Raw genomic sequence first — 103,968 nt, 5'->3', positions numbered from 1 at the left:
TAGACATGGTTAGTACGTTTTAAAAGAAAAATGCATAATCATTGTTTATTTAATATTTGTGTTTTTACCAGCCTTTAAAGTTGCACTTATCAATATTTTTATTTTGACAATGGATCAAAAGACAAAGTGTAGATAAAGGTGTCGATCATATTGACCAGGTCACAGAGAATTATCACCCAACTGCAGAGCATTTTAGCATCTTTTAGCTCATTATTTTGTGGCCAGCAACCTAACTGTATGTTTCAGTCTCCCTACTCTCATCAACCGTGTTTCCAGCAGCAGGCAGCTTTTTCCTGGGAAAAAGCTTTGATATGCCATCTCTTCGCTATCTTCCCAGCAACAAACAGCAGACAGACAAAGTTGGTGGACACAGTGGAGCATTTAGAGGCTAAATAGCCACATCCCTCAGGAGTCGGTGGAGACCAAAACAGAGCTTCAAGAAGTGTATATTGGACTTACATTGGTCAGGCTTTCAGAAACACAATGCCAAGTGATTGCTAATGTTGCTCTGTATCTGCTGGATGTGTAAATAAGCAATTGCTTGCTAATACATGCCAACTTTTTGAGGTGATCATTTGTCAAGATGTGTTTTTCAGCATGTTCCAAGGCCCCCACTTAACCAAAAAAAATGCTGCTTTATTGAACACCATTACCCCAAGCCTATGAACATCCAGGGTTAAATTCAACAGCTTGATAGACTAGATATGACAAATACTAGATAAGGAAGAAACAGTTATGATTATGTATAATGAGTGCAAGGCCATGATAGAAAAATGTCAAAGTTTTGAAAGTTTTTTAAAGATTATGTTTTTGCGCATTTTCGCCTTTAATGGATAGGACAGCTATGAAAGGGGGGAGAGATAGGGGGAAGACCAACTGAGCTATCCTGGCCATTTAAATGTTAACAAATCAAATATTTTACTTTTTGGACAGTTAACCCAATGAAGCAAATTTGAATTTCCTAAGATGTCGAAGGCATGGCCTGTCCTACTCTGCCTCTGATTGGCTAGTACTCATTGCCTTCGTTGGTTAGATTGGTTAGGTTTAGGCATGAGGAGTGAGAATGGTTAGGGTAAGAATACCAGGGTAAGGCCAATTAAAGACACCCTAAATGAGAGATTCTATTGAGTTATGAATGTGAGTGCCTAGTCTAGCCTGGAAGTGGCTCTCTATTGGGAAGATTGCAAAAGTGAAGGTGCTGACCACTACTGCCACCTATAGGCCTGAAGCTGGTTTTGTCCATGTAGTAAAATAGTCTATTTTTGCCCTAATACTTCAAATAACATCCCATCAAAAAATACTCCACATACCACAATACCCTTCTTCAAAATTCAGTCTTAGAAGTCTAAAATGACTGCTGTCTCCCCAGAGAGTAAACAGTATTATCTATTTGTGCCAAGACCTGATAAAAATCTCTGTTGCAGTCCCAAAACAAACACGGTCAAGGTCAGCAGCTCTGACAGATACCAATCTCACGCTGACCTCTTGCAGGCAGATCTTAGCTGGTTGCATGTGATAGAGAGGCCCCATATGAGAGAGCAGATGTGGCTGATTGCAGACCAGTCAATACCTTGTTATGGGATTGTCATTGAGGGGACACTGCTGTCTTGCTTCTTTGTGGTGCCACTGAGAAAGTGAATGGCTCTCACAGAGGACAGCTAAACAGGCAGCTTGCGGTAGATTAGAATGTTCATATTGGACCAAATGTCAGTTAGAAATATGTGTTTGACAAAGACGTGCGTGAGGGAAGAAGATTGTCATTCAGTATCCAGTGGCAAATCACTAATTATCAAAAAGGCTAATAAACCCACTTCATTTCAAAACTCATATCAGTAAACAAATAAGATGCAAATGTGTAAAAGACTCATTGTTTACCTGTCATACACATATGATAAGAACCTTATAGATTTCATCAACCAAACATTGCCCTACTTAGAAGGGAGTTTTTGGCTACTTTCCTGCAGCAGCTGCAGTGAATGTCACATTATGTATAAGCCATGTCATGTATGTATAGCAGGAAGGCATGAAATGTTTGAAACACGGGAAAGAAATCTTAAATAATTTACTTCCCAAAATGAACTGTGTTTGCATGGCACTGTACTGTATGTATGCATGTTTTTAATTTTTCTGTATGAAGTCTACGTATTTTTTTTATTTTTGCTATGTTGTAGTGACCTATGTTTGTTGTTTCGATGCATATTCTGTAACACCATGCTGCAAAAGAACAAATTTAGTCACATCTGTTCCAAAACAAAAGCCAGAGGATATTTCATGTGTAAAATAACTGTAAATTACTTTTTATATATTTTCTAAGAAAAAATATACTATAGAAAGATTTTTAATGACAGAATTTTCTTAAAAAAAGAATAAAAAGGGAAAAAAGTTAAACACAGTAGGCCAGTAATAAACAGTGGAATGTTACCAGTATACTAGATCTTATTCCTTGCACACTGCAGTGTCATTGTTTGTTGATGATTCACGTTTTTATATGGGAAACTGTGGCCACCATTTTATTGTTTGTTCATGTGTTTTGACTCCTTTTATATTCTCTACTTGGCCCTCACATAAGAAAAACATTCATTAATTTCATCATTCCTAAATATACTGTCATTGCTGCCTAGCAAGCTATTGCTGTTACCTAGCTACACCACTTTTCAGTTTTCTTATTATTAGCATCATTCCCAATGCTGAATGCCGTCTAATTAGGCTCCTGTGTATTGAAATAGCACAAATAGATATTATTAGAACATATTCTTCTAAGGCAACACACTGAATCTTACCAATGGGTTACTGAAACAGCATGAGATATTGATATTTATAACACTTTATAGTGTCTTCGGTCATCTTTCGAGAAAAGCTCAGCTTAAAGTATGAGCTTGGCATTATTCAAATTGTTTTCCTTTTACCAACAAATCTCCTGAAAAGACCAAAACCAACAATGTGTTAGTCCGTCTCCCAATACTTTCCAACTTACCTATCATATTACCTACTCGATCTGTAGAATCCCAAGCCCACTAAAGCTTGGTTACCATTGGTTACACAGTAGTAGTTAACACATGCTACTCAAATAGGACTAGGACATGTAGGACTATTTTCAGCTTCATATTAATATGCATTTGGTTTGCTACTTGGCAATGGAGCTCTATGGCACATTGGTGGTTTTGGTCTTTTCATTGGATTTGTTGACAGATAGATACAAAACATTGCCAGCCTTATTCTTTAAAAGGTAAACTGGCCTGGTATGCTTTAAAACTAAATTTGATGAAGGTACTAGATGCTCTTGAAATTGACATGCTTTCTGCTCTAAAAAGCTAAGCTTTTATGTTTTTTTGATGTTGCATATTTTCATCTGAGTACATCACTGTATACAAATATAGTTTGACGCCTATACATTTGTAGTACAATTTGGTTGTTTGAGTCACATTTATTCACTTGCTTTATAATCATGTAAAAACTAACCATCCATAAATGCAGCATTTATTTTCAAAAAACATAACCATACCTCTTCAGTTTCATTGGATCCATTCTGTAAGCTTCTGCTATATGGTGTGTTTGTGTGTAGCCCCTCTTTATCTTCTATGGCGATACCATAACTAAATTGTACTGTATGTGATACATTACAGCTAAATATCCATATGACAAATGGGCATCAATTGGGATGTTAGGTGAAGGTGCCTCCTAATAAGTACAATGCATGATCATCAAAAAGCAAAAACCGAATTCAAATAGAAGAAAGTCTGCCAAAATCTTTGGTGGTTTTCTAAAAGTCAATGTTTGGGCAGGTAGATGGGTGTACTATCCTTTGTCCATGCACCAGCACATTTTCAGTTTGTAGAACCAGGAACAGCACAATATTTCCACAATACCGGGCAATAAAATTATGCAATCACTACTTCGCTTGTTGAATAATCTACACTGCATCTTCAGCCTCAGAGGACAAATTACTTTTTTATTGCAACTCATCTAACTTGTATGTCAACAAACTAAGCCAAACAAATAGGCTCATATTGCCCCCATTTATCAAACCTGTTATGAATGGTTTCTACTTCAACATTTTTCATAAAGTTTCAAAATTGTGTAGAAGGTAACAAGCTCAAAACGAAGTAAGGTTATTTTAGTAACCTCAGTCCCATTTGAGTTCAAATCCATCCATCTATCCATCCATCCATCCAAATAAAATCCATATAATTATTTGTTGAAATAAGGAAAAAATACACAAGTATAATGTGTCCATGTAACTCTGGGAAGAGAATGCATGGTGGTTTGCCATTTATTTTGAGTAATCTGGTCTATTTGACTTTGCAAAGTCTCCAGGATTTAGCTAAAAAATGTGAACATCAGCAACTCCTAAGCCCCTCCCCCCACAAGGGAGAATGAATGTGTGTACGTGAGCAGTGATTGACACGCAGTTAGACCCCCCCCCCCCTTGGCCCTGATTGGTGCATCTGAACAGGGAGCTGTGGATTTTTGCAAATCGCACTACGTAGGTGGTGCCAGACGGGCCAGATTTTTTTTTAAATTACCTGCTTCATATAGTTCTACTGGAACATAAGGTCAGTTTCAGCAAATATGACAGAAAGTTTGTTTTATAAGTCTTACCTACTGCACCTTTTAAAAGGGTATACTGTACCACTCAGTTTAAAAAGGTACATACGCTATGTGGGCCGATGGAAAATTCAATCCAGCATGGTCAGCTTATCCTCAAAACACAAAATACCCATAAATAACAGTTGCTTATGGAAATGTTCTTGGAACGCATTTTGAGGTAAGAAGACTGCTCACATATGGTTACAAAATAATGACTGTCAGTTATTAACAGGTGTAACTTTTAGAGTCCTAGCCTAACTTTTTAAGTTAACTTTGTAGGCTTACAATTGGTAACGTAGTACAACTACATCACATTACACCAATCTAAGGGCAAATTTAGGACTGGTTTAACCTTACAGACTATTCTTAAACCAGCTACTGAATGTGATAATAGATGTAGTTCCTAGAACATTCTTTAAAGCGAGACTATGTGACTTGGAATAAAGGTAAATGTTAAAAGCAGCAAACGTATTAAAGAGTGATCAAGTCAGTGAACTGACTTAGTAATGCCAGTTATACAGCAAGAAACCTTTGAAGCTACTATATAAGAAGTTAAAGGCAGGGTTGGTAACTATTTACAATTTAGACTTTTTTATACATTGTTTAAAATGTTACTTACACCCCGACAGCAATAAATAACTTATGGGCTCTGAAAAAGGAGAGAAAAAGATCTGTCTTCTGTAGCTAAGTAATCCTGTAAAAACTCCCACCAATCCATGCCTCGTGGTCTGCTTGGGATGAACCAATAAAATGCTTCCTTGCCCCGCTGCACATACTCTACCCCTCCCCTGTACATTGGGCTGGGTACCATTACATTACATTCATTCATTTAGCTGATGCTTTTATCCAAAACGACATACAATTGCTATATATGTCAGAGTACGCCTCTGGAGCAACTAGGGGTTAAGTGTCTTGCTCAGGGACACATTGGCTGATGTATTGCAGTGGGAATTGAACCCAGGTCTCCCATACCATAGGCATGTGTCATCTCCACTGCGCCACCCCCATACACAAATTTGATACTTTTTAGGCACCGACCGAATTGCCTCTAAAGTATTGAGTATCGAAAAATGCCTCGTCATTCAATACCCAATTTCGATACCTTAGGAGTAAATCTCATCAGCGTCAGTGAGCCAATAAGCATGCAGCATGCTTCTACCAAGATCTAATAATGCTAGTGATTTGCTGTCTAATGTTACACATCGTAGAGACACTATGAAAAACTCTATATTATGCACAGACATAATATAGAGACAGGGCTCATGTAGTAGGAGCTGAAAAAATAAAAATAAAGTTGTGCCATAATGTGTAATGATGTAATTTCTTTTTTTTTTATAAATTGGTATCGAAAAAAAGTATCGTTTAGGAACCGGTATCGACACCAGTATAGAATATTTTTGAACGATACCCAGCCCTACCTGTACAAGCCTGAACTCAATGTGCGTCGTGGCCGCATTGCTAACAGTAGTTATGTTTGTTTTCAACATTCGGTATGATATTAGGTGTTTGCTTACCGGTGAATGAGACATGGAGTAAAATTACGTTCTTTCTCTGCTCTGCTTTGAAACAGCGGTTCTCATGCACGTCTGTGTATGGGGAGGGGCCCAGAGAGCAGGGGGAGGGGTTAGACGGAGCCCCGAGGAGATGCTACTTTAAAATCTTGCTAGCTTTTAAACCTTACCAACCCTGCCTTTAATACAAGGGGGAATTTTGTGCAGTATTAACCTCAGTGTAGAGAAATCAGATAAAACTACAATTTTATTCTACAGTTCATCTTAAAATGTAGTTCAGATTGGGCAACTCAGAGTCACGTTCTGGTTCTACTTAACATTTGCGTCACTGCTGTTTTTTTGGTAGTCATATCTGGTTCTCTGTAGCCTACCTGACTTGAATGGTCTCTCAAAGTGAATGGTAATTCTCTTGTAAGGGTTGTAACCGCCTGGTAGCTTCATAAATCTGTGCTCTTTATATTACCGGTGGCATTACCTTACATATGTTTTCCAATATTTAAATACAGATATCGATATATTTAAGGTGGAGTATTGTTCTTACATTGTGACTGAGAACCAGGTGCAGTAAAAATACACTGTGATGAGATGACAATTGTTCCACATGTTGGTTGGTGTTGTGTTTTATTTCAATAGGTGAGTGGAAGTGTATTAAAGGTCCACTATGAGTTCCTGCATGGCCACTTCTGTTGACGTTCCAAGTAAATTCCAAACAAAACAGAGCAAGCTCGCCCCTCCCCCCATGTTTCCGTAACTGTCATGACTAACTGTCACTAATCCCCACCCCCTCCCCCAACCATCTTGTCAGTGATTGGCCGGAGTGGTTTGTTGTATTTTGGTGCACAGCCTGTGCCCCTAGTGTTTGTTTGACGTTTACAACCCCTGTGTTGTCTCCCGAGACCGGGCGTTTTCACAGTGTATTCAGGGGGCAGGCAGCTAGCGGATCAAGGAGAGATGCCTACGATTTGAGACAAAAATGAAATCGTGCTGAAACCATGCAGGAACTCATAGTGCACCTTTAAATTGGAGGGTAACTTGATATTTGATATTGTTACAATACTGTGAAATGTAGGTTACTAAATGCTGTTAAGTATTAATGCCTTTCTCATAATTGTACATCTTACAACAATCACTCACAATCATATGAATGTGTACATTGCTATGTTATTGCTATGAAACAGAGAAGAGCATGCATGTTTGTGCCCAGAAATGATGGTTCACATGTCGGGATTTTCCTAAAGAATACATTTTAATCCTCTTTTCACCACCTTGAGTCACTGTTAAAATTCCCTATGCTGTGTAAATGCCATTGTCGATCAGCTGTTAGACCAGTGTGCCAACAAGTTCTCCAAACCATACAATAGTTTGTTTATTCCTACCCTCTAATACAACCACAATATAATTAGCATCGCTAGCGGTGGCAGGAAATGTAGTCTAAATCCAAAGTAAAGTAAAAAACCTAGCAGTTTACGTTTATTTTCAAACGGGACACAAACCCTGTTCTCCTGGGTGAAAGTCCTGTTTGTTTGACCGATCCACCACCCCAACTTGCGTCCTTATGCGGAATTTGGCGCTGTTAAACCTTACTTCCTTCTTTGCTCGCGTAAAAATTACAGGAGGCCACTAGAGGGCGCCACCTCTATAAACGCAAATATGAGTCATAATTGCTGCTTGAACAAAGGACTTGTGGGAGCGTTTTTCTGGAGGAGGACAGTAGCCTCCGGGGTACAGCTCTGCATGGCTTTGTATCGTACCCAAACAAACCCATGTGCACACATTTTGCCGAGGTATACTCTTCAAAAAAGAACGGTTAATTACCAATTTCGGTCTCTGGGTTGCTTGTTTCTCTGGTCGCCTTCCTAGGTGTTGGCAGAGCTTGAACTCTGTTTTGCTAATCTACGCCTCTTACCAAGCAGCAGGAAGATTTAACCTCATTCGACTGAAGTGACACAGGGAGAAATACAGAGGGAGAAAAGAATGACAGGAAATGTAGGCAAGGACGAGCGAAGTGTTAGAGGGAGGAAGAGATAAAGATGAAAGCATGCCAGAAAAACAGCAGGTAAGCCCTTATTTGAATTTGAGAAGATTCCAGCAGTTGGGATGATTGGAAGTTTTCTTGTGACGGGAGGATGGTGTATGCATGAAGGGTGAGAAATGCACATGTGGAGTCCTTTGCTGATGTACAGTAATGGGTCTAAGAGGCTTATATTATTTAAAGCACGAAAGTTGTCTGTTGTCACAGATGCATTTTTGCTCGTTTCAGAGGAAAGTAGTGTATATCCACGACCTTCCACTTCCGGGAATGCTCGGATGTCCATTACCTTCCGCTTTCTTTGTGTTGGCATTTTTTTTAACTCTGTCGGATTTCTGAGGACTATGGTTAACTGCTCCTCAGATCTCTGCAGGGTAAATCCAGACATCTAGCTAGACTATCTGTCCAATCTGAGTTTTCTGTTGTACGACTAAAACAACTTTTGAACGTACACACGTTCCACCAAAACAAATTCCTTCCCGAGGCTATTTTGCAGAGGCACCGGGGTTCTGTGACGATTGTGATTGGTTTAAAGAAATGCCAGTAAACCAGGGCACGTTTAGCACCCTGCTGTGTGGGCTAGCCAGACCCTCGTCCGTGGCGCTGTGGAGGAAGGTCTGGCAGTGTGAGACTAGAGGAAAGTGACTCTATCTTAAAAAGAGCTGATTTCTTTTTAAGATCGGTTTTTTAATAGTTCTAAAATCAAGTTCAGTTGAAGAAAATGGAATTACCTCAGAATTATCAGATTTTATAGTATGTTTAAAGTATGGGATATCCAGCATGTTAGTATTGCACTTACAATAAGGTGGAGGACTTGTGAGAGACAGATTTAAAAAACAAAAAAGAATATAGCCAAGGACAAGATAGCCTGACTTCACGTCCCTACTATGCAGAACAAATAATCCACTATTTTTACTATTACCCTGCCCAAGTTTTGCTGTATGTCACTTAGGTTGACATAATATGATTTCAGTTGTGGGGATGTTTTTTTGATGTTGCCAGACCAGCAAGTCACAAAGTAACTGCCACACAGACAACCTAGTACTTTTAGGGGCCCGGTGGCAGTGGCTGGCTTTCCACAGTTGGTAAACCAGCCTCGCCAGTATGGGTCAAGCACTGAAAACACTGGATACAAACACCGCTACACTTCCCGTAATGCAACTTTGCATCATTCATTCAACCCTCAATGTGTAAATGGCCACATCTTTCACACTCTACTGGCTGTTTTCACATAGTGAGTAGTACTCCCCATGACAAGTAAACTGAACATAAACTGAATGTGTAAAATTGCCGGAGTGCCCCTGCCCCTTTAATGATCAGTTTTTTTTAAATGGATTTTTCTTTGTGCTATAGGGTGTCAGAGTTCAGCAGGAAAGAACGAGCATTCATTTCAAAGTTTGGATTAATCTGTATAATGGAGGGAAGTGCTAGTCTAGTTTTTGTCCTATTTGATGTTTTATTAACCAAAAATTCTATGTTTTACAGGCAGTAGAGGAAGCAAATAGTGTAGTGTGAGTCTAGGCTTCATACTGGAAGTTTCTACTGTACACAGCAACATCAGAGTGGCTTTTTATAATGCCCCTAACGTTTTACTTCCTGAGCCGATGGAGTCTGGCAGCAGGAGTGGCTGCTGTCGTGTTGTGCTCCGTTGCAGCGTTATTGCGCCAAGCTGCCTTGGCCGCGTTTATTTTTGGCTTCCAGCGTCTTAATCCTGTCGTGATTCCCTGATGGATTATTCATGCTTCCTCCTGCCTCTCTTTCCATCCTGCTTATCCCACCTTCTTCCCCTCTCACCCCACCTCCTCCTCTTTGTCACCTTCTCTCTCCTTTCCAATCATCTTCTCCTGAGCGCCTTCCTTTAACACCACCACCAGTCTTCCCCTTTATATATTTGTGTCATCATTATTGTGCATGCATGGGTGTCAGCTCCCATGCTATGCAACAATTGGTTGTGTATAATTTGTCAGGTTACATAATATATCTGCAGTTCTCTCCCTCCAAATACATAAATAAATATGTCAATAAATGAATGATCTTGTTAGCACCACTCACTACCTTACCTTAATCCCTCCACTCTATCCCCTTCATTTAGATCACTTTTATTCTCAACCTATTAAAGAAGTCTGAATTCCCTGCCGAGGACTGCTGTGATAATTACTTCCATAGAATTCTGTCTTTTGCTCCTTTTCTCTCCACCTTTAAAGAAATCCTAAAGACATTTTGCGAGGAATAGAGATGAAGACTATAAGAATATATATTTCACTAGAGACTGAACGACCATCAGGCTTTGCTGAATGTGTGAGAACAATGAGTGAGCGTGCTCTGTGAAATCTGTTATTTGATTTACAGTTTGTGACTGTCACTGTGCAATGTTGCTAACATGTGTTGGATTGATGACAGGAAGTTTTTTGTATACTGTGTTGAGAAAATGGAAATGTATCATTTATATAATGTGTATAATAGTGTTCAGGCTCAGTCGGTTATTATAGGCAACTCTAATTCTAATTCTATATCTAGTAAATGAGTATGGACAAGTATTGCAGCTTCATGACCACAGCATGCATCCAATCCACTTATTTCAGACAATGTCCACACTGAGCCAGCTAAATTTGAGGTTGCGCTCTCCATTTTGGCCTTCCGATGGTACGTGTCCACAGTCGTGCACCTGATTGGACGAACACTTTGCTTGTGTGCGGTCTGCTTCCGAATTATGAAAAAATAGTTCACCTAAATGTTTTATCTGAAAACATTTTAAGTGATAAGCTATGCTGTTGCTGAATCTGTCTTCATTTTAGATCGACAACGGTCAGTTTAAAAGATTTTCGTGAGTTTTTGTGAGTTTTCGATTGGCGGCCAGTCAAGCTGGACACACCTGATTTGCATGATGCAGCCTCAATTGTACATGTACAATGAATGGGATGCGTGGAAAAGACGCTCCCAGTGGACATGTACGTTAACGGTGTAGCTACACAGCTGGGGAAGGGGCATTCCAGTCATCCAGCTTTTTTTAGTCGTCGCAGGCGTCTGATGGAACAGACTGCGTACCGACTTGTGTTTTAATTGTACCTTCCATTTCCTTCTGTTGTACGTGTGTAGCTACAGGGATTGTGTGTTGGGCTCTAAGCGCTGCCAAACCCACACTCGTATTACCGTATTTTCAGGACTATAACCCCCAATTTCCAACGGTTGCGGAACGTCTGTGGATCCGCTCCGGAACGGCGGTGGAGTCATTAGGTTTCCATTAAAGTCAATGTGTGTATTTCCACTGACTGCGGAACGGCTGCGTTCCAACTACGGCACAGCTCCGGCGATCCGCAGCCCTCCGGAGCAGATACGCAGAGCTTCTATTTTTGCCGGACGCTGGAGAGCTCCGCAGCAATTCAACACAGCGGCAGATAGTGCGGGCCAGGAAGTAGAGCACAGAAACAAAATAAAACATCCAGTTAATTTTCAAAATAAAATACACCGTGCTCACGGCGGATCATATTTCCCTGCACTACACCTTGAAAACACAGCACAGAGTTGTTTTCCCCTCTACTCCTCTGGATGGAAACAAACTGTTGTTGGTTTTGTGGTTCTATTCTACCTGAATTCACGAGATCTCGTGGGTCCTCGTGACTTCAGCTGTCAGTCACGGCCGCAGCCGTACCGCAACAAATCCGGACCTGGTGGGTATTGACGGACGGCGGAGCATGGAGCCGACACGCGTTCCGCATTCGGTGGAAATCCGGGGTAAGTCGCTCCGGAGTATTAGTCGCATCAGTCAAAAAATGCATCATGAAGAGGAAAAAAACATATATAAGTCGCACTGGACTATAAGTCACATTTATTTAGAAATTTATTTCACAAAATCCAAGACCAAGAACAGACATTTAATCTGGAAAGGCAAGTTATTCAACTACACAATAGCACACAGAACATACCTGGGAGGCTGAGTAGGTGTCCGGTATGTTACCATAACACATTGACAGTTATTCAGTTACACAATAGCATAAAGAACATACCTGGGAGGCTGAATAGGCTAGCGAGTCCAACAAGCAAGTTACCAGTAAGCAAGTTCACCAAGCTCCCGATCTCATTCCACATCACTGAATCCATTGAATTCTTCATCCTCGGTGTCGCTTCTGAACAACTCCACCAACTCCGGAGGAAGATGAAGCGTCGTCTCCTCTTCTGCGGGGCTGTCATCAGACTTATCCGGGTGTGGAGACGTAACTGCACCGTTGACGAGCCTCTCCCGGCAGCACGTTGTTCAAGCACCCATCTTGTGGACTCGTTCCTCCAGCTCTGGCCATCTTGCTTTCAGCCCGCGATTAGCTTTCTTTGTTTTCTTCATTGCAGTAAGAGTAACCTCTGCTTTTCACCAGTCCCTAACAAGTTTCTCACTCACTCCAAACTTTCTTTCTGCTGCCTGATTACCGTTTTCGGCTGCATATTTTACTACCTGCAGTTTGTAATCTGCAGAGTAGGATTTTCTTTTTAGGGGCATTTTGTTTGTGTTCAGTCTCTCTCAGTTGTCTTTAAGTTAATGTTTCAGTTAATTATGAATCAGTCAGTATGAATTAACATTTAAAAACATGTGAAATTATATATATTTTGATATATAAGTCGCACCTGACTATAAGTCGCAGGACTAGCCACACTGTGAAAAAAAGTGTGATTTATAATCCGGAAAATCGTATCCTGTGTAGACACAGACGACGCACGGATGCTGCAGCTCTGCTAATGTGCTGCTTTCGCTATGCAGTCTGTAGAGACACTGTGTAGGCCAGTATTTTCCCCTCATCCAAAAAACTGAGTTTTAAAAAAAATTGTCTCCTGATTGGGCACACCTGACACCGGAAGTGTGTTTTGCTGTGGATGGGGTAAGCAGAGCTTTCGCACCAAAATCATGTTCAAACGGTTGGCAGGTGCGTGGCGGTAAAGTCAAGGCTTTGCGTTGCCTCTAACCCTCTTTGTGATCACACATGTATTTTATGTAAGCATAGCCTTTCATCTACAGAATAATGTAGAGAGATTAGATTACACTGTGCAGATCCTATTGAAGCATACATTCAGTGCATGCCAGGGGGTGTGTTTTGAGATATACACTGCCATCCAGAAGTTTGGAATCGAGAATTGAGGTTTTTCTTCTTTCCTTCAATTATGGCTTTTTTAACATTGATAAAAACCGTATAATTCAGGCATCAAACATATTATTCACCTTTGAAATAGTTTGGGCCCCAAAAGAGGAAGAATGAAATGACTAAAACTTCAAACTTAGTCAATGTCCCCATAGTGTTACACGATAGGGCAAAATACTGTCAGAACCATTTTTTCTCCAAATGACCCTTCGATTTTGAAGTTGTTTTCCAGACCCTAGATCATTATTAAACCACCACTGTGCAATTGGGCTCTAAATATTTTTGGAAATGTTTTTTTCTTTGGGTCCTCTGCAGTCAGGGGCTAGATTGAAATGGTTTAAACTGTGATTTGTCAGTCCATAGTAACAGTTCAGCTGATATTCCCTGATCCAGATCCAATAGTGCTAACCCTAGACTAGACTAACCTTCTAAATATAGCTGCGCAAAAGCATTACGTCTTTTAATTCCGGCTTGGTTTAGGCTGCGTTATTGTTCACTTGACACTAAAACAGGAACCTGTTTCTATTTAAATCTACACATGTTTTGATGCTAACTTTCCAGTTCCTTTTACCAATGACTGCTGATTTCTTTATTCCTTATTCATACTGTCGCTCAGAGGGCTCTTTGTCTCGTTCTGCCCTTTCAGTTGTCACTCTGGTTGAACCCATTGTGTAGCGTTTTTGTACTCCATGTACAAAACATGACTTTTTTTCAAACACTTCATACAAAATATCCTAAAAGCATAAAAGACCATTCTAAAAAGATCAGTAGTCCTCTCAGCCATCTGACTGTGGCCAGTCAAGCTTTTGTGGCAGGTGCTGTCCATCACAGAGGAATTGTACAATGGTGACGTGATTGTTTTCAGTCTATTAAGTACAGCATATGGGACATTGTAGTACTTTCAGTATTAGTGCAATCCCTACAGATGTCAAGCAAATGTTCTTTTTCTACCATGTGAACCTGAAGTGGCTCCATTCTTCTATAACCAGATTTAGTTTAGCCTACTGTTCAGGCTTTTTTTACATTTGACGGAAAACGCTACTGCGAACACCTGTTGTGCGAAACAGCATTTTAAGAATTAGCCAGCCTAGTATGGACGTAGCGTCTAATGGCTCAGCCTGGTCTCACAGAATTCTGTGAAATGATCACAAACTGTTAACAGCGCATTACGTGGTGGTAGGACGGAATTTGTGAAAATTCCGTGTGGCCACCATGAAAAACAACGCCAAAGTAAAGTCATTGAGAAGATGACGTAGCATTAAGAGCGACAACAGTAGCGAGTAGTATGAAAGCCTGAAAATCCGCGTAAGGAGGTTGGTTGGGGTGGTGGATGGGTCAAACAACACAGGACTTTCACCCAGGAGACCGGCGATCGTGTCCCTCGTGTCAGGATTCCTAAACTCAACCGTCCCGTTGTTCTTTTCCTAAACTCAATCTGTCCGCTGTATACGGCCGTCCCGTTATTCTTTTCCTAAACGCAAATCGTTGTTGTCCCGCCAACCCACGGCCTTTTCTTTAACTTAAGGGGCCGTGTTCATTTCAGGGAATTATTCTGTGGGCCCATCACAGACTTTTAAGGGGCCGTGTTAATTTCACAGAATTCTTCCGAGGGCCCATCACGGAATTTTCAGCGATTCCGTGACACTGCCACAGATTTTGAGTTAAGGAGCCGTGTTCATTTCACGGAATTCTGTGAGATCAGGTTGAATGGCTACAAAACTGGTATAGCTGCAAGGTTGCTGGTCTGTAGTCTGGAAAGATTACTTTCTAATCTCTAAAACAGGGGTCTTCAATGTTTTTCAGGCCAAGGAGCCCTAACCTGAGAGAGAGAGACAAGCAGGAACCCCCTACTACATACATTGTATAAAATTGAGCTAAGTTGAATACTTAGCTATAATTACTATTATTATTTACATATTCAAATATCATCATGTTTTACTGTCAAACATACATGTGGAAGGCACAGTGAATCCATAAGCTTACCTGTATATGTGGATGGCTACCATAGTGGCTCCCTTCCCTATAGGCCAGTAAGCCTATCATCAATGTCGTTGGAGGTCGTTGTTTTCTACGAATAGGCCGATTTATCTTTGCGAATAATATGTTGGGTTCATGTATATTTTCCTACATATTTAAATTTTTGGGGGGGGAAATAATTTGTTGGCCCCTCTGCAGTGACTCTGAGGACCCCCTAGGGGTCGAGGACCCCCTGTTGAAGATCTCTGCTCAAAAATAAAGAAATAGCACAACAGAGTCTGTCAAAAAATGTAAATAAAAAAGAGAACTAACTGCGCCCACCTTATTTAAATTCACCCAAATCTTGCAGTTAAGAAATTACAGTTCTGATTAAACTGTGAGCCAGCATTATCCCACTGCAACTGCTCATATAATACAAGCATTAGCAACATACTGTATGCTGTGATATAGCTGCAACACCAACAGTATGTCAATACGCTGCCCTGGCCCTGGAATAGAAGCTCTGGAATAGAAGTTGAACAAAGTAGAACACACATGATATCCAGTGAGGATTAGATGAATTGATGTAAGCTTGTGTATATTTTTGTGATGTGTGTGTCTTGTTCTGTCTCAGATGTCTCATCAGCGAAAATGCGAAGAAATACAAATGGCAAATCAGCAGCAAATGAACAAGCAGTCTTCCATAAAATGCACACATCTAGGTGATTAATTACCAGCAGAAAAGACATCCTAGCTTAGACATCTCAGCTGACAAAAAGAAGAAGAAAAGAAACTAAAATATATCAGACGTGTGAATCTGAAATCACATTGTGTCAAAATATTATCCCGCATCCTTTTTCTACAGCTTTTCACAGTAATTGATTGAGCTCACCCAGAACATTACTTCATCTTCCTAACAGCCCAGCTCTGGCACTGCTCTGGACCAATTTGAGCCCAGGCTTGCACACTGTATACATTTCTCTTGTAGCGAGGAGCTAACCAACCACCGATCAGACCAGCCAAAAGTAGAACCATAGTGAGTCGATGATGTACGGGAATGTCTCAGTGTCAAGTTATTAGAAGACGTATGCCTTTGAATGCTCTGGATATTTTAAATGTAAACTCTTTTTCTACTGCCTGCTATGTCAAAGCTATAAATAGTATGCATATGATCAATCTTTTTTACTTGACAGAAAAGTACATGATTTTCATTAAAAGAGCTTTTGTCTATGAAACGTGAGTGACTTTTTTCGTTCGATTTCATTGTAATTGCACGTGTACATTTCCATCAGCAATCTAAAAAGTACAAGGTCTTCTTCAAAAGCTAAAAGCCCGTCGTTATCTTGAGATCACAACTTCATTTTATCATTATCTTGAGATGTCAATGTAATTATGCAATTGTAACCCGTGTCGTCTTTACGTCGACCATGCAACTTTTAGTTTTTTTTGTTGATCTTTTTTTCAAGAGTTTGTTGTTCTTTTTCGACACTTGTCACTTTTCCCGACATTTTTGTCGATATTTTTCCACATTTTTTTTTCACTTTTTCTGAAATTTTTCACCCACATTCAATGAAAGTAGTGAACTGATCATTTGTGGCATGCAACCAAAGTCTGGATCTACATCCAAGATGGCGCCGCACTATGGCGACTCGCACGATCTGATATCACCAAGTAATTAACAGGCCAGGATCAATGACGAAGTTGTTTGCCCTGGATTAACACACTGGTCTGCGATGGCTTGGCAGCCGTTTTTTAAATTTATTTTTTAATTTACCTTCACGTCGCACTATTAATTACATCACAATCAAAGCGTGCTACTGATTGGTTGGTTGTAATGTTAATCCAGGGCAAACAACTTCGTCATTGATCCTGGCCTGTTAATTACTTTGTGATATCAGAGCGTGCTAGCGCGGACCGCTGATTAGCTTACAACACTAGTATTCGGGGCACAGGGAACGTAAAAACAAATTGCTATTTATACCACTAAAAAGGCTCAAAATATCACCACACTTCAACAGTAGCATAATGAGGGTCCCTAAATGTTAACCGAAGCATTGAGAACTTTGTAAGTGTACAGACAGTTTAGACAAAGATAGATTATAAAGACACTCACGTTCATGTTTACATGCCACCGCCGTCTTGGAAACCAGTCGTGACGTACAGTTGGCGATGCAAACTAAAATCAAAAGCAATTTATAATATATCTGTATATCAATACATCTGCAATATATCTGAAATAATCACACTCATACTAGACTGCATAACTTGTCTAGTGTACTTACTCAGTGGATAACTGTCCATCTGGTCCCTCCGGTCTGGGTCACCGAAAAAGTTTCAAGTACAGCCCTGTTTATCAGAGAGGGGAAATCTTCAGACTGTACAAAAAACTCTTGGGCATCGCGACGCAACAGGTCCCACTCCTTGCAACACAGACACTCCTGTTTCGGTGGCCATAGCTTCACAATGTCCGCAGGTACACCACCAGTTTCCCGAAGTACGAGGCTGTGTTGCAGCATTGACTACCGGTAGCTCTCTCTCGTAGCCCTTTCATGGAGCTCCCGCAATAAACTGTCCGTACACTTACAAAGTTCTCAATGCTTCGGTTAACATTTAGGGACCCTCATTATGCTACCGTTGAAGTTCGGTGATATTTTGAGCCTTTTTAGTGGTATAAATAGCAATTTGTTTTTACGTTCCCTGTGCCCCGAATACTAGCGTTGTAAGTTAATCAGCGGTCCGCGCTAGCGTCTTTCAAGCTCCAAACTCATTCGATTAGCATGAAAACATGTCCCAGAGAGCGACAGAGTGGGTACACATCTGTTAATAACCCCTAGGTTCGTTTTGCGCCGAAATTGTCCTTTAAGCAGTGCGGCGGCAGTGTCTGCGTCTACACCAAGCAGAACTGGTTTACGGACACCAAAATTCTGTCGCACAACTGCTCGCCGGACCTGGAGTATCTCACAGTTTTACCTACCAAGAGAAATCTCCTCTGTTATCATGTGTAGTCTACATTCCACCGAGCGCTGCGACTGCGACAGCGACACACCAGCTGGCTGACCACATTTCCGCCGTAGAAAACTCCAACCTTGAATCTGCAATCCTGGTGCTGGGAGACTTCAACCACGTCTCCATGAAGAAAGCTCTTCCCAGATACAAGCCTCAGATTCATATTCCCACCAGGCTGGATAAAACACTGGACCAGTGTTACTCCTCCATCCCGGAGGCGTATCAAGCTCTAAACAGAGCCTCGAACGGTGAGTCTGATCACAACCCCATATTCCTCGTTCCTAAATACCGTCAGAAACTCAAAACATCTAAACCAACGATAAAGAGGGTCAAGAGGAGCTCTCCCCCGGCCATAGACATGCTACAAGACTACAAGCTACAAGTTTCGATATTACTGACTGGAGTGTTTTTGAACATGATGATATCGACATTTTCACTGACACATGTCCTACATACATTTCTGTGAGTCTGTGTGTATCCCCACCAAAACTGTCACCAGCTACAGTAACAACAAGCCTTGGTTCAACAAGGAAGTAAGGCACCTATGCAGGGAGAAAAATGCTGCATTTAAATGTGGTGACAAAGTACAATACGGACTCCTTAAGGACCAACTTCAAACGGCAGTTAAAACAGCTAAAGCCACTTATAGAGTAAAACTTGAAAACAAGCTCCAAGTCCATGACATTAAGGGTGTTTGGCAGGGCCTGCAGATAATCACTAGCTACAAGACCAAGCATCATGTTCTAGACTGTGACCCCTCCCTTCCTGAGTTGCTTAATGATTTTTTACTGTAGATTTGAGTCCAGTGAAGCTCAGACAAGCTCTCTCAGTCTCTCCCACACGGGGGGAATATATGCTTGTTTGGTCACCCCCCTTTTTCAATCTCAGTGCATGATGTCAGAAGGCTGCTCTACCGCCAAAACATCAGCAAAGCGGCAGGGCATGACGGCGTAATGCCAGCCACACTGAGGAGCTGTGCAGACCAGTTTACTCCCATACTCACTTACATGTTCAATGGGTCTCTCACCACATCAGTAGTACCTGCTTGTTTTAAATCAGCCATGATCATCCCAGTGCCTAAGAAAAATAACATCACCTGCCTCAAGGCCTGTTGCACTCACGTCTGTTGTCATGAAGGTGCTCGAACGCCTAGATTGTAGGAACTTAAAGCATATTACACTAGACCCTCATCAGTTTGCCTACAGGGCAAATAGGGGAGTGGATGATGCAGTGTCACTATGCACACATTTCATTCTTCAACACCTTGAGGTACATATGTGTTCTGTTCCTTGATTTTAGCTCAGCTTTTAACACCATTATCCCTGTCAGGCTGTACAACTCTCTCATAGCCATACGTGTTAATGCTGTACTGTGTCAATGGATCTTCAAGTCTTGTCCTGTAGGAAACAATATGTCAAAATTCATAATCATGTGTCATCAACCAAGGTTCTTGGCACCGGCGCCCCAAAAGGGTGTGTCCTATCTCCTCTTTTATATTCTCTTTATACCAACAACTGTATCCCACTCAACATCAACTGTTAAAATTTGCAGATGATACCACTGTAGTAGGTCTTATGTCTGATGGTGATGAATCTGTTTACCGGGGTGAAGTAGTACAGCTGGTGAGGTGGTGTGAGGACAATAACCTAATCCTCAATACATCTAAAACCAAAGAGCTGATAGTTGACTTTAGAAAGAAGGCAGCCCAGCACCTTCCCCTCTCCATCAATGGCCAGGTTGTTGAGAGGGTCCCCTCCTCCGCTTCTTAGCCACCACCATACACCGGTCTCTCTCATGGGACCTGAACGTCTCATTGTAAGCAAAGCCCATCATAGGCTCTACTTCCTCCGTCAGCTGAGGACATTTGGGGTTAGCCAGAAAGGCATGACTCATTTCTACCGAGCTGTCTTGGAAAGCACGCTGACCTTCTCTATTCTGTCGTGGTACGGTAACACGACCAGCCAGGATAAGCAACCCCCCCCCCCCCCCCCCCGCTCCGCACTATGATATGCCCCACTGCACTAGGGACATTCCCATTCTCCATTGCACTATGAGCTCTGGCTTGTGCCTCATGCACCAAGCACTTTATTGACTGGTCCACAACCCATTTACACACTTTAAAGTGCAATGTGTGTTGTTTATGTTTATGTCTGAGCATTTGATGTCAATATATGAGGTATATGTGTGCAATGTGTTATGTCGGTGATATTGTCAATTAGGTGGTATATGTGGGCAGACCAAGACAAATTCCTATCAACTGCACTGTTGAAACGTCTAATAAACTTAAATTTGAAACTTGATTCATTTTACTTGTGAAGAGCGTTGAATGGAACCATCCACTTTATTTTCTTTGACAGTTTAGTTGAAAGAAACCCAAATTTCTGATATCGATTTTTATATTTTTTTTTTAAATGGGTCAAATTTGACAGGAGGGTTCACATTGTACTTAAAGCTGCAATGGGCAATATGTTGTGGCTTACCCTATACAAGTAATAGAAAGGAATCCCATGTCTTTAGATCTGAATACAGTATGAGCCGCAAAGTAGGCAGTGAAATGCTATTACTCAGCTACTCTTATTTTGAGATGTATGGAAATGAATCCGAGCAATAAGGAGATGTCTAAGCCAGAGGACATTGCTCTGTTGTGTGTGTCAATCAATCCTAGCCAACTAAAGCTAGAGCAAGGCATGCCATTTTTACAGGGTGATCAAACCAAAAACAGCACTCAGTTTAGGAACCAGCGAGAAACCTTGATAGATGACACGGTCCCTGTTCCCTTACTGCAGTAAAAAGTGAAATGACATCATTTATTGGACGTTACAAAGTAATCTACCAGGAAGGTGTGCGCTTTTGCATATTTGATTGGCCAATAAATTATATTGCCGGGTTACGTCACATTGCGTTACGTCACACTGCGTTACGTCACACTGCGTTACGGCAAGCGTTCAGCCCGGTTTCGACATGTGTGTCATTACAGGCACTGTTTATTTACATGTGTGTTTTGACATTTTTGACCTGTAACGAGTCCGAAAAAAGGAATGACGTTCCCACATCTGCTTCTTAACTTATTACATTACAGGGAAGCTCATCAGTACTAATTACAAAAGCCAATCACATGATGAAAACAGACGAGTGGAGTGAGAAAGAGAGGAGACAGAGATAGCAGCGGAATTCTTTTCCTCAATCTGCCACTTTCTATAACTCCTTCTCCTCCTCTCCTGCCTGCTTGCATCTTTCCAGAAATGAAATATTCATGTAAGCTGAGGCCTGGGATTTTATCTGCTGCTTATCTTGCTGCTGGCCTCCTGCTTTGCTACGACTGCTGTGATCGCTACTACGGCAGCAGCGAGGCCACCCACCGCTGCCTGCATCCCCAACCGTCGCCTACTGCGAGTAGTACACCGCTTCTTTGGAAAGATCCTGCATATGTGCTAAGGCCATCTCCAGTTGCAGTTAACCCTCCTTTTCTTCTTCCCACTCACACAGGGAGAGAAAGAAGAAGAGCAAAATGGTGAAATCTAAAATGCGGGAGAGAGGGTGGTTTTTGGGTGCAGATATCACAGAACAGGCTGTTCTCATGAACCATTCCTACGTATGGCGATGAGTAATGCACTGTAATTTGTATGTATTCTACGCATTCATTGCTGTATGCAGCACAGTAATTGCTGCTGTATAAGAGCGCTCTGGTCCACATAGGGAGGAGGTTATGGTGGATGGGTGGGGCATAAAACACAACGCTTTCAAGAGAGTTTGTGATCTGGAGAAAACAAGGAAACGTGTATAGTGTTCCAAGAGTATTTAAAAGGACCGTTGTTTTAATTCAAACCACAATCTTTTTTCTAATCTTAACTAGTCGTATTGGTGCCTAAACTAAAATGTCTTCGCCCCATGACGGTCACCTTTTGTCGTTTTTCAACTGCAACGGCCCCTGAAAGGACCAAAACCTCATGGTGAACGGCACCTGCGCCTTTTTTCTTGGCTAAATTTAACTGTAAAGAGCGCAAAACTTAACCGGCCGTCACGTGACACACAGTCTGGCATTGCCAGACCTTCCTCCACAGCGCTGCAGAGGAGGGTCTGGCTAGTCCACACAGCATTTCGGGATGGGAGAAAAACATGCTCTGGTTTATTGGCATTTCTTTAAACCACTCACAATTGTATTGGGCGATGCTAAGCACCGGACGGAGCAACGGAGCTGCTGCAAAATAGCCTCGGGAAGGAACATGTTTTGGTGTGTAACGTGCACGTTCAAAAATTCATGCATTGCAAAAAAATTGAATGGAGGGAGGAGATAAGTAAGAAATAAGTGTGAAAAGGAAGGAATAAATGAATTAAGATGGGAAGATACAGTGCAGCTTGGTGCACGCGGAAGAGCACTATGCCTGGGATATTTCCTAATGGCCCAAAATCTCCTGAAATCCCAGTAGCTCGTGACTTTTTCCCCTAGAGAGTAAAATATGGAAAAATATTCTATGTCAGTGGAAGGGAATAAACAAGAACTGACTCCATTTTCAGAGCGAAGAAAATAAATTTAGAGATTTACTATCCATCATCATGCTTGTGGCGCTGAAGCTGCAGCCTGTGAGCCTCAGATTTGGAACTTCACAGAAAGAGCAATTGCTCCCCCTAGAGGCTGTTTGATTGTTCTTTTTTTGTTTAGTACTCAAACTGTACACTTCATTTGGCTTGTTGTGGTGAGGAAAGAAAGAAAGAAAGAAAGAAAGCAAAAGAAAGAAAGAAAGAAATTAAGGTGTTTACAGTTTAGGATGACACAGTTTGGAGTATGATTAATCTGTTAATGATATAAATGTTTTATTTTCAATATTTTATATGTTTATATTAATTTATATTTTGTATTTTAAGTTTTAGTTTTCATTTCTTATACGTTTATTTTTGTATTTTACATTTCTGATATTTTGCAGTTCATAGTTTATATATGTAGTTCATAGCTTTGGCAGACGGTCTGGCAGTGCTGCCCAGATGCAAACAAATGCAGGGGAGGGGGGGGGTTAAAGGTCAGGATTACTAAAGAGCAGCGGCCAGTACCACGAAGCGAGTTGAACACATACTGGATATCTTTTGGTCATCTGGCTTCACTAACCCTAACATCCTGCAGTCACGCTAAGTAGTCACATGACGTCGGTCATCAACTCTATAAGTCAAATCAGGGTTTCCCCATGACTCATCGGCAAGATGAGTTACTACTTTGTAGTACAGGCCCCAGGGCTGCTGCATGCCACTGCCTCTGCATTTATGAAAACTGGTTTGTTATTCATATAATTGGCCACTAGAGGGTAATGTACATTGTTGTTCATTGGAGTCTCAGTCAACAAAGACCGTGCATGATTACGTCACCCAGTGATGTGAGGTCTAGTTGCCTTCCAACCTTGTCTATATTGTTTTGAGTCCCTGAAGGTTCCAGATCTAATTGATGTCTTGTCTATCATTTTCTATGTAGCCTCAGTTTGTGTACTAACGCAGAGAACAGTAGCAACAAATGTTGGAGCCATAATAAGTCTATTGGTATTTCTTCATTTCATTGTAAAAACAAACAAGATGATTTGTATTTACTTTATTTTTCTATTTCATCTCTAAATTGTTAATACAATTTTGGACTCTGCATCTGGAGAAATAACTTAAAATAATTACTAGAATACGGCAACCTCCGCTCCTCCTCCTAATTAGGTCACCTTCGCAGGTATAAGGTGCTGGGTGACAGCTTGAGGAGTTCTTTTGTTTGAGTAAGAGAGGTGGACAGAAAACTGTTTAGTGACCGTAGCGTACACAGTGTGATCATTTATTAGTAAAAGTTAAAGTTTCTGTTGAAAGTCAATCATGGAGAATTTATTTTTTTGACGTAATAAATCTTTCATTATTTGAACGAAAAGTAAGGATCTCCGCGAGTGCTTATTAACCATACGAGTCACAATCCTCCTCAAAAAGGCGACTGAGGAAAATGAGATGAGTGAGAGTCGCCACAACAACGAGCATTCCATTCTTTTTGATTGTTACTGTATTTTTGATGGATTTTTTTTCATATGAGACTTGTGTATCTGATATTGACTGGGATTGTATTTTTTGTTGACCTTTGCTTATTTTCTATTCATATACTGTACATGTACCAAAATTGATTTTTTTTTTATTGTTGTTTTTGCTCTTTCTAAAGCTGACCTTGACATGTTGAATCTAATTAGTATATGTGTAGCTCAGATGTAGATTGGTATTTTGTTGATTCCTTCCCTAATTGGTATGTAGTTTGTTGCTGCTACTTTTAAAAAAAAATAAAAATATGTGGACACATTTTCGTTGCAGGCTTTTCTTGGTTATGAATGGCCTTTGTTGAGACTCCTTTAAGTTGACGAGCGCAGACTTTCTGAACACCAGCTATAGATGTCAGACAGGTGACTGCTGGATTTGATCCTAAGGAAGGCAGTGTGCTGGAACATTGATCTAGAGAATGTGTAATATAAGATTGATTTGGAGTTATGAGTGCAAGATGCAATTTTCACCTTCTTTCCTTGATAGTTGCATTTCATTACCTGACGCTGATCATTTTTGTAGACAAAACTAAAGCAATGCTTATCTCAGAAGCTACTGTATGGTATGGAAACAACAGACGGTTTTGAAAATGAGTCATCCTCAACATTTGTTTCACTGTATGTCAGGAATGACTTGGACCCAAATGCAGTTTAGATGATTTATTAAACAAAAATGAAGTACATACCAAAAGTGTCCAGAAAGCAACAGGCAAAAACTAATTCCGGAGAGAGAGACACTGACGGAACGACAGAGTGAGTGACACACACACACACACACACACACACACACACACACACACACACACACACACACACACACACTCAAACAGTAGCAACATGCTAGTTCACTGACATAAGCTTTGCAAATAAACACAGACATATTTTGGTTACAATGACGGGGTTATCCGTTTGTAAAGTGTCTATATTGTTAGTAACGTTTTGAAATTAGCACTTCGCCAGCAAGCAGTACTTTGTGAGCAGTTGTGCTAAAGTTTGCTTGCTAAAGGTCTGCGTCGCCTCGACGCGAAGTTACACATTTTTGGAGGTGCAAGTCGAGTTAGGGCGGAAGGCTCAGAGAGGGTTTCGCGGCGACGCAGAGGGGTCTGCGGGGGTACGCCGTCGATTTGACGCAGAAGCATAAAATCAGCCTTTACGTGCCCGGTGTGTTTTCGCTGTTAGTCTGGATCAACGAAATTACATTGCCAGGCGTGCACGAGCCATAAAATGATGTCACAACAGTGTGGACATGCACCTCTAAATTTTTGTAACTCAGCGCTAGCTGTGCTTTCAGTTCAACATGGTCGGCTGGGCGGCTTCTTCTCTACAAACATCTGTTTAATTCTTCATGTACAGACTACAGAGAGTAAACAACCTTAAATGGGTGGTCAAAGAGGTATCCCACACTGGGAAAAGAAAAAACATTTTGCTGGAAAGCGTGAAAAAAACATGAGATTGTTTTATCAAATAAAAAAATAAAAAAAAACGGCTTCATGGAAAGAGTGTATGTTAAGAGTGTTACAGCCAGACAGTAGTTTTAATTTGGAGACAAATGACAGTCACGTTAATAATAAGAGTAGATAAATGTCATGTTTTGCGGTACATGGGTGTTTACTATTGGTGCCAGGCTTTCCTTTACTTCCGCTCTCTTCTTCTTTTCAACTACTTCTTGCTTATTTGCTTTGCCCCTTCACAACAAGAACATACGAGCTAACAAGCTAACGTTACATGCTGAAAATGGCAACTTTTGACTAAATTTGAATTGTGCAACAATGCAGGCCTGCTTGGTTCTTAATGTGAATGATTCTAAAAATGTACAAAGAATATGTTACAGCATTTAGGCCTACCATCTAACTAGGACATTTGGGGACCGATTGGTGGGGATTGCTATGGAAGAAGTACACACGGCGACACGGAATGTTTAAATTACGTTTAACCACGTATCCAGCTAATGTAAATAGCTGTATTGGGTGAACAGTTAACTTTAAATGTAATATGTTATATGGGGGTTTCTTCTGCGGGGTGCAAATGTTCCACCAAAGACGACTGTGATTGGTTTAAAGAAATGAATGAACAGCCCAGAGTGTTTTTTCCTCCTTTCCCAGAATATGTCTGTGGCGTAGCCAAACGTTACGCCACAGCGCTGTGGAGATACAGCAGGTCTGGTAATGCAAACTCATGGGCGTCAGAACCATTGTATGGGAGAGGACCCACCCACTTTTTCCAAGACCAATGATGTCAGACCTGCTCACTTTTACCAAATCTAATTCAGCGCATCCGTCTTTAAACTGTTGAATTTTCAAAGCCCTGTCTGATAAATCCATTCCCCTCGAGGAATGCCCTAATAAAAATAAAAAAAAATAAACTCCATTCTGCGTTTTAGCTACAGTCTTGACCTCCTCAGTTGCTGCTTCCTCAAATCCATTCCACTTTTAAATTAAACTCCATTCCATGTTTTCACTACTTGTGCCTACTGTATTCCCGCGACCATAGACTCTACATACAGTCTTTGCCCACAACACAGCAAGGTGAACAAAGCAACTTAGCATCTCTGCTGCTCAGGTGGGCCTGGCCAGAGACAGTTTCTTTGGTCTGGCTGTGTGCTCACATTCTGTCACTAAACAAGCTGGTATTCAAGAGAATGCTCATCATTTGTTCGCTTGTTGCTTTTAAGGCATTATGTAGTCTTTGTTGCAGCAACGAATTACAGTTACACTAACACTATGTGGTTATAATGCTAACAGTTATCTGATGTTTTTGCTAGGCTAGCTAGCTACAGCAATGTTAACATCAATCAACCAATGATAGAAGCTAGTTGTTCTACCAGTGCTATGTGTTGATTATAAAGCCAAGGTGCTACTGTATGGTTGACTAGCATGGGAGGACTTACTCACATTTGTTTTGCTTCCGCAGCCATGGCGAGACTACGCGCGCCTTAACTCTAACCACATCTTAATATAATTTATTTGCTATAAACATACGGCAGTTGCCAGTGGCGCCGGCAGGATTCTATTTTATAGTACGCACAAGAACCGTCTGCTCGCCCGCTGAAGCGGTTTACCGTGCCAGAAATCAGCTGTTCTCATATTTATTTGTTTATGAGAGTGTGCTCATACGTACTTTTATCATATCATCATGACCAGACCTTGAAAGATATTTTACTGAAGCGTCTTGTAAAAGAGAGAGTGAGAGAGGTGGATGCGCTCAGAGCAGACAGCTGTCGGCGAGCCTGTATGGAGATATGAATAACATGATTTCTCTACGTTGGAGTTTAACCCGGTGCACGAGAGGGTCGCCTCCCTACGCCTGCGGGTTGTGGGGGGGGGAAACTCTGACTGTTGTTTGTGCATATGCACCGAACAAGAGTTCGGAGTATTCGGCCTTCTTGGAGACCTTGAGTGGAGTCCTGCATGGGGCTCCAGTCGGGGACTCCATAGTTCTGCTGGGGGACTTCAACGCGCACGTGGGTAATGATGGAGACACATGGAGAGGCGTGATTGGGAGGAACGGCCTCCCTGATCTAAACCAGAGTGGTTGTTTGTTGTTGGACTTCTGTGCTAGTCATGGATTGTCTATAACGAACACCATGTTCGAACATAGGGATGCTCATAAGTGTACTTGGTACCAGAGCACCCTAGGCCAAAGGTCAATGATCGATTTTATAATCGTTTCATCTGATCTGAGGCCGTATGTTTTGGACACTCGGGTGAAGAGAGGGGCGGAGCTGTCAACCGATCACCATCTGGTGGTGAGTTGGGTCAGGGGGTGGGGGAAGACTCTGGACAGACCTGGTAAGCCCAAACGGGTAGTGCGGGTAAATTGGGAACGTCTGGAGGAGGCCCCTGTCCGACAGACTTTCAACTCACACCTCCGGGCGGAGCTTTTCGTGCATCCCTGTGGAGGCTGGGGGGCATTGAACCCGAGTGGACAATGTTCAAAGTTTCCATTGCTGAAGCTGCGGTGAGGAGCTGTGGTCTTAGGGTCTTAGGGTGCCTCAAGGGGCGGTAACCCACGAACACCGTGGTGGACACCGGTGGTCAGGGAAGCCGTCCGACTGAAGAAGGAGTCTTTCCGGGATATGTTATCCCAGACGACTCCGGAGGCAGTTGCAAGGTACCGAATGGGCCCGAAGGGGCTGCAGCCTCTGCCATGAAAGAAGTTTGGAGAAGACATGGAGAAAGACTTTAGGTCGGCACCAAGGTACTTCTGGAAAACCGTTCGCCACCTCAGGAGGGGGAAGCGGGGAACCATCCAAGCTGTGTACAGTAAGGATGGGACGCTGTTGACCTCAACTGAGGAGGTAATAGGGCGGTGGAAGGAGCACTTTGAGGAACTCCTAAATCCGACTAATACGCCCTCTATGGTAGAGGCAGAGCTGGAGGATGAGGGGGATTGGCATCAATTTCCCTGGTGGAGGTTGCTGAGGTAGTTAAACAACTCCACAGTGGCAAAGCCCCAGGAATTGATGAGATCCGTCCAGAAATGCTTAAAGCTCTGGGTGTGGAGGGGTTGTCTTGGTTGACACGCCTCTTCAACATTGCGTGGAAGTCTGGGACGGTGCCTAAGGAGTGGCAGACCAGGGTGGTGGTTCCCCTTTTTTAAAAAGGGGGGACCAGAGGGTGTGTGCCAATTACAGGGGTATCACACTTCTCAGCCTCCCGGTAAAGTCTACTCCAAGGTGCTGGAAAGGAGGGTTCGGTCGATAGTCGAATCTCAGGTTGAAGAGGAACAATGCGGATTCTGTCCTGGTCGTGGAACAACGGACCAGATCTATACTCGCAAGGATCCTGAGGGAGCCTGGGAGTATGCCCAACCAGTCTACATGTGTTTTGTGGATCTGGAGAAGGGCGTATGACCGGGTGCCCCGGGAGATACTGTGGGAGGTGCTGCAGGAGTATGGGGTGAGGGGGTCCCTTCTCAGGGCCATCCAATCTCTGTACGACCAAAGCGAGAGCTGTGTCCGGGTTCTCGGCAGTAAGTCGGACTCGCTTTCAGGTGAGAGTTGGCCTCCGCCAGGGCTGCGCTTTGTCACCAATCCTGTTTGTAGTATTTATGGACAGGATATCGAGGCGTAGTCGGGGTGGAGAGGGGTTGCAGTTCGGTGGGCTGGGGATCTCATCGCTGCTTTTTTGCAGATGATGTGGTCCTGATGGCATCATCGGCCTGTGACCTTCAGCACTCACTGGATCGGTTCGCAGCCGAGTGTGAAGCGGCTGGGATGAGGATCAGCACCTCTAAATCGGAGGCCATGGTTCTCAGCAGGAAACCGATGGAGTGCCTTCTCCAGGTAGGGAATGAGTCCTTACCCCAAGTGAAGGAGTTCAAGTACCTTGGGGGTCTTGTTCACGAGTGAGGGGACAATGGAGCGGGAGATTGGTCGGAGAATCGGCACAGCAGGTGCGGTATTACATTCAATTTATCGCACCGTTAGACGAAAAAGAGAGCTGAGCCAGAAGGCAAAGCTCTCAATCTACCGGTCAGTTTTTTGTTCCTACCCTCACCTATGGTCATGAAGGCTGGGTCATGACCGAAAGAACAAGATCCAGGGTACAAGCGGCCGAAATGGGTTTCCTCAGGAGGGTAGCTGGCGTCTCCCTTAGAGATAGGGTGAGAAGCTCAGTTATCCGTGAGGAGCTCGGAGTAGAGCCGCTGCTCCTTTGCGTCGAAAGGAGCCAGTTGAGGTGGTTCGGGCATCTGGTAAGGATGCCCCCTGGGCGCCTCCCTAGGGAGGTGTTCCAGGCACGTCCAGCTGGGAGGAGGCCTCGGGGGAGACCCAGGACTAGGTGGAGGGATTATATCTCTAACCTGGCCTGGGAACGCCTCGGGATCCCCCAGTCGGAGCTGGTTTTTGTGGCCCGGGAAAGGGAAGTTTGGGGTCCCCTGCTGGAGCTGCTACCCCCGCGACCCGACCCCGGATAAGCGGATGAAGATGGATGGATGGATGGATGATTTCTCTGTGTACCATGTGAACATCATATCCCGAATATGATCAAAAACAGGATAAGCCTGATAACCGCAATATTCTTGTCCAGGTTAACACACATGATTCAAACAACATGCTAGCTCCGTCCGTGCCCAAGCAGGAAAGAAAAATACTTTATTGTATTTCAAGTATATTTATATTTCCGATAGTATGTTGAAAATGTACTTACACAAATTGTACTTTTTGTAAATATATAAAAAGTATACTAGCATCACACTTTCACGCTTTAACACACTTTAAAACAATTATACTATATTACACTTTATAGAAATATATTATACTAAAATATAGTTTAAGTGAAAGTTATGTGTACTTTCTAAAGTGTACTTATTTGAAATTGGTTTTTACACATATTTTAAATTGTATGCTCAAAATTGTCATTGTAACATACACTGAAAGCATATTTTAAAAGTACACATTTTAATATCAACACTGTAATATTAAGTTTGAGTGTATTTTAAGTTACATTTGAGTCTAATTATGAAGTGAAGTTATTCACGCTAGTACTTCAGGACATTCTTTTAGAACGTGTTCAATAGTATTACTATTGCTACTGCAAACAAGACCAATTGGAGAGTGTACAGATCAAAAAGTCGCTGACAGTATTCATGCGTATAGGACTGATATGTAGAGGTCGGTTTGGCGTTGATGTCTGTAAAGTAGTAGCTCCCCAAGAATTTTAGTCTCTTTCAACATTGTTGGGAAGTGGAATGACATACATTTTGTCCTTGGACTTAACCATTACACATTTACGCTCAAGTGATTGGGGATGAACGGCAAATACATTAAGGGTGTGAGACACCTCATTTATAAATGTGGAAGATATATTTAACTGAGCATCTCTACACACCTTTCCTCCACTCTTGGCAAGCTCTTTTACTAAAATACAGAAGTTGGTGGATGTGGATGAGGTCCCATCATCAGATGTAAAAGCCACCAGGGTCATAACTTTGCAGAATGTTCCATCATTTAACTGTACAACTGAATTATTTCTCTTTTTAAGAGTTGTGTTATTATATGAATGATAAACCACACTGCTACAAATGAAACGGTCATAAAATAAACCTGAATGAACTGTCACTCCTATTAAACTTTCAATAGCCATCCTCTGCAACACAGATGTGCTAACTTACTTTGGGCAGCCAAAACCTCTCACATTATGTTGAAACTCCTTTGATTTCTTTCTTAAGCTAGAGGTACTTTAAGTTTGTCAAATAATGTCTTTATGCTGTCATTAGCATTTGCCATTGTAGTCCCTGCTTTTTTTGAGAGACCCCTCCACCGAAGGAATCTATTCACTATTTGTGTTGGCACATTTTCATTTGCATTTGCATTGTTCCACTGAAAAACCTAAGCAAAGCTTTGATGGCATCCTGAAGAAGAGTGTGTATCGCAAAAACTAATAAAAAAGATGATTCCAATACTTCTTTTTCAGAATGCCATTCATAACAGGCAATGCATAAAACAACAAAAATTGACCTCCGCTCAGATGCTTTCCAGAATTTTCTGTCCTTCACTGATCTTGGTGCCCTTGTGACCTCCACAGGTGGGTTAATGGCCAGCAATTCCTGGTCTATATCACTGACCTTGCCGCCCAAGTACCAGTCTTCATTATGGTGCTTACTGTCTAGCCACAGAGATGTAATCTGTTTAGTGACACCCAGGCAGACACTGTGTTGGTACTCAGGAATTAATCCAGTGATCATCTTGAAGCTCCCAAATTCCATCAAAGGGGATGGGCCTTTCACACCCATTACTGGATTAGCAGGTGTTGCCAGCATAGCATGCCGAAAATGATCCATCTCTGTCCGTAAAGGTGGTTCTGGGGTTTCCCAGACATATGGACCACCACCAGTGTGAAGGCAGAAGTCACACCCATATTTGCCATTGAACTGTTTTGTGTTTCTCAGGAGGGGGCGGGCAACTGAATCTGAGGAGCACAGAAGTAAATTAACTTTGCTTGTATGCTCTACATTTTCAGAGTCCATCCATTTAATTCCAGTCTGTTCCAGTTCCTTGAGCTCTGCCACAAAAGCAGTTTAAAATGTTATCATATTTGGCTTGCTTTTACCAAACCATAAGGATGGTATACAGATGTTGGCTTGGCGATCTTTTGGTGACAGCTCTATGATTTGACACTGAATTGGCCATATCTGAAAATTATTGCTGTTGAAAACTTGAATTCCATCACAATTCCACATAACTGATATGTCATCAGCCCCTATTTGTCCACTCTGCTTGAGTTTTTCATATTCAGCCCAGTCTTTCATTTAAATGCATCCCAGATTTTTTCCACAGTGTCCACTATTTGGCTTGATAGACTAAGTACAAGAAAGTAAGACCCAAACCTTAAGTTTCTCTCAATGTCAAATTCAGCATTACAAGAAGAACAATCTTTTGGAGTTGTCTCACTGGGTCCCATATAGCTTTCACAGTTGATACAATAAAAATGGGGCACATAGTGGCCAAACTGTCCATACGCTTTATGAAAAAGATATGAGGTTGCTGGCACCAAGCCAGGGAAATGTTCATTAAACATTGTAAGAAGATCCTGAAGAGCTACTCCTGTCAAATTATGCCTCAGTACATATGACATGTGAGGGGAGCACCTGGGTATACAGGATCGTCATCATGGTGTTTCTGTAATACAAGATTGCTCACATTCATACTTAAAACACAATAGGAAACACTCCTGTCCTCCTGTCTCTCTCTATCCACTTCTTGGTAAGTATCTGCATTACTATGATCTGTAAGACAAATCTGAAACAAATATAGAGGAATTAAGTGCAGCTTCAGTGTGGTTGAACATTGGAATATAAAAATACATTTCCTACTGTAGCATTTATTTCCTTACCTTTTCAGTAACTTTTCTTCTGTAAAGGGATGTTCTTGGAACTGAAGATGTACCGAGAAATCTCTTGTAGAATAATTGTCTCTTTTTCTGTGGATACAGTAAAAACAAAGATAATAGGAAACCTGAACACGGCTAGTGCTTTATCCACTAGCTAGCAGTAGTGTTGATGCGGTTACCCTTGATGACTTACAGTGGATTTGGGCAAACATTTTAGGATGAAGATACTGGAAAGAATATTGTCTTTTAGAACTATGTTAACCATCAGATAGGCTGATCTTATAGCTAGGATATTATAATATAGGCTACCAAAGATAAATAGTGGTTTTTTGAAAAGATAAGTTTACATCCTATTTTTCCTGCAGATGTCACAGTAAAAGTCATAAGATATATATATTTTTTAAAGTGTATGTGGTCTGCATTGCGGAAGTCTTTGACGTGAAGTCAATAACAAGATGATTTTGACGTGTTTTTTACCTCATAGCTAATAACACTTTAACAACAATGTTTTGATAGGGTACTATTTATCTTGAAACGTTTCACTTCATAATGTTATACAGAATACAGAATTAGTCAGGCGGGAGAGTAACATTTAAATTTTTGTTGTAGCCCACAGCATTTCTGTCATGCTTCACTAAGACAGGAACCCAAAAGCAGACAAGGACAAGGTAAGTAGAGTGGAAAAAAAGGTAAGTATTTATTTGGTTTTGGTACGTGGAAGCAGGGGAATCCAGCTGGCAAGGCAGTGGGTGGAATTGAGTCGGCTGACGGATTAGTGCAGACTCAGTAATAAAGGTGATGCAGACGACCAGACGGTGATGGAGAGAATCTTCCAGGTCACAAAACTGAAGACAGAGGAATAGGGAGATTAGCAACGGTAAAACGTCACAAAAGAGCAGAACAAACTTCTCAAACTTACTAACTGACACTCTAGCAAACATACTGGTGAGGATAACGTTCCGGCAGGGAATGGATGTCAGTTCACGGCTTAAATGGTGGAGAAGTGATGATCAGGACCAGGTGTGCAGATTGCAGATGAGATACAGGTGAGTGTGATTGCAGATTCTCCCGCCTTGCTTCGTCGCTAGGCAACTAGACAGGATGCGTTCAGGAACTCAGAAAAACACAGACTCACAGGTGAAAACAGAAACTGAGGCAGAAAGTGAACTTAGGAAGCAGGATTCCTGACAATTTCACCAATTGTTTTTTTTCTTTACCTGGTTCGGTTGAAGTCTTCTGTATTTTGTTGTTCTTGGCGTCTCTGGTTGAGTCTCGTCAGAATTCAAATGTCTCTTCAAGTTTCGTTTTGCTGGCATGATGATTTTAACTGTATTATGACAGTGTCTGACCAATCAAGTGCATCAGTTTCGTTTTTCACTTTCAGCCAATCAGAGCTGCGGACGTTCTCATCCGACAACCGTTGCATCTGAGCGAGGTCAGGTCAGTCGCGTGAAAGCAGGTTGGCAGGTTAGGAGGATACAATGTTCACATTCGCCGTCTACTACTTATTTGATTAAACACTTAAAGTGGAAAGTACGTCGCTCATTCTTGGTAGCGACCAGTTCACCCAAGTGGCATCCCAGCCGGACCTTGATGACGACGCGAACTGGATTGAAGTAAAATGGCCCACGAGAATTCTTTTATTTTTTATTTGGAGGCAAGTATGGAGAATACGGTAATGGGTAATAGGTATTCTGAATACCTATTATTTTTCCAACTCGGTCAGCTAGCTAGCAGCTAACTGTTTAATTTGGTCGTTGTTAGGAAAAATGTCTAGGCTAAACTTTTTTTTTTTTTTTACTCTTCTCGTTATATCAGATTCCTACAAAGAACTTGTGTCGAAGAAGAATTTCTTCCTTCTCGGTAAGGATAGCTGGGCCGAGGAGGAAAGCAGGGGTGTGCGCATGAAAAAGCAAATGTGTGAGACCGACGTAGTGGAGCCTAAAACGGCCATCGTGAGTGCACGCAACACTCCTTAATGCTGCAGTAGCTGACATGCTGTCTCCAATACTTTGGCTAGCTACACATCCAGGTGCTTTCTGGTAGAGGTCTTGACAAAATTCAAATCATTTAAAATAAAAAACAGTTAAGCAATGCTAAAATTCTCCATTACAAATCATGTATGAAAAATCCCACTCATGTTAACGTGCATACTTATGTGCAGTAAAATGTAGCTAAACTATCAAAGTAAATGTACTGATTTGCTCCCTCTGACTGATTTATTGTTATATATGACAACATTAGATGAATAATACTGAAACATCTTGATGTAGCAGTATTTTATTGTTGTTGTAGCTGCCAGAGGTAGGTTTACAGATAGATTCAACTACTACATGCATTTTTATGTACAGAGACACCAAATATGCTATATCTGAGGGGTGGTGAGATAATTAAGGGAACTTTTAACTAAGAAGACATCTAAAATGTGAACTTGATTACACAAAGCTTACTGTAGGATGCCAACATTTTTACGTCATAAACAGTTTTGACAGGCAAAGCAAACCAGGATTAAAGAGGCAGCCTGGGACCAGGTGTTACAAAACCTGAAGACTTCCCTGTCTCAGAAGAGGGCCCTGGACACACAAGATCACCTCTACAGTTCTGAGAAATAATCTCCACAACGTGTTCATGGGGTAAGGCATACTTCTTTCTTGAGCAGGCGGCTACAAAGTTTACAACTGCAAAAAACTGTGGTGTCCCTCAGACACTTTACTAAAAGTTCTTGATTACAGGAATGTTGGACAGAATCTTTTAGTCCTGTGAATCACCTATTTTGCATGTTTCTTTGTGTTAATTATTAAGGTAGTTTGTCCATTTTAGTTTTTAAAAACTCGACTACAATTTTAGTTAATGCCAACATCAACTGCTGTGTTATATCTTTTTTCTAATTAAATATTGTAGTTTCTAGTACAACTCAAATTTCAGGATATAACTAATCATTTTCCTACTTTTACCATATAAATGTTTTTCTTCAGGGAAAGCGAGCAAAGATTAACAAGGCAGCAAGACGTGTGCTTTTACCCCTGGCATCCAGTCCCAGTTCTGATGATGCCACATACATAGGAAGTCCACAACGGCATGACATTGTAAGTCATACTTCTTTCCCAGCTTTTGTGTACTCTCAGACAAAAAATATTTCTCTGTTGTATTGCTTTTCACAGCTATTTTCTCTTTTCCCTTTTGAAAGTTTCAAGACCATGCCTCAGATGAAGAGTTGGGCTTCTCCTCAGCCCAGAGAATGGCAAGTACATGTATACTGAATATTATATTATGGTAAAATTATATTATATTGAATGAATAGGTCAGGCAAAGGTCAGAGATCTTGCACCCAACTGCATGGAAAACGTAATCTCACAATTGTTACATATCTTATTTTCACATATAAACTCCTTTTTGGCTGTCATGTGCATGCCAACTAAGCATAATGTAGTTCATTTACTTTTATTTAATATATTCAACAATATAATCATTTTCAAACACCTTTCATTAATGTTTTGTCCCACATGGTAGTGTGGATTAGACGAGTGTCCTTTTAAACATACTGTATTTCCTTTGAGAAATAAAGTATAGAAGTCAAAAGCATGTGCATGCACACGCGTGTCTAAAATTATTGTCACTAATAACAAATAAGGGCTGATAATAATAAAAAACTTTATTTATATAGTACCTTTTTAGAACAGCATTTATTATAATTACAATCAAATCTTAATTGACCTAAGTGTGCACAGGATTGGATCACAGCTGTCAGATCGTCAGTCACAGATCAGTCAGTCAGCATGACAGCTGGACAAACTGTAATGTTTGTCTGTTGTTTTTATTGGGATCCAGAAAAACAAGCATAAAATAATCACAATCTCTAACATACAAAATGAACACATTATATCTGCCGCTATTTCCTCCCACGATTCCTCACGTCAGGTTCTGTAAATGTCTATTGTACCTTAATGAAGTCTAATGTTATTCTGATCTCTCATCTGACATGTCAGAACACGGTATGTTTATTAAACAATGATTCAGGGTGTTTCCACATTATTTATTGTCCTGTAGTGAGCTTAAGTACCATTACTTTTACTAACTAACAAACCAAATGTTTTCCCACTTATTATTACATTCATCTAGACCTGCCAGAAATGATTAAATGAATGAGGGAGTGTGTCCGGGCATTGATGTCCTCATTTAGGGGGACCCCTTCATCTGCAGCGTCATCGTCTTCTGTGGACAGTGAAATTGAAATGGTGTGTTATAATTGAGGGATGAACGTATGTATTCATTGCTTGACAGTTCATTCATAAAAAAACGCCAAAAACACAGCTTGATGTTGACAAAGTGCAGGCTATTACAGGTATGTCATTGTTTTGAGTCACATGTAGTCTATTTAAAAGCTTCTGTGATTTCTATAGCAGCTAGATCACACGGAAACTGACCACCAGTAATTACTAAATACATGTTGGACTATTTACTGGTAGCAGTATTGGTATACCATACTGATAGAATTTCTCAGTTTCCAGAGGGGTATTCCAGAAAGCAGGTTATGTGAAAACGTAAGTGAACCCTGAGATGAGGGGAAACTGTTTTTTTTTTTCTTCCCTGAATGAGATGTATCTTAAACTCTGTGTCAGTCACCATGGTAACTGACTCTGGGAACCTAACCTGCTCGCTGGCAGGTTTACTTGAAGAAACCCTGAGTCTGACGGAGCTGTCTGATAGGGCCTGTCCTTTCCTTCTCAACAGCATCATGTTGAAACAGAAATAATTCAGTTTTACAACAGGGGGATTATTTAGATGAGTTCTCATTCCCTGAGCCGAACGGTACCACTTCTCATCAGTTCAGGCATTTATCTGAACAATATTATCAGTCCGGCTACATCGAATATCTGGCTACACGTCACCGCTGACGCGCTCTCAGACCTCTTCATTTTTTTATCACTTTGCAGGTTAATCAATCACCTTCCAGCAGTCAGAAAAAGAGGAATCATTCACATTTCATTTGGCTTTCTTTATTTCCCACAGATAGCTACAAAAGTAGGCTAACCATCAGCCTGCATTGCCTCCAACAACTCAATTTCAAAGCACATGTTTCTAATTTGCTGCCGCATTTAGGATAATATTAAATAACTTCTAGTACTATCTGTAGATAAAGTGTGTGTCTTGGGGGTGAGTGACGCCCTCAGCCTCTGGTCACCCAGCGACCTGACTCCGGACCAGCTCCTCTGCCTCTGTCAGACGTGGTGGAGGTGGAGGTGACCACGACCTCTGCCTTCTTCCACATGTTCATTTACTCAGCAGGATGTTAGGAGACAGGATGTGTGTTAATCAGTTGGTCCGTTGGTGGTAAAAGCTGCTACAAGCTGAAATATCCACTGAATAAACCTTTACCTTGTTTAATATGCAGAATATGAATAAAACCAGAGTGGGAGCAATCTCGAGACTGGTTTTTTATAGCCAATATTCAGAGTTTCACTTCACAGATTAAGTTAACTCAGTTGAACCTCCTTTCTGGAATACCCCTTTGATGTACTGTTCAAAATACTATGAATATGCTGCGTGACGTACATTATCTCTTGTCTATTCGATCAACAGACGCTGTTCTTCTAGAGTTTCCACAGACAAGTGTCTCTGATGTGCGCGTGGCCATCAGACGAAAGTGTAACAATGAGCAGTTCAGCCAAAAAAAAGGAACATAATGTGTGGTGTGTGTTTCTGTATGGTGGGAGGGGTTAGGCGTGCAATAATAAGGAATGTTGTTTTTCATTGTTCACTATTTCTCAGTGTTCTGTAAAGTTTATGTGTAATGTTTAAGTCTGCTACCTGAAATGAACCTATTTCTACAAGGTGTACTAAAGCACCAATATTTGAAAATATTTAAAAGCCATAATGTAAATGTTCATACATTTGTTGTATAAATGTTAAGAGATTTTTTATTTACAATGTACTATTCTAATTAGGTGTATATATGGTACAAAAACATTAAAGTATATTTTTTCACCTGGAAGTAGTCCCACAAGTCTTTCAGCCTTTAGTATACTGGTAATACATTCGCAAGTATGTACAAGGTAGAAAGTAATATAGCAAAGTAATGATAAAGTATATTGACTATTAACTGCAAAGTATGCTTTTTTAGTAATTGGAATAAGCCAAAAGTATAATTAAGCATATTATTAGCACAGTAAGAAGCTATTAAAAGTATAAAACATATATTTATAAGACACAAATAATTTGTAATGTACTTATAACACAAAATACACTTTAATTTAACTAATTAAGCATATATTAGTACATATAAAGCCATATGCTTAAAGTATACAAGATATACTTTAAGTTGTTCCACTTTAGCACATAAAAGTACACTAAATACACTTCAAGTTGAGCTTTTCTACAATTTAATTACAATTAAAATACATTTAGTACAAAATTAGTTGTTCCAAAATAGCATGCTTCAAGTTAACTAATCATGAACACACTTGAAGTATAATGATGATTAGTGTGGCTTCAAGTACACAAAAGTATGCTAAATTTTAGTACACTTAGCACATTTATTTTTCAGTTGGGTGGGTTTAGCGATACTCAGCATTCATAGCAACCAGTTTATCTACGGATCAGGTTAAATAATATTAAAAATTAAAATTCTGATTAATGGTGGATGGGTTGTTGGTGAAATAACGTATAATTAATGTGAAAAGTATTACTGTTAACAGAGCAGAGAGCAGAACAGAGCTTCTGTCGGCTGCTGCTCCTGTGCGCATTTACACATTGTTATGATTAGATGCACAGAATAAATCTCACAGAAAGAAATGTACGAACCATACGTACAGGATTACGGCCGCCGGCGCCACTGGTAGTCGCTATATGCAGATATAGTAGAAAGCAAGAATGAAAAAAAAAAAATGCAGAACCGTCCAATATCGACGTTTTGAGTGTTGAGCAGCAGATTTGAGTGTCTGACTCTTGATAAACTTGCAGAGTTCAGAGGCTCTACAGTGTTTGAACGACCAAATCTGATATTGTCTGAAGAAACTTGAATCATAAAACTTGATGAGGAAATGTTCATGGCCCTTAGGTCTCCACTTTAGAGGCTAAAGTATCTCAAGCATGATTATCACACCCCAACATTTCTGTTTTCATTTTCTGATTGTAATTCGGATTCTCTAGCTTCATACATAACACACAGACCATAACACATGGTATCAATCTTCTCATCTAACTCTAGGCAAGAAACCCAATAGCATTATTTACCAAAATGTCAAACTATTGAAAATATGCAGTTCTTTCTGGCAATGGCCAAAAAACAAACAACAAACCAACAATAAATATATATTTAAAAATGGTCCCTGAATCAACCATAAGTGTAACCATGGCCACAACTATAGGTTTGGTATAGTTAAAGAATGACATTTCAATCATTCAAAGAAACAACTTCTGGAGTTGTTTCATTGGATGAATATTGTGTGTCTATCCACTTCTCTTCAGCAATTCAATATATATATGTATGTGCATATGTGTGTGTGTGTGTGTGTGTGTGTGTGTGTGTGTGTGTGTGTGTGTGTGTGTGTGTGTGTATAACACTAAACTGTTATCAATGCTGAATGGCTTTGTAAGTAAAGTGCACAATTTCACTGAATACAGCCACATAACCTCTCTTCATGTGCACTTTTACAGCTGATGAAATCACAGCTGGTGTGATTTAGTGCTTTTTGAGCTATTTCAACTGTATACAAGCCACAGCTGTATACAAGTCACAGGTGTAGGGGGTACAGAATACAACAGCCTGTACAAACAGTAACAATACAACTTTGAGCTTGACAGTTACACCTCAATCTGTTTTTGACATGGCTCAAGTCAGGTAGATTTTTTTTGCTTAAATTTGCAGTTCAGTTTTAGAAACTTTTGAAAATATATTTACATTTTTATAACATTTTTTACGCTTCTGTAAGATTTGGATTCACAAAAAGTTATGGCTTCAGATTTGACTTGAATTTGCTTGCAAAACGTGTCAAGTTTTCAAACCTCAGTCGAGCCGTAGTATGAGAACAACACAGTGGTGAGTCAATCAGTAACATAGCATTGAAAGACAGTGTGTCTGTAACACTTAAAAACTAAGTCAAGAAGGTCAAACAACAAGTCACTTGTATGCTGTATCCACTGTTAAGACAACGCAACTCCACAGAATAAGTAAAACCTTGTGGGAAAGACGTGTTTCAGAGAAAGGGGAGGCGTGGGTGGAAAAACAAGCCGGAACTCAGGAGCCATCGGCGACAAAGGTGAGCAGTAGATAATATCATAACAGGTGATAGGCAGCACGCGATTGGGTAAGTGTAGGGCACAGAGAACAGGAAACAAGGCATACTGTCCAAAGTAGAAGAAGTAGTCACATCTCGATTTCAGCTTCATTAGCTGATGGATTGTCCTTTAACGAGCCAGTGATGGTGTAGAACCTGCACCGACATCAAAAGAGGAGAAAACAAGAACATCAGTAAGAAACCTTTTGAACACTAAAAGCCATGCAAATGTACTTTTACTTTCTACATTTTATTTTATTATAACAGTATTCTTTGATTTAAATTAATCTTTCTAATCTTCTTTTCTTATATTCTAACCACATTTGAATTCTAAACTAAGAAGATCTGTTCTTTAAGTCAGTCAGACAAAAAGTGGTCCCGTTTTCCGGGAAAAACGCCTGCAGGATCCTGAGATTGTGTGAGGACTATCTTATGCACTGACCTTAATTTGCCGATATTACAGCAATATATTGTGATCAAGCTTTCAATTACAGTAGTTTACCAATTAGTTTATACAATTCTAAAATGGCAGTATATAGTCCAGTAGTGGTGCAAAAAGTAGTCAGATCCTCTACTTAAGTAAAAGCACAAATACATTAATGTAAGAACACTCTTAAAAAGAAAACATTCTAAACATTCAAAACCAGCAGACAGTATTTCTGTCATAAATGCCTCAGAAATCTGAAGTTTGATTTTGACAGAGCTCTAAAAGAATCCAACAGCAGTCTGCCTGTCTGTGTTGGTTTTACGGTTGGTTTTTATGTATTTATGTGATGGTTTGCTTTAATTGTCAGTTTTTAACCATCTAGGTTGCTGCCTCAGTCTGCTCTATCGTTTGTCTTTAGGGATTGTTCATTTTTTACTAAAGGGGCTACCGGAGGAGTTTTGGGATCTTTAGTCAAAATAGACTTGAACCTCCCTCGCCAGCAATACATTTTTCTATGACCCTCCAAAATGATTGGGAAAAAAGGCATTCACCTTCTGTCCTGGTTTGCGCTTGGCAAAGATGTACAGATAACCACTGTTTTTTTACAACCATGACATACATGACTTAACCTCTGCTTTCTTATCTCATCACACTCCTCTGTTATGGTGTGGTGGCCATTTCAGTAGATTTACTCTCTAACGTTGTGGAAACACAATAAGAATGGAAACTAAAATGCACACTTCCTGCATTACTGCATTACTTCAAATACTAAGTTACTCCTCTAGTAACTAGTATTCACGTGAAATAAAACAATGAAACATTGAGACCATTCAACAAAGCACACTGGGTAATAACAAATGAACTGGTTGCTATGGACTCGTCACTAGGCTTCCTCAGTCATTGTATATTTTAGCATAGGTAAAGCTGCCGAAGCTGAACATTATCCAAAACTCCATTTCTCAGACGAGCGTCAATTTGGGAGCTTGCGTGCTACCACTCCTTCCTTCTCAAATGCCTTGAAAAGGCTGTCGTTTGCACAATTTCAAATCATTGGGACCCAGGCGCGGAGCTGTGGGTGGGCCTCACCCGTGCAGGCATTGACATCTGGCCCGCCCAATCAGAAATTCAAAGTGTGTTGGTATGCAAAGCGCTGCAACAATCACAACAATGGATTGCTGTGTGGCCAACAATTGGAAACTTTATACATAGTTTGTCTGCTATTTCATTACTAAATTCACTTCTGATACTTTTTTATAGTACTTTTTTACTACGTAGAGCTCAAATTTGGGCCGTTTTATGAAAATTGATGGGTAATTGCAAATTTGGTCCGAGTTCAGAAGCTCCACAGTCTGACGTGTCAGCCGGCGGGTGCCTGCCGGACCCCTGTCCATCTTCATAGACCCGCTGTGAGCTGGCTGGAGCTCTCTCAGGAGACTCGCAGACAAGAGGCGTTTATTTCCCCGATCGTTTGTTTAAATAACTCAACACACATATCCATTATAAGATTAACTGGAACCTGTGGTTTTTCGGAGTTATAATGCTCCACAAGAGATTGCGGGCGTAACAAGCTCGCTGACCGGCCATGGAGCAGGCAGAGGGAGAGGGAGAGCGTCTGACAGGTCAGAAAGATATCCGTCTCCCTTTGACAGTCTTGTAAATAAATTATAACATGTAGATCTGTCAGTCTTTCCCTATCATAGGCGGCAATTTATGTTTTCCTCTGTAGGTGATCACGGGCGCACGCCCTTTAAAAAAAAAAAGTAGTCAAAAATGTTTTGCATTTCAGAACCTTAGGAAATGGACAGGGGCCGACACGAACACACACGCCTGTTAACTCAATAATAAAGCTGTAAACAGTGATGGGGAGTAACGGAATACATGTACCGGCGTTACGTATTCAGAATACAAATTATGAGTAACTGTATTCCGTTAGTTACAATTTAAATAGTTGGTATTTAGAATACAGTTACATTGTTGAAATCAATGAATTACATGATGATACTTCTCTGTTTCACGGGTTTATTCACTCTCGCAACTCCATGTATTTCCCAGAAGCCCCAATATGAAAACAAAAAAATTAGCTATTTGCGTGATCACTGATAGAGGTAAAGATGGAGCCGGAACCGGCACAACAGAGCCAGGGCAGGAATGCGTTTCTATCTTGGAAATTCAAACAACATTTCACATTAAAGAAAGAGAAGGGAGAACGAAATATAACTGTACACTGCAGTGCAACTTCTGCTTGCCAGCAACCAACTTCCTTTCAGCGTCCAAATTACTCCACCTCCAACCAAGAAGCATCTTAAAGTAAGTTATTTTTAGCCAAGGGTAGTCGTCTGCTGTAGTTTTACTGGTCACCTTGCTATTTTATAGTTGACGTGCGACTTTACATTCTCCTACATGCTGATTTACTAGCCCCAGAGCCGTTGAAAGACTAGCCCCGATTGACATGTTAGCTAACGTTAGCTAAAATTAGCTCATGGTAGCTTAGACTGCGGTTAGATTTTTGTAGTATGCAGTTCGGGACTACAAATCCAAAAATCTATCTGCTTGTTTAGGTACACATTCAGCCAGTTGGACTAGAAGAACACACCAGAATAGGCCTGTTTAGTAAGATGTATGTGATGGCCGCATTCCTACTTATAAAATGCAATTCAATGTGGAAGTAATCCAAGTATTCAGAATACGTTACTCAGATTGAGTAACGTAATGGAATACGTTACAAATTACATTTTTGGGCATGTATTCTGTACTCTGTAACGGAATACGTTTTGAAAGTATCCTTCCCAACACTGGCCATAAAGTAGGCTATCTTTCAACTCAGGACAGCGCCACTTCTCACAAATACAGATAGGATTGGAGATGACACGTAACCACGATCAGCGCTCACACGCTCCACTTAGCAACAACTGCAATGTTTAATTTTAAATGAATGTAGCCTACTGACAGTCTGGCACATGTGGATGCTCAGTATTTTCCGTGGGTGCTCGAGCTCGAGGCAACGTGAAACCTTTCAGCTAGTCAGCTTCATTATATTCCATCTTCATGTCAGTGACGATACTGGCAACAGGTGGCACAGTTATATAGGGTTTCATTCTCAAAGAAAACAACTCCAAACTGGTGTTGCTGTCATGTTGCGATTTTTGTTGGGTCAGACCCATCTGCTAGCAATGGGGGGCCGAGACTGAGATCTACATGGAAAAGTATGCACCAAACAAGCTACTTTGAAATGTAGCTGTTTTCATGAATACAAAAATTGGGTGACCCTCCCCCCTAGACTAAAAACTTTGGATGACCCTCCCCTCAACAAAGAATAAAAAGACATGACCCTCCCCTATTTTCCTCCGGTGGTCCATTCCATAAATACCGAATGGTCCCTTATGCATGTACTGTATGTGGCTGCTGGTCCATGTTTGCTTTACTGTTTTTATGCATCTGTGACTGCCCGTTTGTCTGCTTTAAATATTTAGTATGTATGCCTATTTTATAGTTTTTTACCATGTGTGTCATTTCCTAAAGCCTAAGCAGGGACAAGGACCGCACATTAGCGTATGGCTAGAAGTCCCATATACATTGCATCGGTTGCACTTTAGATGACTATATGTATTGTTCCTGACAAATAAACTGATAAAATAAAATAAAAAACAAGGATATTTACATTCTTACACATTAGATCTTAGTTAAAAGAATACCAACCGTGCTGTGGCAGCAAGCACAATGAGCATATTACTAGAGAAACAAAGAGAAGTTTAAGATGCACACCTGAATTAAGTAAGGGTTAATGCCTGACGAGATGTCCATTATCAGGAAAGCCAGAACTGGTTGCCTCCGCCGAAGTCCATTAATTACCTGACAAGGGACCTTAGATGCGACTTGCCACCATTGGCAACGGGAAATATTTCTAGTCCACTCAGCTCATAGAACCCTTCAGCTGAGACAGCTACGAGCCAGAAAGCTAACGTTATGCTAGCAAGCTTCAAAGTCAATACCATTGTGTATGGCTGACAATCAGTAAATATAATGTGTTCAACAACAAGACAAGCTAGCTATCCAGCCGTATCATTGTACCCAAATCAAAAACGACTTTCAAGAACAAATGATACGCCATGTGTAATGTTGGCCGCAGCCTGAAGTAGCAGGCTGAACAGCAACAATCGCGATGAAACAAAGTCAGTTCAGAAGGGCAGAGTGACTTGTGGTGTTCAGAGGACGAGGCACTGAAGGACTACAGTCAGTGTTGTAAATTACATTTACAAATTTAGATTTTCTTTTTCATGTAATGTAGCACATTGATTTAGAACGGTAAACAACCAGTTTCACCAGAACTTGTTAGGAGGTGTCCTGTATCCCTTTTTAATGGACAACCTTGCAACCAATCAGAATTAAGTATTCACCAGAGACCACAATATGTGGTATCTAGTAAGATGGTAGTCACACAACTGGTGAATGAGCTAGTGACCATGAAGCATAAATGAAATAACTAATTCCTATGCTATGCTTCATCAACAGTTTCACTGGAATAAATACCAGACATATAACACACTCTGTTTTACCTTGGCTTTCTAAAATTCCTGCGTTTCTTCAGGACCTTGAAACAGGAAGATATCCTGAAGTAACGTCTCAGGTTCACCACCTGGTAGATGATGGGGTTGTACATGGCTGAAGACTTGGCCAGCAGCGTGGGAATGACAGACACAGGGATGGGCACCGAGTCCGGCTCACCAAACGCTGACACCACTGACACCACTGCATAAGGGATCCAGGCTATCAAGAAGCCTGCACAGATCAGCATTGCCACCTGGGAGAGGATACAAAGCAATATTCGGATATTTAACAAAATGTCTCTATGAGTATACCGAAATGTCTTCTTTTCTCTACTTAGAAGCCTTTCCTCTAACCTTTCACCCACCTTTGTGAGTTTTATCTCAAGGCTGTGGCTGTTTCTGATGCGGGCGTCAAAGTTTGAAATCTCCTTTGCAGAGGACTTGACTTTGAAGATAATCATGACATAAGAGAAGACGATGATGCCTGTGGGAAGGATGAGACAGAAGAACAGGATGGCCATGACGAAGCTTTGGCCGGACACAGAGGCCTGTGCCAGCCACCAGTCCAATGTGCAGGAGGTCCCGAAGGGCTCCGGGGCGTAGTTTCCCCAACCAATCAGAGGCATAGTGGCCCAGAAAGCTGCATACACCCACACAAAGACCAGGCCCAGGAAGACATGGTGGCGTTGAAGCCATGTGCCTAAGAGTGAAAAAAAGACAAGAAGAATGATGGACTAGTGGTGAGAGACAATAGAAACCTAATTTAACTTAAATTGCATCTGTTGAATGCAACGCTTCAATTAGGCTGGTTGATAATGTACAACATTTTCTATGTTTTTGAAAGATAATTTAAAGAAGCAGATGGTTTGAAGGAAATTAACCCGGGAGGGGTTTCAGTTTTGTGTGCCTGTTTCTGCTGCTTTTGTTGAGTGCAGTTGCATGAGAATGGTGTGTCTCTGAACTATAAACAGTTTCAGTAAACTTGTTAGTGGTTGGGATTACTCACTCTCGTGTAAGAGATCATTTCTGTTGAACAGGAGTCAAACTGAAATTAAAATGTATTTTGTGTAATTTGGTCAAAATTGTAATTAGCAAAACTAATGTGTCTTTTGACAGCCCTACAATAATGTTGTTATTTTGATTGGTGCAATATCTGGGCAAAAGCACTATATAATATCACTTTAATGCCAACCGCTGCTTGGCTTAATGCCACTGGTAGTTAACCAGCTAGAGGAGTGAAGTCATTAGCTGTTGCTAAGTCCCATCTGGGATTTGAGTACTTCTCTTACTCTGTGTTGTGATCTGAATCATACAGTAATTTAAGAAGTGCTGTGGTTACAGAACTACTTGTTGGTGTGAGTTTTAAAAGTCTGGTCATTTGCAGTCAACACAATTGGACCCATAAAAGTGGGAAAGCTAACGCTAGCTAGACCCTCCTTTTTATAATGTGGAACACAAAACAATGTGCAGGAGCTTGATAATAGCACTCAGCAGGTGTTTAAATGCAATAAAACGCATAAGGTGTAATAGTAATCAAAGTTAAAGTTAGCATGCTAAACTAACAAGTTGCCACTGTCCAAGTGGAAGCTTGTTAGCCTAGCTTGCTAGATTACAATTGTTTGGATCACCCCAAATGTTGAATGTAAGGGAACACACCTAACACAACACACACATAGTGGCCCGCATACCATACAAGTAAACCCGGAAGCTTAGAAACGTTTTGGCATACATGCTCCTGTTGAGCAATTCTATTGAACTGAATAGGCGCCATTTTTTCTGATCCAGTATCTAGTTATTATACATCCATGTCACATCCATGTAGCATCTCCTAGCATTCATACCACTCAGATGTCAGTCAACCACTGCCATGGAAGCTCCCACCCAGAGGATTGAGGCTTAAGAAAATCATTTGTTTTGTCATTTTGACTTTAAATTAACAGCTGTTGGTTTTAATGTGATATACAGTATGAACAGACACTTAAAAGAAGATGTAATGTCTGTGAGTATCTGCAATTGACAATGCCCAAGACAGGCCAAAACATGTACTGCACATAAGCATAACACTTACAACCCTTAATTGATGATCATGGCCACTCATATAGGAATCGGAAGACCCCCGAAGGTCCTTGAGGAAGTTCTAGGATTCATTTTATTCTATCTGGTAGTCAATTATATAAATATCTAAGAATAAATATTCCAGTCATGGGTTTGGGTCTGCATTGACAGTTGCTAATTTTTTATTTTTATTTATTTTTTATTTTGCAGAAACATACTGTACTGATACTGTATTACATACGTACATCTTGTTATTCATATTTCTTCACACTAGCACAAAAGACAAGACATGCAAAAAATTTAAATTAAAATCAAAATAAATAAATAGACACAAAACAACAAAACAAACAGATCAAACAACAAATAAATGCACTCAGATAACACTTTTGTCGTAGTCCCTAACATTAATGTAAAAATGTATAAAATCAAATTCTCCATGAGATTGCCACATCTTCAAAAAGTCAGAGGTTCTGTCTTTACTCTTATAATAAATGCTGTCCATAACAAAGTAGCTTGAGAGTTCATTCCACCAGTGGACTATTGCTGGGGGTTTTGAAGCCTTCCATTTTAAAGCTATGCATTTCCTAGCCGCCATCAAAGCAAGATCTATGTACATACTTTCATATTTATTCCACTTGTCAGACATATTAATTCCCAAAAGACGTAAATGAGATGAAAGGGGAACAGATACATTTAAACACAAATATCAACTTGGTAACAAATTTCCAAAATAACGAAAGTTGTTAACATTACCAAAGTATATGAAAAAAAGTACCTTTATATTTCTTACAACACCAGCAGAGGAATGATTGCCATCATGCCTTATTTGAAAATATCTAAACAAATGGGAAGAAGGAACTCCATATTTCTGCTGAAGCTCAATGAATGAAAGAAAAATCCCATTTTCAAACAAATATGAAATTTCCATTTATACTTTTTTTTACTAGTTATCTCAAGACACTTTACAGATAGAGTAGGTCTAGACCACACTCTATAATTTACAAAGACCCAACAACAATTCTTCAGGCCACCAGAGTCATATGGTAAATACAAAACACACACCCAGACACGTGCGGATTTGTTATTCCAAATAAAGGAAGAGATAAGACTTTGTATCCTTTTAAAAAAGATTTTGAAATATGTATAAAAATTTTGGCAAAATAGACATTTTAACTATGTTTACTTTCCCCATAAGTGAAATGGGTAGTTGGCCAATTCTTTTGAATTCCTCTCATACTTTATTAATTACTGGAAGCTAATTTTTACACCAATTCCAATTGAATTGATTCTTGAGTAGAGTACACTCAAAATTGGAAATTGGCATTATCTCAGTTTTCTCCAATTTAACTTTGTAACCTGATAACTTCCCAACATTTTCAAACAAAGATAACAAAAATGGAATTGATTTCACTGGGTCATGAAGGTACAACAAAATATCGTCTGCATACAAAGATATGAGGTGCTCCTCCATCCCAATTTCAACACCATGATATGATCATGAGCTCTAATTGATGCAGCTTAAGACTCGATAACAATAGCAAACAATGCAGGTGACAGTGGGCAACTTGAAAGTACAAAGGGTTTAGAGTAGTTGGAATTAGTTTTAACAACCGCCACAGGGCACTGTAAAGAATGTGTATCCAATGACAGAACTTAAAACCAAAATTAAATCTTCTGAGAACAAACTTAAAGGAGAACTCCAGGCAATTTTTACATTAATCGTGATCGCTATACGTATGTGAGTACTGTCGATAGCAAAAAAAACGAGCCGAATCGGTGGTAGCCACTCGGAGCTGCTGCAGCTAATGCTGAGAGCTCCCAGTTAGCTAAAACAGCTGTTTTGGGGGCATAACATAAAGAGTGCCTTTGTGCCTCTTAACAGAAACAAAATGCAATTAAAATGTCTGTGCAACATGAACAGGGCCCTTACATAACAACAAGATGCGTTTTCAACTCAGACATTGTTTAAATTCACCTACCCTGTTAGCTGATCGCTGCCGTCTGGGATGAGTGAGTGTGTTCAGCCAGGCTTCGGTAATAATCATCAAGCAGCAGTTCGCTGTGTATTTGTAGCATATATATCCATTTTGTGTGCGATCCATCTGGCGTTGGTGAATATAGGAGTCTCTGCGGTGGTGAACTGTGTATTAGTTGCGTTAGCCGGGCTAGCAGGCCCGACCGGCATCCTTCTACTTCCTCCCTGCCTTCCTCGCCTGCCGCAGCTGACAACAATCCACAGGCGCCCGCTGGTCTGGTGGATGTCCTCCAGAGGACAGTTCATGCTTTCGCGGCAACATTTTGAAGTTTAGTCCCCCCTCAAAAATAGGTAATTGAGCACTGTAGTGGTTATGATCATATCAGTGACAATAAGGGCTTTCCGACCGGAGGGATTTTTGCAGTTTTTAGAACTAAACGTTCCTAGAACACTTTTTTTGTCGTGTTCCGACAGGAAAAATTTAGGGATTTTTAAGTTCCTCTGGCCGCAGTAGCGTACTTTTTTAGCTCCTACTTCAGAGCAGAGTCTTTTCCCTTTTCCTAGGTGTACTTGATTGGTCGAACTTATAAGTCACGCCCACTGCCAACTCGGAACTTGCAGACAGAGCAACAACCAACAACGAGACATTTTTTACAATTTTCACCATCTTATTCATCATTAAATTCACTTCTGACAACGTTTTAGGCGAGAAATTAACTGTTTAGATTTCGAATGTAGGCAGTCTTGCGCAAATTGATGCCGAATTGAGAATTTGCTTCAAAGTTTTCAGAGTTGAGAAGCTCCATGAAGTGAGGCGACAGCCAGCAAGTGCCTGCCCCGGCCTCTAGCTCGTCGCTCGGCCAGTCTTGCTCAGAGACCTCGCTGTAAGCTGGAGGTCTCTCAGACCGCTCTCGTAAATAAGAGGCTTTTATTTCGCCGTTGACGGTTCGTTTGTTTAAATATCACAACACATGTCCATCATAAGATTAACGGGAACCTGTGGTTAACTGTCTTTTCGGAGTTAAACTCCACAAGCGTGTCCTGCGGCTCGCCGGCCGTCACACACACACACACAGACACACACATCCACAGCGCAGCAGGCAGAGGCGGGGTCTGTTATAATAAAGCCCCGTCTGTGTTGAGCAAAACATTACGTGAATTACTACGAGAATGGACTGCGGAACTCAGAAAAGTGGACTGATGCGGAGGTGCAGGCACTGCTGGCCATTTACGGCCTCCTCCATGCTGCTTTGTTGTTGTTGTTGTATGTGGCGCTAAGGTCTAGTGACGATGCTATAAAGACCGTTGCCATGCTTGCGTCACTCCCTTACCCCTCCTACAGTGGGGCAAAAAAGTATTTAGTCAGCCACCAATTGTGCAAGTTCTCCCACTTAAAAAGATGAGAGAGTCCTGTAATTTCCATCATAGGTACACTTCAACTATGAGAGACAAAATGAGAAAAAGAAATCCAGAAAATCACATTGTAGGATTTTTAATGAATTTATTTGCAAATTCCTTGGGAAAATAAGTATTTGGTCACCTACAAACAAGCAAGATTTCTGACTCTCACAGACCTGTAACTTCTTTAAGAGGCTCCTCTGTCCTCCACTCATTACCTGTATTAATGACACCTGTTTGAACTTGTTATCAGTATAAAAGACACCTGTTCACAACCTCAAACAGTCACACTCAAAACTCCACTATGGCCAAGACCAATGAGCTGTCAAAGGACACCAGAAACAAAATTGTAGACCTGCAACAGGCTGGGAAGACTGAATCTGCTATAGGTAAGCAGCTTGGTGTGAAGAAATCAACTATGGGAAAAATTATAAGAAAATGGAATAGACATACAAGACCACTAATAATGTCCCTCGATCTGGGGCTCCACGCAAGATCTCACCTCGTGGGGTCAAAATGATCACAAGAACGGTGAGCAAAAATCCCAGAACCACACGGGGGGACCTAGTGAATGACCTGCAGAGAGCTGGGACCAAAGTAACAAAGGCTACCATCAGTAACACACTACGCTGCCAGGGACTCAAATCCTGCAGTGCCAGACGTGTCCCCCTGCTTAAGCCAGTACATGTCCAGGCCCGTCTGGAGTTTGCTAGGGAGCATTTGGATGATCCAGAAGAGGATTGGGAGAATGTCATATGGTCAGATGAAACCAAAATAGAACTTTTTGGTAAAAACTCAACTCGTCGTGTTTGGAGGGGAAAGAATGCTGAGTTGCATCCAAAGAACACCATACCTACTGTGAAGCATGGGGGTGGAAACATCATGCTTTGGGGCTGTTTTTCTGCAAAGGGACCAGGACGACTGACCCGTGTAAAGGAAAGAATGAATGGGGCCATGTATCGTGAGATTTAGAGTGAAAACCTCCTTCCATCAGCAAGGGCATTGAAGACGAAACGTGGCTGGGTCTTTCAGCATGACAATGATCCCAAACACACCGCCCGGGCAACGAAGGAGTGGCTTCGTAAGAAGCATTTCAAGGTCCTGGAGTGGCCTAGCCAGTCTCCAGATCTCAACCCCATAGAATATGGGTTGAAAGTTGAAAGTCCGTGTTGCCCAGCGACAAAACATCACTGCTCTAGAGGAGATCTGCATGGAGGAATGGGCCAAAATACCAGCAACAGTGTGTGAAAACCTTGTGAAAACTTACAGAAAACGTTTGACCTCTGTCATTGCCAAAAAGGGTATATAACAAAGTATTGAGATGAACTTTTGTTATTGACCAAATACTTATTTTCCACCATAATTTGCAAATAAATTCAATAAAAATCCTACAATGTGATTTTCTGGATTTTTTTTCTCATTTTGTCTCTCATAGTTGAAGTGTACCTATGATGAAAATTACAGGCCTCTCTCATCTTTTTAAGTGGGAGAACTTGCACAATCGGTGGCTGACTAAATACTTGTTTTGCCCCACTGTACCAGACCCTATGGCCACTTGGCCAGTGGGAATGCAAACGGAAAAAAAGATTTTTGGGGAGAGTAGTTCTTAACACTGCTTAGAAGTGTACTTTTCCTCTAAAAAGTACAAGTACTATCCGGTCGGAAAGCACCTTATGTAACTACATGGAAACGGGCCAAATTATGTCTGTTCCTTGTAAAGCAACAGCGTTACAGAAGGCTAGCTGTAGTCTTGCACTGAAGTCCCTTGGGAATTCAGTTGTAGCAGGAAAAGGTAAACAGCAGTGTGCAGATCGGAGCATAGTGTGTGAAGAGTGAAGAGCGGAGGTGTTCACAAGGGAAGCAGCTTGGAGTAATGTAGTTAACTATGGAGCTAGAGCTAGCATTCTGTAACGCTGTTACTTTACAAGGAACAGACATAATTTTGCCCGTTTCCATGTAGTTACATAGTCACTGATATGATCATAACCACTACAGTGCTCAATTACCTATTTTTGAGGGGGGAATAAACTTCCACCAGACCAGAGGGCGCCTGTGGATTGTTGTCGGCCGCGGCAGGCGGGGAAGGCGGGGAGGAAGTAGAAGGATGCCGGTCAGGCCTGCTAGCCCGGCTAATGCAACTCAATGAACATTTCTAAATACGCTTTCATGTAAGATGTAAATTCCTCTTTTGAGAGTAACATAATATTAAATCTCCATGGCTTGGAATTTGGTGCTAGCTTTTCAAATTCTATTTCACAAATCAGAGCAGAGTGGTCTGAAAGAATCCTAGCGTAGTAAGAGCAGTTTATAATTTTTGAAAGATAATTAACTGGGATAAATAAAAAATCTATTCTTGAATAAGAATCATGCTCATGAGAGTAGAAGGAGAACGCTTTCTCCTCTGGGTGAAGCGTTCTCCATACTTCATAGAGTCCTACATTTTGTGTATTGTTTACCAAAAATCTTGACATATTAGATAATGCATATTTATTTTGAGATGATCTATCCAATTTTGCGTCCAGTACACGAAATATTGGAATTTCATAGTGGATAATATATAGATCATTAATGAATTTGGGTAAAAATATTAATGATAATAGAGAATCAAACCACCATATAGACTACCTGGCCAGCTTATCTAACATAACATAAGTATACTCAATATTAGAATGTTAGCCCAAGAAACAAACAGCAACAATTTTAATAAAAACTAAAACAAAAAAGAAGAAAGAAAGCTGGCAGTGCTTACATTAGTCTGAACACGAGAAAGAGATCCATATATGGACATTTCACACTTTTAGATCCCGGAGGGATGGTTTGATTACCTGCTCTTAATAGGACATTGCCTCTTTAGCGTTAGTGAATGTCATCGTAGTCTCTTGATGAGTAACTATCAGCTTGCATGGCTGCAGGAGGCCGCATTTCACTCTCATCTCTATTGAGGACCGGTGCGGTGCGCGATATTCACACATTGCTGCGGCCCGAGTTTGTCCGCACCAAACATTTCCCTCAGAAAGTTGTGCATGAAGGCAGTCAGTTGTCCTCCTTTGGTGCCGCTAGGGATCCCGATGATGCGAACATTAAATTTACGGCTGTGGTCTTCGATTTGTTGGATCTTTTCTCTCAATGAGATGTTTCCTAATTGTAGATTGGCATATTTCTTCTCCATTTCAGTCAGCCGATGGTTATCTGTAACTGCTTCCTCTACCACCCGCAGTTTGGAAGATGTGTCCTTTATAACTTCTTGTAAAGAGTCTAGCGATTGCTTTTAGTTTTAAATCAAATGCCATACCAATCTCCTCTCGAATAACATCTCTTATAATCACGGTGGGCTCTGTGCGATCCGTAACTAGTGAGTACATGGCAGAATTGCTCCGCAAATTGTGATCTGTCCCCGACATTAAGTGTTTAAATTGCAATATGCAATATGCAATTCAGGACATTGTGTAGTCTTGATTAAAGGGACGGTCAAAAGTACAAACTTTTATCAGAGGATGGAGCGACTGAGACGTGTTCACTTCATGCCGCCGGAACAGGAAGTCTTTTTTGTTGCTAATTTTTATTAAAAATTGAAAAAATACATTGTCACGTGGTGGTACATGGAATTCAAATGTTTAGGGGGAAATAAAGGAATAATCTTGAAACCCTGACGTACCGTATCTGAGATGGCAGATCTTGAGGTACCGGTCCAGACTGACCACGGTCATCGTGATGAGGCTCCCACAACCAAAGAAGAAGCCTGCCCAGCCATAGAAGCGACAACCTTCCCAGCCGAATAACCAGCGGTGGGATAAACTAGACACAACGAAAAAGGGTTTTCCTGCCACTGCAGGGAGAGAGAAGGGGAAGCATACAAGGAGATGAAGAAGGAAGAAGATAAAAGAACAAGAAGCATGAAACAGGAATGAGAAAGAAAGGAATGGGAGTTGGTGGAAGTAGGGTTGAAATAAGAGAAAGGGGTAGACAGAGAAAAGAGAGTAAACAGAAAATGATTAGATTATGTCAGGGTGAGCAGTGTGCCCTTTTAGTAGTCTACTTGTTAGCCTACACATCTTAAGAGCCGTTTTGAGTCGTTCACATAATCATAAAATGAAATGCTTATTCTTTAACTTTTACCATGTCCATTTCTCTACCACAGAACCATACAGGACCCGGATTTACTCTGTTATGCGTAGTTTTTTTGCAGCTAGTAAAACTGAAGTAAGAATTAATGGAGTTTTGATTATCGATAGCTCAAATCGATATCGATAGCTGTTGAGCGATCGCAACCTCCTCCTCCTGTCATTCTATTTCCAAAGCACGCAGCTCCTCTTCTGAAAACTCTGGTTCGTAGAGGTATGGTTCTGGATCTTGACTGTCTGAGAAGTCATCCTCTTCGTCTCTCACAAAATGTTCATCGTCATTCACTGTCTACTGTAGGAAAAATAGCCAGTTAATATTCATGTCGGTATGTTGACGGAAGTTGGGGGTTTTCAGGTGCTGCATAATATCTCTGCGCCCAAGTAGCAGTGCTTTGCCTGTGCTTCCACCCAATATAGTCCCAAATCAATGTCTGCCTAGGAAATCGTCTTGTCTTAATCTGCATTGCTATTTGTACTCGTTGTGAATACGCAGGCCACAAGAAGTAGTTATAGGTTGTTGTTTTGTTTTGTTTTGTTTTGTTGGCTCACTTTTAATCACAACATGCTAACCGGCAACAAAGGATTGCATTCACTATGCTAAGCTAAGCTAGCGGCGGCGCTGCCGGACTAAGACAATGCATGCACTGAGACAAAAATGCATTTGCCCACCTATATATATATAGAGGAGACGGTAAATAACCCTATTTCAACAAACATATACTGTATATATATATATATACATATATATATATATATATATATATATATATATATACTACTACTACTACTACTACTACTACTGTGTAGTGGTGTAGACAACAAAAGCCCCTTTCTCTTATCCCAGTATATTCAAAGGATAAAAATCAAGAATACATGTGACAGCTGCTGTGGCATCTTGTGACTCATTACCGGACATCATAAAAGGGAAGTGACAAATGAAAGGAAAATGTTTGGACTGCTGATTGTTGACATAAACACAACGCATTACAAATATTTTTTTGTACTAAAGCTTCCTTGGTATGGAGTTTTATTCCTATCTTTATTCAAGAGCGCATTCTTTCAATTCTCATTGATTTTACGTTCAGATTTTGTAATAATTTTCCTCAAAACCTTGCTTTCACACCACTGCTTGCGCTTAGATTTGCTCTGCTTGTGCTCAAACTTTCTGCTTGGACTCAGCTACGTTGTTGCTAGGACAGATTTCCTGCTCTCATCTTTGGCCCTTTTCCTCGCACTCAGGCTGCTTCTGAGTTTGCAAGCGCGCTTGCAAATCTTCTCGTCTCGGATTTCTCCTGCGGTCTCGGATTTTTTGTGTTACCTTGTCAAAATTCCCCAACCAATAGAATGCCAGTTGTAGTGCTGACCAATGAAATGATCCCTGCCCCATTGAGGATGTGTTCGCTTTACGTTAGAACGTCCGTTGCAAACAGCTGCTCTGTAACCGAGTTTATTTACCATCACCGTCCATTGCTTTATTATTAGTATATGTCAACAATGTGCACAGAATGGTCAACGCTCTTTCACCTGCACCCATCAAGAAATGGGAGAAAGATTTGAAGTGGGGTTACGTCCACAACTCTGAGGGTGAGTAACATAAATTAAGCACATAGCATATGGCGCTAGCATATAGCCTAGCTTGATGTCCGTAAACAAATAGATTTTCTTTATTGTTTAGCTAGATTGAACGACATGACGGACAGTATGTGTATATGTGATGACCCCACTTTGTATTTTTTCCTCGTTTGGTTAACCATGTTTCTGGGGATTTGGCTAATTTCAGACATGTTAGAGCCAATAGTAAAACCTAAACTGTAATATAACTGAAACACAAAAGAAACTGGATTGTTTGTGTCAGTTTTTGCATCACTGTTGTGTGTTTTTCAGGTATTGTTCTAAATTCTTATAACATTAGTATAAAAATAATACAATTCATATCAGTCTGTATAGAAAGTTTTAAGTACAATTTCACTACTGTAATAAAACACTATTTAAAATAGAAGTTATTTATTTTTACCCTAACGAAATCAATACAAAGTATTTTGTTTCAGTTTCTCTTCTTCCATGTGTGACTGAAGTACCCCTGTTGAGCTGCATCACAGCTGCACCGTGTGCATGGACCAGTGTTGTACAACCACACTACTGTGTTGTTCCAGTCAGTACATTACTCCCAACTCAAAATCCTATTGGTTCCCCCTGTACTCACCTGTGTGCAGAGGGCAGGCATCAGTGGCACAAACAAAGAACATTGGCAAGTCTGATAATAATGTAATTGTAAAAAATAGGGTTAGGAACTAACCAACGCCTGCATAGTCTATATCGACAACGTTCCACTTCCGGGATTGTTCAAGTGCCACTGGAAATTCCGCCGGAAATTCCGCCGGATGTCCCTAACCTTCCACTTTCTTTGTATTGGCATTCTGATATCCGGTCGATTTATGCGGACTATGGTTAACTGCTTCTCAGATCTCTGCAGGGTAAATCCAGACAGCTAGATCTGTCCAATCTGAGTTTTCTGTTGCATGACTAAAACAACTTTTGAACCTACAAATGTTCCACCAAAACAAGTTCTTTCCCGAGGCTATTTTGCAGAGGCATCGTCATTGTGTCCGGGGCTAAGCGCTTCCCAAGACTATTGTGAATGGTTTAAAGAAATGCCAATAAACCAGAGCATGTTTTTCCTGTCCTGAAAATGCCGGCTCTATATTTACAAAGGCGTCGTTTTGGCTCTGGTAATTACCTCTGCTGCAGGCTTAACGGAAGAGCAAATGAGTCCCCCCATTCTGTGTTCATACTTTTTAGGTAGAATATCAGTGCAACATTCCTGAACAGGCTTTGTTAAAGGGGCTTCTGGTTGTTGTAGTGTGCGTCAGATGATGGCCTTCTACCTAGAGAGCTGGATAAGCCATGATCCATGTGGCATGGCATGGCCAAGACACACAAAAGAGATAAACATCAAAACCTCTCGAGGCAAGATGACAGCATGAGACATTAGAACTTCTTGGAATCACTGAAAACCCAGCGGGGCAAGCACACACGGTTGCTCACATGTTTGGAGGCTTGATCAGTCATTGTAATAACAGAAAAGAAACTTTCAGCTCTACAAATCAGGCAGTTATTTAGTTTGCCCTGTGGCCAGCCGCCTGGTTTGGCAACCATGGCTGTTTTTGGTCTTCCAACTCATGTGGAAAGGATTATTGCGTAAATGGAAAATATGTACAGAGATGAAATTTGGCATCTATTTTAGGCTCTGAACCTATCACTCCCAGCAAACATGAACAGTTTGTTTGGGGAGTTTGGTGTATTCTACCTCCTCACATTACTTAGGGGTTGCTCCATTTTTTGGAGTCCTTTTATTTTCAAGATTTACTCCAGGGTTTCTTTTACATTTTCATTCAATTGGGGAAGATTTTCCACCAATGTATGCAATATTATGGAAAAAAAAACAAAAAAACATCCACACCAATATACATTTAACAGTGTAATTAGATTTAATTGAGGGGCAAAAACTGTACAGTAACTTCATTCCAAGATGCTATACAATACACTTCCACCAAAGATTGTAAAAGGAATACAGCAGTTAAGTTTTTCATCAGGTCATGTGCATGCAGGTCACAAATTGATACTGTTTCAAACAGCTAAAGCTAACCTGGACTTGTATAATAAAGACACGTAGCTGCTAAAGGTTAACCTAGCCGGTAACATTATTCCCCCTGTCTTGTTCTCCCTATGTATTGCGTTCCACGTGAGAATGAGACTAGCTTGCACAGATGAGTGCATGTCTTTCGTACTTCTAGATGGGTTTGTGCTGTGTTAAACTGACTCACCCAGAATCTGCATGGTTTCGCGTCTGAAGATGGCTGCTGTCAATCAGCTAACAACGGCCACTTCTCTAAAGACACTGAAGTGATATCATAACAATACTCATTTTTAAAAGCAAAAGGCTACATCATTTCCTAGCCACAGCTTTTTTATTGTTGAAAATATTACTCAAACAGGGATATATTGTGCAGTTGTTCTGTGGGGTCTATGATATCTGCTTGTGACACAAGGGGAAATGTCAACAAATGTGCTCTAGGGGGCAAATACACCGCAAATTCTATTGAAAGATCACAATACATCAGAATCAGCTGTGAACACAGTTGACTCTGTCTTTGTGTTGGTTTTATTTGTGTTACAGGGTTAGTACAAATCCTCTGGTTCCTATTAATATGCATACTAAATTCTAATGGTAATCTACCCAGTAGATGTCAAGATGACTTGCTCCGGACCAAAGTGTTATGTGGACACAGGCCAACCGAAGCAATCAGCTTAGTGACCTTATCATCTTTAGGTCCCATGGGGCAAAAACTAATTTCAATAATGGGAACTATTCATAATCTTAATGTATTCAGCTGCTCTTGTTCCGCATTGTTCTGTGCACTTCATCAAGGTTATTGTCAGCTACAACTATCACTATTACTTTAATTTATCCTTATCAGTGTTTTGGTCTTGAAAAGGCTGCAACATGATTGGAGATATAATTGTCAGTTTTCAACGCTTTAAGAGACTAGACTTTCGTTTGGTATATCATCATTTCATGATAATAAGAGCCCCATGTCGTTGTAAGCATGCAAGGTGAAAAACATGTAATTACATAATTTCAGTTACATAAAGTCTGAAAATACCTATTGATACTCATTTAATAAAAAAATAAATAACTTTCCAATTGGACATATGTTAATATATGTGTAAGGTATTATATGCATTTATGGTATGTCACATACATATTTTTAATATGTATGTATATTGCATTACATCTATTGCCGGAAGAGGCTACTGGTAAAGAAGAATCAAGAAGCGAGTGAACAGCAGAAGCAGCTACTGCAGTGTGAGGCGATAGGACAAGATGCCACACAGTTGTATATATCCTGGCTGCGGTTTAAAAGCAATAGATGTTGTGCTCTGTGCGTGATGTTGCGGGATCTCGCGCGGTAGCAGCTGAGAGGAGTTTCCATCAGGCAAGTGTTATTTAAATATACTTCTGGTGTAGTTACAAACTTTCTAATGCCTCATTTTATAAGTACAGAAACTATTTGTACTACTGTAGAAGTTTGGTATCATTCTTAGTGGGATAATTTACGAGATACAAACGTGGATCCATTAGCGCCTGCACTAAGCTAACGCTAACTCGACCAACGTTATAACAAGGGAAAAAAGCTTATGGCGGGTTGTTTGGCTCGAGGTCAAGGTGCAAAGCAGCCTAGGGTGAAATTACTCTGAACCATCACTTAAAGAGCGTGCGCCTAGCAAATCCGCCATTATAATAGCAATCCGCCATAGAACAAGCGCGCCTGCTTTTAAAGGGAATGTGAGATAACGCTCTGATTGGTTTATTGCACGTTACGCCCAAACCACACCTATGAGTAATGTAGCTACTTCAGACCAACCCATTTTTAGATTTGCGTCGTGGACAAGTCATTTATCCGGTATAATAGCAACAGCGCCCGAGATCCGCCCACAAAGCTACTTGCCTTTGGCGTTTGATACTTAAAATAGGGCCCTTCATCTCTAATCACCTCATCACAAAGATCTGTCTTTAGAATAACAAGCAGGAAAAGCACTCGTTAGAAGCATGATTCTGGAAGATTATACAATGCTGTTTATTTACTCTTTTCCATTGTTGTTACAGCATGAATACACTACAAGGATGAACTATGCCAAGAATATTGTGTGTGCCAAGTGCTGAACAAGAAGAAAAGAAAAGACAAGAGAGTAGACATGAAAGCAGTTAGAGAGGGCATTAAAGACGATCATCATTATGATTTTAACCATTTAGGAGCCACTTGCAATCACAGCATGCAAAAGCCAAGAGTCAGAAAATGACTGGGTAGTGGGAAAAGGTGGATGCAATCAACAGAGGAACATTTAAAGGAGAATTCCGGTCTATTTCAACCCGTAGCTCTGTTGTTTGTAAATTAGGAGTACTGTCAGTAGCGAGAAAAATGAAAACAATCGTTGCTGCCTACACCGAGTTATCCTCCTGCTAGATTTTGCACCCAACAGGCTTAAACAGGGCTTAAACATGGCAAGTTTTAAACGTGTTTTTAGCCTCTAAACATGTTCGAAATGCCATTACAAGTGCTTAACCATGTGCAGTTATTCCTTCCAAGGGAACACAGCGAATATGAATGCAGTAGATGTGACAGAAAGGCATAAAAGTTGTGTTAATCCATACCTCTGTTGATTTCCTGTTGTCCGGTGAAGTCCACACTAGTCAATTGCCGATCTCAAACAATCCAATATTCCAAAAAGCATTTTTTTCCACACAAAAAACGATTTGCCGAGGTTCTCTCCATAGCAGTGACTATGTATCAACAGGCTGTAACCTGACACCACAGTGGAGCGAGCAGCAAATTGCGGCAACCAAATGAAGGGATATGAGCTTGAGCTTTCACCGTCTACCCCTCCGCAACCGGGAGATTTTACAGTTGTGGCTGGTTGCATGTGATGCGGGTACATGATGCTCGTGTGGATACTGTATCGCAATGACCACTGAGGAAGAAAGCCTGTGCTGTAAGGAATGGTATCTCATACAGCCTGGTCTGGATGGGTCCCCAGATAACGGACATTGTTTCGCCCACACAGAGAGGTTTCCCCATCTGATCTATAAGGATGTTCTGGAAGCGTTTTTTTTTTTGTCCCGAAAGTAAATTGGAAGAAGCGGCCTAAACCGGACGGACCTGATCACCAGCTGTCTAATGAGTGAGTACAACAGGCTTTCGTGACTCTGTCCTAGCTCAGGTATTTGCTTTTTGTTGTAAATACACATTCAAAACACACCCCTTCAGATTAGCTTTCCACATACAATAATCTTACATTTCTCACCTGTTTTTAATTGCTTCTAAATATGCTTGTTGTATGTGTTGGTTTTATTGCTTATCTGTTTTTAATGTGCTATATGTGCTGGTTTTTACTGTAAAGTGTCTTTGACTACGATGAAAAGCTCTCTATAAATGAAATGTATTATTATTTATTATGAATAAATGCGTCACTTGTTTAGTGAAATAACCAAAGCTCGCCCTTCCTCCCCCCCAGCCAATGCAGACTCGTGGCCTACCGGGTGATTCTGGAGTGGGTTCTGAGAGGAGAGCACCTTGGCGTGGCACCAGAAGAAGCCTAGCTGTGTTATAGCAGTGATCAGACAACAGTACCCCTCCCCCACTGGAAGTTACACGGGATTCAAAGAGGCAGAGGACATATTCTGAGTCTAATAATATGATTTCTAGTAATACTTGGTATTGCCATTACTAGGAATAAACAAAGCAATTGCACAGTTATATTAGGAAAAAGTAAGAATAAATAAATTGTAAGAATAAGTACATTGTATAATATATTGCTGCACCTGTCTGTTATCAGTGGTTTTATAATATAACAGTACACATTACATTTGTGCTTTTTTGTCTTTACAACAAAAAGGAAATTACAATATCACAATCTAGACGCAATCAATGTAAAGTATGTACAGTGCAGTGTGTGGTTTTATACATAATCATGCTGCAACATAGTCTGAAGTGTACAAAGAAAAAATAGTTCAGTACTCTTTTCCTAGGCCTAGAACATGCTCATATAATGTGACCTGGCTTGAGCAACCAGTTCACTCATATCCGGCCGTGGAACTGGGGCTATGTTACAAAGCAGTCGCCTTCTTCTCTGTCCATGACGGGGTAAAGACTCGGAGAAGACTATGGTCCTGTCTTCTCTCCTCCTTCAGACACGCTCCATCAGGTCATCGTGGAAGGCCTGAGTTGTACGTTCATACATGGGCTTTGCCACCCATTGCTGAGACTGCCGCGAGTAAACAACTTTGTGCTTTGGTGGTGTTTAGTCCAGCATCACAATGAAATATAAAAACTGACTATGTAGTATGCGATGAGTGTCTTTACATAAGAAATAATGGCATACTGCAAATAACTGCTAGCCTATAAAACTCATTTGTCATAGTCCCAAACATTACCATATTCTAGTCCTGAAATACATTCTAATCATCAACATTCCCATCCGGAACATTGTCTTATATCAAAGAAAATACATTCCACTCACTTGTGACACATCTTCACTGGCTGTGCAGGGGACAGTCAAAGATGGACTAGATGCAGAAGCACTTAGGTCCTACAATTCACAAAAAAAGGATGAAACTCCAACCATGTCTGAGATGTCCGTTTGTAGTTACAACATGATTATGACATTTACAAGAATTATCTCAACAAAGCTAACTCTAATATAAAGAACAAAAAGAAAAGGTATTAAACTCACTTGAGACAGATGTCCACTGGCTGTGTGGGGGGCATTGAAAGATGGGCTAGATGCAGTGGCAGCCTGGTCCTTCAATTCACAACATAAAGTAATATAAATAACCTTGTAATAACAATATAGGAAAATGATTGTAATAGCAAATTAACATTCAAAATGGTTAAATAATTAAAACAACTTACTGTTTGTTGCTGTAAAAGAGGGAGTGCAAGATAGGCTATGCCAGATGATGAAGGCTTTGAACGTTGTTGTGGGGTTTTTGTCTGTGGACTTGAAAGAACTATTTTGAAACTGGCTGGATGACCAGATTTGCTTGACGCCTTCTTGGGAGTTGACTGTGGCATTGCAGCTAATTCTGTCTCTATGTCACTGGATGTTGTCCCCTAAATAAGTAAGAAGGAGAAATAACATTGTAGTCAGACTCAATGGGCCAAAACAGTAACATTTAGGATGCATCTATCATAATCAGTGTTGGGTGTAAGGCAGTTACAGTAATATATTCATTTTTGCTGTAACGCAGTAATATAACTCATTACTAATTACATGTCGGTAATATCATATGCGGGATACTATCTCAGTAACGGTAGTTACAACATTTAGTGGTGTTTTTTTTTTCAAGAATTCACCAACACCGCGAAACATTTCTTCACAGGAAAACAAGTGAGAATTACTTCAGCCTTGGAAAGTATAAATCATAAAGACGTTACCTCCAATTTGTGTGCAGCTGGTCTTTTCGCTTTTGGAATGGCATTTGCCTTCAGATACCGGGACTTGACGCTCTTTTCGGTGAAGTCGTCCTCATCAAAATGTTCGCTGCAAACACGGTAATCTCTCTCACGTAATGTTCGCAAGGGAGTTTGCACATCAAGCTGAAGTGCAACCAGTCACAACTGTAAAATCTCCCGGTTTTCTGAGGGGTAGACGGTGAAAGCTCAAGCTCAAATATCACTTCATTTGGTTGCCGCAATTTGGAAAGGCACAAACTCCGCCGTTGCTAGGTTACCTAGCTGTTGAACTCTTGAACTGCAGCTCTGCTCGCTCCACTGTGGTGTCAGGTTACAGCCTGTTGATACATAGTCATTACTATGGAGAGAACCTCTGCAAATCGTTTTTTGTGTGGAAAAAATGCTTTTTGGAATATTGGATTGTATGAGATCGGCAATTGACTAGTGTGGACTTCACCGGACAACAGGAAATCAACAGAGGTATGGATTAACACAACCTTTATGCCTTTCTGTCACATCTACTGCAGTCAAATTCACTGTGTTCCCTTGGAAGGAATAACTGCACATGGCTAAGCACTTGTAATGGCATTTCGAACATGATTAGAGGCTTAAAACACGTTTAAAACTTGCCCTGTTTAAGCCCTGTTTAAGCCTGTTGGGTGCTAACGCTAGCAGGAGGTTTACACGGTTTAGGCAGCACCGATTGTTTTCGTTTTTCTCGCTACTGACCGTACTCCTAATTTACAAACAACAGAGCTACGGGTTGAAATCGACCGGAATTCTCCTTTAAGGTTAGAGCTCTACAAACACACAACTGCATTTTATATTCTTTAATATTATTCTAATCATTATTTAATACAAGAAATGAAATGCTTATGAGTCAAACACTGAAAGCCTATTTATTGGATGTTATATGCTTGTGTATGCTACATGTTATCAAACAGTTCCCTTTTTACCATAGACTTCTGGGTCTAAAATGTGAAGCCAATGTGGAAGTGCCTTAAAGCTGCATTCTATCTTATGTTCAGCAGGGGGCGCCTCCACTGGTTGCAAAAAGAAGTCCGTTTAAGCCTATTTCTCACTTGATTTATTACCTCAGTATACATTTTCATAATGGGTTTATGCAATCAACAGCATCCAAAGTGATCACCCATGTCTGCATGATTGCATGGTTGAAATTGAAAAGTAGCATTTAAGACATACATTGATGAAATGTCATCATACATATATTATGGGCCTATTATTGGCAGCAGCCTTAAACATTGTAGTCTGTGCTAACAGTAATTCGTGCAGATAGCAGCTGCAGTGAAGCTCAGTGTGTTGAAAGAAATGTAAGGGTGATGGCTTTTGAAACGAAATTTGATGTACAGAATGATTAATCAAAGGATGTAAATGTTGCTTTTTACAAACTTATATTTTTAAAGCTGTCAAACTTTTTGGAAGAATATAATTTAATCAAATTAAATAATGGAGGGTAAGATTTGGCTGCCTTGCTGATTTAGTTGATCATTGTAACAAGATGTTCTCAACTTGTGGGATGACCCATTTTGGAATAAAACTCTTCTTTAGTTTTTCTCAATATGCGGTTACAAGGCATGTTTAATAACACTTATTTTACTGTGTATGTAGCTATGGGGCAAACACATGGGCTGATAAACTGGCTTCACTTCCTGGGCACTTGACTTTGGTTGACTTTGACTGTGTTTGCGGACCACACGTACAGTGTAAGGTAAAGATCATCAGATACCACTGATAGAAAATATAGAAATGAAATACAGATGAATATACAGATGAAATGCTGTCAAGTCAAGGGTGCCAGGGATTGGGTATCGTTCGGATTTTATCTATCGATTTCAATACCAATACTGCTTATCGATACCGATACTTATCGATACTACTAGCTATAATTTGGTGCAAAAAAATCAAGCCATGAAAAGCTTCAATACTTATTTTCATATTATTTTTTTGCAGAAATAAGTTAAATATGTTCATGTATACCTGTTTAATGAGGGAGGAGTAATCACTACAAATGTCTGGTCTTACAACTATAAACAATACAAACTTCACACAGCTCACTCTAAATTCAGCTTGCCACTAAAATAATAATAGCTGTTCCACCAAAGCCTTAAGGTGGACTGAGATGGTCATTAGCAAAACTGGGAGGAACACCTTGTCACTAAAATGAGAATAGCTTGTCCACCTTAAAGGGTAACTATTATATACCATTTTCAGAATTATACTTGCATTTTGTGTTTGTACTAGAACATGTTTTGCTTTAATGTTAAAAAAAACATTTTATTTTTCTCATACTGCCCATGGCTGCTGCACCTGCAGTCAACCTCTGTATGAGACACTCTGTAGGAGGGTTTGTCTCTTTAAGCCTCTACCGGATTTCACAAACGAGCATAATGGCGGCTCGTTCAGAATACGATCTCGTATTTTACGAAAATAGTTCACCGAAACGTGTTTCTGAAAACATTTTAAGTGAGAAGTAGGCCATACAGTTGCTGAATCTGTTTGTTTTTTTGATCAACAAAGGTCAGTTTAATAGATTTTCGTCCAATTTTGAGTTGGAGTTTTGAGTTTCAGTAAAGTGACCGGAATTTGAGGAGAAATGATCATCATTGGCCAAGATTACAGCTATGTCGCGTTAGCATGTAGCTACTACTACTAGTAGTTAGCAGTATCCTAATGTTAGATTGTAATGGAACAAAGCAGCACTTTCTACCGTCAAAATCGCAAATAAAGTCTTTTAAACCAGATACTACATAAACAAAAAATGTTTCAGGAGTAATGTGACCTGGAATTGTGGCGAATTTAACGACACTGGCAGCCAAGATGACATATTTTACTGCCGTTAGCGTGTAGTTACATGGGACAATGTTAACACCGCAATGGCTTAAAATAAAACACTCCAGTCCTGCCTACTTGGAGCAGATGACCAATCATAGAAGGCCGGCTTAGAGTTGCGTAAGACTTAGCCGAGAGTAGAAAAAACTTTTGAAACCGGAGCGTTCAGAATAGTTGGAAATCTGAACCTTTTAGCTCACAGGGATTTGTCTAAAATACGTTTACCTCATTATTTGAAAACACGTAAAAGCATAATGTGTCCCCTTTAAAGGTCAGCCCACCTTACGATAGTGAGCCTGGACCATTAGCTGGTCGCTAACGTCGGGGCTAACCCCCCTTACTTTAATTAGCCGGTGGAACTTGGCTTGATTCTTGAAGAGTTGTTGCATTTATTCACCGACAAATAGCCTAAACTATACACCCACTGCACTGCCACGTTCACAGTTATAACCTTACTGCTTAACATTGACCGCCGTCTCTCACACACACACACACACACACACACACACACACAGCACTGCTACGTTCACAGCTAACTGCTAACTTCACACTCTCCTCAAAAGAGGTTGCCACTTGTTGTGCATAGCCTAGTCTATATCCTCGATGTTCCACGTCCGGGATTGCTCCATTGCCGACAGAAATTCCACTGGATTTCACTCATTTAGGCCCAAGGTTGGACTGGGGTAAAAAATCAGCCCTGGACATTTGAGACCCAGAACAGCCCACCACAATTGGCCGGACACCAACCATCGTTGCACTCCCCTCAACACATATTCATATGAGCAGGGTTCAAAATAAACACCATTTACCAGCAAAATGCTGGTAAAATATGTTAGTGGCTGGTAAATTTGCTTGACTCACCAGCCAAAAAAAAGTATTTTTTTAACATTCACTAGCCATTTAGCTGGTGGACAAAAAGTTAATTTTCAACCCTGAATAACACCCCCAACTCACTGAGTCAAAAAGGCTGCCTGGCTCTTGATGGTTAGATGGCTAAAGGTTGAGGGTGGAGCATGGCTGTCATCAAGATGTCTTGTATAGTTAACAAGTGACAAGTCTGTAAATTAAGCTAAAGCTGCACTTTGTACACAGTATGCAGCTTGTGTTATAGTGGAATGTCGATACATCAGAAAGTAATAGTAGCAAGTTTACAAGTGCCTTAGCTTGCTAATACATAACTAACATTAGCTTACTAACAGCAGCAACTACCCACTGCGTAGATTACCAATGACTAGACATCCATGGTTAACGGAGGATAAATTCTACTGACGATGGCAAAAAACAAACATTTAGTTGGCATTAAAGGAATCGCACTAAGCGATGTTATGTTAATGTTAACGATGAATCCTCCAGGTTTGACATAGATTCTTCGGAACACAGAATGGGACCCAGAGCCTTCAGCTTCTCTTCAAAGTCGTCAGATTCATCTACCAACCCGTATAGAACTGGCTTAGCCTTGCACTAGTTCTTAATTACGCTGTTTTAGACTGCCGGGGGAGTTCCTTTGACACACTGAGCTCATCTCTCCTCTCTCTTTCCATTTGTGTGCATCCATGTCTCAGAAATGTTTGTTTCTAACTTAGCTCTGGGGAGCTTATTCCCTGGAGTCCTTATGTTTTTTTCGCCCAGCAGTTTTCGTTGGATTAGAGTGGCACCTAAATCATGGTTGCAGCTGTCGCCGTGGTCCTGCTCCCTGCTATGCCCTGCTACACCCTGTTACGCTCTGCAGTGCCCTGCTATGCCCTGCTACGTCCTGCTATGCCCTGCTACATCCTGCTATGCCCTGCAGTGCCCTGCTACACCCTGTTACGCCCTGCTACGCCATTAACTACTACAACTACTATTTCTAGTCATAGTTCCATTATCTTTATTGTGACTATTATTGCCACTGTTCATCACACCCCCAACCGGCACCGTCAGACACCTAGAGCCAAGAGCCTGGGTCTGTCTGAGGTTTGTCCCTGAAAGGAAGTTTTTCCTCGCCACTGCTGCATTGCATGCTTGCTCTTGGGGGAATTATTGGAATTGTTGGGTCTTTGTTAATTATAGAGTGTTGTCTAGATCTACTCTATCTGTAAAATGTCTTGAGATAACTCTTGTTATGATTTGATACTATAAATAAAATTGGTTAGTAACTGGTTAGTAGTCCTTACCTAGCTACTGCGCATGTGTGACTCCCAACAAAGATGAAACAGAAGTGAGATGCCTTACTCGATAGCTTAAACAGAGAGCTCAACCCAAAGGGTGAAAAGAGGAGCCACAGCAATGTGCAATACAACCAAAACATGGTGTTTTTTGAAAATTAAACCATGTAAACCTGTTCTGGTACAACCTTTAAATACAATTGTGAACCTGGAAATGAGCATAATATGAGCACTTTAAAAATTTTCACGATTTCATATCATCTACTGTCTCTACTAACATAAATGACTTAAATCCATCTATCCAGTATGTTTTTCCTCCACCAGTTGACCAAGTCAATCTGATATGCTTTACTTTCATTTTAACGTTTTTATGCAAAATGGTCTCATACATTTCTTTGACTCTTTGTGACATGTATTCTTTTGTACTATAGTAACTGCACACATAAGCCAGTACCTGATATGCCAAAGTCGAAGATGGCTAGATTAACAGTCATGAGCTCAGGAGGCTTCAACTTGGTTTTGCGTTTGATGGTCATATAAATGACATAGCCATTCCCTGTTGCAGACATGATTCCTGTAAGATAGAGAAAGAAAGAGAGAGGGTGATTAAGCATTTTCACTTTTTTTCATTTTTTTTCTACATCAATTTGAATGCATTATGGGTGCTCAAGTCTACTGTAAGTGGCAAAGCAAGAGGAACTATTTGCCCCTCTGTCAAACTTTTACTGGATTCCCAATCACAGGCACTCAACTTCGTATTTATGTGTCAAGTCAAACTGGAGTTGGAAAAATCTTATGTTAAATACCAGTAGTAAGGAACGGTTCGCAAGCAGACATGAAGTAAAGTGGTTACTGCCCGGGGCTTAAAAAGGAGACACCACAATTGGAGGGGGAGAGAAACTGATGTGCATAAGTGGCTCAAGCTCACAACAGTTCTCACCTAGACATCTAAACGTACTGGGACTTTGACATCTTGACACCTAAAGATATTAATATCCTAAAGCCTTCAAACTAATGGCTGAAGCCATTAATCAAAATGCCAAAATAAGAGGAGGAAAATACGTGTTTTTTTATTTTTTATTGCAGATCAACATTGGGTGCATACTGCACTGGTTCATTCAGGCAACATTAGTTTCCCATTTTCTTATTCATACAAAAACAACAATACAGCAGCAACCAAGAACATACAATTGGAATTATTTTTCTAAAATACATTAATGGTGAGGCACAGTAGCAATTAGAAATACCTACGTTAAGAGAATAAAGAGTAAACCAGGAGTCAAAAGAGGAAAGAAAAAAAAACTTTGAAATTTCCACTATTACAGTACAGTATTAATATTTGCGACCCCTCATCCCACACGTTCTTCCCTCAGCACCCTTAAATGTGTTCAAACACACTCCTCCCTGCATTCGTGAATCTAAGATGGAGGACTTCGCCCATTTTTCTTAGCCACATCTCAAATGAAGGCACAGCGTCAGACTTCCATAATCGCAATATACGTTTTTTAGCCAGTACAGTACCCAGATACACTGGCCATTTGTCCCTGCCAGAGTTCAAAGCAGTGTCATTTGTAGAATGGCCACAAGGGCTCCCATTGCTTGTTAAAGGCTTTTGAGTAGAAAACAAATACCAGAATGAATGGAGGTTAAGGCACGTCCTAAATTGGTGTGTGAATGTAGTAATTGCTTCTACTAACTCTTCAATAGAGATGTCCTTGTCTAGCTCCGCCACTGCTTCATTGCTAAGATGAGAGAGGTTCAGCTCTGAGAGAAATGAATTAATTACGTCTGGTTCATGATTACAGTTTGACTTGTACAGTTCTAAATAGAACTCCATAAAACATGTCTTTATTTCTTTTAGGTCAGTAAGAACCGTCCCATTGTCTGATTTTATAGCCTGAGAGGCTTGGGCCTTGCTCAACTGCTGTGCCAACAATTTCTGAGGTTTGTCTCCTATTTCAAATTGCATCTGTTTAATTCTGTTCATCTGCTTACAAACCTCAGCAGATAAAATTGTATTGTACTCATCTCTAAGGGAGACTATGGTATTCAATGTATGTGGATCTGCCGAGGTTTTGTAAGAATGCTTTAGTTGAGACAGATTCGTTTAGGTCCACTAACCTCTTTTCTGTTTGTTTCTTCCTGCCTGCTACATAGGATATAATGCTGCCTCTAAGCACTGCTTTGATTGATTCCCACAGTACTGAATCATCCACATCTCCATTGTCATTTGTAGCAATTATGTCAGCTAGGCTGCCAGACATAATTGCTACAAATGACACTGGAGATGCCTCTGCAGATCCATAGTCTCCCATAGAGATATTCCAAAAAATGTTTCTCTTTCAAAATTGTGTTATCAAATTTCCAGGTGAGTTCACCTCTATGTTACATCTAATGTCAAGTGACATGGGAGCATGATCACTTATCAAGATATTATGGTATTGTGTGGTCACCATACTGGAGATCACTTTAAAGTCCACCAGCTTGAAATCAATCCTAGAATAGGATTTCTGAACTGGAGAAAAAAAAGAGGAATCTCTTGTGTTGGGGTTATGTAGCTTCCAAATGTCAACTAAGATTGTGCATAGCATTTTTTATCTGATCTGGATTTGCTGTCAAATTTGCTGACAATTTCCCCTTGGGGATCAATAAAGTATCTATCTAGACCTTGCTGATTGTTTATCCATTAAAATGTCCAGAATACAATTAAAATACCCTCCCATAATGATGTTTGTTTCACCAACCTCTGGAATTCTACTCAACACACTGTTATGTGTACCTGATACAATTACATACCTGCCATCTGGATCCCTGACCGTACACCCATGATCAAACAGCACATTCTTCTTAATAATTATGCCTACCCCTCTGGCACCAAAGTTTGACTGGTATATTTGTGATCTCCATCCCATGCTTAGTTAGTTTTTTAGCTTTCAAGCTTTTTAAATGTGCCATAATTTTTCCTCTTTTAACGACAGTTGCTATGAGTATAGGCTTCGCCCTCTAAGGGCTATCGCTATTGGGTTAATCCCTTCGCTCATGCGCAGTCGTGAAGATTTCTTTCGCGCCCTGTGCCTCGCACGGGCCTCTCTTACATCCGCAGATACTGTATATTACAGTGGCACGACCAGAGATCTGCTCCCAACATCATTTTTCTTCAGCCAATGTTAGTGGGGCAAGTGGCCTGAACCTTAGAGGGCTACGCCTATACTCATAGAATCTGGAGTTACAATACATAACTATCGTTCCGTTTCGTATAGGCTTCGCCCTCTAAGGGCTGTCGCTATTGGGTTAGGGGGAAGCTACCTGACCTGTAGTCAATGCCACCTGCAACACAAGGTCCACAAGCAGAACATAGACTAATTGTCTTCCTATTCCAACTGAACAAGGTTTAATGAATCAAAACACATTATTTTGATGAGAAAACCCTGTCATCATCATGAGTAGGCCTACTGATTGGGAGGCCCATGTCATGTGGATTGTGAAAATGTTTTATGGTGACAACAAATGAATATCACAATTAATAACTGCAAAAAACCACATTCCTCCAAACCACTCAAGTGCAGGAGGATGGAGACAGTAGCAAAACCAAACCTGACAGCGCATCATCTGCCGTCAAGTGCGGGTAAAACTGCGTCATGGGGGACTCAGACGCACTGCGCAGATAAAAACGGATGAATGGGCACGGGGATGCCCAGGAAGCTGCTGCACAAAAGTCGGACATCGTCATGCCTCTGAGGAGGCTGCGGACGCTGGCAGTGGTCTCGTGGAGTGTGCCCGAATGTTCTGGGGGGGGGGGTTCCACTCCCTCCGCGCTATAGACCTGGGTAATAGCTTCACACAGTCAATGAGGCAGACGCTGCTCCGAAAGAGCTGCACCCTGTGGCCCTTCTCTGTAGTGTGCAAACAGCTGCTGTGTTCGTCTGATGTCTGCCATGCGTAAAACATGCTGGAATAATGTGTGCACCGGGCAAGTCGGTGAGACGCCTCCTCCAGGAACCAGGATGCGCTTGCGCATTCTGGTGCCACCATAATGACTGATAGGCTCTCCTCCTGGATGTGTGCCAGGAGGTGAGGAATCAGAGGCACCGGGGGAAAAGCGTATAGGAGAGCCCTGGGCCATGTCGACCCCAAGAGGTGGGTTGTCCTGTGTGTTCATAGAAAAACCACAGTGTGCACTGTGTATTTTCTTGTGAGGCGAACAGATCTACCTTCGCTCTCCTGAACCTGCTCCATAGCCTCTGCACGAGAGTGGATTCAATTTTTATTCGCTGTGAGAGGGACCCCCCCCTCGACATTAGGTCTGCTGTGCAGTTCAAAACCCCCAGGATGTACACCGCTCTGAGTGACAGCAGGTGACTGTTTGCCCACAGTAGAAAGCTCCCGGCTATCTCCAACAGCCGAGCTGAGCGCACGCCACCCTGACGGTTTATGTACGTCGCCGCAGTCATGTTGTCCGTTCTGATGATTACATGCCTCTCTGCCACCACTTGGGCGAAATGTTGCAACACTTTCAGCACCGTGGACAGCTCCAGGCAGTTTATGTGGGGAAGAGGGGAAACTGGCCATTTCCCCCCTACCACCTGCGATTCGCACATACCTCCCCAGCCGTGGAGGAGACCCAGAAGAACCACCACATGACTCACAGACATCATGCATAGGAGACACATCATAGACAGTGCCAACACTGTCGTGTGAGAGAGAGAGAGCGCAGTCATTGCTGTTTACACAGTGCGGGAGTGACCGGGCTCCGCCTACGGCACCACATGTGTGCAAGGCGTCAGAGCCGTTATCTGAACTTGAGATAGCATGATAGCTTTTACCACGGTGGTAAGAGCCGGGCGAAGGCTGGCGAGTTGAGACGTATAGCCGTGTGTTGTTGGAGCCGACACCTTGGTGCCGCCGTTGCGGCCCGCCGTTGCGGCCCGCCATTGCAGCCTAGCTCTGCTACCGTGGCGGGACCGCCAACCATCTACCGGGTTAGGGGGCTCCGTAGTCCTCCGCCGCTACGAGCTCCAGTCCTCCCAACGAGGAGGAGGGACAGCCAGCAAGGGAACCGTCTTCGGGGGAGTGAGTCAACGGACTCGTCCCCACCAAAGAGGTCCCCTTCCCAGTTGTGTGGGTGTCGCCACTGGTGATATCCTTACCTTACTCTACCATCCGCTCGGCTGCCATCATCTGCCGCTTCAGTTCCTCCAGCGGTAAACGACCGCAGAACTGCCGGCGGGATGCCAGCCCGGTGAATGGGGTTGAGGGCACACCTCGCGGCTCAAGTGGAGGGAGGATGTAGCCGGTCAGTGGTCGGTACACGGTGGACACCGTTGTTCTTCGAAGTCTTCAAACTGCTTGTCGCTGAAGAAAAAATGGGAGCAGATCTCTGGTCGCGCCACTCTAATATACAGTATTTGCAGACGTAAGAGAGGCCCATGTGGGGCAAAGGGCGCGAACGAAATCTTCACGACTGTGCATGTGCGAAGGGATTAACCCAATAGCGACAGCCCTTAGAGGGCGAAGCCTATACGAAACAGAACTGGGTAATTTAATCCGGTAACATTCCAGCTCACTATCCTTGTGACATCACCCATACTCAATGGCATGATATATCCCCATGCTTATGTAACAGACTAAAATTGTCCAAAGATGTATATAAACAGTCCGCTATAATGTCAAATTGTAAAAACATGTAAACAGCTGAATATAAACATAACTTAACATTAACACCTGCGTTTTCCTCCGGGGCCTTCTTCCTCCCTCCACCCATCCCTCCCTGAGAACCAGCACCCCTCAAGTCCAGATCTTCCGAGCTCGTAACATGCCATCATAGTCCATTTCCTACTGTCCTGTAGAACATGGAAAGTATATAAAACTGGGCAGGTTGAAATGTTGCAAATGAGTCAATCCATGTTAGTTTAACATGAAAGTTGTCCTCTTTTTCTTGAACCATGGCCAGCTAGACTAGCGCGGCACGCTTTTGTCGTCCAGGAACTTCTCAGCATCTTTCGGTTTGCTGAATGTGCGTTTGTCCGCTCCTGCTGAGACAGCAAATGCCGCTGGAATCCGCATCTCACCTCGGCAGCCCTGCATCTGGTCCTTATGTTGTCAAATCGCTGTCACTTCATTACGGCTGGACCCAGGTCTCGGAAAATAAAGATGCCTGCTTGCTCATATTGCAAAGAGAACTTCTGTGAAGAAAGCCTCAGTATTCATTCCTTTCCTGAGTCGTGATGAATCCTTGCAATAGGATGACGGGGAGGGCTGTATGTTGCCGCTGTCCTCACACAGACCCTGTTTGCCTGATCCACTTGTTCGGCTTGTTGCTGAAGTTTTCTTCTCCCAGCAGTGTTGGTTTTGAAACAAAATCTGTAGGGTTGCCTTTTTCCATACCCTTTTCACAGCTATAATCCGAATGTTGGTCGCTGAGCGACCTAGCCTCCTTCGCCCATCTTGAACACTAATCCTCCACAAGGGGGAATTAGTTAAGAGCAGCTGCAAACAACACACCCATACATACAGCACACAAGCGTAGATATAAGCCTACACCCTAGAGAGTAGATAAATTAAAAAATAAACATATATATATATACATATATATATATATATATATATATATATATATATAGATTTTATCCATTTAAAAGTTGAATTTCAGAAGGGATAAAAGAATGAGAGTGGCGATTAGTTTTAAAAGCAGGTCAAATATAACGACGTGCTGATGGCAACAGAGAAAATTCACTCTTAAGAACATGATCTGAAGAAGACAAAAGGCTCGTTGCTTTACGCAAGATCTGTTGACAATTTGAATCTCTTTGTTTCATACCAATAATTTTAGAGCAGGTATCGACTACATTGTTTAGGCTGTTTCTGTCTTTCACTGTGAGGCTGTAAAACCAGCAGATAAAAGAAAAAGTCATAAGGCTTTCGATAAAAGATAGATAAAAACGACAGAGAATAACTGGCCTGACAGAAAAGGAGTTCAGTTTCCTGAGTAAGTGAATTCTCTGTTGCCCTTTTTCACGATAGCCTCAGTATTAAAGGTCCTATGACATGCTGCTTTTTGGTTGCTTTTATATAGGCCTTAGTGGTCCCCTAATACTGTATCTGAAGTCTCTTTTATATAGGCCTTAGTGGTCCCCTAATACTGTATCTGAAGTCTCTTTTATATAGGCCTTAGTGGTCCCCTAATACTGTATCTGAAGTCTCTTTTATATATACCTTAGTGGTCCCCCTAATACTGTATCTGAAGTCTCTTTTATATAGGCCTTAGTGATCCCCTAATACTGTACCTGAAGTCTCTTTCCCAGCCTTGGTGCAGAATTACAGCCACTAGAGCCAGTCCCACAATGAGCTTTCCTTAGGATGTGCCATTTCTGTGTCTGTAGCTTTAAATGCTATTGAGGGTGGGGGTGTGGCCTTAATCAACTGCCACTTTGCTTGTTTGCGAGCCATGATGTCTCTCTCTTTCTCATGAGTGGGCCAAATTCTCTGGGCGGGCAAAGCAGAGAAAGGGGAGGTAACCTTCCTCCTTATGACCTCATAAGGAGAAGATTCCAGATCGGCCCATCTGAGCTTTCATTTTCTCAAAGGCAGAGCAGGATACCCAGGGCCTTTCATTTTCTCAAAGGCAGAGCAGGATACCCAGGGCCTTTCATTTTCTCAAAGGCAGAGCAGGATACCCATTGCCATTTCTAGCCACTGGGGGACCATAGGCAGGCTGGGGGTCTCATATTAATGTTAAAAAAAAACTCATAAAGTGAAATGTTCATGCCATGGGGCATTTAACACTGAATTTAAGGTGGTTATCAAAAATGGTACCTAAATATTTATATGAGGTGATCATTTCAACCTTTTCATTGTGAATGATGGACTCCCAGGCTGTAAGTTTAATGGATCTAAATTGAAAAAACGTTCCTTGATTTTTGACACATTTAAGTCCACACGAAGAAACAAAATCAGGAGAGCCTAGCAATACAGTGCCATCTGAAAATTTGACTAAGTGGCTGCCCTCCTGAGAGCTCCTACACCCATCAGTGTATGTAATAAAACAGAGGGGAGAGAACACAGCCCTGTGGTGAGCCTGTGGACATACGTAGAGGGTCTGAGAAATGATTGTTCACAAAGACCCTCTGTTCACAACCAATCAAAATATTTTGAATCCACAAAACAAGCTGGTGAGGCAAATTGAAATCACAATGCAGCTTCTGTATTAAAATATGTGGTTGCATTGCATTAAAAGCAGAGGAAAAGTCTGCAAACAGAAGCCTGAGATGAGCTTGTGGCTTTTCTAAATGTTTATAGATCCTCTTCTTCAGCAGCATACTCGCACTTTTCACCCGTGGAAAACCTGCAGATTGAATAAACTATAGCTGATCAAGTTATTGGAATGTCAGTTGAGCAGCTACAGGCGGGGAGGACATATTTGATAGTTATGCCTTTAGATAGTAGATAAATAGTGCACAATAGTCAGTGAACAATGCAGATCGCTCCAGGTGTATTTAATCAAGTGGCTAATTTAACTAAAACCGCCAGAGGGAATCTACATGTTCAAGCTTGCTATGAGGTATCAGACACCCAAGAAACATGACACCTGTTATAATTATTAAAATAGTAGTCTTCAAAACTGAGTATGACTGATGTCATTAAGTGTCACTCGGTTGATTATGACACTTTTAGAGCAAAGTTGGCATTGTTTGAGACGTTTGTGTTATGACAACCTGTGAACCAAGACAACAATGTCTGTTATGACCTTGTGGTGATAACAGTCGAAAACTCTGCCATTTCGACCAGCTATTTGTAACAAAACAAAATGGATTATGGATAATTGTATTTCTATAGTTTATAGCTGACATGACCAGCTGGCTTCTCTATTGTCTGTTCAAACAGGTGACGTCTCTTACGTTCTAAAACCAGCATCTGCGACTTGAAAGCTGGCACCACCATTTGCTGGTTTGAGTCGAGCTGTTCACACCGCTGCAATTCACAAATCCACAAACAAACAGTCAATTTGTGTTTGAGCTGACCTATATAGCCCACACAAGAATCCCTCACAACCCTTTCTATTCTTCTAACCCTGAAGGCTTTATGTTCCCAGTGCATTATTGCCTGTGTCTCCAAGAAGGTACTAATCAGGTTTGCTAGGAGATATAGGACATCTAGGTCAAGGATACAGGCTTTGTACTGCAGCCATTTTATTACCATACATGTGTATAATGTAACAGTTTTTCTCGTGGTTAAAGAAAAATTAAATGTTTATTTCATATAGTAAACACATTTTGCATAAGTCTTATTCAATGTATTTACTTCCGACCACCACCACCACTCAGCCCATTGACAGAAAGTGTTTGTGTGGGAATCTGTCTATACACAGACCAACACACAGATTAAAATATTCTTGTCACGCTTTTGATTTCATGAGGCCTTTATTCTGCTACTTACCAGCACAGAGTCAGAGTGTGTCTGTGTGTGTGTGTGTGTGTATGTGTGTGTGTCTTTGTGCGTGCAAGTGTGATTTACAGCTAATTAAATTATACTTTTAATGATACCTGTTAAACTGCAGCAGCACTGATATTTAAAACCACTAAAGATGTGTTTTAAATTTGCACTGAGATTAAAAACACAGGAGCAAACTCCATCTGATGAGTAAAGGGTGAAAAGGCTTGCAAGGGCACCATGAGTTAAGATTGCTTTGTATTGCTACTGTTTCTAAGACAGTAGAAAATCACCTGCAGTTATAAATGCAAGCTACAGTATATCTTCACAGTATGACCAATCACACCTGCACATATCTTTAGTGGTGATAGTCTCACTTTGCTAGACCTTCTGGCTAGTACACACAGCATTCCGGGATGGGAGAAAAATATGCTCTGGTTTATTGGCCTTTCTTTAAACCAATCACAATCGTCATGGGCGGCGCCCAGCGCCAGACGGAGCCACGGTGCCGCAGCAAAATAGCCTCGGGAAGGAACTTGTTTCGGTGGAACGTGTACGTTCAAAAGTAGTTTTTGTCGTGCAACAGAAAACTCAGATTGGACAGATAGTCTAGCTAGCTGTCTGGATTTACCCTGCAGAGATCTGAGGAGCAGTCAACCATAGTCCTCAGAAATTCACCGGAGTTTAAAATTCCAACACAAAGAAAGCAAAAGGTAACGGACATCCTGCCAAAAATAAGGACATTCGGCTGCAACTTTTCCCTGCGACGTTCTAAAACAGTTTTGTCTCGTTGCGAATCTTTGGTCTGAACTGGGCTTTAGAATGGGGTTACAATATTCTTTGCTCCATGGATTAAGCCTTCTGAACTCCTGAGGTGGAAAGTACCGAAATACATTTACTCACGTTACTGTACTGAGTAGTTTTAATGTAGGACATGTCAAGCCTACGGGCTTTGTACTGCAGCCATTTTATTACCATGCTCCATGTGTATAATCTTACAGTTTTTCTCTTAGTTACAGAAAAAAAATATTTATTTCATATACTAAACACATTTTGCAATGAAAACAAAAAGTATATCACAACTTGTACAGTGAATATCTTGTACACTGCAAGTAGTGCAAGTAGTACAATATTGGATGTCTGTATACCAGGCACTTGTAGAACCAACCTTGTTTTAAGAAAAATGGATTTACTTGTGGTGGTGGTGGGTGGCGCAGGATGTGGCTGGGTTCAGTAATAAACTAGTCAAACAAAGGTTTGCGAGCTATCTATTGAAAACAATGACTACAACATTAACAGATAATTTAGAAATAAATGACTATTTACATAAACAAACTAGACTAGAAGATGATACAGATGAAGTGAAGCTTATGATGTGCTTTGTCAATTAAATCTGGTTGGTTTGTCATACATTTTATGGTTATACCTGATTACCAGGAGTCCAAATGTTGACCACATGTCAAATGACATCGAAAAGAGTGACATCCAGCAGAATTTCAGGAGGCAACAGAGCAATCCTGGAAGTGGAACGTCGTGGATATCAACTCATAGATACTGGTTCAACTTCAGTATGTCACAAAAACGTATTAGATTTCTTTTCAATACCTCCCTCTGAGCCAGCTAAGCGCCTGAGAGAGACAGAAATGACAGCAGCTGTCAATTACACACCTGCACCTCCCAGATCATCTGTGCCAGTAGGCCAACAGAAGGCAGCAGCTAACCCCATCCGGTTTTAGGCCTACTCTTCCTTCCCTGCCTCCTGAGAATACTCTACAGCAGGGGTCTTAAACGTTTTTAAGCCAAGGACCCCTAACTGAGAGAGAAACGGAGCACTGTCATCCATATAGCCTATTGTATAAAATTAAGTGGCATATTAAGGGGGCGAAGCCTAAAGCCTTTATACATACCTTTTTAGTGCATAGAATACTAAGCTATTAAAATAGTTTTTGGTAGTTATAATGTTAAACATACATGTGGCAGAGTGAATCCTTATTAACTGTATCTGTGGATGGCTACCTTAGTGACTGCCTTACCTATAGGCCAGTAAGCCTATCATCAATGTATTTTATTTTTTTTACAAATAGGCTGATTTATATATCCTAATAATTTGTTGGATTTATGTTAAGACAATAACTCCCTTTATTAATTTTGCCTAATGATGGTCTAGTACCAAAACATTGCCTGTTTTTTTGCAAGTTAGACAGTGTGCGGGAGTTTCTTTGTAACTTTTGACTTAACTTACCCCCCTCCAACGCACTTGTCTCACGTTAAAGATGTGCAAAGTATTATATATATTTCTGTAATGAAAAACTTCAAAACATTAACAATAATTTGGCGGCCCCCCTTCAGTAACTCTGAGGACCCCCTAGGGGCCCCGAACCCCCCTGTTGAAGATCTCTGCTCTAAAAGCAGGTGCTGTGTCCGTCAGACCACCAGAAAATGATGCATTCCCTGTCTGAAAATTTGGCAGGTCAAACATCAAGAGCAAGTTGCTGTCAGAAACTGTTCTTAAAAGAGAAAGGCTTTCCAATTGGAGAAAAGCAATAAAGAAGATTTGGGACCAGAAGTCCCGCACTTATTTGAATGCGACTCAAAGATTAGCTGCACTGAAAACAACCCCAGTTAATGTGCTGCTATCTGAAGCTGCTGCAATTTAACAGATGACTGCCCGGAACATGCTGGAGCTCGTTTTCAGCTGCATACGATTCCTGAGGCGCCAGAGACTCTGAGAGGAGCCGCTTATCGGGATTGGGTGTTATGGCAGCTAATGACGAAAGGGGTGCACACTGATCCTGACTTAAACAATTGGCAGGAAAAGGAGAGTCAACTGGATGTCTAACAACGTCCAAAATGAAATCCTGGAGCTGTTTGCCCATGATGTTCAGAGATATATCGGAGCCAAGGCATCTCAAAGCCATTGGCTTAACTGTTGACGGAACCACCGATATCGCTGGCAAAGAACAGTTCTCATGGGACATACATTTGCCATTGACAACCTGAAAGTTCAGAATTTCTTTCTGGGCTTTTACAATGCCCCTGACACAACAGCTGAGATGCTATTTTTGTGCATAAAAGACATATTTGCGCGCCTCAATCTGCCCATGGAGAGGATGAAAGGCTACTGTTTTGATGGAGCTACCAATATTAGTGAGGGGAATTGTGTTATTTTAGGAACGGCTCATATAGATTTTTGCAACTGGTGTTTTTTTACTTGCTAGGACCCCACTGAATACAAAACAACCTGTTTCTTAACTTTCAGTGCCAAAATTGAAGATGGCAGACAATATATGCAGAAAAATCATAAAAAATAACATATATAATCTTTTCACTTCTATAAAGGCCTCAAAATTGTCAATTCTTTTGATAAATGTACTCCTAATAAGGTAGGCAATTGAGACACAGACTATTTTCAAAAGATTAATTGCATAATTTCCCAACAAATTGGGAAAAAAATAAAAAGATTGAAAAAAAGTATTTATCAGTATTTATCCTCATCACTCTCACTGTCTGACGTTTCAATATTGGTGCACGTCTCCTCAGAGCCCTCACACCTGCAAAGTTGCGCGCATGGTAAGTTGTTACGCCTTCTACTGCATACGGCAAGACAAGAGCACTTCACAAGCTCCACAACAGCCTCTGGTGCTGGTGGAAGTTTTGACATAGTGCGTCAAGAATCTTTGGAGCAGGCACTGTATCTTGTGCCCAAACATTTGCTTGCCAGTGTGCTCTCAGAATGTGCTCTGTAACTGCTCCTGAAGTGGGACATAGTTTTTCCATTCCCTGGTTGGGTTTTAGAGTTTTAAACATGTTCCACCGAAGGGCTTTAGTTTTTTCATAACCAGGTTTGAAGAGCTGACACGTGAATTTCTCACATCCAGCTAACACATCTGGAGATGGATGAGGACCTACACCAAGCCTACAAAGTGCATTAATGACATCATCATCTGCCTCCATGAATGACTTGAAACAAGAAACCTTTCCTTTCCCACGGATATGGCCTGTGGTATCGCAACCTGCGAGTGCATGGAACCCTGGTAATGCTGCTGCACGCTCTGGGCCAATAGCCATGTGAATAGGTTGGAGTTGTATCTTTCGTCGATGTTCTCAAGTGCCCATGATAATGAGGTCTGGTACCCTGTGTAGGGCAAGCACCAAAACATCTGTGTCACATGTGTAAATATGTGGGATTTTGCCAAAATTACTTACTGCTACTGCGTACATGATCAGTAGAGTGTCCGCCTCTTCTTGTGAGCTCCTCATGCTCACCATGTTAACTTTTGAGGCCATAACACTAGGGTGACCAGACACTAAAATGTCCCGGTTTACACCAACCATTATGACATTGTCCCGGTTGTCGGCGAGTACATAGATTACATTCTTGTTTTAACCAGTTCCTCCCGGTCCGCTGGAAAGTCAGCGGACGAGCAATGGGTGGAAATGAGTACATTCTAAAACGTGAAAAAGCTTAACGTGGTTTAATGAACCTAAACAACGATCAATGATCACCAAATTTGCAATATGAGAGAGAAATTTGGTGATCAACATAAACCACGTTAAGCTTTTTCCTTACAATGGCCTCATTGAAGCAGAAACGCTTAATGTCAGATAACGCCCATAATAATTGGACTTTGGGTTAGATTTTTTGACAGTTTTCAGTGGTTATGAGGAGCAATATGAGAGAGAAATTTGGTGATCACTGATCGTTGTTTAGGTACATTAAACCACGTTAAGCTTTTTCACGTTAGGACTTCAATAAAGCCCATGAGAACCGTGGAGAGTCAACCCACAGCCTCTCCGCTGCCCTGCTGAAAATGTGAAGCAGACACTCGTCACACGGACACCTGTGCATAATTTCACAGTAGGCTTTCAGCCAACAAACTGATTCTTGAGCAAATTCACTCCTCTAACAAATACACTGAATGAATGTTTCCAATAGGGAAGCTATCTGCTCTATCAAATGAGGTTACATTTGTGTGTGTGTGTGTGTGTGTGTTGGTTAGCATAACACTGGTAACACTTTACGGTACGGGTACATGAATTCATGCATGAATTAATTGATGTAGGCTATGTATTATTATGCATTATGTAATTAATGATTTATGTGTTACTGCATTTCTTAATATCCCATGAATCATCAGGAATTGACGTGTTCATAGTCTGTCATTCGTGACCATACATGAACAACACAACTAAAGCATTAGGTATTTGGGCACATCATTATGAATTATGATTTATTAAGCATGATCATGATTATTTGTTTTTCTGCAAAAAAATGTGGCTGCGCAAATTCTGATTTGAACACAACTTGTGCATAATGACGTACCCACCTTACCTAATGCTTTTGTTGATGTGTTGTTCATGCCTGAGGTCATGAATGAGAGGCTATGAACTCATGTCAATTCCTGATTCATAAGATATAAAGGAATGAAGTAATGCACAAATCATGAATTAATTAATGCCTGAATTCATAATTGATGTAGTGTTACCATAACTTTAGTGGCAGCAGTTCCAAATAATTCGTTTAGTGCCATGCAATGAAAAATACCTTTTCACAAAGTTTTTCACAAGTTCAGTGGGTGCATTTTCCAAAAGAATGCATTGTAGCTTCGTGCCTTACTTTCAACACTTTGAATGAAGCATTCTGACAGATCTTGGCAACAGTTTATGTCACTTTTCCTGACAACCATCTCCTGCACAACAGCCATGCCATTTATTAAGATGCTATCCAATGTGTGTGTTGATTGCACTGAGCTACTCTCTGTAGATTGATCTGAGGATGCTGTTTCTGAAACCTCAGGAATATTCTGGGCATGAAAAGTAAATGCACATCCTTTCCACGTTTGACATGTGCTGTTCTTCACCAGGCTGGAAAAATAATTTCTCTCTTCCTGAAAAAGCTCACGTTTCATTTTGTTTATCGTTTCCTATTAACAAGGGCTGTGCTATCTTTCCCATAGGCTTCCCATGTAATCCATTCTCCCCAATAGTTTTTCATGTCATCTGATTGTTAACAGAATTATTGCGGTTAGCGCAGAGCATTATTTTAATTCAAATGATTATTAGGTTATGTGAAGGAAACCTTTAATCAGTCAATGTGTTTTTCCTGGTATGCCAATAAATAGCATAATGACGGTTACACCCATCATTGGTTGATAATCATGATAACTCATGTTACCCATGGTCACATTTATTACCTAAATCATTTAATTAATTAGAAAATGTATGTATATAATGATAATACCTAACATATATCCATTTGAAATGTTTAAAAAGGCGATTATTTGCAATTTTTGGTGATATGTAGCTCAGCGTAATTTCTGTCAGGGAGACTTCTATTACGTTCTTTTCTCTCTATTTCTCTATTACGTCTCTCTTCTCTTTGACTGATCAGCTGGGCAGTGGGTGTTAACGGTTCTGTATACCAAATAGAATCGGGCACTTATGTTCTAACCAATCACAGCATACTACCATGTTTTAAATCTGTTCTCTCTCCTGCTTCTGTCAGTTGTATTTTCAGACGAGAGTGCGACCCGCCTCCTCCCCTTCTACCTCCAGGCATTTTTGACGGTGTTCTCGGTCTTCTCCCGGCTGACGGCTCGTTTTTACGTCTTCGGATTTTTCTCACCACCACCAGTGTCTAGATTCCATTGGGGGATGTGTTTGGTTTTCCTAAACATTAGATTTGTATAGATACCCCTTTACAATGGAGTCTAATCTCCAAATAATTATGTTTGTACTTACTTGGTTATATCTTATTAATAAATGTTTGCATATCTGCAACGGAGTCTCTCCTGATTGAAATATCTGCCATCTTGGATTATGGGCCTTTGCAGCCCGGGAAAAAATCGGAAACAGGTAGTTTTGCAAACTATAGGGTCTGAAGAAGTAAAAAAACATAATTTGCAAAAATCTATATGAAATATTCCAAACACTTTATTTTGCTACATACAGTATCGCCCTTATCGCCCGTAAATGTGTCCCAACTCTGTTTGTCCACTGAGCAAATCACTCTTTGGATTTAGTGTTGCAAGCAGGTGCGCCTGGTTGCTGATACAATAACATTAGTGCGAGAAGTTGCAGTTCTTGCTAACGATTGGCCAAAGTAAAAGGCCTTACCAATATACAAGTACCAAGCCCCGTTTGGAGGTGGAGATGTGGTAGGCGTCTCATGTTGAACGATAAACACATTTTCGAAAACGTTCAACCTGGCTTTCACTCCTACACAGTACTGAGACTGCTCTGATCAAGGTCACCAATGATTTGTTGCTTGCAGCTGACTCGGGCCTGTGCTCTGTTTTAATTCTACTTGACCTCAGCCTTTGACACTGGACCATGATCTTTTAATCAGCCGTCTGAAAAACATTTTTTTTTTACTTTAAAGTCTCCTTCCAGTGATCAGCAGCTCATGACAGCACTTGGTGTGCGTTGCTTTTCTATATTTCTATTCTATATATTTCTATCTATATAATATTTTTTTGACCCATTACCTCGGAGTGAGATGTTTTTGAAAACAAATATGTTCTGACACATTAACACTTGACAAGCCTTTCTGTGAAAAGCAGTGAAATAATAACTAACTAATTCATGAAGAGATATAGAAAAAACAATCTTTGCAATCAGACTAACCTATGAAACAGATGTAAAAGGCTGCAATGATATCCGCCTCTCTGGACAGTCTTGAGGCGAAAGGGTCGCCACGCAAGAGATAATGGGGCAGGTATGCAGGGTGGGCCAACGTCTCGTTCTCCATCACTGCCATGAGTGAGGAATGTCCTGTGAAGTGGAGGAAAAGGCAGAACAATGAAGCTGCTTCCTCCAATTGACAAACAGGTTCACACACACACACACACACACACACACACACACACACACACACACATACACACACACACAAAAGGAAATCAGTTAAAAAGGAAAGAGATAACTGCACATACGTATCTATACATGCGGTTTCTGAAATGTAAACACATGCATGTAGGCGAAGCATAATTCATAACACCTGCCAGTATCCAGACATTCTGTCTAAGGTCAGGACAGATCAAGTCAGGAAAGTAGGAGAGAGAACAGGATGACATGCAGCAAAGGGCCGCAGGTCTGAACTGTAGCTGACGCTGAAAGGTTTATACGCGTTGCACAATCTTTATGATTGCTAAGTAGTCTCAAGCAATTATAATACATCCTGTTTATTGTAATGTCGGGTACTTTATGAGTTAAATGGTATGGTGTCTTTGTTATATTCATGATGATTAATGAGTTTTATTTTGGTAAAGTTACACGCTACATGACCAGAAGTTTTGAGTGGAGAGAGAAGAGACAAGAGAAATAGCGGCCGTGAATAGCGAACTTTTAAGCTCCCGTTTATTATTCTACTGCTGGTGTATCAGGCAAACACAGTAATATTTGTTTAAGTTACCTTATTAAGTACTGTTATACTTTGATTAGCCTGTAAAGAAGTGACAGACACATGCTGTTATATGAGTATGATATGTTATACTTTGTTATAAAGAAAGGAGAGACTCAGAGTAATTGCTTCTTGTTGTTTTGAGCTTTGTATAGCTTTCACGGTATTCCACAATACTTCTGTGAAGAACAAATGTGAATATGGACATCAGTAAGAAGCGTGGACTCTTTTATGACCGGGGTATTTACATGAACCGAACTAGGCGATCCAACAGGCACCCCTTAATTTACCATTTTTGTCTCCACGACCCATATCTACTTTACTAACATTACAGTATCTTATGGTTTCTTACATTCATGTGTTTAATATTTTAATTTAAAAGATAAATAGAACTACAAAACACAACACACCAGCTGTGATTGGCACTGTACAAATTTAATATAAAGCTTCCATTTTCCATACTTTATTCTTTTAATTTCCTCAAAAAGAAAGTGTACCTCCAAAAGTATAACGTACCAACGAAATAAAATAAATAACAATTAAAAATTCAAACAATTAAAAATTATTAAAATAGAAAAAATTATATATATATATATATATATATATATATATATATATATATTAGCGTTTTAAAAGACTTAAATATATAATAAGTAAACCTAAGTCACCTAACACATAACTACAATAATTTAACAAATAACAGTTACACTATTAACAAGTAACAACAAAATAAATGTTGAGTTGGTATGCCAACCAGCTTCAAACTTTAGCAGTTCTTTTGCAGAAAAATGACCATATTTGCCTTCTCTGGCAAGATAAGACACCTCTCCTGACTTATGGCTTGTCCTGCACAGGAGAAACCTCTCTCAGATGGTGTCCAAGAGGCCTGGACACACAGGTATGAGTTTGAAAGGGCAGACAATTTGGGGAGGCTGTCCCGCCTCCCCAACAACCAGGCTACAGGGTCTTGTCCTGAACGATAGACTAGCAGAGCAAGTGTAATATGTTTACTAGCGATCACGTGCAGTCAATGAATGGTTAATATGCTTTTACGTCCGTTTTGGTGAGCCCAGAGGGAAAATATGCCATTTTAAAAGTAGCCTACATTAACGGTAGCTAGCTAACGGTAGAGAAAGTGTGATATTTTTATGTCCGTTTCGGAGCGTGTACAAAAAGCCGTCTATCAGCAGTGATTGTAGAGTGCAGAGAGATTGTAGAGCTTCACACCGCGAGCGGGCACGTGCGCCACTCGGCAGAAAAGGGAAAACGAAAAAAAGAGTCTGCCGCTGTTTGGAGCGACAGAGGGAAAATATTTCAGTCGGAACCGAAATGAGGAATCAAAATTTGCGTTCTAATCCGGTCCGAATACTACCGTTTGCGTAGGAACCGGTTCCATAGCGGAACCGGGTTTCGGTACCCAACCCTAATTGTCACTGTTCTTTATTCTACTCTATAAAATAGTTGCCTATACTGTACATCCAAAAGTGTCGTGAAGGTGAACTGTTGAATGAATGATGATCACTGTGGAATGTATATTCATTGCAGAGCCCAACTAATTAGTCAAGACATTGGCAATAAAAACCAGGATATAGTTGTCCACAATTACTGTAAAGAATATAACCTAATCCAATCCTTTTCTAATGGTTACTATGGGCAATGTGCATTTTAACTAGGCTATGCCTACATTCATGCTCTCAAAGCAGACAGCTTTTGGCGACCCTGTCAAGGCATATGAATTACCTGATATCTCTGTGTGACGTGTAAACAATATCCCTAATATGATCGAGAACGGGATAAGCCCAATAACCGGAATATTCATGTCCATGTAAACACACATGATCCAAACAACATGCTAGCTCCGTGCATGGGTTCAGCGATAGCAGTGACCATATCCACCAGCAGTTTATCCCCGGATCGATTCATAAAAATTAACATTCCGATTAACCATGGATGGGTTGTTGGTTGAAAATATAATTAATGAGGAAAATATTACTGTCAACATAGCAAAAAGCAGAGTAGACAGGATTACGGTTGCAGGCACCACTGGTTATGAGGGAGCTGGCATCACAGAAAGATGAGCTTAGTTAGGTCTATCCCCACCTGAGCAAGTTCTCTACCATTGAGCTTACAGCGCCTGTGAACAGTGTGAACTGTGAATGGGATTTCTCCACCATGAACAGGGTACTGGGCTACACCGACTTGGTGCTAATATGGCACCAGTGCCTATACGACCGATAGCTACTGGACTGAATAGCAACACGGATTTCGGTGCCTCATTTCGGTGCCAATGAAATGCCTGCGCTGCTCTCTGATGCTCCGAAACGGACGTTACAGGCAACAGAAGCATCGCTCCATGTCACGCTAGTTAACACTAAACTTGGCAGCAAGTAATGTTAGCCTACTGATAACTAATAGTTGGGTAACAAAACGGTTTAAAATGCTGACAGATAAACGGTGTAACCCCCAATTTCCACCGGTTGCGGAACGTCTGTGGATTCCGACTCCGCCACAGCTCCGCCACAGCTCCGGCGATCCGCAGCCCTCCGGAGCAGATACGCAGCGCTTCTATTTTTGCTGGACGCTGGAGAGCTCCGCAGCAAGTGAGCACACGGCAGATAGTGCTGGACAGGAAGTAGAGCACAGAAACAAAATAAAACATCCGGTTAATTTTCTAAATAAAATACACCGTGCTCGCGGCGGATCATATTTCACTGCACTACACCTTGAAAACACAGCTTGTGTTTGTTTCCCCTCTACTCCTCTGGATGGAAACAAACTGTTGTTGGTTTTGTGGTTCTATTCTACATGAATTCGGGAGATCTCGTGGGTCCTTGTGACTTCAGCTGTCCTGCAACAAATCCGGACCTGGTGGGTATTGACGGACAGCAGAGCACGGAGCCGTTCCGCATCGGAGCCGTTCCGCAGCCCTTCCGCAACCGGTGGAAATTAGGAATAAAGTGTGACTGTATTTCACTGTAGAGGATTCCAACATCGTGACTTTACAAGACTGTGCAGCTGCCGTTGTTTTTGTTTGTTTCTTTTTCTCCTGGCTGCTCCACTCAATATCGCTTTGCACTCAATTCCGATTTCAGGTCACTCTAACTAACTTAGGCGACGCAAAATCACTCAAGTGTCCAAAAAAAAAGAAGAAGCTGTATTGTATTTATTAGCCTGTCCATGCATTTGTCTCCTCCAGGCTCAACTACTGCAATGCGCTCCTCATTAGGATCTCTGGCAAAAGCCTCCAGAAGCTGCTGTACATCCAGAATAGCGATACTTCTTCTATCATGCTATGCTATGCTTTGGTTACATAAACCAAAGCTAATAACAGCCTATATAGCAGCAGCAGGCTAACGTAGCTACGTTACGTCCGCTACATTGGTGTGTGCTCTGTATAGAAGAAAGGGCTCAGGGCTGTGATGGTTTGGGCTCTGGAATCATGCTAGAGGAGAAATTGTTTAAAGTCAATATGTTACATGAATTTTCAACCAACAAGCACGTTTAGTGAAAGCTGACAGAAGTCGCTTTTGTACGCCTGTCCATGGGCAGCCGCAACCCCTTCAGTCTGACATCTCTCCATTTGTGAATGCATATGTTCTGAGCATGTGTGCATGTGTGTATTTCAGACCCACGTGCGTGTGCTCTAACAACAGTGTGAAAAAAATTGTCATTTCCCTTGCAGGATTAATAAAAATCATTTATCATTAATAAAAATTATTTATTTTTTAAATAAACGTATAGCCTAATGTTATTTCTGTGTGCTTAAGTATGCCATCACAACAAAGACTGAACATTTTGATAATGTCATGCCCAGAGCAGTTCAGACTGCAGAGTATGAAGATAGGGCACAGATTGAGATTGAGGAGACAGAGACAGGAAATCAATATGGCCCCCTACAGGAGGCTTTTCCTGTGACACTTTCTTATTTTGTCAATCAATATCTTGTTTAACTTTACTTTTGCATCACAATTTTGTATATGAGAATGGTGTTGACGACAAAGATTATTATGTTTATTATGCCGATCATTTTGATGATGATGATTACATATGTCACATACTATTAAGTATAAGAATGAGGAGGATGTTGATGCTGATACATTACTAGTATTGTTGATGTTGTTACATCTATAATAATGTAACAACATCAACAATACTAGTAATGTATCATCAATGAGTCATATTTGCCTTTTTCTCTTGTTATATTGCACAAAATCTGGTTACAGTATATGTTTTACTGGGAGGACTCCAAACTCCAGAATGTAGGCTATCTAGAAGTTCAGAGCCCCTCCTTCATTTGTTTTTCTGTGGTCCCACGACTATAAATCCCTTGTGTCCCTTCCCCTCTCCCCTTTTGTACATTTCCCGTATGGGAGAGAAGCTGGAGCGGCCAGTTGTAACTGACAAGAAAGTCTTGTTTTTTGCATTTGCCTATCAGAATAAACAGATCAACTGACAGATCCCGGCATCTGGTCAATCTAACACAACTCAACACAACGCAGAAGTCCACCAGGTTACTGATGAATGTCTACATTTGTCAAAATGTCTTTATTTCAAATGCCATATTGGTCCGGGTATCTTTTAGTCATTCCATTTCCCTTTCATAAACAGGTATTAGAAAACACAAAACGAGTGGTTGTTTGACTGTCGTTTTAAAATCCAAAATTTTAAAATTGAATACAAAGCGTTTTTGTTCCTTTACGTGGTCAAACGTGGATGAGCAAAATTTTAAATATGCTTTGATTTTCATTTTGTATTTCATATAACAAAAATAAAATCACTAGAAAACACAAATGGAAAAAAGGCCTGTTATTTCATATTCTTGCCTTTAAAATGACAACATCCTGTCTCAGAATATGAAAAAAACAGGCCTTTTTTCTTTCTATTTTCTAGTGATTTTATGGCACCGCAGATCTGGAACAAGCTTAATGAAAGCTTAAAATAGTCGCATTCTGTCTCCATCTTCAAGAAAAATCTGAACAAAAAACTGAAAAACACATGATTGTTGAGTATTAATAATTAAGTGTTATACTTGTACTGGGATCATCTGTATTTTGTGGTATTTGTCTGTGTTGTCTATTGTGAATTGAGTCTTTATAGTGTGTATATTCTCTGCTGTATGTTATTCTGCCCCCTCCGAAAAACGTTTAGTAGCTTATATGGTGTTCCCTATTTCGAGCGTCCCAGATATGAAGATTGTACCTTTCCAAATTGCGTCTTAATGATATGATGATGACGTGTGAATAATCTGAAACATAGAGACAGACTGGCATGATAAGGATGAGGATCGGATTAATATCATTTAAACAGAGCATTCTGAAAGAGTAAATCCCCCAGTTCAAACACCATTCAAAATAGTTAGAGATAGCTTCATTTATCTTGGTACTAGAATTACCCCTAAAACTGACGATTTGGTAGAGGCAAATTATAATCCATTAATAGAGTCGGTTTCTGAATCTATTAATAGATGGTCCATGTTACCAATTTCCATGATAGGGCGTATCAATATACTTAAAATGAATGTTCTTCCGAAATTTCTTTACCTCTTTCATTCCATTCCTCTTGGTCCTCCTATTCACTTTTTTTCAAAGATGAAATGCATGTTCTGTTATTTCATTTGGAACAACAGACCTGCTAGACTTCGCTTATCTTTGCTTTATCTCCCCTATGATAGAGGAGGCTTGAAACTCCCAAACCTCCAATGGTATTTTTGGGCTGCCCGACTTACTACTGCCTCTTGTTGGTTCTCACAAGAAACGCCACGTTCCTGGATGAGTTTGGAAAGAAACATCCCCCCCTTACACCCCTTTACCACTCAATTCATATTTATATTCAGCTAAATTAAAAGGATTAAAGACATTAACACATAATCCCTTTGTTAAAAACTCGATTATGGTAATGTCTGGGGTTCATAAAGATACTGGTGAGATACCTGTGTTATCTCAATTTACACCAATCTGGGGTAACAGCGCTTTTACACCTGGCAAACAAGATATGGGCTGAAAGTAAAATTGCAGATTTATTTAACAATAACATTCTCATGTCATTTGAAGATTTGAGGCAAAAGTGTGATATCCAACCAAAAAATGTATTTACATACCTGCAGATAAGAAGCTATATATTTAAGATACAGAAATCTTTATCTCTACCTGTATAGAAGAAATAGCAACACATCATCACCGTAAAAGGGGATTGAAGTTTTTATGCAATAATCATGGATGGATCAAAGGTTTCCTCAGAGAGTAAGAGATTGGCATGGTGTGAGGATTTAAACTCTGCAATCTCAACTGAGGAATGGCAGATTTGCTTAAAATCTCAAACACAACCAATAAATACCCATTTTAAATGACTTGAGTATAAGTGGATAATGAGAACATATGTAACACCAACTCAGCTAAATAAATTCAGCCCCAATAATCCAGACACGTGCTACAAATGTGGTAGAAAGTGCACATTATATCACTGCCTATGGGACTGCCCACAAATCCAGGCTTTTTGGAGGGAAGTGATGGAGATAATTTTACATGTCACAGGTGTAAAGATATTATTAGATGCCAAACTGTGTATCTTTGGCATTTTTCCCGCAAATCATAATCTCAGCAAGGCAAATAAATCTATGATTACTTTCTGCATCTTACAAGCGAAATATACCCATAGCCAAATCTTGGAAATCCACTATCAAACCAAGTGTTAATGTCTGGCTTGCAGGACTGTCAGACTGTCTTGCACTGGAAAATCTCACTTTTACGTTAAAGGGTAAATATCTCGTCTTTGACAATATGTGGAGATCCTTTATGGTGTTCTTAGAGGGGAGGAAAGCATTGGAGGCATGCTCTCCGTGTGTGTCAACCATCAACAAATGAGTATTGCTATGTATTTAGTATACGTCTGTTTGTCTTTGCTTAGTTTTGTTTGAAGTGTTTTTCTCTTTGGGATAACTTCGGGATAAGTTAACATTTGGACCACCGGTGATTCTTAAGGATGACTTATGCTGACTTACTGTGCCAAATATCGCATGTTACAGCCCTGTCATGTTTATTTTATTGAAGATAGACAGTTCTGATTTTCACCTGTATTAGTTGTTGTAGTGTGATTATTTTCTGAAAATGTATTAATTTTAATTAACACACTTAACAAAAAAAAACAGAATTAAACAGAATACTATTAGAAATATTGCACAATTTTAAACCACCCCTGCACCACTTACGCAATGCAATGCATACTAAAACACATTTTAAGATGTGCGTGTGAATATAAATATATCTATAAGACACATAATCATGACACATGCAACTGTTGAATTAGAGTACCGGCACCTTTTTTGGTCCAATTGGCACTGATTATTATTATATAGATTATTGGTAGGTTATACTTGGTGATGATTAAAAATGAGTGTGCTGATTATTTTTAATAACTTCCATTACAGGGGAAATATTGACAGTAAAGTTAGTAATGCTGTTTACGCCAAATTCATACCTTACCTATGTTATGTGGCCTAACTTCAAAATAGTAACATCAGACAATTCATGCCCCGTTTTAAGTGGCAGAAGTAGGGATGGGGATCGTTCATTTTTATTGATATTGATACAATTTTCGAGACTGTGTAACGATCCGAGTCTTAATCGATACCATTATCTATTATCTGGTGGAAAGTCGAGACGACAAATTCTTAATCTTAACAGAAGTAGGGCTGCAACGGATCATAAAACTACAGTAAAATACAGTCACATTTTTACACTGTTTAGCTGTCAGCATTTTAACCGTGTTTAATCCAGCAGCTAGCTAACAGTAGCCTAATGTATCCTGCTGCCAAGTGTAACGTTAGTGTTAACTAGCACGACGTGCAGCGATGTTTCTGTTGCCTCTAACGTCGGTTTGGGAGCATCAGAGAGCAGTGAAGACATTTAAGTGGCACCGAAATCCGGTTCACATGCATTCCGAGCGTTGATCTGTATGGACCACAGATCAACCATGGTCCGTTGAGCCACTAAACAGAACTATTATTGCTTTAATTGCAAAAACTGTGAGTCTTTGACTGTTGATTTCTTCTGTCTCTGTCGCTGTTTTTGTTTTAACGAGTTGATTAAGCGGCCCACAGAGCGGTGCTCTCGGTAGCCAGTCAAACTATGTCTTGAATGATTTGCAGTGGGAAGGCTAGTCTTTACATGGTCGTTACGCACACTGTGCTCGTAAATCTTTTTTTCGTTTCGCACACTTATCTATATTTAGACATCACGTTATGTGATCCACTAGTCTCAATAGCAGTATCAATAAGCTCGGACCTTATTGATTTTCGGGTTTTGAGAAATTTGGAACCGGGTCCTAATAGAACCAGGTCTCGAGACCCATCCTTAGGCAGAAGTGAAAATTAGTCGTCCTCAACATTTGTTGTGTTCTGGTTTCAGAATGACAAAGACAGTGGGCGAACAATTAGATACAAAATAGGACATACAGGATCATTTCCTTGCCCATGGCAACTATTTTTCCGAATGATATACAGATTTTAGGCATTCGATCATATCAAGTGCTGGAAAATGAGTGCATATAGCTGCTGTAAATTGGAAACAAATGCAGCATACCAGGGGGGAGCATGCCCCTGGACTCCACCTAAGTTTGGGCCGAGCCCCAGATGTTTACAACTTCTTCCTCCGCTCCTGCAGACAACACGCACGGCATGTTTTATAGCCTATCTATGACGCACAGCAACAGACTTCTTCATTCTCTACAGGCTATTAACCGCACCGACGACGTAAAGCCAACGCTTCACCTGTGTGCATTCAAATTTATTTCTTGGATAGTGTTCCTGAAATATGTCGATCACAGTATTTCTTAATTTCAACCCATAATCGTTTCTGCAAATCTTCCCCGTATTTTGCGTGGCTGTTTATATCCGAGAGGTAACATATTTACACTCTGTTGATAGGCTATTACACATTGACACAGGACGGAAATACACATACATGCACAAACCTTAAGGACCTTAAATATGCACTAATGGAGAGATGTCAGGGCAAAATAAAATAAAAGCCCAATATACTAATCACCACCGCTTACAAAGCTTAATTTTGAGGCAAATCGAAGGAGACCCAGCTGGGTTAATCAACATTTATAAAACACCGGAGCTTTTCCTATCTCGATTTAGGCGACTGCAATGAAAAGACGGCGTTATTTTATCGAATACATGTAATAGAAAACTGCAAAAATAAATAATATATATATTTCTTTTCTTTTTTCTTTTTTTTTAAGTGGGGAAACTCGCGCTCCTAATGAAGTCATGAGAATGTCATTTAAGCTATAGGCTTGGAGATCATTCACAGGAGATTTTTAAAACAGCAGAAATGCCACTGCGATGTCTTCTTTACACTGAAAAACAATCCTAAAGTGAAGGTATGGCTCATCACTCACCTTTTGTCCATCGGTCATCAGTCATCCCGAGCGGAGTTTAATTTCCACAAATAAACTTCCTCTGTTAGATTTAACCCCGATAACAGTCAGTTCCGGTCCTGTTAATGGACAGAAAGGTTTTGTGAAAATATCCCTGTGAATCAACTTCAACTTCTCCTCTGAGCCTCAGAGACGCTCAGCATCAAGTCAGTATGACCGGCTCTGCGATCATTTTAGTCACAACTGTCAGTCCATATACACTGTATAGTGAAACTTCCGGTCGATTCTTTCACAATAAAACCATCCCAATCTTTTGACTTTCACCTTCACTCTCCGTGGGACTCTATACACCTTCAGATACAGAAAAAAAAAATGCTCTGGGTTGTTTGCATTTCTTTAAACTAGGACTGTCAATGGATTAAAATATTGAATCACGATTACATTATTGGCCATATAACTTGATAACAAATGAATTAAATTAATTGAATTTGTTAACTGTTCTAAATGTAGACTACTTTAAACAGGGATATTTTTCAACTTTTTAATGCTCTTATCAACATGGCAGCGGACAAATATACTTGCTTTATGCAAATGTTTATTATCAATGCAACAATCCATAACTTTAAAGGCACTTTTTGCTAAAGAAATGTGCTGAAAGCATAATATGGCATACTGAAGCCCATAAAGCAACAACAGATGATTGGCACATTGAACTGAATGGAACGTTCCTTGGTAATATTAAAACAATGTAGTGTCCCACTTTACACTTGCAAAGGCTAACTAAGCATCCCATTTTTTATAAGCAGCTCAACACAAAACAATGGACCTTGTGCATTACAGCAACATACACACTGTACTTGTACATTGGTCAGCTAAATGTAAGAGTGTAATGTAACAATGTAATTGTGTTTAACCTCACATGTGGGAAAATACAGGCTCACAAAAACATCCCCATCTACTAAGTGGGATCAAAAAAGAGTGATACAAAAAATAAATAAAAACAAACAATTAATATAGTGGTGAGAGAAACTGTGATGGCTCGGTGGAGGCTATGTGCAATGCAAGCCATATGCTTGGATGTGAATTGCCTGGACGCTGTAGTCATGTTGCGTGAACTGTCAGTGGTCAGTGTGCTGACTGTTATGTTTAATGTCCCACTGTCTGGCTACTTGCAGAAAGTGCTTGACGCCTGCACAGGTGAAATACCTCTCCCCCCGGGGGCGCTTGGATAGCTCACTTGGTAGTCTGTATCCTCGACGTTCCACTTCCGGGATTGCGCCATTGCCGACGGAAATTCCGCCGGATTTCACTCATTTAGGCCGGATATCCATTGCCCTTGGCCTTCCTTTGTGTTGGCATTCTAAACTCCGGTGGATTTCTGAGGACTATGGTTAACTGCTCCTCAGATCTCTGCAGGGTAAATCCAGACAGCTAGCTAGACTATCTGTCCAATCTAAAGAGTTTTCTGTTGCACGACTAAAACAACTTTTGAAAGAGCACATGTTCCACCGAAACAAGTTCCTTCCCGAGGCTATTTTGCAGCGGCACCGCTGCTTTTCCCGGTGCTTAGCACCGCCCAAGACGATTCTGATTGGTTTAAAGAAATGCCAATAAACCAGAGCACGTTTTTCTCCCATCACGGAATGCTGTGTGGACTAGCCAGACCCTCTGGCTAGTCCACACAGGTCCCCAAAAAATAAGTTCCCACTGTTCCCACTCTGCTTCTTAATTTCTCAAACTACAGAGCGGTCAAAGGCCCAAAGCACAGAATGAGCGTGAGTTAATCATGCATCAAAAAAAAAACTGTGGTGTTAAAAGGAATTGCGTTAACTTGCATTAATCTTGACAGCCCTACTGTAAACTAATTACAATAGTAGTCCAATAGTCTTGGGCGGCGCTAAGCTCAGAACGCAGCGGTATGCCTCTGCAAAATAGTCTCCAGAAGGAACTTGTTTTGATGGAATATTTGCGCCCGGAAAAAAACGATTGGATACGCTGGATACATGATTCAATGTAATTTACTCTTACTAGTGTATCGCCGTGTGTACTCCATTCGAAGCAATCCTGCCAACAGTTCCCAAAAGTCAATAGTATATCAATAGTAAATGCTGTAAACATTTTCTATGTAAATCAACAATCATTCACTAAAAGAACCAAGCAGGCCTGCATTGTTGCACAATCCAAATTTTCTTTCTTCAGCGTGTAGCTGAGCTCGAAGGTTTTTGAGAACACCAACACACACAGAGCGGAAGGTTGGGGCAAAGCCTGACATCACGCTGCTAATCAGTAAACCAGATGTACATTTTCTGCTTTTCTCTTCTATAGGCCTAATTGTAAGCTGAATATCTTCAGGGTTTGAACTTTTAGTGGGACCAAACAAGCCATAAAAACATATCACATTGGGCACTTGTGACAGGCATTTGTCACTATTTTCTGACGTTTTATACATAATCAGTTAGTCGTAGAAATAAATAACAGATTCAAATAAAAATAGTTCTTACTTGCAGCACTAAAAAGAAAATAAAGAAGATCATCATTATATTCATTACTTAACTGTTTTGACACATTCTCCCCACCCTTTTGCAGAACAGTTAACACGAATGTCATTCAAGCAGTCCCAAATCCATTGTTTTACCTATGGTTACCAAACAGAAAGCATCTGTTCCTAACTATTATAAACTACCTACATCAGTATATAATCACTGAAGCACCTGTTTGACACTCCTTTACACAAATCTTCAATTAGCAATCAGTCTGCAGGGTTAGGCCATGTGGCCCCATTGTCAAGACAGAAGAGACTGAGTATCAATAGTGTCTATTTCTTATACTCTACAGTAATAGATGTTTATACTTTACTGTAATAGATTTTATTTTAATTTTCTTAATTTCTTATACTCTAATAGATTTTATTTTGGTTTGGTTTACATGTATTTTGTGTAATATTTACAGTATTTCAGTTTTCAGCCACTGTTTGAAAATAAGAATCAATGGAATCAATACATTTTGCATCAAAGCATTTCTGATTCTGGATCCAATTCTTTGCAAGAAGGCAAATATGACAACAAATGTCACTGGCATGAAAGCTACGTAAAGTAATAGGCTACAATGACAAGCAATGGTGCACTGATTCGTACTGAGTGCTGTATTTTGTATTTTGTTGTCCACTGTGTAATGGTTGATTGGAGGAGCTCATACACTTGTTTGCAAGTTGTGTTGTTTGAAGGCTAGTGAGCTGTCCGATGACCAAACGGCCCTTTTGGCCAAAGGACTGTCTTTGGTGCCTACTAGTGGCATTAATGCTTTTGGATTAAAAGTGGATTTATTTAAATGTTTTAGGCAAATCAAACTCAGACATTTATTTTCTAAAAATGTGGACACTGCCAGCACACCCGCCGCCACTACTTCTTTTAAACCTAGAAGTATGTTTTGTCATAACACGACGAATGCCTCGATTAACACATTTTGTAGGCTTGTCGAGCAAGAAATTTTTAGCAAGATTGAACAGCCTTTTCATTTTAAAAATAACATAACAGTTAATGAAAAGAGAGCATTAATGGAACTTATCAACGATAAAGAAGTGGTAATCAAGCCAGCTGATAAGGGCGGGGGTATTTGTGTTCAGGATACAGCGAAATATGAGGCAGAAATTCTTACACAGCTTTCTAACAAGAAATTTTATAAGCGACTAAAATCGGATCCGACTAATACTTATCAAAAGGAAGTGCGGAATTACCTGGAAAAAGCCAGAGAAAATAATTGGATATCTAAAGCTCAGTTTGAATTCCTTTATTGCCAGCACCCAATACACCCTGTTTTTCATACACTTCCAAAAGTGCATAAATCTTTGATTGACCCCCCAGGTCGTCCAATAGTGGACCCAGATTGATTCCCTATTGGCGCCTCTGTCTGAGTTTGTTGATTATATTAAGCCTGCTGCCGGCTTACTTAAAAGGCACTACGGACTTCATTAATAAAATCTCGAGTGTAACTGATTTACCTAATGAAGTCATTCTAGTCACACTAGATATTGCTAGCCTTTATACAAACATACCGTACGATTGTGGCCTGGAAGCTTTGGACTTTTACTTAAAAGACCGGGATAACACTGCTATTCCACCTAATGAGTTTTTAATCAACCTAACTGCTTTTGTGATGAAGAAAAACTATTTCATGTTTAATGGGGACTTTTATCTACAGGAGTCTGGTACAAGCATGGGGTCTATTTGTGCTCCTAATTATGCAAATTAGTTTGTGGGTTACTTTGAAAGAAACTTTGTCATGAATGTCGAAAAAAACACACATTTGTCCAGAATTTGGAAATGGTACAGATACATTGATGACGTATTTTGTCTATATCAAGGCACTATCGATGAACTACTTGAATTCATCGTCCTGCTGAACAGTTTTGATGACAATTTGAAGTTCACAGTAGACTATAGCCAGGAGAGGGTCCATTTTCCAATTGGGTTTTTAAAAAGAATGGTTCTCTGTCTACCACATTATATCGAAAAGAGACTGATAAAAACACTCTTCTTTGGCGAGTAGTTTTCACCCCACCCCACTAAAAAGAGGTCTACCCAAAAGCCAATTTTTTAGACTCAGAAGAATATGTGAGACCACTGAGGATTATATGGAAAAAGCAAATGACATGAAAGACAGATTTGTACAGCGAGGTTATCCAATAGAAATGGGTTGATTGGGAATCTTACAAAACAGCCCTGAATAAACCTCGGTCAGACTTGCTAAAGAAAAGCTGTGACTTGTATCACTACTTACTCTCCTCTCTCACAAACCATACGTCCAGTTTAAAAAAAATATTGGCACATTTTAAAATCAGATCCTGAACTCTCACATGTTGTGAATGACTTGCCGCTCTTCGTATACAAACGTGTGAAGAATCTCAGAGATCTTCTAGTTCACGCTGACTTTGCGAGATATAAACCAAGGAGAGCTTTGCAAAGATTATTAAGCCTGTTACCTACTGGCAACTACCGCTGTGGAGGATGTGCACAGTGCAACAACACCTATAAGACACACAACTTCCGCCATCCTCACAATAACAAGATTTTTCCAATTAAGAGTGTCATCACTTGTGCCTCCACTCATGTAGTGTACAGTTTAACGTGTCCATGTGGTCTGGTGTATGTAGGTAAGACCATAAGGCAGTTAAAACAACGCATTAGCGAACATAAGAGCTCTATTTGCAGAAACAACCGTGATTACCCGGTCGCGGTACACTTTAATGATCATAAGCATGACATCTCATCATTGCGCTTTTGTGGCATTGAACAAGTCAGTCTTCCAAAAAGGGGGGGGGGCAACCACGACTTGCTACTAAAAATACGCGAGGCATATTGGATATTTACTTTGCAGACGCTATCGCAAAAAGGCCTTAATGATGAATTTAATCTCAATATCATGTTATGCTAATTTGATGTTTTTTCCTTGTTTGTTGTTTTTTCCTTCTTTTTTCCTTCTTTTTTCCTTCTTTTTTCCTTCTTTTTTCCTTCTTTTTTCCTTATTAGTTTATCCTCAGGAACTGTTCATTGTACAGGTGCATATGGACTGCTATAATGAAATTTAACCAATGTAATGATCCACTTTCATAAACCCCTATGAGTCATCGAGGAAGAGGTGAACTTACCCTGCCCGGATGAAGCCCGGGGCCCCTGTCTGGAGCCAGGCCCAGACGGAGGGCTCGTCAGCGAGCGCCTGGTGGCCGGGTTTGCCACAGAGCCCGGTCGGGCACAGCCCGAAAAAACAACGTGGCACCTCCCTCTCCAACCCATGGGCCCACCACCTGTGGGAAGAACCGCTGGGGGCGGGTGCGCTGCTACACGGGTGGCAGTGAAGGTCAGGGGCCTCGACGGACCAGACCAGGCGGCAGAGGCTGGCTCTGGGGACGTGGAACGTCACCTATCTGTGGGGGAAGGAGCCGGAACTTGTGCGGAAGGTGGAGCGCTAACAGTTAGATCTGGTGGGGCTTGCCTGTACGCACAGTCTCCGTTCTGGAACCGGGTGTGGAGATGCTCACAAGCCCCCTTCTGAGCTCCGCTATGTTGGAGTTCACCCCGGTGGACGAGAGGGTCGCCTCCGCTACGTTGGAGTTCACCCCGGTGGACGAGAGGGTCGCCTCCCTACGCCTGCGGGTTGTGGGGGGGGAAACTCGGAGTATTCGGCCTTCATGGAGACCTTGAATGGAGTCCTGCATGGGGAAATGTAAAATTTAAATAGTAAAATATAAAATAACAAAATAGAACATTTAAATAGTAAAATATAACAATCAAGATAAACACGATGAGGTGGCATACATAATGTTATTGCACTTTCAATTTTTGGGGTTTATTCCACATTTTATAGAGGGAGGAGATGGAGAGGAAGGTTTGTGCTTTTGACTGCCTGAGGGAAAAAGCTGTTTTTGTTGTCTGTTGTTTTTGGATCTGATTGTCCTGTATCAGAGGCCAGGGGGGAGAACAGGTGATGTCCAGCGTGAGTGGGGTCCTTTATGATAAAGCTGGCTTTCTTTTGAAGTCGGCCACTGTATATGTCTCTGAGGGGGTGTAGTGTTGTCCCGATGACATGCTCTGCTGCCTTCACCACCCGCTGCAGGTCCTTCCTGGTCTCCTCTGTGCAGCTGGAGAACCACACCGTACAGCAGTAGGTCAGGAGGCTCTCTATTGCTGACCGATAGAAGTTGGTCAGCAGGTGTTGAGGGAGGTGAGCGTGCCTCAGCTTCCTGATGAAGTAAAGCCTCTGTTTGGCCTTCCCCACCTGATGGGAGATGTGTGTGGTCCAGGTGAGGTCAACCGAGAGGTCTCTATATTCTCCCCGTAAATGTGGAGGGCAGAGTGCTCGCTGCGCTTGGGTGTTCTGAA

General features: G+C 40.9%; 1 protein-coding gene and 1 long non-coding RNA gene across 2 annotated transcripts; one reads left to right on the top strand and one right to left on the bottom strand.

Moving 5' to 3' along the window:
* The first annotated feature begins 35,505 nt into the window (after window positions 1–35,505).
* LOC144533881 (uncharacterized) lies at window positions 35,506–36,322 on the top strand. The gene is made up of 3 exons (XR_013503475.1): window positions 35,506–35,714; window positions 36,057–36,167; window positions 36,269–36,322. It is a non-coding gene; the product is annotated as an uncharacterized LOC144533881 (long non-coding RNA).
* A 5,124-nt stretch (window positions 36,323–41,446) lies between these two features.
* opn5 (opsin 5) lies at window positions 41,447–87,079 on the bottom strand. The gene is made up of 6 exons (XM_078275176.1): window positions 86,938–87,079; window positions 70,340–70,459; window positions 55,412–55,582; window positions 46,694–47,028; window positions 46,338–46,582; window positions 41,447–41,513 (listed from the first exon to the last, which is right to left on the bottom strand). Exons 1-6 carry the CDS (start codon window positions 87,068–87,070, stop codon window positions 41,447–41,449), a joined length of 1,071 nt encoding a protein of 356 aa, XP_078131302.1. The 5' UTR covers window positions 87,071–87,079.
* Window positions 87,080–103,968: the final 16,889 nt, after the last annotated feature.

This window comes from Sander vitreus, chromosome 18 (assembly GCF_031162955.1).
Source record: "Sander vitreus isolate 19-12246 chromosome 18, sanVit1, whole genome shotgun sequence".
Lineage (NCBI taxonomy): Eukaryota > Metazoa > Chordata > Actinopteri > Perciformes > Percidae > Sander > Sander vitreus.
Note: the sequence above shows the minus strand (reverse complement) of the source record. Positions and strands in the feature narration are given on the sequence as shown.

Bases quoted from the DNA above. Each gene is read 5' to 3' on its own strand.
- opn5 (XM_078275176.1), bottom strand. From the start codon at position 87,070: ATGGCAGTGATGGAGAACGAGACGTTGGCCCACCCTGCATACCTGCCC. The intron at 55,583-70,339 runs GTACTGGCTTAT...CTCTCCCTGCAG, and splicing joins CTTCGACTTTGGCATATCAG to TGGCAGGAAAACCCTTTTTC. The intron at 46,583-46,693 runs GTGGGTGAAAGG...ATCCTCTCCCAG, and splicing joins TTGAGATAAAACTCACAAAG to GTGGCAATGCTGATCTGTGC.